The sequence below is a fragment of the Hyaena hyaena genome, unplaced genomic scaffold, assembly GCF_003009895.1.
Source record: "Hyaena hyaena isolate Hyena2069 unplaced genomic scaffold, ASM300989v1 scaffold_659, whole genome shotgun sequence".
Lineage (NCBI taxonomy): Eukaryota > Metazoa > Chordata > Mammalia > Carnivora > Hyaenidae > Hyaena > Hyaena hyaena.
In genome coordinates this window covers 464,579-608,757 of record NW_024081293.1, presented here as the reverse complement: position 1 = coordinate 608,757, position 144,179 = coordinate 464,579, and the positions used below count along the sequence as shown (strand labels likewise).

At 42.0% G+C, this 144,179-nt stretch overlaps 1 protein-coding gene across 3 annotated transcripts; it reads left to right on the top strand.

The window, feature by feature from the left end:
• Positions 1-33,295: 33,295 nt before the first annotated feature.
• PIK3R1 (phosphoinositide-3-kinase regulatory subunit 1) lies at positions 33,296-116,188 on the top strand. Of its 3 annotated transcripts, XM_039216925.1 has the most exons (16): positions 33,296-33,464; positions 43,419-44,134; positions 89,615-89,707; positions 90,148-90,222; positions 97,090-97,221; positions 98,033-98,234; positions 98,445-98,524; positions 110,419-110,521; positions 111,237-111,335; positions 111,458-111,638; positions 111,849-111,974; positions 112,674-112,816; positions 112,972-113,148; positions 113,247-113,315; positions 113,935-114,105; positions 114,821-116,188. In XM_039216925.1, exons 2-16 carry the CDS (start codon positions 43,795-43,797, stop codon positions 115,008-115,010), a joined length of 2,181 nt encoding a protein of 726 aa, XP_039072856.1. In that variant the 5' UTR covers positions 33,296-33,464; positions 43,419-43,794; the 3' UTR covers positions 115,011-116,188. The 3 variants fall into 3 exon arrangements, with proteins under 3 accessions (XP_039072856.1, XP_039072858.1, XP_039072857.1); XM_039216927.1 differs by lacking the exons at positions 33,296-33,464; positions 43,419-44,134; positions 89,615-89,707; ... (2 more) ...; positions 98,033-98,234; positions 98,445-98,524 and adding an exon at positions 106,445-106,918; XM_039216926.1 differs by lacking the exons at positions 33,296-33,464; positions 43,419-44,134; positions 89,615-89,707; ... (2 more) ...; positions 98,033-98,234; positions 98,445-98,524 and adding an exon at positions 108,835-109,002.
• Positions 116,189-144,179: the final 27,991 nt, after the last annotated feature.

Below are 144,179 nucleotides of genomic sequence, written 5' to 3'. Positions count from 1 at the left end.
TTGCAGAGGCCCCACATAGTATAGGATGTCACGAGGGGCCAGCAAAAGCAGTCAGGTTTCCAGCAGCCCATTGACATTGTCTGGAGACCCAGGCTATAGAGGGCAGTGGCCTAGCTGGGGCAGCCCACCAAGCACCCAGATGAGCCCTAAATTTCTGAGGAAGACACCTATACCTTAGAAGGGGCCCATGAAAGTAAGAAGCTATGAGGCTCAAAGTTCATCAGTTTTGCTAAGAATCCGTCTCTACTTTCCATACTCAGCACATAATGAACATGCCCTTGCCAAAGTGACCTCTGTGTAATACAGTTAATATTGTAGGCTCCACGGGCAAGTTCATGGCTGTATCCCTATCATTTAGAGCAGTACCCGGCACATGATTGGTTGCTAAAGGAATGAGAAGTCCCTTTCTCCGAGTTTTTTTTTTTTTTTTTTTTTTTTTACCTTTGTAAAAAAAAAACTTAGCTACCAATGCTTTTTACTTTTCAGGGTTAAAACATGCTGGCCAACGTGAAGCTCCTTGGATATTGGTCACTTTTAATGTCTTCATTTACACTTGAGATACCCTTTCTTATGTCATCCAAGCTCCCCCACCCCCACCCCACCACAGTGGGTGGCAAGAGGGACTTTAAAGCATAGCTGAAGCATCATGTCATTTTCTTTTCCTTGTGAGTGCATGTTCTGTTGCTGCCCAGATAGTCAAATGTCAAGACTTTCAGACTGGAATTCTTCCAGTTGCACTATAATGCCTGAACTTTTTCAGGGCAAAAAAGCTATTTGCTGGTTTCTTAAACATTAAGGCTAAGATATTGGGAGATTTTTAAAAATATGAGCCTGCTTTCTTTCTGTTTCTTTGAAGGTTTTGAAATGCTAACCCCTGGGGAGAAAATAACAGAGTTAACCTGTAGATGCTTGTGGCCTTGCCACTTCTTGAGCTTGTAAGTCACAATGTGAACATCTCGTTATATAGCTAGTGAGCAGGGGTGGAGAGAACACGAATCCATAGACCACCAGAATCTTATAGCCAGGAGTGACATAATGTAATCTACTTTTTTATTAGGAAACTGAAATTCAAAGATCAGTGAATTGCCCTGAGTTATGATCAAGAGTGACATTAGTGAGGAGTTCTGTTGGGGCAGCATCATAAAATTATTCCTCAAAATAAGTTTTGGAGGGGCGCCTGGGTGGCTTAGTCGGTTGAGCGTCCGACTTTTGCTTAGGTCATGATCTCACGGTTCGTGGGTTCGAGCCCCGCGTCAGGCTCTGTGCTGACTGCCAGCTCAGAGCCTGGAGCCTGTTTCAGTCTGTGACTCCCTCTCTCTCTGGCCCTCCCCTGCTCATGCTGTCTCCTTTCTCCTCTAGAAATAAATTAAAAAAAAAAAAAAACCATTTAAAAAATAATAAGTTTTGAAATTTTTTCTGTCTCTTACTTTCACTTCCCCTTCCATTCTTACCTCTCCTAGTGTGATAACCGTGATTAATTATGTCTGCATCAGTAATTTTTCAAAACCCAACATTTTGTGGTAATGCTCCATGGGAGACCACGAGAATCAGGAGGAACTTGACTTTGGCATGGCGCTAAGCACTTAGTGGGCATTTGAAGAACACTTAATGAAACAAATTGAGTACAATGAACCCTGTTTTGTAATTCCCTGTACGGTGCTGCACAATGCAGCACTTATGATTAATTTATAATTTTGTTTAATCATATTGCATTTATTAGACCAGTTCCAAGTCAGGCACTTTGCTCATAGGGGCCTATATTGATAATTAAGATGTAGTCCCTGCCTTCCAAGGGATCACAATTCAGTGGGGAAGACAGATTCGTAATGTATTCGTTTGTATTGCTGTGTAATAAATCATAAGTTTAGCAGCTTGAAACAGCTTTTGTTAGCTCACAGTTCTGCAGGCAGATCTGGGTATAGCACAGGTGGGTTCTCTGGACTAAAACCATGGTTTCGGGTGGGCTGCCTTCTTGTCTAGAGCTGGGATCTTAAGCTCATATGCTTGTGATTTAATTCATCCCCTTGCAGTTGTAAGACTGAAGTTCCTTACAGGTTATCAGCCATGCGGTGTCTCCAATCCTACAGGCTGCTGGCATTCCTTGACACATGGCCCCCTCCATCTCCAGGCTGGCAGTCTCCCTTGTATCAAATCTCTCTCACACTTTGTCTCTTTTCGTAGTTGACCTGATCAGATAGGTCAGTCCAGCCAAAGGGTAATATTAGTATTACAAGGTGAACCGATTTGGACATCTGTAAAATCCCTTCTGTCCTACAGTGTTACATAATCAGTGAGTAACACCTCCTCATATTCACAGGTCCTTACACAGAATGGGAGGGAATCACACAAGGGGTTTATTGGTAGTTGTCTTAGAATTCTGTCTACTCCATGTAATAAAAAGTTACTGCCTGCCTGAGTAACTGATATATTGAAGACAGCTACAATGGGCTATGGGAAACCAGAGAATACAACCAGGAACTCTGCCTAGGGGAATGGATAGAGTAGGGTAAGAGAAGAGGTGAAGGTTGACCTGTTGAGGAAGAAATGAATAGGACTGCAACAGGTAGGGGTGCTTGGACAGCTCAGTCAGTTAAGTGTCCAGTTTCAGCTCAGGTCATGATCTCGCAGTTTGTGAGTTCGAGCACCTCATCGGGCTCTGTGCTGACAGCTCAGAGCCGAGCCTGCTTCAGATTCTGTGTCTCCTCTCTCTGCCCCTTCCCTTCTCATGTGTGTGTTCTCTCTCTCTCTCTCTCTCTCTCTCACGCATGCACACACACACGCACGCACACACGCGCGCGCACACACACACACACACACACACACAAATAAATCTTTAAAAAAATAAAAGAGTGCAACATGTAGAGAAAGACCAGGCTCTTACACTCACAAGTGTCTGTTTTGTTTCCTCCTTTAGTTGATGGAATATGCCCCTTTCAGGGACCCACTCCTCTGAGAAATATTTTGATTCAATATCTAATTTATAAGCATATTATATAATCTGAAAACTTTCACCTACTTTATTCTTAGGTATTAGAGATTTTAAAAATATAAAGTCATTATTAGACAATTAGGAAATTTGTTGATCTGATAATAAGAACTATTTATTTTTAGATGTGATGAGGGTTTCATGGATTTTTAAAAAGAATGTATCTTAGAAATACATAGTAGACATGTTAGTAGATGGAATGATAGGTCTTGAAAAAAACTAAAATTTTATTTTGTAAAAATTTTGAGGTCTTTGAAGATAAGCATGTGCACATGTGTACATGCATACACACATACAGACAACTGATTTTTTTTTTAACTGACTTCTGTTAACTTCTCTCCTATTTTTCTCTTTTGCTTATTCCACCCTTTTATATTAGGGTTGATCAGAGCCATATTAATTAAAGGGATTTTAGTTTTAAGCAGCAGAATCTGACTCTGTTTTATTCAAAGAAATGCAAATGGAAATTACTAGAAGAATACTCATTGTCCAATTGCAGTAACTACTCTCCAAAGATGGCCCATAATGAATCATGCCTCCTAGTATTCATGACCTTTTATAGGTCCACGTTGAATATGGGCTGGCCCTATGCCTCTTTGTTGTTATTTATTTTTCCAGTTATTGAGATATTGTTGACTTACAACATTGTATAAGTTTAAGACTTAGAAAATACTCATTTGATATATGTATATACTGCAAAATGATTATCACAATAAGATTAAAGTCTATCACCTTATATAGTTGCAATTTTTTTCCTTGAAATAACTTTGAAGCTCTATTAGCTTGGCAACTTTCAAACGTACAATACAGTATTGATAATACACTCACCACACTATACGTTATGCTCCTAAAATTTATCTATCCTATAACTGGAAGTCTGTACCTTTTGAGTACCTTCATCTAATCTCCCCAAACCTTCAACCCTACCTCTGACAGCAGTGATGTGTTCTATTTCTCTGCTTTCATTTTTATTTAGATTCCACATAGGAATGAGATGAATATCATATTTGTGTTTCTGTGTCTGACTTATTTCACTTAGCATGATGTTCTCAAAGCCCATCTGTGTTGCCACAAATGGCAGAATAGCCTTCTTTTTTATGGCTGAATAGTATTCCAGTATATGTGTGTATACCAAATCTTTTTTTCCCTTTATTTTTTTAATATTGAGGTATACTTGACATAATAGTTGAAGGTTTACAACACGATGGTATAATATATATGTATATGACAGTAGGATCACCACAGTATATTTAATCAACATCCATCACCACACATACCTCCAAATTTTTTTTTTACCACCAAAACTTGGTAAGATACACTGTCCTAGCAACTTTCAAATATATGACACAGTATTATTAATTGTAGTCCTCACACTGTATATTATATACCATGACTTATTTATTTTAGAGCAGAGAGTTGTACTTCTTAACCGCTTTTATCCATTTCCGCCTCTGAACCCCCTCCTCTTAATCAGTGATGAATCCCTGTATCCATCAATTTGTTTTACTTTGTTTGTTTGTCTTTCTCTGCCTGACTCATTTTCGTTTAACATATGGCCTTCAGAGTCTATGTATGTTGTCACAAGTGGCAAGATTTCCTTCTTTTTAGAACGTGACTAGTATTCTATTATGTATGTGTGTGTACATACGCACACCACATTTTCTGTATCATTCATCTGTTGCTGGACACTTAGGCTGGTTCCATATTGTGGCTCTCATACATAATGCTTTAGTGAACATGAGGATACACATAACTTTTTCATTTGGTGTTCTTGTTTCCTTTGGATAAATACCCAGAAGTGGAGTTGCTGTATCGTATGGTAGTTCTATTTTTAATTATTGGAGGAACCTCCATACTGGTTTCCACAGGGGCTGCACCAGTTTTACATTCTCACCAATGGTGTGCAGGGGGTCCCTGTTCTCCACATCCTTGCCGGCACTTATTATTTCTCGCCTTTTTGACGCTAGCTCTTCTGACTGGAATGAGGTGATACCTCACCGTGGTCTTGATTTGCATTTATTTCCCTGATGATTAGTCGTGTTGAGCACCTTTTCATGTGTATGTTGGCCCTGTCTGTCTTCTTTGGAAACATATCTATTCAGATCCTCTGACCACTTTGTAGTTGGATTGTTTGTTTTGCTGTTGAGTTGTATGAATTCTTTATGTATTTTAGACATGAACCCCTTATCAGATAAATGATCTGCAGATATTTTATTCCATTCCATTTTTACTTTGTTGATGGTCTCCTTTGCTGTATATTAGCTTTTTTGTTTAATGGAGTCCCACTTGTTTAGTTTTGCTTTTGTTGCCTTTGTTTTAGGTGTCAAATCCAAAAACTTACTGACAAGACCATTGTCAAGGAGTTGACCACGTACATTTTCTTCTAGGAGTTTTATTGTTTCAGGTCTTATGGTCAGGTCTTTAATCCATGTTGAGTTGAATTTTGTGTATGATGTAAGGCACCAAGTGGTGTCTCCTCATGTGGCTACCCAGTTTTCCCAGCACCATTTATTGAAGAGATTGCTTTTTCACCATTGCATTTTCTTGGCTCCTTTGTCAAAAATTAATTGGCCATATGTGTCTGGGCATATTTCTGTGCTTTGTTCCATTCATCTGTTCATAGGTTTTCATGTTAATATCATACTGTTTTGACTACTGTTAACTTTGTAATATAGTTTGAAATCACAAAGCATGTTCCCTGCTTTGTTCTTCTTTCTCAAGATTACTGTTTAGGGTCTTTTATGGTTCCATGCAAATTTTAGGATTTTTTGGTTGTATTTCTGTGAAAATGTCATTGGAATTTTGATAAGGGACTGCATTTAACCTGTCAGTTGCTTGGAGTAGTATGAACATTTAAACAACATTAATTCTTCCAATCCTTGAGCATAGAATGTCTTTTCATTTATTTCTGTCTTCATTTTATTTCATCACTATCTTATAGTTCTCACCTCAGTATATAGGTTTTTCAGTCCTTGGTTAAATCTATTCCTAGATATTGTATTCTTTTTGATGTAGTTGTAAACAAAATTATTTTACTAATTTCTCTTTTTGATAGTTTGTTACTAATGTACAGAAATGCAATTGATTTTTATATATCAATTTGGTATTTTAGAATGTATTCATTAGTTCTAAGAGCTATTTGGTAGAGTTGTTAGGGTTTTCTTTACATGATATGTCACATGCAAACAGCGACAGGTTTTAGCTCTTTTTTCTGACTTGGATCCCTTTCATTTCTTTTTCTTACCTAGTTGCTATGGCTAGGCTTTCCAGTAGTTAAAATACTATGTCAAGTAGAAGTGGCATCCTTGTCTTATTCCTGATTTTAGAGGAAAAGCTCTCCGCTTTTAATGTGGACTATGACATTAGCTGTGGACTTGTCATCTATACCCTTTATCACATTGAAATGTATTCCCTCTATACTTGCTTTGTTGAGAGTTTTTATCGTAAATGGATGTTGAATTTTATCAGCTGTTTTTTCCACATCTGTTGAGATGTTCTTATGATTTTTATTTCACAGTTTATGTGGTGTGTCACATGGATTTGCTGATGTTATACCATTCTTCTCTCCCTAGAATAAACTCCACTTGATCATGGTATATGATTTCTTTCATGGATTATCAAACTCAGTTTGCTGATATTTTGTTCAGGATTATTGCATCTATGTTCATCAGGGATATTAGATTGTGATTTTCTTCTGATGTTCTTACCTGGTTTTAGTGTCAGGGAATGCTGGCGTCATGGAGGTTGAAAGTGTCCCCCCACCCCACTTTTCTTTTTTGGAAGAGTTTAAGAAGAATTCGTTAGTTGTTCAAATGTTTGGTAGAATTCACCGGTGAAGCCATCTTGGTCCTGAGCTTTGTTTGTTGCAGGGTATTTGATTACTGATTCAATCTCCTTACTCAAAATTGGTCTGTTTCCATTTTCCATTTTTTCATGATTCAGACTTAGTAGTTTGTATGTTTCTAGGAATTTATCCATTTCTTCTAGGTGGTCCAGTTTGGGGTTTGTGGGTTTTGTTGTTTTGTATATAATTGTTCATAGTAGTCTTTCAGAATCCTTTGTATTTTTATGGTATCAGTTGTAACATCTGTCATTTCTGATTTTTGAATCCTTTCTTTTTTCTTGGTGAGACTGGCTAAAGGTTTATTTGTTTGTGTAATCAAAAAACCTTCTCTTAGTTTCATCGATCTTTTCTCTTTCTCTGTTTTATTTATTTCCAGTCTAATATTTATAATTACTTTTCTTCTACGAACTTTGAGCTTAGTTTGTTCTTCTTTTTCTAGTTCCTTAAGGTGTAAAGTTACAGTTGTTTGAGATTTTTCTTGTTTCTTAATGTAGGTGTTGATCATTCTAAACTTCTTTTTAAATTCCCCTTTATTATTTATTTTTCTTTTTACCATGTCCTCAATACAATCTGCTGCCTGAGTAAGCCTTCCCTGAAGCTTACATTCTTTAGGAACAGATGGACTTGACAGACATATACAGTCAGTATTTTCCTTTATTAACGAAACCTTTATAAGTTGTATTTTCTGTTAGTTATATCTGAAATCACAGAAGGCAACATGAAGTAACGTGGCATTCCTGTTGGCATTATAACTTGGATTACTTATTAGGAAGGAAGAATGATAGAAAAAGTACCTGTAACTAAAACTTACTGAGCACCTGCTATGTGCTAGGTGCCTGCCTTGGTTCTTTCTGTATTTTTCTGAATCCCCATGAAACCCTTTTGTGTAGCTACTTTGCCTGTAGCAGATGGAGAAGCTGAGTCTCAGAGAAGTTAACTAACTTGGGCAAGATCATGTTACCAAATACCAAGCAGGTTTTCATCTGCCTCCAATGCTTCTCCCTCCTCTTGTCCTTTGACAGATCCCAGAAGCACTTCTTACATCAGTTCTGTTATCATCACCATCAACCACCATTATCAGTGAGGATAAGGAAAGGAAGGCAGAAAAGCCCCTCTGGGCACATAAATCTTCCGGAGTAGGAGTTGGGGGGTACTATGAACCCTCAGCTTCTCTATGAGTTGCACTGGCTATCATGTCTTATGGCTCTGTGTATTCCATGTAGAATCACTGAATGTTGGAGCAGTGAGAGAACCTTGTGTCATCTACTCTTATGTTTTTTCCTAGTTGATGGAACTGAGGCCAGACAGCTGAAATGACCTTCCCTAAAGTCATGTAACTAGAGGCAGAGCTTAAACCAGAACCAGGGTATGCTTTAGGCTCCACTTCTCTGATCAATAGCATGGTGGGTTTTTTTTTTTGAGAGTTCTGATTTTGGAACCACACTGCCGGCGTGTTCAGGGCTTGGCCCTGCCCCAGGGTAGATCAAATTGAGCAATCTTTCTGGGCCTTGATTTCCTCATCTGGTAAATGGGGCATAATAATAGCACCTATCTCTTGAATATAAGTCACATATAACAGCATCAGAAGTGTGGTGAGCGCTAGGTCCTTCCTACCATTGACCAGCTCACAGTTTACTGCATCTGTAGCATTGATCTTTTTCCCATGCTGGCCCAGTCTTGAGCGTCTCTCAGGAGTCCTGTACTTGCTTTATATCCAGTGTGAATTAATTACAGTCAGTCCACCATCTACTCTAGACCTTTCTATCTGCTCTAGAAAAGAACTAGGCTTTGGTTTTCCCTTTCTGCTTTTCCTGACTCTTGGTCGATATTGAAGGAGCAAGGTTCAGTGTTCTCTCTCCTCTTTCCACCTGCTCACTGTTGAGACTTGCCACCAGGAAAGGATCTGATAAGCTCATTCAGTGGCAACTTGCTGATAAGGCTAAACCAGTGACCTCTGCCCTTAGCTGCATTTTGTACTTTTACCAAAAGTTAAAGCCTAAACCAAAGTATCTATAATGTTATGGTTTTAGTATCTGTCAAGAGTGGGGCAGGCTTGCATTTTTGTTTTGTTTTGCTGGTGTGCGATAAGGGGCAAGGAAAGAGAGGAAGCCCATGTCTTTCCTATGAATACAGTCAGGTTCCACACCCCAGCCAGGGAGGGAGCTAACGGGAAAGAAGTGTTGGATTTTCCCTACGACTTCCTGAGGTAGCCAAGCAGGGATAGAAAATCAGATCTGCTCTCAGGGGAACTAGGGTTTGAGGTAGAAGGCAGATCTATCAAGAAGCAAAGCCTTTACTGAGGATAAAATAGCATGCATTGTACCTAACATACCAGAATAGGACAGAGTGACCCGTGAGTGACCTTAGGAGTGGGCCTGAACCCAGAGGTCATCCCTTTTTATTTGAGCTTGGTCTGTGGTCTGGGGCACAAACAAATTCAAGGCTCCAAGATGCAAATACTCCTTACCCCACACTCTTCATACTTTTAGAGTTGGGAGTGGGAGTTGAGGGATATGTTGGTGAGTGTGACCGAGAGTTGGCTGGACTCTGGAAGAGCAGCAGAACTCCAGCTAGATCAGCCCAGCAGCCCACATGGAGTTCCCTCTCTGCCTCCTCCTCACAGCGTTCTCTGAAGATATGATGAGGAAATAGATCCACATAAACTGGAAGTCTAGATGTGGTAGCTCATCAGCTGGAAGAGAAAACCTAGTTCAGGAACCTGCCTATGGGTGAGGGAGCAGGAGATGCTCATGCCTTCCTGTTTAGGGGCCCCAGAGGTTATTATAAGGTTTTATGCAGCAAACACTATCTACAGACTTAATAGATACATATTTTCACACATAGATGCTACTGGTTTTCCAAATGTATATGGAAGCTGTGTATGGTTATGTGATTAATATCCGTAATTAATAACTCTTTATTTTGTCAGTGGTTACAACTACTATCATATGGGGACCCATGAAATTTTATTGACTTGCCAAAGAGATTCATCTTCTTGAAAAGATTTGAAACATTGGGCTACATCATTGACTTTTCATTATCACTACAATGTGCTTTGGAACACTGGAGAAAATAAATACATCTCTTAGAAACTTCTTTAAAGTATCCCTCAGTGTATGTCCACTGAGGAAAATTCATTCTGTTTTTCTCTTGGGTGAATTCACCTAACCCATCTTTACTCATTCATCTTGTTCCTTGTGTAGATTTGGGGGCAGAATCTTGTGGATAAAATTAAAGTCCACTTTCTGAATCTTCTCACTCAAAAAAAAAAAAAGAAAAAAAGAAAAAAAGAAAGAAAGAAAGAAAGGGGGAGAAAAGGCATCTGTGACCTCTAGGAAAGATATACCTAAGTAATCTAGGACCTTGATAAGATGTTAAAAAGCTTGATACACAGATTGCTAGTTAAATAACAGCTCAAGGTCAAAGGCACACTGCTGACTTTGTTCACTTTTTCCCCACTGAAGTAATCTATCAGAATCAGACAATTTTCAGTGACATTTCTAACACAGTAACAAAATTTCAATTTTTTAATTACAAAAATATAGTGTAAAATATTTAAACAAGAAAGAAATGAACAGGGGTGCCTGGGCAGCTCAATCAGTTAAGTGTCAGACTTCGGCTCAGGTCATGACCTTATGGTTCATGGGTTTGAGTCCTTTGCTGACAGCTCGGAGCCTGGAGCCTACTTCAGATTCTGTATCTACCTCTCTCTGCCCCTCCCCTGCTCACACTCTGTCTCTCTCTGTCTTGCAAAAATAAATAAAGTGTTAAAAAAAAATTTTTTTTAAAGAGAGGTGAACAATGAAAAAGTGCCCTCATTAATCCATAGATAGAGGTGGGGCACCTGGGTAGCTCAGTTGGTTAAGCTTGCGACTTCAGCTCAGGTCATGATTTTACGGTTTGTGGGTTTGAGCCCTGCGTCGAGCTCTGTGCTGACAGCTCAGAGCCTGGAGCCTGTTTCCGATTCTGCATCTCCCTCTCTCTCTGACCCTCCCCTGCTCATGCTGTCTCTCTCTCTCTCTCTCAGAAATAAATACAACATTAAAAAAATTGTTTTAATAAAAAATAAGGGGCGCCTGGGTGGCTTAGTCGGTTAAGCGTCCGACTTTCGCTTAGGTCATGATCCCGTGGTTTGTGGGTTCGAGCCCCGCGTCGGGCTCTGTGCTGACTGCCAGCTCAGAGCCTGGAGCCTGTTTCAGTCTGTGACTCCCTCTCTCTCTGACCCTCCCCTGCTCACGCTGTCTCTCTCTCTCCTGGAAATAAATAAAACATTAAAAAAAAATTTTTTTTAATAAAAAATAAATGCAGAGATAGAGGTGATTAAAATTTAAAATGTCTTCTAAGAAAAGAGCCATGTTTTACATCTGCAGTTATTTTATTTATTTTTTATTTTGTAAATACTGTAGACATCCAAACAAATGTTGTGCATACGACATTGAAAAATGATACTCTATTTTAAACTTCTTGCCTCCCTTAGCATCTTTGTCCTCTTCTTTATCATCCTTACAGAATCATGTGCCCTTTGTAGGTTTTTTGAGGAAATGAATGATTCTACCTCATCTGAATTTTTCTCTATAATGAAGAGCAGATCCTGTTGTATGTATAAATTACTTTTACTCCATACTCCTGTGGCCACCCCACCAGTTCCAGGCCAATCACCTGACACTTTGAATTGAGAATTTACAAGGCATAAGCGATGTGTTTCCCCAAGAAAGAATAAAAGTTATTATACAGTTATACCAAGATTGGATTTCTGGCAGTACCTTCATAATCTATGTAGTAACACCAAACAAATTACTTAACGTTTCTGACAGTGTCCTCTTTCGTTAAAAAAAGAAAACACCAAACCCTTGCAGGGTTGTGTGAGCAAGAAAATGAACATAAAGTACCTAATTCAGTACCTGGCACATAAAAGTTGTCAGGAAATGATAGTTACTAATAACTGTAGTCATTGGTCCAGATCAGGGGAGATAGTCTCCTTTGATTGCACCGAAATATAATTTAGAGTCCTTCCATGCCATCCCCTCCCCACTGTAATCAAGGGTCTCTGCCGGTAACTGTGCTGGTTTGTTATCTGAGCTAGTCTTGGCCATTAAGCAACGTCAGGGTCTTTGTTAATGTTTTCATCACCACTAGCTGTGCAGAGAAAGCCCAAGCCATGGGGTACATCTCTGCCTGCCAAGGTCTTGTATTCCTGAAACAAAAAGGCAATAAAAACGGCAGTTAGTGTCAGACACCAAGGCTGGGCTTGAGAGCGGGCAGGGAGGGGCTCCTCTCCTTGTTCCTCAGCACCTGTCGCTGGGTCCGGGATGGCCCCGGGCTGGGCAGTCCTGCTTCCTCCTCCCCCCACCCAGCTCCTGGGCAGCTCCGGACCCTCAGCTCCCAGCAACACCGACCCCCCCCTGCGACTAGAAAGCGCCCATTGAGGGCTTGCAGCTGCCAGTGCCGCTTGCCCAAATACTAAATAAAGCCTCAAGTTCAGTTCCAGCGAAGAAGTCACTACTGTGTTCTTCCTGAGACTCAGTCACGGCTATCAAACATTCAAAGCAAACTGGCGATGGTTAAACACTGCATGTGTTTACACCCCGAATCTTGAATCACAATGGAGCGGCTTGAGCTGCTGAGGCCCAGCGAGGCCCAGCTTTATTCTGGCCCCTGGAGTCTGTTTTCTGACCCACAGGACAGGAGTCAAGTTGAGTAAATACCATATTGCTTTGCTTTCGCTAGATGTTTGCTCACTGGGACATTGTCTCCAGGTGGGGTTGAAGGGCACACACTTGCAGAATTGGGATGCCCTCTCCCATTAGTGGGCCTTCGGAGGCTTCCTGGGGTTGTAAATCATCCCAAAAGAAAACCTAAGCTATGCGAAATCAAATATATCCAAATGAAAGGATAACTGGAATGCCTTAAAACTGCTGTGAAGATAAAGTGGGCACAGGAATATGGATGAAAGAAGGCAGTGTGGTTACTGGGGAAGCAAAGTGAGAGATGGGTACCTGGGACCTTCCTGTGCTGGTCTCAACACTGGAGAGTTTAAAAATGGAATGCATTGGGGGTGCCCGGGTGGCTCAGTCCATTGAGCACCGGACATTGGCTCAGGTCATGATCTTGCCATTCGTGAGTTCAAGCTCTGCTTCCTGTGGGGCGCAGAGCCTTCTTGGTATTTTCTCTCTCTCCATCTCTCTGCCCTTCCCCACTTGTGCATGAGCACACTGCCTCTATCTCAGAAATAAATGAACCAACGTAAAAAAATAAAAATTGAATGCATTAAAAAATACTCAATAAATGCCTTTGGTCTCCCCTTCTCTCAGGTTACAATACAAAACGTGGATTTTCTTTTAAATATCCAGTCTATTCTGTTTTTAGCTTTGACACTTATTATTCTTTAACATGTATTTAGGGTTTTTTTTCTAGTTAAAGAAAAGTACATTATAATTGTGGTAAATGGAGAAATGTGGAAAAGAAGTATAATGAGGAAAAGGAAACTATAAGCCCCATGCCCTTGAATTAGCATTGATGTTTTTATGTATTTCCTTTTAATTTTTATACGTGCACACATACACAGATAAAAAAATTTTCAGTATGCTTAAATGGAATCCAATTCTATTCAGGTTTATACCTTGCTTTTTTCCACCTCTGGTGGCTATTGCATATGCCATTAGATATTCTTTTTTTTTTTTTTAGTGTTTTATTTATTTCTGAGAGAGAGCATGAACAGGGGAGGGTCAGAGAGAGAGGGAGATACAGAATCTGAAACAGATTCTAGCTGTCAGCACAGAGTCCAACGTGGTGCTCAAACCCACAAACTGTGAAATCATGACCTGAGCCGAAGTCGGACACTTAACCGACTGAGCCACCCAGGCACCCCTGCCGTTAGATATTCTTAAAAGAACGACTTGTGGGGTGCCTGGATGGCTCAGTCGGTTAAATGTCCGACTTCGGCTCAGGTCATGGTCTTACAGTCTTACTGGTCTTACGGGTTCGAGACCCGTGTTGACTCGTGCTGACAGCTCAAAGCCAGGAGCCTGCTTTGGGTTCTATGTCTCCCTCTCTCTCTGCCCCTCCCCTGCTTATGCTCTGTCTTTGTCTCTTTCTCTGTCTGTCTCTCTCAAAAATAAATACACATTAAAAATTTTTTTAATAAAAAAAGAAGAACCACTTGTAGTGACTTTGGAATATTTTCACCTTATGTATCTTGATGCCAAAAAAAGGTTCAGAACAGAGTTTTACATATACCATGCCATACTTGAACAAAATAGAACAGGATTTTTATAACCAGAGATTACAAGAAAATTTATTTTGCGCTAAATAACCCTTTCTTCAGAAGAATTAAAGAACTGTGCCCGGATTCTACATAGTGTTCGACAAGTACAAATACAATAGCAAGAAGAAGTGTTCTCACCTTCAGATGTGCTCTGCAAGGGAAATGAAAAGAAGGAATGAAAATAGCCCACAAGGGTGGGGTGTGGATGAGAAGAGCAAAGCCAGAAACGGGAGATAGTGACTCAGCTCGCACACACACCCAACTCATGCCTTGTACCAGCCTTGCACCAGCTGATGTGATCTCGTTTTTTAACTAAGAACTGTGGAATCAAAACTCAAAAGGATTCAGGGGGAAATCATAAATATTCAGAGGAAAAGATGTGTGACATAGTAGAAATGCAGCGGTAACAAAGTGGTGGCAGACACATCCCAAGATGGGTCCTTGAGCATGGACTGAGCCCCTGCTCCACAGAGAGCCATCCACTGGGTCTGAAGACAGATGAGTCAGCCCCAGTCTGATAGGGACACAGGATATAAGCAGGCTACTTCAACTCAGCACTAGGATTGCAAATAGAAAGAAACTAATGAAGTGTAGTGGGAGCCCAACAGAAGAGAGCAGAGGATTCACAGAAGATCAGAAGATCACAGAGAGGAAGCAACAGTAGGAGTTAAGAAAAATGAAACCTCACCAATATAGGAGAAAAGGAGAAACAATTGAGGAACTTTGCACAATTGGGTTAGCAAACAAAAGCAAGCATATTTAATTTTTTTTGCCCTCATGGGCTTAGGACCCAAAGTTATTTGATACAGACTTAAGTTGGTTTTTTTTTGTTGTTGTTCGTTTTTTTTGGTAAAAGAAGTATTCCTCAAAAGCCTTGCACAGGACAAACTGATATTTTAAGTATATTTCAAAGAAATAAAAGGAGAGCCTATTTAAAGGAAAACCTTATCAGGTCACCTGGGTGGCCCAGTCGATTAAGCATCTGACTTTGGCTCAGGTCATGATCTCCTGTTTGGTGGGTTCAACCCTGCTTGGTCTCTGTGCTGACAGCTCACAGCCCGGAGCCTGCTTTGGACTGTGTCTCCCTCTCTCTTTGCCTCTCCCCTGCTCTCGCTCTCTCTCTCTCTCTCTCTCTCTCTCTCAAAAATAAACATGAAAAAATATTTTTAAATAACTAATTAACTAGCTAACTAAAGAAACAAATAAAGGAAAGCCTTACTATGAATTTGTTCATCTAGATAACCCCTTATTTTAAGGGTGGTTGTTATTTTTTTCATATAGGACTTCACATCTCACCTGTGGTGAGTGCAACCATGAAAATAGTTGTCTCCCCACTTGTTCTATTCATTAGCTCCAAACACAAAAGAACCTCCAGTTTTATGTTTATTTGCTAACACCTCTCCCTATCTACACACGTGTAACTTACTGTACCTTTATAGTGAATATATTAAAAATCAGTTGACAGAAGGCAGGCAGTAGCACAGGCAAACATGGCCAGGGTGAAAAAAAGTTTATTTTCAAAACTACTATATTTGAAAAGCTGATTTAGTGTTTTTAATTCTCAGAATTTTTTTTAAACCCGTGTGCAGCCTCCCCCAACTGACACAGTGTCTGTTAAGGTGGGTCAGAAGTATAATTACAGCTTTGCAAATAGAGAACCCTAAATGAAGAGGCAAGGTTAGTAGCTAGCTGCCCCACTTGGTGGGCCCTTAAATTGTCACCTGTTCAAGGGAGCTATTTTCTGCAGTGACTGTAAGCTGCATCTTTAGACAAGCTTTAGGTCTGTTGAGTCATAAAGCTGTCATTTTTAGGAGGTGGCTCATGCTTCACTCTCCCCTTGAGTTAGAGTACTTGAATCTTGATGGTGTTGAAAATGTCTGCGAATTCATGATCAGAGGCTTCTGTGCCATGAAATATGACTGAAAGGGTGGGAGGCAGGGAGTCTATTCTTATCTTCCTGTATTTTTCCTCTGATCAACAGGCCAGAGTGTGTTTCACTGTGGTTAGAGTAAATAAAGACCCAGAGTGACTTTTTTTTTCAAACAAAAACAAAAAGTTCAGTTGTCCTGAGGAGCCCTGATAATGTGAACTAGTACAAGTGTAGTTTTTATTTAAAGGGCATCTCAGTTTTACAAAATATTAACAGGTCCTCTTGGTTTCACTTTTCCTTAACTTTGTTTTTTTGTTTTTTTGGGTTTTTTTGTTTTTGTTTTGTAGAAGGTAATGTTCCATGCATACGTTTCTAGTTTGAGCATACAGCCTGCTTTTCAAGGCTATACTTTTAAAAAGGAAAAAAAAAAAAAAAAGGTATTTGACAGCATTGCATGACTCCATTCATGAAGGTCTTAGGTTCCAGGTACCATTGTTCTTTCTCTCCTTAAGCACGGACTGTATAGCCACTGGAAAAGTTTAATGTACGTGTTTCTGTGGTAACTGTGATTTTGGATGAATTATCTGGAGAGTCACTTTGGTGAGGATATTGTTCTGGTTACTATTACTGCATAACAAATTACCCCAAACCGATAGCTGCGAACACCACTTTATTCTGCTCAGTGTTGTGGGCTGGGAATTCAGGAAGAGCTCAGCATGGGCAGATCAGATATTAGCGAGGCTGCTGTCATCAGAGGCTCCCCTGTGCTTTCTCACAACCCCACAGTTGAAGAGTCCCATGGGAGCCCAGCAGGGGTACTTAACAGAGCACTTCCATCAGCATGGTGGCCTCAGAGTAGTCAGACTTGCCCCCAGGGTAGATGGCTTCTGCCACAACGATTGTCCCAAAAGAATCAGGCAGAAGCCTTTTCTACCCTAACCTCTGAAGTAACAGAACATCACTGCCGTAAGACTCAGTTGGTTACAAATGAGTTACTAACATTGACCCCCTTTTGTAGAATGAATATCAAATACATTTAAACTGCCCTACATGTGTTTTTGTGTTTTTCTTTGAGAATAACGCTTTGGTGTCTCTTATCTTAGACTGGTAATCTGGGTCCTCCTCAAGACCCCACAAGTTGTGAGTTCATTTTGTACGACCAGAAGGTAGCATGGTTCTCTGCTCTAGCAGACTCCACAATGTTTGTTAAACTAAATGGAGGGCTGACTAGCTCAGAATCTGCCCTCCAAATAAAGAAGGTACTTTGTGGCCAACAAATTCTCACCTTTGTTAAGTTGAAAGGCTTAGCATGCCAATAACACCACTCTAATATAGAGATAACAGAAAAACATGGATTTTTAAAGGTCAGGGAGTCTCAGAAATCTTGTGGTCCCACCCTCCCCCACACTTTCCTAGCCCTCCTCACCCCACCCCAGTTTCACAGCTGAGGCACAGAGAAATTAAGTGAGTTAAACTGTATGATAGAGGTAGAGTCTCTGTTCGTAAATTCTAGCCATTGCATCTTTTCCATTATAAAACATTCTGTCACTCATTGTTCAGAGTTATGACTGTGTCAAAAATTGCAGGGTCACTGAGGTTCAGATCTTTTTATATATGAGGTTGAGGTCAGTGAGAGACTGTTTCCTCCTCATCCTTTCAACCCATTCCATTGGGCAGACAGGGAAAATCTCAGAAAGATTGCACTGGGGAGCCATAGACTCCCAAGTGGCTCTCTTCAGACACAGGTCAGAAAAACTAGTTTTCTGACCCTTTCTCTCATGTCTTCCACCAAAATCTTGTTTCTACATCTGGGGCTTTGCGAAGTCTGGAAGGCTTCCTGTCATTTGCAAAAGGCCTTTGAGGAAACGGAGATGACCCTGAGCCTGCCTAAATCTGGGGCAGGATCCCATTGTATTTCCAGGGGGTGACCACATGTGGTACCGTGATGTGGTAAGAGAGTCCTCCCAAGCTGTTGTGGGTCTCCAAGGCTGAATATCAAGCCACCTCTTCTGCATCACAAAGATGCAGTTTACCAGAAAGAATAGCATTTATAACGTCTCCATTCAGTTACTTAAGGACGAAAGAAATCACACCTTCTCCTTTGAAGTTTCTACAGTTTGCTTGAGCAAGAGAAGGCTTTTGCCTTAGCCTGTGTCTGGGCTGTAGAAGAGGCTTTTCCAATTTAGTCAACTCCATATTGATTGGGAAAGACAAATCATAGAACTCATGTCCGGGACCTGTTTTTAAGCTAATTTCTTAGGTCAGTAGATACTGCTTTAATTCATCAAACTGCTGTTTGTGGAAGCAACTATCTTATAAGGAGTACTCCATACATGATAATTCCCCTTTTGTTTACCACAGCACTGAAGAGTGAGCGACTCATGTTCACAATGTTGAGTATTTCTCTTAAATCCTCTGAATATTAGTTAGCAAGAAAAAACGTCATGCATTTGGACTCCCAAATTTACTAAGGCAGAAAAGGCTTTACTAAGGCTTTCTCCTCAGCTCTTTGCCTTTGGTCAGGGATTTCCAGAAGCCAAGTAGAACACACACACACACACACACACACACACACACACACTATATGTATATATATATACATATATATATATGAAAAGAATACACATATAGAAAAACATATAAGGAATTGACTCTCGTGATTATGGAGGCTGACAAATCCCAAGATTTGCTGGTAACAAGCTGGAGACCCCAGTAGAACCGATGGTTTACTTCCTATCTGAGTCGAGAAGCCGGAGAAGAGAAGAACTGTTAGTACAGTTCCAGTCCAAGAGCCAGCAGGCTTGAGACTCAGGAAGGGCCAGTGTTAGTTTGATTCCCAAGGAAGGAAAAAACAGCATCCCAGATCAGGATGGTCAGGCAGGAGGAATTTCCCTCTTACTGGTGGGAGATTCAGCCTTTTTGTTCTGGTTAGGTCCTCACTGATTAGATGGGACCCCATGGCCCAGTCCAGCTGACACATAAAATGAATCATCATTCTTCCAATTCAGTGTGACTAGCACAATTAGGACTTATTGAAAATTCAGAAATCATGAGTATGCTGCACCTACGTCTTATTGAGAAACCAGTAGCTTTTTCTCATTTGATGGTACAAAGTTGGGCTTGCAGGGTGGAGGTAAGAACATGCAGCTACCAGGCCTTCCACTGCACTTCTGCCAACACAGAAGCAAGAATGGGGAACCTCGTAGAGTTCTTAAAGTAGGAATAAAATTCTAAAGACAATGGCTAAAGACGGCTTGCGAACTAGAATTTGTGCTTGTATTAGCCAGAATCCCATTATATTTGTAATTCCCAGGCTAAGGAGATTTTATAATCTTCTATACCTGCTTTGAGGTATGTTCTGTTAGGGTCCCTATGCTACAGTCTGGACACAGAAGGGTAGAGAACATAAGTAATTTGTTCTAAGGTCACACAGCAAGTAAGTAGCAGAGCTCCCTACAGGAACTTGAACCTGGGGAGTCTGCTTCAAGTCCAGTCACCAAACTAGATGTCCATGTGGGTGATTCCTCTCTCTGCCACCCAAACAAACCTGCAGTCCACTCCAGTGACCCCACAGGGCTGCTGGGTATGTGTTCTCTTTTTCTGTTTTCAGGCCATGCTGCCTAAGCCGCAGGCAGAAGTCTAGAGGAATAAACTGGAAGAGCAGACTTGGAGGGGTCAGAGGCTTCTGCTCCAGGCCTTTCACTTGGCCTGAGATTTTTTTCACACCCCACCCTCCATCCTCCAACCTGTCATCAATCAAATGCCTCTTGGCGTATAGCGCTGTCCATTCCACTCAGGTCTTGGGTTTCCCTTTGAAGTTTCTGCTACTTTTGTAACAACAACAAAAAAATATGTGTGTAGGATTTTCATTTCCACAGTCAGGTGGCCTGCTCTCAGGGAATGTCCCCCTTCTCTTACCTGGTCCTCATCCACATCTAAAGAAGGCCTTCTCTTTCTGGTGTAGGCTGAGGACTGGAGATGCAGTGGTGAGCAAAGCAAACGTGGCCCCTGCCCACGCGGAGTTTATAGTCTCCTGGGGAAAACAAACATTATTCACAAAATGATATCCACATCCTATAAAGCTACACAGTGACCGGTACTGTAAAGGAAGAGTTTGATGAGTCCAGAGTGGGGAGTTGACCTAATCAGGGAGGCCCAGGCAGCCTTCCCTAAGGAGATGTGCTACAAAGGGCAGGTCTGGAGAAAAAGGAGACTGTGTCCCACAGAGAACCTGGTCAGAGTCCCTGTACCCAGGCAGGAAGGAGCGTAGTGATACTGGGGAACCGAAAGGAGGCCAGCGTGGCTGGAGGACAGAGGACAGGGATGTGGTATCGGAAGGGGGAAGAGGATTAAGCAGGGACGAGACTGCACTGCCCACATGAAGGATGTCGGCCTGTATACATAGCACGTTTTTTGCAATGCTGGCTGCTCACCAGAACCACCTGGGGAGCATTTTAGAAACGCTGATAAAAGAATCCCTCTCCAGAAAATTAAATCCAAACTTCTGCAATGGAGACCTAGACATCAATTTTTTTGTTTCGTGTTTTTTGTTTTCAAAGCTTCCAGATGATTTGATTGGAAATCACGACCCTCCAGCCATGGGAAACCACAAGATGTTTAAAAGAGAATGTGTGTACTCTCTGTGTTTAGGGGGAGATGAAGACCATCATCAGATTTACACTGCAGAAGCATCCTGCGGCCAGAGCTCTGGAGTTAGCAAAACCAGGTCTCTCCTCAGAAGGGAGACCACGTCAGTGACTGCTGAATTGTGCAACTCTGGGGAGAGTTGCAACAATGGAGATGAAAAGAGATGGGTAACTACAAGAGATTTCTGTTTGCTTAAACCTCTGGGGCTGGGGGTATGATGAAATCATGGACTTGGTGGAGAGGAAGAGAGAGGAGGGTTAACAGGGTTCTGTCTATACAGCAGGCTGCATAACCGTGCCATTTGTTGGGATAGCAGCAAGAACTAGAACCCCATGTGGTTACAGTGATGGTAGGGCTTCAGTTTTGGCAGGTGGAGTCTGTAGTCGTTGTGTCTTGTGCTTTACTTCTTTCTGTAGGCCTTCGAAGTGTCACTCACAACTTCCGGCTATTTATTATGTACTGAAACCAACAATAGCAACAACAACAGAAAACTGCGATATCCTAAATTCAAGTCATTGGCTTCACTGATCTGCCTCGGATTGTAACTTGAAGAAGCTTTCTGTCGAGTAAATAAGCCTTCCTAGTAAATACTCACGTTTTCCTAGGAAAGCTGTTTCCTTTCATCTTCTCCTTAAAAGTTTTCATGTTGTGGATTCTTTGAGGTGTTGGGTGCCAGATGACAGAAGCCTCACACCAATAAGCTTACATTAAAAGAACATTTTATTGTAGGACTATAAAAGTATCACGTGAAATACAAAAAGATGAATTTGCAGCCGGGTTCCAAGAAAAACTAAAATCATGAACTCATGACTTTATGGTATCTCTCCTCATTTCTTCCTCTTTGCACATCTGCTTTGTCCTTTCTCTCTCCTCACAAACCAGCTTCCATCGCTTTCGTTGTCAACATGAAAGAACTGGCAACTGATAGCTTCGAAGGTTTACTGAGGGCTTCTGATAGTTGTTTTTTATTTAACTTTTTTCATGTTTTATGTATTTTTGAGAGAGAAAGAGAGACAGCATGAGCGGGGGAGGGTCAGAGAGAGGGGGACACAGAATCCAAAGCAGGTGCCAGGCTCTGAGCTGCCAGCACAGAGCCCGACGCAGGGCTCGAGGCCACGAACCGTGAGATCATGACCTGAGCCAAAGTCGGATGCTTAACCGACTGAGCCACCCAGGCGCCCCAAGCTTCTGATAGGTTTATGGAGCTTCTGAGCTCAGACTTCAGGGAGGCTATCCTGACTCATTACAATCTCCACAGTCCTGAGGAAGGAACTCATTGGCTCACTTGCGTCAGGTATCCTGCTCTGGACCAATTACCTGTGGCCAGGAAGTAGGACCTGAAGGAAAGGTTATGATCAGCCACATCGATTCATTGACGCCCCTGAACTGTGGCTGAAATGCAGGCTCCCAGTGATAGTCCCTGGTAGTTGTGGTGGGATCAGGGTTGCAGGTCCTGGAAAACTACAGGTTTGCCCGATATCCCAATTGAATAAATTAAAATATGCAAACCACAAGCTCTAACTGAAAACACTTCTAAGCAGGTTGATAATTTTATTAAATATCCCATCTCTCTAGACTGCTCTTACTATGGAATCTGAAGTCTCCAAAATTTCTGAAACCTTATATTGGAGAGTGATGAACGCTAGGAGACTTGCATTTGTATACTATTTGGATTAGGAAGTTTCGAGCTGATTCCACAAAGCAGTGCACTAGCTCTGAAGTTACACCGATTTTAAATATCATTTGCATTTCTGTAGGAGGAAAATTACATAACAAATCCTAGCTCTTTTGATTCTCATTAGTATCTGATTAACACTGAGACTCCTCAAAGCCCAAACAGCAGTAGCAAGAGTCCGATTTCAGTTGCCTTTGGGAAGGTATGTACTTTGTTTCCTATGAGATCAAGGAGAAGATGCTAGATGAGAAGTCATGCAGAAGCTGGTTTTGGCAGTGTTTTCTTTTGAAGCTCCAAGATAAGATGAGGGCTGTGTGCATTACTGGTGATGAAAACGATCATAAATAAAGATCTTCCATGAGCTTTCTCACAGATGGGCCTTGAAAACTACTAGGAAATAATCCCGCCAGTGTTTCCATTCTGACTTCCCAGGGTGTGGCCTTCTTTGCAGACTCTATACTTCCCTGAGTTCATGACCTTTGGAATTTCCCTCAAGAAAATGCATCTAGTTAGGGCTGAAGAAATGACATAGTTAATGATATGTATAAACTAATCTATTCTTGAGTATGCAATAGACAATCGCCATTAGTTGAGAGAGGTTCTGAGGCTGGGAGTCTGGGCAGGCTTGGGTGCCTTGACAAGGTTGACAAGGTTGTAAAGTAGGTACGGTTTGCCTTGGGTGCTCTTGCTTTCTCAGCAAGAACTGTGTTCTGCACCTTTTGGACCCTCTGTATTTGCCTTTAACTTTGTCCTCCGCCTGATGGATGGTACCCATACTTCTTGTTCTCAGCTTATTTTCTGCTTATTTCTGCTAAGGTGTCAATTGATAAAACACAGCAGAACTGTGTGGTGGGGATTCAGATTCTGGATCTGGTTCTGTTGTTAACGCTCAGTGTAATCTAGGGCTGATTTTGTCATGTCCTGGACTTCCATTTTCTCATCTCTGAAACACATAGGAAAGAATTGGGTGCTGAACTGTCTTCCAGATATTAAATTGTTAGCCTCTATAACAATAGCCTTTAGATGTATTTGTAACTTTTTAAAAAATTTTTTAATTTTTTAAATTTATTTCTGAGAGAGAGAGAAACAGTGTGAGCAGGGGAGGGTCAGAAAGAGAGGGAGACACAGAATATGAAACAGGCTCCAGGCTCTGAGCTAGCTGTCAGCACAGAGCCCGACGCGGGGCTCGAACCCACGAACCGTGAGATCATGACCTGAGCTGAAGTTGGACGCTTAACCCACTGAGTCACCCAGGCACCCCTGTATTTGTAACTTTAAAAGGTGTGAGATGGATAGTCTTCCTTCTGCCCCATGTATAAGTCAGAGCAAGAGTCAGCCCACTTTTTTTGTCAAGAGCCAGAGAGTAAATATTTTAGGTTTTGGGGGCCATATCGTCTCACTAACGCTGCCATGGTAGTGTGAAAACAGCCATAGACAAGGGAACTTATTTACAAAAATAGGTGATGGCTGGAATTGGCCTGCAGGGTACAGTTTTCACACCCCTGCTTTAGAAAATGCCATCTGGAACGAAGTTGCTGGAGTTAAAAGCTCAGCTCTGCCAAACTTTTCATGCCACAGTTGCCTCAACTGTAAAATGAGAGAAGTGATACTACAGGTACCTCATAGGGTGGCTGTGGTGATTGGATGCATTCACATGTATGAAGCTCTTGGACCAGTGCTCAATTTATAATAAGTGCCGTTAACTATTATTATTCTCCCCCTTGTCGGGTCCATTTTGTTTTCTCTGCACAGTATTTTTCTGTTAATGGGCTTGGTCCAACGACCTCTTCTGTACGGAGGTGCTCATAGGGCAAGAGCCATTCCATGCCAGGTGAAGAAAGATCTGTTCTTGTGAGGAAACTTGTCTATTTGTGAACTTTCTGCTGGTGCAAAGTCATAGATCCATTCAAAGCTTCTTACGAGAGCAGAAGCACATCAACTTGGCCTGCCTCAAACGTGCAGCTCTAGCCCTCACTTGTGTGATATGCTTTGCATGTAAACATAGATGGTCCTTCGTGTGCATGGTAGACTGTTGGTAAGCCACGAGGCTTCAGAATCCCCTTCCAAGAAAGAACGAATAAGGAAAAGCATGGCAGAACCACCTTTGTCGAAGTACTGAGCCCCACGTTATGGAGAAAAGTGAGTTTTTCAGATTTAGTACCACTAGGTTGTTAGTATTTTGCAGGGATTGGTGAGGGAACATTCCCTGAATAAGAATATTAGGATACAGTTTTATTTATTTATTAAAAAAAACTTTTTAAAATTTATTTTTGAGACAGAGACAGAGCTGGGGGGGGAGGGGCCAGAGAGACAGGGAGATAGAGAATCCAAAGTAGGCTCCAGGCTCTGAGCTGTCAGCACAGAGCCCGACGGAGGCCTTGAACCCATGAACGTGAGATCATAACCTGAGCCAAAGTCGGATGCTTAACCTACTGAGCCACTCAGGCACCCAGGATACAGTTTTAATGGGGTTCAGTGTGGATTGTAACAAGGAGGTATTGGTGGGCACTGGGAGCAATGTGTGTGCTGACATTCATCATCAGGGAGAGGGCTTGGGAACAGATGTGTCTTCTTTTTTCCCTTTGAATTCCATGATTAGAAACAAACAAACAAAAAATAGCCGTAATTGCCAACTCCTTTGCCACAGAACTGCATGGTCAAGTATTTTTTTAGCATTTCAGGTTTGAAGAAGTTTTGCCTTAGATTGTGTCACCAGCCTGCATAGTTTCCCCTGTTTTTCAAGTGGCACAGTGCCTCAATTATGCACGAGATCAGGAATCTTTTACAAGGGCATTGTTGACAGACCCGCAAGCATGCATAAAAGTCATAAATCTCTTCTTCACTAACTCCAAAGTGCCTGTTACATTTGGCCAGTATTTACCAGGCACCAGCTGAACAGGGGTGGTGCCGACAGCAGTGTGGCCTGAGCCCGACTCGAGGAGCCTTAGTTATTTGTCCTGGGGCTGTCCCCCAGCAGCTGGTGACTTGGAGCATCCACTAAATTGGTAACACAGAGACAGTTACCTAACTTCTTTGGGACTCAGTGTCCTTATCTGAAATTGAGAGAGGTAAGCATAAGGCACTTAGCAGTTTTCTAATTCAGGGTTTCCCGGAGAGAGAGACCAGGCAGGTCCCGGAGGTCTGAAGTTTTCTACTGATGAGCCCAGATCCTTTGGGGACCCTTTCAGAATTTCCCTGTGGTTGGTGGTGATGATAGGTTAGCTGATAATTACAGTGGTTAGATTGAAAGTTGCCTGGAAGTAGCATATCACAAATTCAGGGTAAGGGGCACCGTGATTCGAAAGCGTGGAGGTATCACCGAATAGTGAGGCAGCAGGGACTACTTGAGGCGTAAGGGCCCAAGTAGAGATTTGGTTCTAGTGCTCACCATCGATGGGACCCGGTTCAAATCACAAAGCCTTTCTCAGTCTGTGAAATGGCAGTGATGATGCGCGCTGTGCCCACAACCCAGAGCCAATGCATCACATAAAACAGCTCATGTGCAAGCCCTCTTGAAACACTGAAATGCAATACAAAAGCCATCGTAAACACAGCCCCCTTGAAACAGAAAACAGAAGACATGAGTGCTTAAAGGAACTGATACCCTGCAAAACATCCTAGATTATGAGCAGTCGTTTCTTCAGGATGCATTTTATTCACTACTGAAGAAAGGAAACCCTTGTTAGCATTATGATACATCCACCCACCAAGGATATTGAGTGTTAAAATAAGACTCTAGCCAATTTTAGAAGAATGGGTACTGTCGGAATGTAGCCTTACCTGATTGAAAGTGTTTCCTTTGCATACACAGCTTGGTTAAGACCCAGAGAAAAGGCTGTGTGATTGGAGCTAGATTGGGGAGGCTGAGGATAATGCGTTTCCTTTATTCTGCGAGGCTGTCTGAATACTCGTAGGTAGGTTCTGTCAGAAGCTCTGACAGTTCTGGATCTCCTCCAGTGGAGGGAACAAAGGCTAGGGTTTCTTTTGAAAAATTCTTTCTGAGCAGTGAGATTGTCCAACACAGTTTCCTTGATAAAGGGCTCATTATCTGTCGGTGTGACTTTGCCCTTAATTTTTATGCTGGCAGGGCCAACATGAGCATTTTTAAGCAAATCCTTTTACCCAGACAGCTGTAACAGCACCTTAACAATTTGTGCCAGTGCTCCAAGCCTGGGCGTGGAATACAATCAACTTTGGGTTAAATTTCCAGTTATTTGAATCACCAAGAAACATGGTCTATTTGCTTGCTTCTCATTGTATTTACACTTGTCACTTTGCAAATGCAAACTCATTTTCAAATAAAAAAAAAAAAAATGGATGCCAGAATGTTTCAGAATTGTTTTCTTAGCTCAACTGACACATGCTTATGGATCTAAGTGAGTTGCTTGTGTTGGAGTAAGGTGGTTCCAGAAGGTTGGGAAAAGGTGATCCTGTGAGAAAGAAATCAGAATTAACAATTAACACATAATGTAGCAGTGTGTGTGTGTGTGTCAGAGAGAGAGAGAGAGAGAGAGAGAGAGTCTGCAAATGGTGATGCAGAAAATCTTGTATCACCCAAGTCTAAACAAGAATTTTAAGTTTTAGTCTCTAAGGGGCAAGCCTGGAATGTGATTTAGCTCAGAAAGCTGAAGGCTAAGTGTCCTGTAAGCTTGGTAAAATATTTTTTATGTTATTTATTTGTTTGTGAGAGAGAGATAGACAGGGTATAAGCCAGGGAGGGGCAGAGAGAGAGGCAGACATAGAATCTGAAGTGGGTTCCAGGCTCCATGCTGTTATGATAGTACAGAGCCCAATGTGGGGCTCAAACCCACAGACCGTGAGATCAAGACTTGATCTGAAGTCGGACTCTTAACTGACTGAGCCACCCAGGCACCCTAGCTTGGTAAAAGATTTTTAATTAAAGTGGGGTAGCTTCACAGAGCTCATGCAAAAGAAAGTCAGAGAGTAAGAGGGAGACAGTAGGAGGAAGAAACTTCCTGAGGCAGAGGATATAAACCCGCTGCTCACTGGGGAGGGTATACTCCACTGGATGCCTGGGATGTTTTAGGAAGGCTTTTCAAAGCTAGGAGGAAATAGCCCTCAATTTACACTGAATGTGTCCAAGGCTCATCCACACTGTGACATGTATCAGGGCTCCATTCCTTTTTTATGGCCGAATAGCATTCCATTGTATTGATTTACCATTTTTGTATCTCCATTCATTAGTTGCTAAATACTTGGGTGTTTCCAGCTTTTAGCTATTGTGAACAGTGGTGTTGTGAACATTAGCATACATACAAGTTTCTATTAACGTCCCTTCTCACTGTGGTTTTCATTTGTATTTCTCTAATAACTAAAGATGTTTACCTTCTATACATGAGTTTATTAGCCATCTATATATCTTCTTTGGTAAAGTGTTTAAATCTTTTGTCTGTTAAAATTTTTTTCTAATGTTTTTATTTATTTTTGAGAGACAGACAGAGCATGAGCAGGTGAGGGGCAGAGGGAGAGGGAGATAAAGAATCTGAAGCAGGCTCCAGGCTGAGCTTTCAGCACAGAGTCTGATGTAGTGCTCAAACCCATGAGCTGTGAGATCATGACCTGAGCCAAAGTCAGATGCTTAACCAACTGAGCCACTTCGGCACCCCTCTTTTGTCCATTTTTGAAAAATGTTTATTTTATTTATTTTTGAGAGAGAAAGAAAGCATATGCAGGGGAGGGGCAGAGAGAAAGAGAGAGGATCTGCGCTGTCAGCATAGAGCCTGACACGGGGATTGAACACAAGAACACTGAGATCATGAACTGAGCCGAAAGCAAGAACCAGATGCTTAACTGACTGAGACACCCAGGGGCCCCACTTTTGTCCATTTTTAAAAGCTGCTGTTTGCTTTTTTGTTACTATGTTATGAGATCTCCTAATGTATTCCTTAAATGTTTGTTTATTTCACTTTTGAGAGAGATTGTGAGCAGGGGAGGGGCAGAGCATGCTGTCAGTGCAGAGCCTGATGTGGGCTCAATTTCACAAACTGTGAGATCATGACCTGAGTCAAAATCAAGAGTTGGACTCGTAACTGACTGAGCCACCCAGGAACCCCTCCTAATGTATTCTAATAAAAGGCCTTTGTTGGATATATTTTCTTTTTTTTTTTTTTAATGTTTTATTTATTTCTAGGAGACAGAGAGAGAGACAGCATGAGCAGGGGAGGGTCCGAGAGAGAGGGAGTCACAGACTGAAACAGGCTCCAGGCTCTGAGCTGGCAGTCAGCACAGAGCCCGACGCGGGGCTCGAACCCACGAACCGCGAGATCATGACCTAAGCAAAAGTCGGACGCTTAACCGACTAAGCCACCCAGGCACCCCTGTTGGATATATTTTCAACAGCAAATATTTCTCCCAAGATGTGGCTTTTTATTTTCGTAAAAGCCGTTTGAAGAGCAAAACTTTGATGAAGTTTGGTTTGATTTTTTTTTCTTTCATAGTTGTGTCCTAATTTTTACGAAATCTTTTCTTCTAAACCTGTATTTTCTTTTAAGAGTTTTGTAGTGTCTGCTCTTCAGTGTTTAGGTCTATGACCATTTCCAGGTAATCTTTTCTATGGTGGGATATCAGCTCCCACGTTCTTTCTTCCTTGGATGTGGTTTCCAGGTGCTCCATGCCTGCTGATGTTTTAGTACCAGTGATAGACTGTCATCCTGGGTGGCCCCGATGCTCTGTCCCCAAATCTGGCTTAACTTCCTCCGATTCTCAGATACTCTTTCTGAATAGCACTTGCATTCTATTGCTCCAATGGTCACAAATCTAGGGATTTGTATTGAGTTTCCTTCAAACTTCCAGGCTTTCCTCCCTTACTGAGTCCCCACTGTGTACCAGTAAGTCCATGAGCTACTGGAGTTACACCAAAATAAAAAGTGACCCTTGCATTTAAGAAAATAAGTACACCAACATTTGCTTCTATGTTTCACATTTTATCACCTCAGTGGCGGTTACGGTGTTGTAACTTTTTGAAGTCCAGCTTCTTATTTCTGGGGACTTTGAGAGCAGATATTGGGTAAAATTTGGCTGAAACTGCCACAGAGGGGGCTCTGTCACTTATATCTCATACTGGGTGGTTTGTTGAGACTTATGAGGATTCAGACACTAAAAGAGTAGACCGGGGTGGCCGGAGAAGAGATTGTGAGCAGAGAACTTGGGTTATATATATATATATGGGCGATTAGATCTGACGCGTTCTCTGGGGTACAGTCAGGAAGTCGTCACTCTTTGTAGGACTTCAACACGGTTAACGACTTGTTGAAGCTCAGAAACACCAGAATGAGAAGTGTAGTACTAGTGGCCTTATGAATTCTCACTCTGTTGGGAAGCATTCCAGCCATTTTTTTCCATGTTTCTCTTAATATATGTTTAAGCTAGTCAGCTCACAAAAGCGGAGGATCTTAAGCTAAGTGATATAGGGATTGATTTGTGCTACCCCCCTCCCACCCCCCCCCCCAAGATTTCAGTGATCAGGGCAGGAAGGAGGAAAAATAAAATTATTAGGCAAAACTCCTAGTGTTAGTAGAGCTGGTGTCTCACCCATTACCATTTCTCAGTTGTTGAATGCCTGCAGCGTTCAGTGCTGTGGAGAACAGAAGATTAAAAATACCTAGGCCTTTAGAGAGGCAATTTGAGATTCCAACAAGTTAGTTGCCCTCTTGGGTGCCCTTTTTTCGTTGAGGTCCACTTAATTTTATGATGTAAGGCATCATAAATCCATAAACCGGGGGTCAACACACATATGTGGCCTAATCCAGGTTTCAAAAAATAGTGAATGAATTGCCAGCATTCAGTAATTGAGAAATGGCCCATAAAACTCTGGGATTGCAGGTTCTCTCTGAAAATTGGAAGGCTTGGTAAATTTGGGCTCACATTCCTGTGTGGTAACAATCAGCTGAACGCTAGTACCAGCTGCCTCCTTTAAGACCATCCATTTGTGCTCCAGGATCTCCCAGCTGGCATTCCTGAGGGCACCTTTCCTATCTGGGTCCCCCAGAGCAGTGGTTCTTAATCCTGGTGTGACACTGGAGACACCATAAAGTGAGGAACTTTATGTGAGGAACCGTGAAGGCCACGGATGCCTCTGTTCTACCCACAGAAGTTTTGATACCCTCTCTCTGGACTGCTGTCCAGGCATTGGGGTTCTTATAAGCTCCCTAGCCAATCACAAGTAGCCAAAACTGAGGACCCCTGCTAAGATGGAACTTTGCAAACTTTAAGTTACACACCAGTCACCTGGCGATTTCGTTAAACCGCAGACTGTGATTCAGACGGCCTGGGATGGAGCCTGGGATGCTGCATATCTAACAAGCTCCTTGGTGGTGCCAGTGCTGCTGGTCTGGGCACCTCTCTTCACGAAGTAAGGCTCTATGCCATTGATAATTTGTTTTCTTGTTTCAACTCTAAACCGCATCCTTGGGTTTTGAGTCTAAAGGAATCCTATTCTAGCATTCACATTTTTGCAGTAGCTCGAGTGATGGTGGCAAATCTGAGGGTATCTGACCGGTCTTCTTTGGGGAGGACACTTCTCAGCTTGCTGTAGCCACTGACAGCCTTTCAGGGTGCTGCAGGTGCTTATCTCTCTTAGGTGTGACTTGCAAACCACCTTCACTGCCACCATCCCCATCTTCCTTTGGGGAATTGTATGTTCCTCCTTGGTGGTGGCACCACCTGCCAGCCAACAGTTAGGCTGCTGATTGAACAGTGGTGTTTCTGTGACTATTTGAGCATTTCATCCGAGTGGTTTTCAGTCTGTGTTCCCAGCTGCCCTAGGCCTAGAGCAAAGGCTCTCAGATGCTCGCTCCTGGGAGCGTGAAGACTTAGAAGGCTTAAACAGGTTGGTAGGCTCCACCCCCTGCATTTCTGATGCAGTAAGGACAGAGAATCTGCATTTCCCACATATCCCCAGGAGATGATAACCTGCCTAGTCCTGATGCCTACAGGTTCCCTTGGCCTCACCACAATAACAGTTACATTTCTGGAGTCCAGATATTATTTTGGAGAAAGGTTTATTTTAAAGTTTGAATACTACTGTTTTGTTGCTTTTTGTTGTTTCATAGAAATCAATGAGAAATGAAAATGAAAAAGCTTCTGTTAGTACTATGGGGGGGCAGGTATCAATACAGATGAAACAAAGACTGAAATTATTCAGCTTATCGAAAAAGAGAGTAATTTTCTTCCCATGGGTTACTCTTTGGACTCATGCTGTGTGTTTCAATACGATGGAAAAAATGAAAGAAAATACATCAATAGCTCAAGACCACCTGAAAATGAGGAAGCTCAACTCAAGGATTTCATGGGTTTTTTTAGGTTTGAGGGAATAGAACCCTCATCCTAACAGTATGTGAGTCCCTTTCCAGGAACTCATCATGTACAAAAGGAGAAGGCAGCTGGTAAGGTTTCTTCAGACCCAAGCCTAAAGGAAATACTGTAAACATCACAGCAGTTACAGCTCAGTTTATTGGATCGGGTCAAAGTAATTCTACCCCAGGGCAAGACACCTCATTTCATTTTCCAAGCTCAGGCAAACAATAGATGAGGCCCTTCATTTCAAAGAGTAGGTGGAAAGGATATCGCTTGGTAAACTTGAGGTAAAGTGGATTCTTAAACATGTTGGTAGCTCTCTACTTTCCTATTTCCACTTCAAGACACATGTTGGAATAATAGAAAGGTTAGTACCTGGAACCTGAAATAGAAGCTAACTTTTTCCATTAGAGTGTGAGTCATCTTTCAAAATGATTTTATTTTCTGAGGATAATCAATTTCAGGATGTTCTTCACTGCCAACACTCACAGGCATAAACCACCAAATTCAGAGTTTGACAAAAGTCTTAAGTAATTGTTAGAAGAAGGAAAAAAAAAAAAAAGGAAAATCCTTGCAAGGGAATTGGGAAAGAGCTGTAGAAAGGGCTTTAGGGCAAGCAGGGTGGGCGCGTGCAGATCTCAAAACCGCTGAAAGAGGAATCTGGGAGTAGATGTTTAAAGAGCGGACTCCTCCATGGTTTAATAGTAAAGAACAGAGCACAAGTTGCTGGCATTCCATCTTACCCGTCCTTGGAACGTCTGAACCAGCATCAGATTTCTCTTGAGCAACTCAGTAATGATTCTTAGTGGAAGAATCTGCATTTGAAAACTAACATTTAAGAGTCGGTGTAATTTCTTGTGGGCTTCCACTCCCGACCCCCGGGGCAGCGAGGGGCCTTGGCCCGCCAGCGCGACCTACATTTGCTCAGTCATGTCAAGGCTGGAAGGGATCAGTCAGCGTGCGCCCTCCTCATGAAACTCTTCCCCAGTCGCGGGCCCGCCTGGCTCCCGGCGGCAGCGGGGCCAGGCTGCTGGAGCTGGAAGCAGCTTGCGGGCACTAGCCTCCCCGGCTCGCCCTTTCACCCTTCCTTCACCCCGGTCCGCCACGCCGATAGCATGGTTTTTCCGCCCACAGGCGAGGCCGTGCCGGCGAAGCCGGGAACTGCAGGGCCTCCCCGCTTTGGCGAGCCCCGCCAAATCGACTCCTCCCCGCCCCTGGCATTCCGCTGGGGCGCTGGGGGCTCGAAGAAGGCTTGGGCTCGGCTCCAGACACTCCGATCAGAGACGCAGCCTGTTAAGTCTAAACTCGTTCTCCACCTCTCCCAGCCCCACAGCCTCTGGTCCCGGAGACACCGGCAGCCGGCGGTGCCGCGGCTTGGCGCAGATGCTGAGCGCTCCGCCGCGGAGCGAGCGCGGGGCCGGGCCGCCCGGGGCATCCCCGCGGCCGGGGGCGGAAGGCTGGCGGGGCGGCAGGAAGGGTCCGCAGAGCCGGAGCTCCGCCCCTCCGGTCGCCCAGCTCCGGGGCCGGCACGGTGAGTGGCGGCGGCCGAGGGCGCGGCGCCAGCGGAGAGGGGCGGGGACGCGCGCGCTGGTTGGCGCGGGCTCGGGGGCGGGGCGCGCTGGGCCGGGCCGGAGGCGGCGCCGGCGCCGGGCGCTGGAGCTGCTGGCTGACGGAGAGGAGTCTCGAGCAGCTGGAGCGGAGTTGGAGGAAGCGGCGTCCGCGACGAGGGCGGCGGGCTAGCGCGTTGGAGGCGCCGAGCTCGGAGCCGGAACGGCGGGCCGGTCGGGGCCGGGTCGGAGGCGCTTCGGAGGCCGCCGCTGCAGCCCGGGCCCCGCAGAGGAAGAAAGCCGGCCGGCGGGGGAGGTAGGCAGCGGCAGCGGGTTCGGGTGTGTGCGCCCGGGAGGGGGAGGCAGTGCGTGCGCGCGCGGCTGCCGCCGTTCTCTTCCTGTCACCGGCAGGCTCTTCTCCTGCAGAGCAGAGCCGGCGGAGAGCGGGCCGGCCGCCTGCGTCTCCGGCTCGCGGCCAGCGTTCTGCGTGCTCCCGGCCGCCTGCGAGCTCCCGTTTCCCCCGTCCTCTTCCGACTTCCGAGCTGGCTTTCGCTGCACGCCGCCGGGCGCGTTGGTCCCCTGAGTTGCAGACGATCTCGCGCTGGTCCCCACTCCTCCGTTACCGCACATTTCTGAGGGTCCTTGCTGTCGCCTTGCAGTTTTCCGGGGTCCTTCGCTCGAGGAGAACGCCCAGACCGTTGCCTTTGAGTTAGCGGGATGGAGCGAAGCCTTCCCCGGCGTCCTACGGCTGCAGCCGGCATTGCCGTTCGGGCCCTTCCCCCGAGCGGGTGGGGCGGCGGTGGTCCCCGGAGCTCGCCGCGAGCCCCCGCCCTCCGAAGTTTGCTTTCCTCCTCTTCCGGGGTGGGGGAAGTGCGCCTCGGGGCGGCTGGTCGCTGGGGCCCTAACGGCGTTTAGTGCCGCCCGGGCCTGGACAGGTTGTTGGAGGCATATTTAATGGGGTCCTCCAACAGTCCGGAAATCCAGCTTTTTGTAGCGCGGAACGAGACTGGAGGGACCTGCCCAGCAATATGGAGCCGGCCAAGGAGAGCAAGAGAGTGTGGCAAGCCCGAGCTAAAATTTCGTGGGGCAATTGTCTGGCAACCACTGCTCTAACACTCACTTCCCGAGAGCAGAAACTGCCCCGCAGATCACAAGACAAAGAGAACTGAAAAGCTCAGGCCAGGCACTCCAGTACAGATACATACTTCGGTAACCACAATTCGAGCATGAAATAGAAGGGTGCGAATGGAATGGCTGTTACATGTTGAATGCAGAATGTGTGTGAACTGGATTTGGGGAAATTCTTGGGCTTCCCTGAGCACTATTAATATGGAAAAGGTCTCCCTTCCACCGTTAATCCCTGGTGGAGCTGCTGCACTGTCGGTAACTGAGTATGAGTTTACTCTTTATTGGGGGTGGGGGGGGGCGTTGACTTTGGAAGCGATACAGGTTTGGTTTTTTTCTTTTTTTCTTTTCCTGTTCTGTTCTTTTTCTCTTTGTCATTCAGTGCGAAGTACAACTGGATAAAGCAGTTCCGGGTTTTGAGTGCAGCCTAAGATTGTCATTTCAGTGCAAGGAGGTTCAAGTTTTAGTTGTTAGGCGGGACTTTGACAAAGATTACTGACCCAGGCATTTATGTGGAATTGTATTTTAATGTTTCATTAGGTTGGGTTGCATTTTGCCACTTTAAAGATGGGTAGGTATTAACTAGAAAAGATCAGAGTAGACAGGCTTATTTTGAGGTATGCTCTCAGGATAATGGATCTTCAGGGTGCAAATAATTGGGAACTTGATGAGTTCTGCACGGAAGCCCACAAATAATTTTTCGTTAAAAAAGAAAAATACAAGCACCCTCCCCCCTCTTAAAGTTCTTTAATAGATTACACCTTTCTTGAAATTAAGAATTAAAAAATCAGTAGAGGATAGTTTCTTAGAAACAAAAGTTGATTAAACTTTGGACAGCAAGTGTTTTGGTTGTTACAAAGAAAATATCTTAAGAGCATTTTTTTTTTTTTGGAGGGGTAGGGGAGGTCCCTGTAAAATTCGAGCAGGTGTGTTGGTTCAGAATCAAGATTTAAACTGGAAAGGTCAGTCGAGGAGACCTACCTGCCGTATAGAATTGTTGGGTTATGCCACTTCTGGTGTCTTCTGCTTTTATATGCCAGTCGTAGTTAGGTAGTAGATAGTCCTACTTTTCCATAACAATGTACAGTTTTTTATGTGTATCTCAGACTGGCTTTCAAAGTGTTATGTGCGTTTTGCTTTCTAACTTCCATCTTGTTTTGGGACCTGTTCTTGTCAGTTGCATAACAGAACTCTAGTGTACACGGTCTATCTGCTGTTTTATCTGCTTTTGTAAAATGATGTTATCACTGTGTCTTTTCTCATGTGTGACGCTGATAGTGTGAAAAAGCACTTCACTTCCCATGGGTTAATTATATTGTCTTTTTTTAGTTATTTTTAAAAAAGAATTATTAAGATCAGGAAATCCCCACAGCATAAAGTTGGTTTGGGGGAATGAAGTGGTAAAGTAAGTTACAGTTAACACCTATTTCGGTTGTTGGCAGTGATGCTGGTAGTGTGCATGTATCTTCTGGAAATGCCAGCTGTACCTAATCTGATTTTTGGAGGGTTTTGTATCTTAAATGCAAACATACACCACCTACCCAAATCTTCTCTTGTTAAAAACTGTGACGTATCTTTAATTAAATTCTTCCATGAATGCCACATGATTTTTAAATTAGTGTGTTGGTCAAAATCTCTTTTTTTTTTTTTTTCCTTATATAGTTCAGGGGTCAGGTTCTAAAAAGGCATCCACTCTTGAAAGATTGTCCACATGCTCCTTAAAACGCGAACTGTTTCAGTTCATCTTTTCTCATGTTTGCATTTTGTGATTTCCAAAATCCATTTCGGTAAAGAGATGGTGAAGGAGCAGATTCAAAGAAAGTGATTTAATGGTCAGGTAGATCATAGAAAGCTGAGATGATGGTTGCTTTTGGGGTTTTACTTTTAATTCTTTCACTTGTGGGACATACACCATGCAGAAGAAAATGAGAAGTGCTTTTTTCTGTATGTTACACATTTTAACTAGGCTCCTCACAGATTCCCCTGTTTTGGAGGACACAGGGATTTGCCAGTAAAGGCAAGAAAATGGAGCCTCTACGTGAAGCTCTTAGAAAATGAGGTTGCCTATCAGTGGACGGAATGGCTTATCAATTTAGTTCTTTATCTTAGAAAGCACAATATAAATTGTGTAACAGCTATTAATAAAAAACTTAGATTGTAAGTAATTTTTAAAATATTGGTATTACTTGTTGCTTTTTTTTAATGTCTCTTCTACCTATATCCTAATGTGATTTCTTGTTATGCTTCTGCCAACGCTCTTATTGAAATTACTTGCCTAAAAGAATGGCAATTAAAGGCCATTTCATGTACATGATGCCAAATGAGCTGAAAAATAGACTATATAATTACTCATAAACTCATCTATTTGGCTTCTGTTAGGTTGTTTTGCTTTTTGTTTTGTTTTTTTTTAAGGGTACAAAAAGCATTGTCTTCCTTAAATTAAATCAATTACATACTCATGGGCACCTGTAGTCAAAATAGTTTTCAGGTTAAGGATCACCCCAGAAGTACTGAAATCACAGGAGTTTGAGCAATGTGGGAAGAGACTCCACCAGTGTGCAGAGTGAGTTAATAAAGCCAGGTACCTGGGCGGGCGGTCCTTGCCCCTCACCTTCCTGACTGGACCCCAGTGGTCTAGACCCTGGGCGGAGCGAGGGCTGAAACCTAAGGATGCAGCTACCTTTAGTCCCTGGAGGACTGTGTTAGTGCCTGTCATCTTCTGTCTTTGAGGGCATCTCGGGAGCCTTCAACATACCCTGTTGGAGAAGAGTCTTGGCCCCGCCCCATTCTCCTTTGCCTTGATCTCTCCAGAACCACCCTCTACCTCAGGCTGGGGGTGGGGGATGGGTAGGGGAGAGAGAACAAGGAGGGCAAAGTACACCGACTCCCTTTATGTGTCTCTCTGAAAAGGAGTTAAGGAGACAGCAGACTTTTGGCTAACTTCAGGATGCATTTACAAGAGATGGCAAGCATTTAGAGGCAACGCAAAAAAAAGAAAAAAAAAAATTCCTAGCAAATGTTTCTGTTTCAGATTGGAGGTAAGGGATGTTGAATACCAGTAGCAATAATAATAATCATACCAGTAATGGAATAGCTGCAGTTTACTAGCTATGTAATGTCCAGCAAATTATTTAAGTTTTCTCTGCTTGCTTTCTCATCAGTAAAACGGGGGTAAAAATTGTATCTAGGAGGTTGTAAAGGTTAAATGAGTTGATATATACGAAACTCTTAAGAACTATGCCTGATCCATAGTAAACGCTATGTTGGTGTTAATTGCATTAAGCTCTAATTATCAAGCATAGAGCTAAGCACTTTATAGATGTAATTTCATTTAATCGTCCTAGTAACCCTGTAAGGTGCATGTTTGCTTATTGTATCTGTCTCACAGGTGATAAAATTGTGCCACGGAGAGATCTGAGTAACTTGCCCAAGGTTAAAAATCCAGACTGTGATGGGGACAGCTGCCCGTGTCTGAAGCTCAGTGCTTATACTAATCTTCTTGCTAAGGCTTTTGCAACATAGTGCTGTATTTTCACATGAGGAGGGGGGCTCAGATCATCTTCCTTAGTCGTCTCGTTCCATGGCTGTTTCGTTAGTGCCTCTTCATTGCGATGAGGCAGAGAACCAGAATAGTCACCACCCCCTGGCCTTTCCCAGGTGTTAGCATATGTGTCTCAGGCCCCGCAGAAGCCCCTGGAGGAGCATAGGCATCTTCCCGCCAGCCTCCTGCTGATGACTCCTGGGTCTCCCTTCTCTACTCCTCCTTAAGCGCTCCAGCTCTGTGTCATCACTTTGCTTTCTGCAGAGTCCTGCCTCCTGGTTATTTCACCGAGCTTGTACCATACCCCTCCCAGCCTCCCTGCTCCTTGGGTGCCAAAAGGGCTTGCAGGCAGGAGTCTTCGCCTAAATACCCTGCTTGCCCACAATTTGGGCTCAGCCCCAAGCTTTGCAGCCGGCAGCACATTCTGGTTGGTTTGAAAATGAATGGGGATGTTTGATGACTGTTAATTTAAGCTTAATCTAACTTTGATTTTTATGATTTCTGCTACACTATATTTGAAAGGTGGAAAGCTTTCTAAATGAATTGTTTTCTTAAAAAGACTGTGAATTTAGTTTGAAAGCTTGCCCTAGACTCAGACCTAGCACCTGGAAGACAAAGAAGTGGAGTGTAGGGAAGTGTGGGTTAGGGGTCCAGGAGCCCTCCATGGCCTTTCCATCTGAGCTGAAGACCCACTGTGTGCTGGGACCCAGTGCCAAACTGCTGCTTTAACCACAGGATAGAAGTGTATGATTAGAGTATATTCTTGATTTATTTGAAGTGATTTTAAAATCTTATATTCCTGCCTCCCAGCAAGTTTGCTAAATCCTTGTCGTTTATAAAAGGGGGGTAAGTCAACACAAAGTCAGAGCACTTTGCAAAGAATTTTGTTTGGTTTTCTGCTAGAATGCCTGCAGATTAGAGGCTTAAACTGAAAATTTACATTGAGGCATTTGAACATTAAGAAGCCATGGATTGCTGATTGTCAGCTATCAGACACAATTTTATTTTGAGGCACAGAATAAGAATAGATCAGTATCTTAGCAAAGGGAGAAAATATACTTCTGATAAATGGTGTGACAGGCAGCCTTTGAGAAGATTGAAAGACTGGAGCACAATGATTACTGTTAAAGAAATTTTGAACTATTGCATGTGATGTTATATAAGAGTAAGTTTCTTATTTGTTGATGAGATTTCTTTACACCTTTCACAGTAACTTACATGTGCAGGAGCTTGGAGCCTACCTAGATCATAAAATTGCATTACTTACTTGAAAACATTAATTTATGGATCATAGATATTGTTCACGTATAAAACCTTTACTGTGTTAACGATTGTGTTGGAGCCAGGTGGAAAGAGTTCATTGGATGGGTGAATGTAACCAAAGAGATTGGAGGCATAATCTTGTGAATCTGGGCAACATATATCAGGTCGATCTGGGTAGTTTGGGCTCCAAATTGATTTTAGGAGGGTTGTATTACAGAGGCAATGCCAGTGCCTCTGGCTGCTGAGTTTTCTGCAGTCCTGGGGAGAGGTTGAGGGTAAGAGGAACAAAAGAAAAAAAAAACTTGCTAGTTGTCAGGATATGATAGCTCTTGTGACTATGGATTAATGTTTCCCATATTCACCTAAGGAGGAGCTGAGTCGTTAGAAATTGTGTAGTCAGGGGCCTGGGACAGTGGTAGGGGACGTAGATGCCAAGAGGGGTACAGGTGGCAGAAGCTGGAACTCTTGGAGAGAAGTGGGCAGGATTCCAGAAGTGGGCAGCCTTCCAGAAGTGATGTGCCCAGAATTCTTTTTTTCACCAGTTTATAGACTTCTTTGGCAAGGATGCAGTTTACTGAAGTCTCTTTGGAAGAAAATTTGCATTGTCCAAGATCCTGGGTCCTGAACTTGATGGAACTGCTGCCAAGTTGTAGTGGCTTTTTTTTTGGCAGGTGTGTTTGTGAAAGAGCCACAGACACTATCAGTAGGGCCACTGTCCCAGAGAGTAAATAGAAAGCAAACATTCAAGGTTAATCTGAGGCGCCAGAGTGTGCAGGCAAGGAATCTGCATCATTGACCCCATGGACACACCGGGGCTGTCCTTTGTCATCAAAGCAAGTTGAATTTGGACAGTAGGTTCTCGTGGTGTTAAAAGTGGTGGCCCTGGAGCCAGAGTGTGAACTCTCAGTTGCTGAGTGTTACCATGGCCAAGGTGCTAAATTCTCTGTTATCTCAGTTCCCTCCTCTGCAAAGTGAGAATATTGATAGTGCTGCCTTCGGGTTATGCTGAGTATTCAGCATACTGATGCGCATATAGTTCCCATTAACCATTAGATGGTAATGGCTGAATGAGTTAATGCACACAGAGTTCCCAGTAAGTGTGAGATGAGGAGGAAAAGGATTGGATAGATTAATATGCATACAGCTTCCAGTAAGTGTTAGATGATGCCCATGATGACCACTGTGACAATGACCGTCATCAAAATGGGATGGCCATCAGGAGACATTGTGTATTGTGCAGCAGGGTAGAGGTGCCTGCCTCTTCTCCCTGGCCAAGACAAGATAATGACAGGACACTATCCAGTCCCCCACTCAGATTACTAGTCACCTTTCCCTCTTCTCTTACAAAGTTGCTCTCCAGCCGCTTCGTTGGCACTGAATCTTGGGCAGCCTCGAATTGTTTTGATTGATCTTTGTGGCCTTGGCATTGTGGAGTCCCAGAAAACAGGAATGGTGTGTTCTTATAATCCTAGAATCATAGAAGATGTAGTTTTCTGTTGTTTTTTTTTTTTTTAATTATTATTATTTTTTTTTATCTGATGAGAGCCCAGAATTCTGCACAGGATTTTTCTCACACGCAAGTTAGTTTAGGTTCTCCTTACAATTAGCAAGGGACAGGAATTTGTAGAGATATATGGGTTTCTAGCACTTGGGGTGGGGATTGCTACCTGTCAGGTCTGGCCTTTTGAGGTCATCGAGTTCCTCAGGGTTCTTTTTCTCTTTGCACAGATTTAGCCTCAGGCCAGCATTAGCACAATTTTCAGGTTTGTGAAACCTTGACCATGTGTAGAGCCTCTTAGTATGGTGTCCCCTTTTTAGGAACATGAGTATCTACAGAGGCTTGTTGGAATGGGGGTCCTGATGGTTGCTGAGGGCTGTGTAGGGGAGAGAGTGATTAAGAGAGACAGACGGGGCGGGAGGGAGAGACAAAGGGAAGAAGAGAGGGAGCATATAATATAATACTCACCATTCTGTGAAGAATCTCACCAAACTGGCCCACTGGGTTGTTGAAATAGCGGAAGCCATAGGCAGCAGCTGGTGGAAAGATCTCTCCAACCTACTAGTTGAAGATTTTTTTTTTCCAAAAAGACCCACATTGCCAGGAAAAGCTAACAAAAATTTCAAGGCAGATTTGGAGGAATTAAATTATTCTTAGGCATGTTGCCTGGTTTCCAGGCATTTAGGGATATGTAAATTTTCATGTTCTTTAGAGTTCTGTGTCTCATTTGTACAGAGTACATTAGTACTAAAAACGAGATTTGCTAGTTCTACATTTTTGTGTGAATTTCTGCAGTGAATATTTAATTTGATCCTGAATCTATCAAAAGGAGAGATTGTCTTCAAACATAATATAGTTTATTTTTCTCCTACACCCTGCTGCTTGCTTTAATTTTTTAAATCCGATCCGATGACTGAAATACAAAGTAGAATATCTATCTCAAATTAATATTCTTACCATGCAAAGGCTTCCAGTGTTTGTTTTTTGCTTCTTTTAATTTTAACTCTTCTAAGAGTATTATCGTACTATGGCTAAGAGGCTCTAACTGTGTAAAGTTGAATACTTCATGCTTCTGAATGCCAACATTACAGTCTGCGATTAGATTTTGCTTCTTAAGATGCATACACCGAAGAGTTCCTATTAATACTACACATCTAAAGTGGCTCCACTCGTTAAAAGGTATCAAGCTCTCTTTGATATAGCAAGCTGATATTCCATGGCTGTCGTTGATGGCTTTGTTACTTGGCCAGCTTAACTGAAACCTTTAGGTCGCTATTATTACTCTTTGTAATAAAGATGGCATTGAGAAACAACTGAAGTGCAAAGTGTATACAGGCACACCCTCTTCTATTGGCGGGGGCACCTGCTGACTTCCCCTCTCCAGAGTCTTTAATCCCTCTGCCTTCACTATGTTCAAAAAAGAAAAAGAAAAAACTTGGAACTGCTTGTTTTCCCCAACACTGGGGCTACCTTTCCAGGGTGATCTCCAGCAACCATCTCTGCTCCCTCTTCAGTTCCTTAACTCCTCATATGCTAATTGGTATCCTCCATACCTCTAGACTGGAGTCTAATGATGATGCGGTGATGGGTGATGGGCAGAGCCCAGGTTCCCCAGCCTTGCCTCACTTTCCTCCCTGCTGGAGGCCCCTGCAGGATTTGGCCTCAGGGGTTAGCTTTTCCCACCCAAATCCTCTTCTTTATTGTTTCCCGGACATAGGGTTTGGTTCCAAACTTTGAATTTCCTTTTTCAGGTGCATTTAGTGAACCTCAATGTTTGATCCTTGGATCATTATTTAACCTTCAGTATTTTTCCCTGCGAGTTCCTCCATTCCACTGAGTTCAGGCTTGTCTTATTTCCAGTCGATCACCAGATCTGCAGTGTGTTCTCTCTCTTGAGTCACAGACCAGGTTTTCACATGCCCCCCACCATCCTTGCAGCTGTAAGCCCATCAGGTCTCCTGGCTTCCCTCTGCCTGATATCCGTGGCTAAATTCTTTTAATGAACTCAGGTTCAGGCCTTTTGCTGCTGTCCTGACCCACATTTAAGCGTCACCACATCCACTCAGGCTTCCTCTGCCATGTCTGTTACTTCATTCTTCCCCTTCTCATACCTTCTGCTGACACCTTGGTTCATGCCCTCAAGGTCCTTTGCCCAGACCACTGCAGAGCACGGTTCACGCCTTTCCTCACCTCTTCTATCCCTATGCCTATCCGTCCTAGTCACCGTTATTAGATTGAGATGCTTCAAGTGCATCTCTGGTCCTGTTGCTCCCGTCTCTCCAGACGTTTTCGGTGGCTCCCTAAATTAGACCCCATGACTCACAAACTCAGTGCAGGCATGCATCGTGTCATATAACCCCTACCTATCTTCCTAATCCAGATCCAGTGTTCCGTCTTTGGCTTCAGACGGATTGCACTGCCTGTTCTGGCTCTTCCCAGAATATGACATTTGCTTTAGTCACATCTGTACCCAGGATCATGCCCCACATTCCATTCTGTCTTCAGATCCCTGCGGTTCGATGTGATCTCTCCCTCCTTTGAACCCAGTAGTGTTCAGTCTCTGCCTGTCTTAGGGTTGACCTAGTGTTACGGTTCCTTGTTTACCATTCTTATCTCTGAGACGCTGCCACATGCCAGCACACCTCCCACCCCTGCCAGGTGTTCTTGGAAGGCAGGGACCGTCTTACTAATCTTTGTTGTATATATCATGTTGAGCAATAGCCCACTGGCCCGTGTGTGTATGCCAAATTGATTAAATACTTGTTGAATGGAAGTAGAAATTCAAAATCACACAGATGGCAAAGTGTGACATTCATTCATAAGTCTTGTTTTTCCTTTGCTAGGTGAAGCTTGTGCGTGGTGTGCAACAGTAAAATCAGACGCCAGATGGACAGTGTGACAAGAGTGTCAGAAAGGATTGGGCCGCGCTGCGAGAGTCAGCCTGGAGGCCAAGTGTTGATGAGTTGCTGAAAAGAGAGGACCGTGGGCCGCAGAGGAAGTGGCGCTCTGTCTTCAGTCACACCATTGATGGAGGACAGATGGACAGCCGGACATCCAGTCACCTCTCCTCTTAAACCTTTGGAGAGTTGTCCTTTGTCCTCTGCTGGACACCTATTAGGAATCTTAACATACTCTCTGAATTCGCTTTCCATAGAAACGTAAAGTCAGACTGCAGTGTGCAACTGGACGCGTCTGTTGCATGGTTACAGATCTGCAGCCATGAGTGCCGAGGGCTACCAGTACCGGGCGCTGTATGATTACAAAAAGGAACGAGAAGAAGATATTGACTTGCACTTGGGCGATGTATTGACTGTGAATAAAGGGTCTTTAGTAGCCCTTGGATTCAGTGACGGACAGGAAGCCAGGCCTGAAGAAATTGGCTGGTTAAATGGGTATAATGAGACGACGGGGGAAAGAGGGGACTTTCCAGGAACTTATGTTGAATATATTGGAAGGAAAAAAATCTCGCCTCCCACACCAAAGCCCCGACCACCTCGACCCCTTCCTGTTGCACCAGGATCTTCGAAAGCTGAAGCAGACAGTGAGCAGCAACAGCAAGGTCAGTGTTAATGAGCGATTGCTTTGCGGCGCTTTTTTTTTTTTTTTTTTTTAAAGGAAAAGCCTAAGATTTGTGTCAGATTGTAGTGTGCTCTGAGCAGAAACTTACTTTGACAACCTTACCTGAATTTATATATGGTCCATAAAAGCTGGGTCAGCCATTACAAGACTGGAGAGTTGTGATTGTGGGGTAGGAAGTTGTCCAAAAACGGAGATGGTGTTTGAGAACTTGTTCTGTGTCTTTAAACCCTGTTTTTGTAGTTGCCATTGAATTAAACATCTCCTGCATTCTTATTCTGTAATTGGTCTTACTACATATAAATAATCATTTGAGGAAAGAAGAGAGTAAGTCTAATGTCAGTAGATGTAGCACTAACTTCATTTGTATGGAGAAATGTAGAAAGTAATAAAGTGAGCCCAGAACTCAGCAGAGAAGAAACCATTGTTTTTATAACCTGGTGTCTACCTCTTAGGTTCCTCTCCAGAAACACTGGCTGAAGTTGAAACCTAATCCCGTACTCAGTCTAGATGGAGAGGGAGTTCTCTTCCTTTGTGGGCAATGTCATTTGTAGCATTAATGCCTCTTCTTTGCTTGGCCTTCATGAGAAGAAAAAAATTACTGAATGCTTTTCTTATATAGAAACCACCTTGATTCAAAAACCACTCCTTGTTACTGGAGATGGTCCACACTTCAGCTTTGTGCACAGCTGGTTGTTTAAAGTTTTTCTTCTGTTCATTTTCACAGACACCAGCACTTTGCTCCACTTTCCTGTTATCACCTTTGTTGAACACTCATTTCTTCATCCATAAATTTCAAGCTTTTTTTTTTTTTCTTTCCTCCGTGTTTTTTTTTCCCCCCTCAGGCTGAGGAAGGTTTGGCAAGGTATGTTTAAAACAGGTGGACCCATTTGCAGTGGTTGCGTGTTGAGTAAAACTGCCCATGGCACTTTACAGTGTCTTTCTGGAAGGGATTCTCACACGATCGTGCCTTCTTTAACGTTGGCTTATTCTAGCACATACGAATGAGGTAACAAGAATCAAGGAGCACTATGCAAGGATAAATAGCTGCCTTTTAGCATTGGGTAATAATAGGGTAGGGGATATTTTTAAAAGTCAAGAGTAACTGCCTAGAGATACCTGAAGGGATGTGCTCTTTCCTCCCCTGCCTGACCCAACAGGGATACTTGTTTGATGAACATTATGCTGTACTTTATAAATCATGTCCAAATATTGTCTTCTACTATACAGTTCAAAAGCAGACGTTATTTTTTTTGTAAGAAAATCATAAAACGTTGACTCTGCATATAAATATATATGGTTTTATCAACCATTGCGATACCTTTAGCAGATTGAGGGTATACATGTAATTGGTTTTTCCCCCAAACTACATATTTTTAATTTGTCTTTTTTTTTTGAGTTAAAAAAAAATTCTAAAGTAGGCCAATCCAAAAGGAAAAATTACTTAATTTGTCCCAGAATACAAAAGATCCCAGAATTTTACAAGTATCTGTGTTGGATTACTGGAGAAGATAATTTAAAAGGTAGAAAAAGGGGTACCTGTCAAGATTAGTGACACAAGATTTTGTAAAAATAATTTCTAAGCAAAATTACATTTGATAACTACTATTAGGTGTAACTTTTCATTGTAAGCAAAGTGATTTTCTCTTCTTAGGTCCCAACCTATTTTATAATGCTTTCTTTCTCATCTAATGTGGTGACAGTAGAGATTTTAACAGCTTTTTCTTTTTTCTGTCTAATACATGGAAAGTAGACTAAATGAAATTTTTTGGTGGAATTTAAGAAAGAAACCATGATAGTGTGCATTCAGATATTAGAAAGAGTGGGCCTAAATATAAATGAGTAATTAGGAGTAACTGAAAGGTTGAATAGGCAGTTGAATTGGAGATTGTGAGGGAGCTATCGCACTAAACTAGATTTTTCAGAAATGTAGTCTTCTAGTCTTATTTACATATGATTGCTATGAAATGAGAATTCAGTAGCTCCAAGTTGCATGTCACATTGACAAGGAAAGTAGTTGTAAGGACAACTGTGGGATTCCACTTTCTTTTTGCCCACGTGTATGTTTATTTGGATGCCTTTGCAGTGACAGATTGTGGGACAGGACAGAGAGGATAGTTCTTCTCTTACTGTCCTTGAATTCTTTAGCCCTGTATTCTTTTTATCCCTTCCCCCCTCCATTTGATTAAGCCTGCTTTTCCTGTTTCACTGTCTTTATTTTATTTTGAAGGTTACCCCTGAGGTCTGAGGATCAAATGCAGGTCTCCTGTTGAGATAGTGTCCTGTTGGGAGTCGGCACGCCCCGTAATGGGCATGGGATAGATAGAGGGTGCTCACCCTGGCCTGTGTGCTAATTGTGTGGTTCTTGTCCCCTGCTCTTGCAACATACTCTCTTATTTTTATTTTTTTTAATGTTTTTTTATTTTTATTTCTTTTTTTGGAGTGTGGAGAGAGAGAGAGAGAGATCGAGCGCAAGCAGGGGAGGGACAGAGAGAAAGAGGGAGACACAGAATCTGAAGCAGGCTCTGACAGCACAAAGCCCGACTCAGGGTTTGAACCCGTGAACCGTGAGATTATTACCTGAGCCTAAGTTGGATGCTTAACTGACTGAGCAACCCTGGCACCCTTTTTGAATTAAAAAAAATTTTTTTTTTATTTTGAGAGACCGTGTGCATCCAAGTGAAGGAGGATGAGAATCTCAGGAGAGCTCTGTGCTGTCCACTCAGGGCTCCATCCCATGAACCATGAGAGCATGACCTTAGTCAAGATCAGGAGTTGGATGCATAACTGACTGAGCCACCCAGGTGCCCTGTCTCTTTTTAAAGGGAAGTTGTCATTTGAACTCTGGCCAAAAGTAGACTCTGTGAGGGATTCCTTCTTACATAATAGAACCTACTTTTCCACTTTCCATGAATGTTCCTGGAAATAAAGCTATGAAGATTAGCTTTTGAAACTCCTTTGAAAAGCTGCTAAACCTTCCACCAGTACATTTTGCGTACAGTTTCTTAGGAAGCCCAACCTGTCGATTGAATTGAATGAATGATTTGGACGTTGTTGTGTTTATTGGCCTTCGTTCGAATCATTCAGTCTACATGAATTGCATCCCTTTTTTCTGCCAGGAAGTAGTGATGAAAAATGGCATCAAGATTTGAGAGGGATAGCATGCCTCTCTAGCCTTTCTCCTCCCACCTCAGGTCTGTGCTTCCTTCTCTCTGCTTGGGCAGCTCCTGGGTGACTTATTCTTAATTCTTTTTTTTTTTTTTAATTTCTGAGAGAAAGAGAGAGAGAGAGAGAGTGAGCAGGGGAGGGTCGGAGAGAGACGGGGACCCAGAATCAGAAACAGGCTCTAGGCTCTGAGCGGCTGTCAACAAAGAGCCTGACGCCGGGCTCGAACCCACGAACCGTGAGATCATGACCTGAGCAGAAGTCAGATGCTTAACTGACTGAGCCACCCAGGCGCCCTGACCTATTCTCAATTCTTGGCTCAAATCTTCTCACAGAGGCTGGCTCTGCTCACTTTCTTTCATGTGGCTACCTGTCCCTCTGCCTTTGCAAAGTATTTACTCACCATGTTGATACTTATCTGTTCCTTCTGGTAGACTGTAGGCTCCTTGAGGGCAGGGACCTTACTTGTCTCTCCATTATCCCAAGCATCTAGAACAGTGCATTAGGTTCGCAGTAAGTGGATAAAGGCTGGCTTCCAAGGTTCATCACCGAGCTGTTTCATGTGACACGTGACTTGAAAGGAGCCATGTGCTTTGTATGTCATGCGCAGGCACGCAAGCCTGTGACAACCCATCCTGTTTTTAGAAATCACAGTTTCTTTGTTATTTCCCATCATTCACATCTGAGGAATATTGCAGCCTTGGCCTTGACCATTGTATGCCATGTCTCCAAAGCTGGTATTTAATACTCGAGGGCCTAGGATAGGTAGTTCTACTAGTGGGAAACTGTGTTAAGCTGATAGAGGGTACTGTCAGCCACTTAAACAAAGTGATTGGAACATGTGTCAAGAGGAGCAGGTGTCCTTAGGCACAGATTTTATTCCCTTCCCCTACTTTCATCTCTTTCCTTTCGCAGGGGGGCTAAAATTGCCAATGGGAATTTTACACTTTTTACACATTTTACACTTTTCCCACAATCCAGTCAAGCCCTGCTTGACCTTCAGAGAGAACTCCCTTCTGTACAGGTGAAGGGTGTGCAAAATGTGTGTCACCTGATCCTTGGGGGTGCCATGCTGTTGAAAGACAGTAAGACAGTACGCTAGCTTTTTCTGCATTGGACTCTTCAACACTGGCATTCCATCCCTGAACACCCAACCCCATTCAGCCACGGTCCCTACTTCCTCTCTACACAAAGAAATGATGGAAGTGGAGACCTGTGATAGGGATAGAGGAATGAAAATGTATTCCTTTTTTTTCCATAAGTAAGCCATCCAGTGGGGCTGTTTCTTAAAACTGTATTTTGTGATTCTTTAATTAAAGTCATGGTAACAAAGACTATTTAGACTAGTGACATTCTAGGGACAAAGTAGAATCTAGTTAACTCTACAAACTAGTGACCATGTTAGTTTAAATAGAACAAACGTTGGAATCTACTCACTCTCAAAGTCGCTTAGGGGGTCTGAGTTCGTACCCATCTCCATACCCAATACCACCCCCTTTTCAGACCCTGACAGTGAGTCCCGGGTCCCAGCTAGTTCCCCATATAAAACATAACGCATACATTTGGTAAGAGCAGTTTTAAATTTCGATCAAAACTCTTTCTAAACAGAAAAAGAAAAAAGCTTGTACCTTGTCTTTGCTTTCAAGGTTTCCCAACCATGTTATTTTTACATTTATCACACTCAGCATTTGAGTGCCCCTCCATGGTTGTCATTCCTTGTCTAGAAGGCAAGGCTGTAATAAATCACATAAATCGACTACGCTGTACAGGGGTCACAGAAGATAGCGACCCGATCCAAAATTACACACCTTTGCTAGGACTCATGGTCATAACATACGGCTGCTATTACTCACCCAGATAGTACCTGTGAAAGTAATTGGCTTTGTTTCACAAATTCCTGCCTTTATGAATTCTGTTTTCGTTGAGATTAGACCTTATCATAACTTTCTTCACCTTTGTTTCCTACTTAAGTGGAACTTTGCTGTGAAGTCAGAGGATCATCCTGCTGATGTCCCCTGAATGGGGGGTGGGTGGGGGGTGGGGTGGGAGAGGTAAGACATCTGACTTTTGGTGCTGACTGCCCACTCTGCTTTGACCATGCTGCTTTTGTGGGAAAGCAGGGCTGGTTAGAGGGCATTTGAAGGTGAAGGCTGTAGAGCCCTGCCTCTAACTTCTGACCAACTGGAAATTTTAATGCACATGCTAAAGATTTTTTACCCAGGTGTAAAAATTTAAGTATTTGGCCTCTGTGTTTTAGTATGAAATGAAATACATTTCCAAAGGATATAATCAGTTTAATTGATTGAAGACTAGATCTGGAGAAAACAAAGGCAATAATTATTTCTGAAAAAATCAGATGCACCTAACGATTTCTCTTATGACCCAAGAATATATTACTCATGTTTTAAGTTACATATTATAATACAGTTATCCCCTCTTGAGTGTCAGCACGTCTGTTCTTTTTGCTAGATTCTTGATCTTCGAGACATTTTTTCCTGCTCATTTTAAATTTAATTATTTTGTCTTCCCAGAAATGTGAAGAGAAAGGAAAGTAATCCTAAATAACAGTTTGCATGTTCTTGAGAAGAAAATTGACAGAGAAAAGCTGCCCACCTTGGCTGCTTTTTACCAGAAAAGTTCTGCCCTGAGCTGGCTGGTCATGTTAGGAATTATAGGCAAATGCTGAGGGCAGATGAGTAGGGAGCACCCCTTGGTACCCCCAAACAGAGAGGAAAACATTCCTCCCTCTTTCCTCCAGTCTGTTATTTGACCAGAAGGTATCTATCTTTTCTTTTCCTGGACAGTTAAGTTCAAGGTTACAGATATTATTTCAGGAAAAGACTTTTGCTGTGTTACCATGACCTGTGGCGTTTAGAGTCCCAGAGCTTTGGTATGGAAGCTATATTTTCTTACGTGAGATATACGTTCAGATGATTTCCTCAAGAGTTCTGGCTATAGACATTTCATTATGTGCTCTTTTTTCCAAAATGGGTAAAACATCCCGTGTCCATATCTCTACAACCTAAACAAAGCCCACGCACCTCTGACTCAGGCAGGATCTCTGTATAGTGGAGTGAGCCTATTCCGCGTACTAGCCACCCAACTAATGGTGATGCTGTCGTGAAATTTTCTTTGTCATAAAAATAGAACTCTGTATTGCGACAGTATTTCCTTTTTCATTTAGTTGTCAGTAGATTCCTTGATAAGTTTGAGGTCAGTCTTCTCGGGTTTCTTGGTGAATGCATCTTTGTCGAAGAGGAGGAATTCTGATTAATAAGCACTTCTTCCCTAAATCAGGGTTTGAGAAAATAAAGAACTGAAATTCTTAAATTTAACAGCAAATGGTGATTGCATCTGCTAAGTAGCGTCCAAAAAGGGGAGGATTTTGTACCTCTGGCAAGAAAGAATACCAAATATATGATGCCACTTACATATCCATATTTTTCTTGGTAAAACAGATGTAAGCAGTACAGCTGACTGTCGTATGTATGTGTGCCTTTGTTGTGAACACATTTCCATGAGGAATGACACAAAATTGGTTTGAAGGCTAAGGAAAGGAAAAATAACTTGGCGTGATAGCTAGAAATTAGAAGCATAATTGCATGATGGATTATATCTAATGTTTTGTGGTCTTGGTTGATGTTATAGCACTGAGTACCAAAACAGTTCTTAGGTTTTCAATGAAACTAAAAGAGAAGGTCAGGGTGTACTAGAAGTTGGCTTTATTTTAATTTCTTGGGTATAATCCCTAAAATGTCAAGTTTAACACAATACTGTCAGAATACTTTATAAATGTGTTATGCTTGCTTACTAATTTCTATAAACTACCACAGTAGTTTGTTTTTACTGTGATAATTCCATGCACTATATACATTGTTAAAATGGTCTGATAAAATAGAACTTTGCACTTGTAAACAAAAACAAGCAGCAGACCTTGCTGTTTAATTATGTATGCAGAATTTTGTCCCAGTGGCTTTCTGCCATAGAAAGTATGGCTGTCACTTTCAGGAATACCTTTTCTGGATACTTTCTTGCTTGGAGGTATTTGCATTCATCTGTTCATCTATTTTCAGATGGTTGCTTGTATTATGCGCTGCCTATGGATTGATTCATCTATCCCGTCACAGTTTGATACATATTGAAGTCCTGACTGTGAATTTATTAACTGTGTTGTAAGAGACTGTTTGTAATTTGATGATCAAATGTGATATCCAAGATAGTAAAGATATGGGTATAAGTGAAATATAAATCTCTGATACATTATTTGAGTCAGAAATTCCACTCTACTTTGCTTCCTGTAAATTCTTTAATCCTTCCTCTTCTTTTTCTTCCTCTTCTTCTCCTTCTTCTAATTCTTATTCTTACTCTTATTCCTCAGCCCCTTCTGTTCCTGGTGTTTTCTAGTTGTAAAATGGGTAGTAGATACTGTCTCAGTCTGTTGAGCTTCCAACTTCGGCTCAGGTCATGATCTTGTGGTCTGTGAGTTCAAGCCCCTAGTGGGGTTTTGTGCTGACAGTTCAGAACCTGGACCCTGCTTTGAATTCTGTTTCCTTCTCTCTGTCTCTCTGCTCCTCCCGACTCTAGCTCTGTCTGTCTGTCTCTCTCAAAAATGAGTAAATGTTTAAAAGAAAAAAGAAAAAAAAAGAAGTAGATACCGTCTCTTCTGAGTTTTGGCTGTATTTTTGCTTTAAACTACTGGCACTTAGTCAGGAAAACTTTCTCCATTCCTACTAATAAGAATTGTTGGAGAAACCAAACCCAGAAAAGTTAAGTTGTCACTGGTAGTATTTGATTAATACTTCAGCCCTGAAGCCGGAAGAAGGGTAAGTGGTGAAGGGATGTGGATGGAAACGCAAGCTGGGATGATTGGGCAGCTGTGCTCACATGACCTCACTGCAAGATCTGATATGGAGGTTTGGCCAGGAAATCAAATGAGATTATTGCTAATGAAAGTGCCAAATTGGTAGCAAGGTTTTGTTTTTTGTTTTTGTTTTTTGGGTTTTTTTTTGTTTTTTGTTTTTTGTTTTTTTTGAAAAACTTCGCAGCGTATGATCTTAAGATATATTTCAACAGTGTGAGAATTTATGCTCTCCCTCTGTTGGTCAACACTGAGGAATTGCTGACTTCTAAATTGGTTGGCGACTTCCAGTTTGACACATTGTAGTTCATGAGTGAATTAAGAGACATTCATGGAATGCCTTCCTTGTGCTGCGTCTTTGTGGTGTAATTCAATTTGTTGGCATGGTGGGTGCTCAGAGTTCTTAAGTATTTGTGTAGTGGGTTTTTTGTTAAATTTTCCAAGGCATGGAGAGAGGGTGATGGTTTTCACATTTGTCTATTCCAATTAGAAAGGTTTGTTTATTCAGAGCTCTTCAAATTTATGTGATAGAACTGTTAGACTGTGTGCCCAAGAGGGCAAGGCTGCATTGTAAAGTCAGCCGTATTGTTGGTATCATCCGCATCCAACAAGCTTTATCCCAAAGAAGGAAGCTGCCATTGTACCACAACTCAGACTTGGCACAAGGTACCGTTGCCAAAGTGAGAAAACCTCACATTGGTTCCAACATGCTGTTGGTTCTTGGAAGAGTCAGTTTTCAAAATTACTTCAGGTTGAGAATAAGATAATCTATTGTGAATCCTCATTAAACACCACTGGGTTTGCTTTCATCCTATGTTTTAAAATAATTTTTAACGTTTAAGCATGTTGCTTCTTTATCAGTGAACAGTTCATTTGAAATATATCTTTCCATCCATGTGTCCCAATTGTTTGAAACATAGCTGAATTATTTGCATCATTACTTGGTAATTTGAAAGTATTTCACCACGCTGCTGACTTGCTTTTTTGGGTAGCAAAAAGTAAGTTTCCTATTTTTGAGGAAGAAAGATTCAAAAAGGTTAGAGCAAAAAGACTTTATTGCTAAATAATGTCGAATATCTACTGAGTACCAAGGAATGAGATTTTGTGCATTTGGTTAGCACATATCAAAGAAATATAGTCCTTGAAGCACACTTTTCCCATGGTTGTATTTAAATGTGGAAAATGCCTTTTTCTAAGTGTACCGTAAATTAACAAATGTCGTCAAGACTTTACTATTAAAAAAAAGTACCTGAAAAATTTTCAGACCTACTGTTTGCCAGACATTTCATAGGTACTTTTCATTTGATTTTTATATCCACCCTGCAGAGATTGCATTATGACCATCATTTTCCTGATTAAGAGGGTAAAGCTCAAGGGATTGTGCACATATTTAAAAAGGAGAGGGCTCCCTAGAAGGAGTATTCAGAGGGTTCAGAAACACTCCAGCAGGCAGTTGCGTGGCTCCGGGTAAGCAGTCCTTTGTGACGTTACCAGCAACTGAAGCAACCAGATAGTTGCAGCGTTTTGGGTGGTCTTTAATTACGTTTGTTTTATCTGTTAAGTTTCATTGGCTGTTACATTTGTACAACCACACAACAAATTACCTCTTGTTCTTTTTAATGTTTATTTTATTTTTGTGTGAGAGGGAGACACAGCATGAGCGAGCAGAGGAGCAGAGAGATAGGGAGACACAGAATTCAAAGCAGGCTCCAGGCTCGAGCTGTCAGCACAGAGCCCGAAGCGGGGCTCCAGCCCACGAACCACGAGATCATGACCTGAGCTGAAGTGGGACGCTTAACCGACTGAGCCACCCAGGCGCCCCATAGATTACCTTTGTTTCATGTGACTCACAGCATTTTTCTTACGTCTGTTAAATATAGTAAAGGGTGGCATCACAAGGAGACTGATGAGGCCATGTAACCAAGACAAAGTTTTGGGTATATGTGTGTAGACGCAAGTTTCATGGGGAAGAAATAAACCTTGATCAGATAGCCAAAAGCTATGTCCCATTGATAAGTGGTTTTCCTTCTATATATGTTATTTTGGAAGAAGTTTATGTCTGTTTCAGGTGTTCACCTCAGTTTCAAAGTTTCTTCTTTCTGACTTATTATTATATCATTTTGGTTGAGATGAAGCACAGGCTGGTTATTACCTGTTTAAAAGCCAAAAAGCTGAGTGTGTCCAGCATAAGACTGATGTGTTTTGGCATATGGATGCTGGCTGCTTGAAATCCAGAAGTACAAGAAATCCCACGTGGACTCAAACCAGTCTCAAATCTTAAACCTAAGCTGTGTCAGAGTCAGCAGTAAATGCCATTTTAAAGTCTGGCTCATGACTGAATTCCTTTGAATGTCAAACTTTATTTCCCAGGAAAGTCAGTCACCGCCAAGTTTGTAACATAAACATTGTGTTTCTGTTTCCAGAGTCCCAAGGACAGGAGGGTGGGTGAGAGCACGTGAAAAGCACAGGTGAATTTCATTTCTGGGTGTTTAAAAGGACCATGTGATCTTGCACAGAGATAGTCTCTGCAAGGCCATGAGTAACAGCAAAACTTCTTGGGTGCTTTTATTTTTACTCATGTCCTTATCCTTGAAAACATTTGAAAGTTTCCTGATCTAAAAAGGTCTCTGCCTGGTGCTCTGGACACAGCCTCGTGAGACTTCTCGCTAGAGTTCCTAAGAAGGTGGAGAAAAGCACTTGGATTCTAAAGTGAGAAATGTCTACTATAAACCAGACAGAACCGAGCTTAAAAACAGTAAGTTTTGGCCACCTGTAAATAGGTAGGGAGAGCCACATCTACCCCCCACTCTCTGCTTGTAATTGAGAAAGAGCCCAGGCAGCTGTCCCTAGAGTGCCCGTCCCTTCCTCTTTCTCATCTCCCTCAACAGCGCCTTCTTATTTGGTGGGAGAGGTCATAACTTGGCAAAGAACGGGGCAAAGCGGGGGTCTTGGGACAGGAGCTATTACTGTCACATCCTGAGATTCTCCCTCCACAAAAGTAAAGTGTTGAAGGTGAGGAAGAGTTAGAAAGACCTGTGTGGACTGAGGTTTGAGTACACTGATAGAGTTCTCCATCATTCAGCGCCACAGGAAGCCAGGCAGTGAAGGCAGAAGAAGGTTTTCTTTCAGGCCAGCGAAATGACATTGGAATGAAAACCACACTGGGAATTGGCCTGGGAACTGTTCATCTCAACTGGCCAGCCGGCTCTAGTTCTGAAGCCATCGCACAGTGGATTAGGACTCGCTCAGAGCAAACACCAGGTCTGGGTAGATTTCTCCTTGCTTTGTGATCACGAAATAGGAAAAATATAGCTTAGCCTGCTCAACAGGGTTGCTTCATAAAGGAAAGGGGGAATCAAGTAGAAGATTGGAAGAAAGAATAGACCTCCACCAATGATTTATTGCTTCAAAATGACATGGCCCTAATGAAAGAGGGGGAGAAAGCAGTTAACTGTTTATAAGTTGGAAAAAAAAAAAAAAGCGATAAGGTGGGATGAAATGTAAGTGAAACCATAAAAAGAGTGGTCGTAAATAAATTATAAATGTGATAGCATGTTAAAATCCATATGAGAGACAATTAGGAATAGAATTAATGCAGTCGAAAATAAATTTAGTGTTGTAAAGAAGAAAAGCAGATAGGCCTCTTCTAGAATCCAAAGAAAAAGAAGAATGAGGGAGAAAGATGATAAATACATAGAAAGGAGATATAACACGAGACTCATAAGTGCTGATAAACAGGAAACCCTATGGAGTGAAAAAGAGCAACATAATAAAAATAACCTTGCATGCATGTGTGCACATTTGAAAGTGTTCTCAACATTGTTGCTATGAAATCAGTGGAAGGCTACCTCTAAATAGGTTTTGGCCCCACAAAAAAAGTTTTAAGTATAAAAATATTATTAAAGCATCTAGTCAGAATATCTAGTTAAGTACCAGGCTTCCGTCTCCTTTGTAGTTGTACATGCCTAAAGATAGTGGTTTGCTGTCAGTCGAGTTTTGAGGAGAAAAGATGGTAGCTTGAGAATTGAGGGTGCTGCTTCCTTGTATTTCACCTGGAAAGGCAATTAATAGACACTCTCTGATCTTACCAGCAGGAGCTCAGAAAGATACATGAAGCTTCCCATTTCACATGGGAAGACCTAAACATTCCTCTTCATTTAAACTTTGTAATGAGAAAGTCAGAGGCTGATTACCTGAAAGAACAGTTACCCAAAGAATAAAATTGTAAAGTGTGTATTTTCCAAAGACCTAGAAATAAAATGCATGTTCCCCAACTCAGACTATAGAGATAGTGTGAAAATATTACTGGCTTGGGCAAGTGGGAATCTATATGTACCTATATTTGTGTGTTTAACAAACGCTAGTTCTGTGTCAGGTGCTGTGCTAACATTTTACTATGTTAACTTGTTACTTTTCGTAAGAACTCCAGGGCATTGGCCTTATTATTATCCCTGTTGTAAAGGAAAAGAAATTACAGTTGAGTTCAGTGATAGCCCAAGCGCACACAGCTAGTGGAGGAGTTGGGATTTGACTCAGACTGTCTGCCTGTTGCCCCACTGTGCTTAAGCAGCTGTACCATACTGCGATAAAGCACCCTCTGGCAGGAATGTCTGTGCTCAGTGACGATGTGATATTCCTGGACACACAGCCCATTGGCCAGGAGGGCACCCCAGAGCCAGAGATGATCCCCTGGCTTGCCAGGGACCTGTGATGTGGCCTGATACCAGGCGGTGAGTTGAACAATAAGGTTTTTCCACTTGCAGGAAATAGACCCAAGAAAAACTAAAGAGAACGAAGCACTTGTGTGAGTTACTCTCCCTTTCAGGAGAAGGACCTATCAGAACAGCAGGCTGGAAAGAGGTAGTTAAAGTCCTGTTGGAATTTCTGGGGTGTACGTGGTTAAAAATTAACCTTTAAGTTACCACTCACTTGACTAGCACTTCTCAAAATGTTTTTTACGTATGTATGACATATATTTATAAAATGGGGTAACGTATATCTACTAGTGTATATAATGTTACATATAAACATGTGATGGCACAGTATACAAAGCAGAACGAAAAGGCGTTGTCGATTCAATCATGCAAACGTACCTTTGTGTTGGAATTTGCTCATTTCACTAAAATCAGCTTGAAAGGATTGAGAGCTAGTTGTAACCTGCTACTCCCCCAGCCATCAGATGCTTGTAGTTATGTACGGTTATATTGTAACTGTCATTTGTGGTCTAATCTTCCCCAGAAGGGAAACTTGAGAAACCCGGTCAGCTTTAACACGGAGAGGAAGTTTAAACATTGGAGCATAAAATTCATGGTTGTTTAGGTTGAAACTCCGTTTCCTGTCAGACCACGTCTCTCCAGCTCTTCTGCGAATGGAATCGTGTAACTGTGGCCCGCATTCAGGACAAATTTCATAAGATGCACCGAATATTTACTCATGTTGGCTTCCGTAGTGTGTGCAGCAGACCCCAGGACCTCTGCCTGTCCAATGGTGGTGTGGTCAAATTAGGGGATTCGTCTAATCATAACCACTTTATACCCTTAACTGCTTTTGGTGAATTCCACCTTAGCTATTCCATCCTTTATTTATTTAGTATTTTGAATATTCTTTAGCTCTCAGAGTGAGAACACTTTTGGGGGGTACAGGACTAGTGTTAGTTCTAGTCTGGCTGTTAAACTAGTTGCCTTTCATATACTCTGAAGGAGAAAGTTGGGGACAGGTTTACAATGATCTTTTGTTCCCAGAATGCAAAACATTGCTCTCCCACCTTGCAGGGAACCCCCATGCAATCCATTTGCTAGAATACATTTGAGATACAACTGAAGGTTTTGCTTACGAATGTCTTGATTCAGTTAATTGCTAAGGGACCATCTTTTGTCAGCGTCAGATGTTTAGTACACATTTGGAAACGTTTCAAATTTTATATCCCAGCAAATGTAGTTCATAATCTCCAAATTATGTTATCTCACATTTAATGTATGATTTGCTAAAAGAAGGAAATGAAGAAGGCTGGGAGTTAATACAACAATCAAAACTTTTTAAAATGAAGGCAAAAATCCCTTGCTTCTAGAGATCATTACGGTTTAGCCTTTTCTCAGAAATCTATCTCACTGAGTTGCTATTTAATGTTTTAGGCAAAGGCACTGTAGGCTCTGATTAATTTCATTGCCTTATTCAGGACCTTCCATTTACAGGCATATCACTGAATGATGACTTGAATTTTTGATTCGCTAAAAAGGTTGCTGTTGCAATTTTTTCTTATTCCCCTTTTTACTTCATTGCATCTGGTTTCTACCTTTGTCTTAAATACATGTAAGATGACATGTTTTACCTCTGGGATGAAAAGTTTGAAATTTCTTCACCATGATTCTTAAGGTTTGCTGGCATGCATTGAGCCCTTGGTTTGAGCCAGCCACACCGTGCTGTGTGCACTGCTCGCATTTTCTCACTCATTCCACTTTTCAGGTTGAGGCCCGGAAACGTGCCCAGAAGCAAACACTAGTTAATAGTAGAGAGCTGGGATTTGCATGCCGACGCTGACTTCAGGGTGCTTTCCAACATCACGCTCTTTGCCACCCTCAAAGTGAAACGGAGAAGGAAAAGAACCTCTAGCAGTCTTACCGAGAGGCCATGTCATATTAAACCCACTGCTGATGCTGGAAGCAAATATTAAGTAAATATTAGGAAGAAGTGGCCTGTAGGTTGTAGACGTTTTAAATATGATCTCACATCTCTATAATCTTTGGCCATTTTCAGTTACCCTCAAACAAATTTAAAAAATCTTGAAGATATAGTTATTAAAAATGTTCGATAAGCCAATATCTTGTTTGTATCAAGATCATGTACTTGAACTGTATATCAAACCAGAGACTTAGTCGAGGCTCTTTGTACAAAATCATCAATTTCTTTAAAAAATGTTTTAATGTCTATTTATTTTTGAGAGACAGAGAATGAGCAGGGGAGGGGCAGAGAGAGAGGGAGACACAGAATCTGAAGCAGGCTCCAGGCTCTGAGCTGTCAGCACAGAGCCCAACATGGGGATCGAACCCACGAACCATGAGATCATGAGCTGAGCCAGTCAGTTGCTTAACCGACTGAGCCACCCAGGTGCCCCTCATCAATTTCTTTAGAAGTTTTTTCACAGTAAAGAAGGAAGACTGAAATACTGTAACTTAAAGCAGTGACCTCATTCCATCCAAGCGAAAGTATTGTGCTATTAGAACATTGTCAGTGTTTGAACCTAGAACTGGACTCGTTTATAGCAATTACAGTCTGGAAGAATTTTTTGCTTTAATTGCTCAACTTAGTAGAAGTTTAATCTTGGAGAAGAGAGCAGCCCTGACTGAACGCGGGTGAGGCTGGACATGGATTGGGCATCTGAACTTTTCCGCGTGATGCCATGTTGAGTCTTGCTCAGAGAGCATATCAGTCACTCTTGGGTTCCTGTCGATGCTAGTGATTCCGTTCAGCCATCAAGGCGGATTTGAAGCAGGGGGATGCCCAGAAAGAGAAGTCTTCCATGGGTAGACAGGCACGCAGATGCTTTCCCAGGACCGACCCAGGAGAGAGGTTAAGCCACACTGCAGTAGGTGGCACTAAGATGAATAATTCCACCCCTTGTAGGAGTCAGGGTATCCTCTGTAGCTGTGTTGGGGAAAATTCACTGCTGTGCAATGGGAGGTGAGGGGTAGCCTAGGGATAGCCCAAGGTTGAGCTGCGGCCAACAATTTCTCAATCCTTGAGGCGTTGAGGTCCCCTCCTCCAGCTTGCCATTTTTCAGACTTAACCCTCAGTTTCTTAGGTAAGTCAGAGTATGTCTATAGGGAAAGCCCCTGGCTTGGGATTAGGCGAGTTTGCCCGAGGAAAATGGATCCAAGCAGGAATAAAGTTTGCTGACCCCTGTCAGAAAGGTTAACATTTTCATTTATGTTTTACATGACTCATTTTAAATTACAGTGCTCTACAGATATAGAAAGAAGCCTTCCTCTTCCCACCCTCCCCCAGACACCACATAATGGAAAAAGCAAGAATTTTCGGCATAAGCATGTTTTTTTTTTCTTTTCTTAAAACAAAAAGCCAGTCTCTGATGGGACATTTTTCCTGCTAGAATTCCCACCGGTCCACTGTCGCAGTTTTTACAAAAGGCCACGAGGAAAGAGGAAGGCCCGTTTTGAGGCCTTTGCCTCTGTGTTATTTGAAACACACTCTTGTTTCTGTTCTTGGTATCAGAAGAATTGTTACTTTTGAGCCTTTCATAGGCACGTAAAACCTGGGCTCTCTGTTCAAGTATTATTTTGATGAAGAAAAGATTTGTTTGCTGCTGTGATTAGACACATAAAACTCAGAAAGGTTTTGATGGTGTATTTCCTGTTTTAAAAAACGTGTCCTCTCTCAGAATCTCCGCCTAGCTGAGAGGATTTTCCTCAGAGAAAATTCATCTCTGGGAAGAATCATCCATGTGGAGGTCATAACCTGGAACATTTTTTTGAAGGGAAGTTTCAGTGAATTAAAAGAGGGCGGAGTTAGGAAGCTCAAAGTTCTGTTCGCTCACAGCTGTAGCTGAATAAACCATTTCAGCCTGGATCCTGGGCAGTCCCCTAGTTTGTCACAAACTTGTCTCACACATTACTGATGTCCCTTCATAGTAGAAGAGAGAGGTAGCCTGGGGCCCCACTGGGAATTTGTACCCGTAGTCCTACCTTTCTTTCCTCCACAAAATGTTCACTGAAGAAAATACACATGAACCCGCTGTGACAAACACAGGTGTCCAATAGCAGCCTTTCTTTGTCTTTAGAGATAGTGTAGTTTGCTAAACAGACAGAAGCTACCTGGGAAATAGGTCCCAGCCCGGGACTGCAAGCATAAAGCAAGTGCTCAGTTAACTCTGGTGGCTCAGGAGCAGAGACAGATTAGCTTTGGGATTCAGGTTCTGAGTAATCTGCCATTAAGCAGTCACGGGAACCAGAGTGGGAAGGGACTATTTAATTGAAACTGCATAAAATGGTTCCTTAAGCTTCACGGACAATTGAGTAACTTCAGTTTCCTCTCTTTTACTCTTGTTTACTTCCTGCCCTTCTAGAACCAAGCATTAGTTATTCTGGTCTCTTACAATGAGAAGATTAAACAGCTGTAGTTTAAATTAAAGCATTAATTTGGAGTGTTGTGTGGCTGCATTAATTATATCTTTACTAGATGACATTCCCGTGGATTTGACAGATGCATCTCTGCAAACCGAAGCTTTATCTGGAGCAAACTGAAATTCTGTTAATCACCGGTCCTTGGTGATCTCTTATTTATACACAGAAGCCCTTTAAAATTGAAATAATTTGACTTGATTTTTTTCTTCTAGTTAGGTACAAGAAAAACAATAGTTTGAGCAGGAAACACGGTTGCAAGGATTGTATTTGCATCGGATGGGGGACTGAGTGGAGGGAAAATTCTGTTGTTTCATTCAGTGGGACTTAGCAGAAAGCACATGTTGAAAGTTTCTCACCTAAATGGGTCTTAATTAAAGACTTTAGGGTGCATTTCTTTTAATAGGATTATTAAGCTCACTCAGTGATCCTTGTGAAAACTTGTCTTTTAACTGCATATCAAGTAATAAGTTAAATTTCTCTGGTGGGGTGAAGAATATTTGCTGTAACTGTAATTGTAGCTCAGGCATAATGTATTAATGCCACCATTCACTGAATAGTTGACTGGTTAGATCCATCGTAATGTTTCAGTTTTCTCCCTTTGTATTCTAATGAAGCTGAGGCCTTAGAAAAATGTACTTCTTTGAACGCAGGTATCATGTGGCAGTCAGTGGGAGTAGAATTAAGAAATAATAGCTTCACCTGAACATCGTCTATAGTTCTGTAATGTTTTGTTGACTAGCACATCCCATGGGTTTTGGAGACAGTTTCTAAAGAAACCCAAAGCATTGTATAGTTTGATCAACCTCCCTGCATCCGTTTGGCACACAGAATTATTTTTGTTATTGCAGGGACAAACCAGGGGTGAAGTGACTCACACTTAATTGCCGCATGAAATCAGGCATCCAAATCACTCACTTCGGGTTGGTTCTCTGAGACTCAGCTGCTGTCTTCAAAAGGAAGAAATACGTTTCAGCATCCTAAAAGAACATACGTGATGGGTCTTACTCAAAAGAGCCTGCCTGGTGGTTTGAGGACGATTTTGAATGACTTTCATACATGAGCTAACTCCAATTTCATAATTAATTATTGTACTGTAAGTGGATCTATTTAATAGATCCAGTGGTTGCACCTGTTGGGAAATTTAGGAATTCTGATAAATATGTTTTCTTCATTGATTTCAAGCTGGTTGAGTTTTGAATGTACTGTAAGTTTGGGTGTTTGTGGGCATTTGGAAGATGTTTAGGAGAAGGGGTTTGTTATTGATGTAGGATCACCAAAGCAGTCATTGCACTTTTTTGTTTAGCGCCATTTTTCATTGTTCTTGCTTATGTTGGAACACTTGTGAACAGGCTGGGCTTTGAACAATGCCCTTGGCCAGCCGTTAGTCCTAATTACTGTGACTAATTTGCTGTGTGTCCTAAAGATGGTAACGTACTTCACTTTGGTTTTCTCATCTGTAAAACAGAATTTAATGACACTCCACCAAGCAGAGGATTTTGTTGAGGCATCATGGTCACAACCAAGCCCCTAAAAAATTAGAGTATTAAAAACCTAGTATTTGGCAGAACTCAGCAACCCGTTGATACCATTCAAAAATGTTAAAAACACATTTGGCACGCACACAAAAGAAGTTCCTGAAATTAAGTGATGTGTGTAGATCTGAAGGAAATGAAAGGAATTGAAATTGTTTAGCCACAGGAAATAAGGACCTAGAGCCGGCTTAAACATCTGAAAATTTATGAAATGATTCTTTTGTATCTTCTTTGTGGCAATCCCAAGAAGAAATGAGGTTAAATTACAGCAGACTTTACAGAAGCTAGACAGTCCTGGCGGTGGCTTTGACCAGTTTTCTGAGACTCATTCTTGAATCTTTTCTTGGCTTCCAAGGAAAGAGGCAGTGCATTCGCCAAACACCTGTGTACTGGCCTAGTGCTTTCTTTCTTAAAAGTGTCTGCATGTGTGCTTAACGAGTCTTGTCCCCTGGAAGATGTTCTCTGGTCAGCTCCTGTATTCTTTTTACATTGTGTGTCTTCATGACCTGTGCCCTTTGGTGGGAAGCCATTCCACAGTTTTTAATATGCCACTCGCGTGTATTCTGTACGTATTGTCTGCCTTCCTTTGGTGTAATAACACTGTCAAAACCATACCTAGGAAAAACATGTGATTTTGTTCCCTCTACTTGGTGTGTTTCTTAATGGAAAAAATTGTCAGGTCGTCTTTTTTTTTTTCTTACCAAGCCAAAATTACAGTAATGTAAGAAGACACAACTATTGAGCTTTTATGATTAATAATCATTTATTAGATAGCTCATTGGTAAAAGACATTCTGAGCCTTGACAGGAGGGGAGGAAAAACCATCTTTCTACACTGAAGGTTTTGCTTAAATAGTCTTAGCAATAAAGATTGCCACCTATTGGTTAAAAAAAGAAATAAAACTAAAAGAAGTTTGCCCATCTAACAGGTGGTGGAGCATGAACAAAGTGGAATTATTTTGATGGCGCTTTTAGCTGAGATATTTGAAAATGTGTGATTTGATGAAGAATTCTTATTCTGTGCTTTCATTTTTTTTATACCCCATCTCATTAAATCATAGTAGATATTGATGGAGAGGAGGTGTGCCACTCTCCTGGTCCCTTTCTAAAAACATACTTATGAGACTGTCAGAATTCCATTTTAATGGACTGTTAAGTGGCTACATGCATGTTTACTTAGACACATGTTGGAGGTTTGATTTTGAGAACATTTTTTTTTAACTTTATTGTTAATTTGGTCTTTGCTCCACTCCAGGCTTTGAAATCCATCATTTCCGGTCCAGCCAAAATGGGATGGGCTTGGAGACATTGGCCTTCTGTGCCTTTTGGTGCCAGGATATGCTTTTCTAGATCATGAGCACTATACAGAGAGCTGTGACCTGAGTGATGCCATCTCCCCAAGGTCATCAGACATCTTAAAGATACATTGATACTAATAATAACAATGAAAGGTGATTGTTTTTGTTGAAAAGTCCCAAATGGCTACAAACTTGAAAAATGTTCTTTTTTTTCCCTAATGTTTATTCATTTTTGAGAAAGAGAGGGACAGACGGACAGACCATGAGCAGGGGAGGGGCATAGAGAGAAAGAAACACAGAATCTGAAGCGGGCTCCAGGCTCTGAGCTATCAGCACAAAGTGCGATGTGAGGCTCGAACTCATAAACCGTGAGATCATGACCTAAGCCGAAGTCAGATGCTTAGCCAACTGATCCACCCAGGCGTCCTTGGAAAATGTTCATCTTAGTAAATCATTCCCCACCATTAGGATTGATAAATTCAAGTGTTAAGAATCCTTAGATTTAAATATAAAACAGTAGTATAGCAGTGTTTTTTTTATTGTTAATACTGTATCATCTTAAATCCACCTGTGCTCCATATCCCCAATATCTTAAACACCCTTCGTTCAAATCTTGAAAAAATTAACACCTACATAAATTAGTGTCTTATCTGTGACTGTGTGTATGTGTGTGTGTATGTATTGGCATATATCCTAACAAACTTAGGAATAAAGCCACCACTCTCCCTGTATTGTGTCCTTATTTTTTGCTCACATGTCTACTCACATTTGGAATTTTAAGCCGTTTGATGTTAGGTACTTCCCTAATAATTATTTAATACCCTTTGGTGGGATTATGTATTCACATTAATTGTGTGGTAACCCTCCCCCGACTTCACCCTGAGAACTTAGTACTCAATCAGTTAAAGAAAGAGGTAGTACAAGGAAAGTGGGGAGAACCATATGTTATTTGCTTTAATTTTTATATAGTACACCTATATATGTGTGAAAAACATAAACTGTTATAAAGCAACATATTGGTGAATTTAAATGAGTAGGCACAAAAAAAGCAAAAACCAAACAGAAGAGTGGTTGGAGCGAATCCATAATAAATCAAGAAATGTTTTCTGAAGAAAGTACAATATATTTATATTTTCCCAACAGATTCCTGTAAATGTCTGCAGGAGGCTCGTACCTGGTGCTGCCGTGTAATTTGGAGTTGAGATAGAGGAGAAAAGTGATATTTGTGAACATTGTCAAGGAGTTTAAGTCATGAGCATTTTATGTAGGAAAGTTGAAGTGCATTGTTATAATCAGTCTGTGTAATTTCCTTCTGTAAAGACCTGCCCATTTACCAGTAATGATACCTTCTTTCTCTTCTATTTTTGTCCCTTCCTTAGGAAAAGGAATATATGCTTACTCACTATTTAAAATTCAGAGTCATTTTCCTGTTCTGGTTGGTTTTATCCGTAATATTAAAGAAGAGTAGAATTAGGTGCATGTGAAACTTTGATCTCTCTTCAGTCTCTCCTTTTTTCAACTATCCAACTGTTCTCCCCTTTTAAATTCTGCTCTTTCATCCATCAACTGTGTATTATGTATCTCTCCTTGGTCTTTTTATAGTGTGTTTCCCTAAAAGCAGATACACTGGGCCTTTTAAATACTGCCCAGGCAGATTATGTGTCCTAGCACTTCAGAATATTGTACTGGGCATTTGGATTTTGTAACTAAACTATTGTGGGTTTTTTTGTTTCGTTTTGTTTTCTCCCAAATGACATTGGTTAGTTCAACTGGCCCTTCTGGGAATACTGCTGCCCTGTGTAGCTCCTGTTGCTGGGCTAGCACAATAATGATTTGCCTCCTGTAAAGCTACATTTTAATAGGTGTTTATAGATGTCACGTACCACGCATTTCAAACACTCTGTGAATGGGAACTCCTAGGGAAAGAAGTTAAGACACATGTTTTCTCAGTCGGGCCACTGTTTGAACTTTCCACGTGGAAGACAGTCAATAGACTACTTGGTGAGTCAATACATGGGTGAATACCCATGTCATGCCAGTGTCCTTAACTTGCTTCCCTAAGAGATCTGGAGGCGATTCCTTGGGCATCCCTATTCACACTCATTTATTACATTCTTACTGTATGCCATGTACTGGGCTGGATGCTGGGGTTGCCATAATAAGTAGGACATATTCACTGCTACCTGTGAAGTTCAGACCCTGGTGGAGGGAAGCAGAGGGTGTGAGCTGAGTGCCGTGGCAGCTGTGTGAGCAACAGTGTACCTTAGGAGCAGGACAAGGCACCTTCCTTCACCCTTACCACCCACTTGGCATCACTGCCGTTCCTCAGGTTGCTAGGGCTGCATTGCCCCCTCCTCAGATTATCGGAGCAGGGGGAGGGAAGTGGGTACCTCCCACAGGTCTGGGATCTCAGTGATAGGCCCCAGCAGAGGATAGGAAGCCGAGTGGAGCCCCACCCACCCCCGCCCCTTCTTGCTCTCTGGCATTGCCAGACCCCCTCTGTTCCCTTCCTCATAGCCCTTGTAATTCCCACCTGCACCCTTGCCTCTGACATCATTTGCAAAGAGAGGTGGATTGACATACTTAGATATAGAAATTATCATAAGTGCCTTAAGTTTCCATATTTATATACTAAAATTTTTGTTACCCATAATGTCACTGATACAAGCCCATTTGTATTCATCACCAGTGAGTTGTTATCCAAAATAATTTGAGTGGTCAGATCTGGGCACCTGGCCACCCTTTATCATGTTCCCGTGTTCTGGGTTTTGCACAACCACCTCAGCTGTGAGCTTTGGAAACATAATCCCTATATAACTTGAAGGCTTCCTGTGTTGATATTTAGCCATGCTAGGAAAGTTTTGTTAGCTCTTACATATTCCCAAACTTCTGTGCTGCTCTGAGAGTTTGAATGGACCCCGTTAGAGTTTTGGAAGTTAATCACTTATTTTCAAAATGTGCTTACCAGAGCCACTGAGCTAAAGGAAACCTAATTCATATCTTAAAAGTCCCTTTTAAATCAAGAAGGTATATGTGATTACCTTATATGCATATTACTAAAATTAACCTGGTGCTCCAACAGCCTGTTGCCTTGGGACTCCCCAGGGGAGAAGGGAAGTGAGGGAAATGATTAATTTCCTGACACAATAATCAACTCTTAGCTATTACAGATTTATCTGCAAAACCTATCCACATGCCATGAGTTACTGCTATTGTTTTTAGATAAGGATTCCATTTAAACTACCGTAGGATTTACCTTTTTTTTTTTTTAATTTTATTACTCTTTTGCCAAGGAGCTTCATAAAAGTAGGTAATACAGTGGTTCTGTTGTCCAACGTTGCCTTTGTCATTGTGGAAGTTAAAATTCCTGGATTATATATTTGATTTTAAAATAACTATTCAATGTATAGGGGAAATGTATTTTTCATAGAACCTTTGCAGCACATCTCTGATTGCCATGCTGTGCATAAGATGACTCAGAGATTCTTGGTTTAGAAGATGAAAGATGTCAACGGTTGCTGAGTCGGTTTCTCAGTGTACTGTTATGTTTAAAAAAAAAAAAGTAATAATTTGAATAATGAGCACATCTCTGTGAGGCCCAGTGGCCCTCTAGGTTTTTACTTGTTGAGTAGACGTAAGGGGGCTGGACGTTTGTGAGCCATTGACGGACACTCAGAGGAATTGCATAAAAAGGGGCTTAAGTCAGTCTCCAGGTTGGGGTTGGGGTGTACAGAAAGGTGGGGGGTCCCGTAGGCCTGGAGTAATCAGCCAGCGATTCCTGATGGTGGACCTGGCTGCAGAAGATCGGAAGCTTTTCTTGTGAACTAGACCTGAAGCTCCTGTCTTTCTTTCAGATTTTCCAGGCTTTTTGTTCGTCCATTCTTCAGACTTTGTAGGTTTTATCATAGAATCTGTCAGTATCTATAGAGGAAAGTCCCCAGTTGACAGCACAGAGAGAGAGGGAGAAAGGAAAAAAGGAAAAAGGAGTGAACTGGGTGTCATCCAGTGGAAGGACTCAGAAGGACTCAGATCGGATCAGATCTGCAGGCCCCACCCTGCTTGGGAGCTAGTGGAGCCTTGGCTGTGTGCAGAGGAATGGCTGACCTTGGAGATGTTCTGGTTGGATCATGAGTTTGGGCTTGGAAAGCACTGCCTCCAGTTCAACTAGCAGGAATGAGGCAGAATTCGCAGTTTGATGTCTTGAGACCTTGCCATTTGCCAAGTGTTGAGCAATCCTTCACATCTCCCCCATTGAACCGAAGAGCTGGGACCTGCCTCACGGTGAGTTGGGCACAGATGAGAAAAGTTAGCCGCTTGCATCTCTCAACTGCTGTTGGGACTAAGACCCAGACCATCCTAGACCACTCTTGACAGCTGTCCTGAACCCAACGTTCAGCAGAATTACAGGCCCAATTTCAGGCCGACTTGGGGAGTTCGTGTCTATTGATGGGCAAGCACCTACATGTGTCTTTCATTATCCTGTTGCAGTTGCCTTAGGAGATGCTGTTTAAGTTGGCAGCCAGACTTAACTGAAAGCAAAGCTTGTCACTGGTGAGATTACTGATTTCACCAAAAAGAAAAAAAAAAGGATCAAATGCCAAGGTAGAGGGAGGAGAGTGTGCAGCCTTTAAAAGTGTGGTGAAGCCATCAAGTTAACAAGAAAAAGTAGAATAAAATGTGGTTTCAATTTGCTGCCCTAGGCTTGGGATGATAATGTTTCAGTAGTAAACTGGAGGGTGTATGTGTGTGTGGAGTGTGTGTGTGTTCTCTGAATTTCAAAATCCTAGAAGTTATTTTGAATATTAGAATTGAATTTTATTTCAGTCCCTAGGTCTCTACTCTGATAGTAAATTTGTGTTTTTCAAGGCACTCGGTGATGATCAGAATGAGAGGTTGCAGACCCCTAAGCCAGAAGTCCCCACCCTTGTTTGTGGAGAGGAGCTACTTTTTCTTTCTGGAGGCTCTTGAGTTACAGGTTCAGAACCTGGAGTTGGAGTTGAAATGACCCTTCCCAACACTTAGCAACTTACCTGTGTGACACCCCGCTGCCACCCAGTGGCAGCAGCCTGCACAGCACAGTAGCTGTGATGTCTGCCTACTTCTGCCTTCTCCTTTTTGTTGCTCACAATTTTGTTTTTTTACCCCGCATATACTGCCTGACACAGTATTTGATGAGAGAAATGAGCTCTATGTCTGAGGCTTGAGTAAGACATACTTAAGTTTATTTACCTTGTCTCTGCTTCCAAACAATACTAATTATTAATCTGCATCACTGCCCCCCCATTAGTGATAAGATGCATACTTCTTCCTTGAATGTTTATCTTTTGACCAAAGAATTAATGGTTAGTGGTATTTCTGCTTGCTAGAGTTTTAATTTAAGGTGGGTCTTCACTCTGTCTTTGTGTTTATGCTTTGAACTGTGGTTTCCCAGTTTCCAAGTATGTTTCTTGACACTTACCCTACATTTCAGATGAAGATTTACGTGTCCCATAGGATTGAAGCTGAACTCGGAGAAAGAGCCAGCTAGCAAATGGAATGATTCTGTCTTGTGAAAGTTTCCAGCCCTTTTGCACTAGACTCGGAGAAATAGAAAATAAATATTCTTGGGAAGAAACTGGGTTTGTTAGAACTTGGCTAGAAACTTTAGGAAAGGAAAGAACATTTCCTCTGGCCTCAGGAGCACATTCAATGTGAAATATTACTCTTTTTTTTTTTTTTTTTTTTAAAGAGCTAAACTTAAATTTATCTTTGGGTCACATGTTTGACTTGAAAATAAATGGATCTAGCCCTTATTTTAAAAAAAGGTTCAGAATCCTCTTTTTCGTAAAACGATAGTCTGGAAAGTTAGGCAAGATGCTCTCCACATCAGCTATTAACCAAAGACAGCTGGGACTTAGAGAGGTGTTTGCATATATCTACCGGGAGATGGGAGCTTGGTGAAATGTGATGCAAGTTAGTTCCAGCTGCACACATTTGCCTTATTTGAGTCGTTTATGGTCAATGAAATGCATGCTTCTTACATACATCAGTGTAGTCCTATTCTCTCAGCACTTGACTAAGCAGGTGGAAAGTTTATTTAGTCAGAGGAATTACTGAAAACAATGAACTATAAACCCATCTGTATCCATTCCAGGAGCTATTAAATATCTACATTTTATCTTCCCATGAATCCCTTTCCTTTTCTTTCTTTCTTTCTTTCTTTTTTTGGTATTTTTATAACCTTTCCAGATTCTTGAGTCATTTTTAAACGTTTGCCATTTGATCATAATGTGAGCCTGCACGCTTGAATATTCTACAGATCAGTTGCACAGTCCATGTGTGAGCAAACTTCAGATGGTAGCTCTGTGAACTCTATTCTTCTGGCACTGTTAGCAGATAGAAAGACCAGGAGAAATTTGTCGGGGACCAAAGAACGATTCTGTGTCCCAAATCTAAACATGGACTGTGTAGATGTTTTATTGTCTTGTATAGTCAAGCCAAGTCCCTTTTTCTGGAACTGGCCCAAATGGACTGATGATGAGTGTTTTCGTTAGTCACCATTGGCAACTTACTTTTGATAATTTCAGTGTGATTGAAGAGAAGTCCCCCTTGGAAGTGCTTAGCTATTGTTCGTACCCATAATTACGTTTCTTTTAGGTCTTAAAACTTTATATAATACAGGGAAGTAGATTGCATGAGCATAGTCTTCCCTTTCCCTTTTTCACCCCCCATTGAGGCAAAATAAGTAGTATTGTAAGTTAAATCAAGATTTTCTCAGGTTCTAGAATCTTATTCCTAAATTTTTCACTGGGCAGCCTCAAAATCCTTGTCTTGCCTTTGTCCCTAGTTGACATGGATCAGGCCACAGTTTGTACCGTGAATAGACCTGATGCCACATTGAGGCTGTACTTGCTGGGGAGAGAAATCTTTCAGGGGAAATAACTCTGGATGGACCCGCAGCATCAGTCACTGGGTTGCTCCAGAAGCTTCTCAGAGCTTAACTTCTGAGATCTTTTGAGATCCAATTTAACAGCATCTAATTTTCTAAAGTTACCTAAGGAGAATTATTTCATCCCCTCATTTGCAAAGTACTCACTTTTTTAGTCCTTGCGAAATTTGTGTCAGATAAAGATTTTTCCATGCCATGGATGTGGAAGAAATAACCCCCTCTTGCCGATACAGGGAAGTTAGTGTTGTATGGGAACAAATGGTGAATTCAGGGCTTCTCTGGGGTCTTTGGCAGCATTCATTCTTGACCAACCTGTATGCGAATAGCATCTTTATGTGGGTCAACCTCTCATTCAGCCACATCATCTACTTCAGCAAGGGGCTGGTAGACAAATGTCACTTGTTAGCTGCTTCTTCATGAGCCTTATGGACCAAGCGTTAATTGGAAGCCGTGCTCTGTAAAATAGTCCTTGGGGGGAAATGGGTTAGTAATTTTATGAAGACAGTAGGGTTGGGGAAAACACGGAAGCTTGTCTGCAGTGAACCGTATCTTTATTTTGATTGGTGGCTTCACTGCTTTTGTAGTATGCTTTTAAGATCCCAGCTCACTGCTCTTCTTAGGGGATCAGAGGGCAGAAGTGAAACCCACTGGCTGTCAGTGTAAAACAGCAACTCCCTCTCTGGAATCAGTATCTCTTGTCATTCATTGCTCTTGTAATGGATTGTAATGTGCACATTCGTAAGTGTTCTTATGCGTTTGGAACATTGTTTCATTGTTTATGCTTTGCACAATTCCCGAGAAGTGGTGATTGTTTGGGACTTCATTCTGCAAGTCATGTCACATTAAAATGCTGATAACATCTTTAAAAACCACAAAGACATGGGCTTTGCAGGCGTGATAACCGAGTGCCTTTCTGGTGTGGTTTTTATTCTTTTTTACTGAAGCACCTGGTTGCAAATGAGGAGTAGGGAGGCGGACACAGAATTCATAAGGGCGTGTTCACAGAAATCTTTAAAGTCAGGTATCTGCTTCTTCAAAATAAGATATTGTTCAAAACAAGTTTGATGACCCCAACTAGATGTTTTCCTGTTCTTTAATGAAAACAGCCGAAACTTATTTGTTAACCTGTGTCATTCTCTACCTTGGTCACCACCTCTGCTTTTCTCTTTAACTCCCCCTCTATTTTGAAGGTCAGAAAAAAAAAAAAAAAAGGTATGAAAGCATTTTATCTTTTAAGTGCTACAGACATTTCAGGTATTACTTCAACATTTCTCACTTTTATTGTGGTGGTGAGAAGTTGATCATTGTTGAAGCGCAGTGAGTATTGTTGGTGTCCTAAATGATCATCTGGTCTCAGCTTTGCAAAATCTGCCACTGACCACATGTGGCATTTTAATGAACTTAGTGAGGCCTATTCTAATGACTCAGAGCACAATACTAAGGAACAGTGCATATGGGTGTATGTCTTCAGAAAAGATTATACCTGGAATTCTACAATTAGAAGAATGTGGCTAGAGACCCTATTAAAATCAACCATATACCTCTGGAATGTCATTCCCATTTCACTGTGATCATTGAGCAAACCCTTCTCTAAGAGGCTGGTTTCTGAGCCTGGGGGAGATCAGAGAGGCCATGAGGCACCAAGCAATCTCACGGATCAGGGAGGAGGATTAGCAAGGGAGCGAGATAATAGAGAAAGAATATTGCCCAATTGGGAAAAAGTTCAGGAAGGGATAAGGCTCCTGTTTTTCACTTTATCCTAAGTCTGGCTCTGTTGAAGGAGGTTGGTGCATTCACCCAGCCACTTGTAGCATGGTGATCCACCAAGCCAGGGTCAAGATACCCCTTGTACGTGTCTGTGGTAGAGGGCCTCCTCCTCAGGGCATGGCTGCAAGAGGGAGCGACAGACAGTGTGTTTTATGGGGGACTCTTTGCTCACTGCTGTGAGGTATTCCCTGAGGGATGTAGGATGCTGCTTGGGCCACAGTCTGAGGTGGGAGACCCAGAAGTGAGAGCTTCATTACCCAGTCACTTATCTTTACTTCTGGTTATTTTCCCACTTTAGCATTTTGAATTATGCAAGCAAGTATAAAAGAATTTTTAACTCAATGAAATATGGCAGCTGGATGATAGAAGCTGCCTGTTTGTTAGGAGGAACCACAGAATTCCCTCTACCCACAAATTTCATCCCCCCATCCAGCCTACCAAAAAGCCTGCTAAAAGGCATGAAGGAGTGACCCTCATTAACACAGGGCTAACCTTTGGTGATTCTCCAGTGGTCCTTTATGCCTTTGGCTTTCTGTCTGTTGAAAGTCTCCACAGGGAGTCATATTATAGTCATCAGGATGAGGAAAAGGTGTGTACTACACTTGAAATGATTCTGTTCTAATAATTTTTCATGTGTCCTGCAAATTGGTGTTCTTTTTCCTCTGTTAAACAATTCTTGTGGAACAGATTAATTAACGTTTTCAGACATCCAGCGTACGTGGTCTTTTATTTGGGGTTTTGGTTTTTGATTTTTCCAACCCCCTAATATTTTTTTGTTTATCAGTAATCCCTGAATTTTTCGTATACCATATTCAAGTACTGAGTAAGGAAAGGGTTACCACTTCTGGGCATTAAAATCTTGATAATACATTTTTTAAGGGCTTGTATTCATTATTGTTAGCAGAAACACATAATGCAGTTGCTCAATTGTTTTCAGACAGCAAGTTCAATTCATAATATTCATAGAGTACTGGAAAGGATCTTAGAAATGATAACCCAGTCCATACTGCTTATGTCCAAGAAAACTAAGGTCCAGAAAGATTCTACTTAGAGGAGTCCCAACCAACCTTCATGAAAAAACTTGCCTGTGTCAGGCACTCAGCCAAGCACAGAGTGCAGTAATGAACATCTGTGCCCTAGATGTCTGCTCTTGAGACACCACTGAGGGCAAAGAAACAGATAACATTCGAACACAGGTCACACTACTTCTAAAATGATTGTTCTTTCATTAAACTTTTTTTAAGTTTATTTATTTTGAGAGAGAGAGACAGTGGGGGAGAGAGGCAGAGAGACAGGGGGAAAAAATCCCAAGCAGGCTCTATGCTGCCAGTATGGAGCCCAGTGGAGGGTTCGAACCCACCAACCATGAGATCATGACCTGAGCCAGAGTCAGATGCTTAGCTGACTGAGCCAACAGGCGCTCCTATTCTTTTATTTATGTTAGCTAAACTCAGTAAGGGTCTTAATTAAGAATCTCACATGGGTCATAGTCTATCATAAGTTTCATCCTCAGATTGTTCTCTTGGACCAAGAATTCTTGAACATTTTGGGAGTAATGGACTCCTTTATCCATGCATTCATGGATCTGTTCATTGATCACATCCTCTGTGTGCTGGTACAGTGGGTGTGGGATAAATTCCATGAGTGACTTTCCAAAGCTTACATTCTGTTGGCGATCTGGAGCCCCCCTCTTTAAACACTGGTTTATATCTAAACTTAATCTTTTTTTAGCTGCTTAGTGTAGGTGATGTGGACATACTGTTACAGACCACGTACTTCCTCCTGAGACCCAATTTCCCGTGGTATCATCATCAAGTAGCACATTATACCAAGGTTTGACCTGCATAGTCAAGTGCTAAAACCATGAAAATTGACACCTCAGAAGCCATGTTAACTTGATAAACTCTGTCAAAATGTCAAGTGTCTGATAAGGGCAGACTCTTGTAAACATCTCCTTTGAAATTCAGGTGTGGTGACCCCCACTGCCTTCAGACTCAGGCCTAAAGTCCCGAGGTCTGAGGAGCACGCTGTAAATCTACGTTCTTGTTGCCTTTCCTGAATAATGATATTTGATTCAGTTACCTTTGCATTTTTTATAATGTTATCACATAATCAGAGCTGGCAACTGCTTCCCGCTTCTACCACTTATAAAACATTTTACATTTGGGGAGAACAATAGCGGCTTTGACTTTTTAAAGGAAAGAGTTTCTCTTCTGGGGTCCAAAATGGAAGCAGATATTTGAGCTGTGAAACTCTTTTTTTTTTTTTTTCTTCCATAGAAGCATCAGTTAGGAGCTGGGTTTAAGCTTCATACTCCATTAACTTGGAAAGAGTCAAGTTTTAGGACTGGGAGCAAGTAGCACAGGCACCTGTTGCAAGAGAAACAGTATTTGACAGACAGAACAGGATGTCACTTACCTTGCTCCTACCTTGTCCACAGCCCCATGTCACGCTGCCTTTGTAGCAAGAATTTGAAGCCCAGAATGCACTTTATATGGTTACCAACACAGTCAAGGGATAGTTTCCAAGTTTTTGTAAGAATGGATTCATTAAATTGCGTGTTTCAGGAAGATGGGTGTACTCAAGACCTTGAATTTGAAGATGCTGCACTTTAAAAATAGACCGAGCACCTCCTTCTGCCTCTGCCTCTGCCTCTAGTACTCAATACTCATTTCTACCCCTCCACCCGTTTCACTTTCATTTGTCCGGTAGCTAATACTGGACATGTTAATGATCACTCATCTTATAAATGAAATTATTGAGGATCATACTGTCAAGATGTGAACCTAAGCAGACCTTAGATTGTCTCACTTAATAGCTGGACTGGGGCAGCCTTTCCCTGATAATGGAACCTTTTGTCAGCTGTGGTCAGCAGACTGCCACACACTGAGGAATACTGAAGACTCTGTCTTCTAGAGCGGTGCTGCCCAGTACACATCCACTAGTCACATGCCACAGTCACACTGAGCCATTGAAATGCGGCTAGTCTGAACTGAAATGTGCAAGGAGTGTAAAAGAAGAAGTAAAGAATGCAAAATACCTCATTACTAACCTTTATATTGATTGTATGTTGAAATGATAATAGTTTGGATAAGCAGAGCTAAATAAAAGATTGCATTTTCTCTCGTTTATTTTTTACCAGTAATGTGGCTACTGGAAAACTTTAAATTACAGATATGTCTTATATTTGGGCCCCATCATCACAGAGTTCTAAAAGTCATTCTTTCTCTGAATTTCTGATATAAACTGTACTTGGTGACTGTTCCCATAAATTCTTTTGGGCTTCCTTTCATGAATATTTGTATCTTTTCTTTCAAAATGAACAATTGTCTGATAGAGCACAGGACCATGGAAATGGTTGGTATTACCCTGTGGTTTTCAAGGGTTGAGAAGGTTGGTTGTCCCTATGCCTGATAAGTTCTGCCCTCAGTTAGTAGGTGTAGGTCAGATATGATCAACATCTTGTAGAATGTTCTAGAGTTGGAAGAATATGGTAAAGACAGAAATGGGGCCAATCAAGGAGCCCGAATGGCTCGTCTTGAGCTCTCTCCTTTCCACATCTGTTCTTTACCTAGAGAAGTCATCTTCTATCTTCGTTGTCTGACTCTTAGCAGTCCGAGTTTCCAGGGTAGTGCGCTTGGCTATACCAAAAAAGGATGTAGTCTTTAAGGAAACTATATGCCCTAAAGGAATTCACTGAAAGGACGCTCCGCGACTAAATAAAGATTCCTTAGAAGGGAGCAACCTTTATGTCTCCAGTAGATAACCCCTGTCACTTAAGTCTTGGCTCTGACTGGCAGAGCTCTGTGAGCCTGGACAAATCACTTACCATCTCTGAGCGTCAGTTCCCCTCTGTAAAATGGAAGTAATGGTAGAACTGGCCCCATAATGGGATAATTTCATAAAGGAACTTAGCACAGGACCTGGCACATATTAAGTGCATCATCAGTGTTAGCCATCATTATTAGCACATGGGTAATGAGAGCCTCAAATGTGAAGGGCAGCCCTTGGTGTGTTACTTCCAGTCTTATCTGATTTGGGATTATTTCCTACTACTGCATTTTTGAGAGCACATTATTTTCAAGTGACTGAATGCCGCATCCCCTCAGAAGGAAAGGAATAAACTTACAGAGATCTGGGTTTTAGGGAACAGAGCAGTTTCCCATATCATTATTTCTGATTAACCCCTTTACCTGTTTTATCATGGACATTTGCAGTCACTGACTGGCTAGATCATGAGCCCCTTTTGCATGGACCCTCCCTCCTATCTCAAAGAGCCCGGCATGTGTTGGTCAGAAATACCAAAATGTTAAAAGGGGCTGCATTTATAAGCACCTTAATTCGGCAACTCAGGAGAAGGAGTTCCGTAGGACAGAGGTTGAAATGGAAAGAGCATGGCCCCTAGGTGCAGACAGACGTGGGTTGTTGGTGTCTGCACTGCCAGACACTGATCAAGTGATCTTGTTGCAGTCACCTAACCTCTCAGTCTTTCCCACATACGAAGTGAGACTGATGTCCTTCACAAGGCTGTTAGCGTGACTCATGGAAATAAGCTAAGTGACTAGAGCGGTATCTAGGCGAGTAACTGTTCACCCTCCTCTCTCCCTCTTTCCTTCCCTTGGCCTGACTTTTATGTTGCTCTGAATTTCTGAATCTCTATCCCTGTCCCAAATTGTGCTACATAGACACCAAGGGGAAACTGCATTCTTGGATTTGTAGTGGTCTGCACTTTGGAATGCATTTAAGAACACGTAGTAAGTTGTCTTCTGTTAGACCCACATACAAAGAAGTGGAAGAAATGTTTTAGTTCTTTTGAACTCGTTCACACTGACGAAGTCAAAGTTTGTATCTCACTCGAAGAGACTGCTTCAAAAAAATTTCCCCCATCGTGTGTCCGAAATTACAGGTTAAGGTAGCCAGATGAAATCTAATTAAATTTTGACATTTTTCCATTCTTTTAACCTAACTCATTTAATTTATTCCCTTCCCTCCCCTTATTTGAAGTAACTTTTTGCCTGAAGTCCAGCCTTCCCCTGGAGTTTTTGCCAGCCATGCAACAACATAACAGCTGAAGTGAGTAGAGTTGTTATTTTTTAAATATTTATTTTTTGAGAGAGAGCAAGCAGAGGAGGAGCAGAAAGAGGCGAACAGCGGTGGGCTCTGCGCAGACAGACTGACAGTAACAAGTCCGATGTGGGGATTGAACTGACAAACTGTAAGATCACCACCTGAGCTGAAGTTGGACACTCAACTGACTGAGCCACCCAGGTGCCCCATGAATAGAGTTATTGTTAAAGTAATTCATGTTGAGATGTAATTCAGTGATTTTATTTTAGCCCAGTGATTACCTAGACTTTTATCTCCAATTGCAGAATTTAAGAACCAGAAGTTGTTTTAGAATTCTTCGGCTAACCCTTACTACTTCACTGACACGCAGCTGAAGGCCCAGAGGTATTAAATGTTTTCCTCCGAGTTCCCACCGTGTTATAGACAGAGCCATCTAGAACTCATGTCTTCACCCATTGCCTGCACAGTAGCGTTTCAACTGTTTTGATGTCATCAAGTAACAAGCCAGCATAGGACCTAATAGCATTTTTTAAGAAAAAAGTAGTCACAGAAAGGATGCAGTATGTTAGAATACCCTTTCTGGTTTCTATCATAGGTTACATGAAATGGCCCCAAAAATGTTTTATGGACTAACAAATCTGGGACTTTAAAAGGATAATGCAGGGGCGCCTGGGTGGCTCAGTCAGTTAAGCGTCCGACTTCAGCTCAGGTCATGATCTCACCGTTCGTGGGTTCAAGCCGCGCATCGGGCTCTGTGCTGACAGCTCAGAGCCTGGAACCTGTTTCAGATTCCGTGTCTCCCTCTCTCTCTGACCCTCCCCTGCTTACGCTGTCTCTCTCTCTCTCAGAAATAANTCCCTCTCTCTCTGACCCTCCCCTGCTTACGCTGTCTCTCTCTCTCTCAGAAATAAATAAAACCTTAAAAAAAAAAAAAAAAAAAGCATAATGCAAAGAGTGACCAACAGGGGGAAACCTAGTACATCCTTTTGGCTTAATTCGCTTAACTTCTAGCCCCTTGTGAAAAAATTACCCAAGCTCCTGTTGAAGCCAGCAAAAAACATCTGTTGTGTTATTTATAGCCCCAATTTCTAAGAAGCATATTCTATAGCAGATGAAAAAGAAGTTGACAGATCATAATTCATAAAGTTACTGAGGCCTGATCTGATAGAACAAAATGTACAAAACTCCCTCCCATGGTTCAGGCCCTATCACTTCCCTTCCAATGGAAGACAGAAGTGGTGTCCCAGAGAAGCAGAGCACAGGTTGTTACGGAGATTAGGACAGAGATGGCTCTGAGGCCAGAATGCAGAAAGGAACAGCCTGCAGTGGCCGGTGATGGCTGGCCCCTCTGGGATGGCCGTCTGCCAGGGGCACTTTTTCATTAACAGCATCACAGTGACTTCTGTTACAGGCAGCCCACATTTTCCTTACCATGCCCACTGTCCCTGGGAAGTTTTAGCAGTGTGAAATCTACAGACTGTTACAGTCTAGTTTCCATCAAGAACCTCAAGGGTTCATTAAAATTACTGATTGAACAGTTTCATATCTGGGGCCAGCTTAATTTTTAACATCCCTCCTTTTCTTTGAGTGTTTGGCTCTTCGTGTATTTGATGTGGCCCCTTTTTTTCCTCCTGTTTTAAACAATTATAAAATAGGCCCACTCCTCAAATATTACCCATCTACATGTTTGGGGTTGTTTTTTTTGTTTTTTTGTTTTTTTAGCTTATTTCTGAGAATCTTTGTAGAAGGAGGTCCCATTTCTTTCTGTAATTGATATGTATTTTATATTCTGCTTCTGTTCTGTCTGTAGGGCCTCCTGTATCTCACAGTTTGTGAAACAAGGTAGATGGTTGTGGCAAAAATAAGTCTCTGTAGTATATAGGACTATGTATTGCCCTGGGTTTTTTTCAAAATGTAATGATGTGGTTCACCTGTTACCCAAATTGACCCATCTAACATTGTTATCCTTAGTAACATGAATTTCCATGAAATTCATGAAAGTCCATGAATTTCCATAGCTGAGAGGTGAATAGTCTCTTGCTCATTTCACCAGTGATCATAGTATATTATGAAATAGGGGAACTTACTAGCCCCCCAGAATTAATCGCATTTGAGGCAGTGGAAGTATATTGCTTTATTTTTGTTTAAATTCCAATTGCTCATGAGGCTTGTGTTTACTTTTATCTTAACATTGTTACCAGTTGCTTTATTATAAATGGATCGGTTAGTTTTATGTATCAGTGGTTTTTTAAAATATTTTAAATTGAACAAATCTGTCTAAATAGACCTTTTCTTATGCGATTTTTCTGCAGTAGCTGGTAAGGAATTTTCTGTCCAGTATTTTCCATCTCCTTGTTTCTTTTTGCTTTATTTTCTTTTTCTTCCTAATCCTATGGATGGCTCATACATTTCCTTTTCTCCCCCTCAGAGACAAATGTATGTGTATTTGTAAGTTATTTCCTGGGCTCTTTATCGTCCATCTGTACCTTGCTGAAAGTGATACATTAGCCAACTATATTTAGCTGAATAAAGCCCATTACATCCTTGGGGAAGAATGTGCTTAGTTTAGACTTATGAGAAAATATTTAATAAATGCTGTCCTCAAAATATTTAGCCTGGCTGAGGGGACTGGCAGGGATTCAATCCTGATAAAGCAGAGGTGATGGCGAGATGCTGGCCCGCTAGCCCAAGCTCCAGCTGAACAGACGCTGCCTCTTGTCACTAAGGGTTGTCACTGTAGTGGTCTTCCCTTGACAAGTGCTCTTCTGTCTTTCTTCTCTTCTCAGGGCTTTGTAAGCCCCAGAATGGAGCCCTGCAGTGTGTCTGACTCAGAAGGCACCTGAGATGCATGGAGTGGTTACTGCTGGCTTTGAAGTCGATCTCTTCTATAAAATCACTCCTTTACCACTTCCTCCTGGCACATCTTTGGCTAAAGTGCTAAATTTTTCTTAGCCTCAGTTTCCTCATCTTTAAAATGGGGACAATTATAATCCTTTACAAGGTTGCACAGATTAAATGAGACGAAGCCCTCAAAGCAGTGAGCACAGTTTCCAAAACTAAGTGTTAAATACATGAGAACCATCAGTAGTAGAAGTAGTAGCAGTCATAGTGCTTATAGTAGTGGTAGCAGGAATATTTCTTATTCCTCTCCTCCTACCAAAATTTAAACAACTGAGTCCACTTGAATGTGGCCACTTGGGAAAAGCTTTCTTGTGGATGTCAGGGGAACTGGGTACTTACTAGTTCTTGGCCTGAACTTACTGTGGCACCTTGTCAAGTTGTGACCTACACACGTAGCAGTGCATAGAACAGTGGATCCTCTACAGCTCATCTCTCTCTTTTGGTGTCTAATTAGGTATGATAATCAGCTCTCACTAGATTTGATAACTAGACCCTCTGAATCAGTCCTGTCATGTGCCATCATGTGTTTAGATGCTGGGCTCCTGGGATCTGTTGTTAAACCAGCCCTTGAATCCCAGGGCACATTGGCAGCAAGTACGAAGGTTAGCTCTTGGGATTCTCTCCCCCACCACAATCTGGGTTTTCTCTCTGGGACTGGTGGGCTCATCCTTGCTGCTCAGAGTGTGTTCTGAGGGCCGGCAACTTGGGCCTCACCTGGGAGCTTGTTGGATATGCAGAATCCTGAAGCCCATGCAGATCAGAATCGGGCTTTTAGTATGCTCAGTAAAAATTAAGGAAGCTTGTGCCTTGTGAATATTCCAACACAGAGAAGATATTTACTAAATCCCTGTGGAATTAGTATTTTACGCTGATTTTTTTTTCTAGACCTAATGTTTCTTTCCTTCCTTTGGGTACAGTGTATTGATGTTTTTGTCAGCTTGGGCCGCCATGACAAAATACCATAGACTGAGTGGCTTGAACAGCAGACATTTATTTGCTCATCTCAGTCCAGGTGGCTGAACCTCCAAGGTCCAGGGGCCACCACAGATGGGTTCTAGTGAGCATTGTTTCCTGGCTTGTAGATAATTGCCTCTCTTCCCACTCTCTCCTTAAGGAGGGAGAGAAAGAGGAAGCATTTTGGAGTCTTAGAAGGACCCTAATTCCATCATGGTGGCCCCACCCTCATGACCTCATTTAAACTTAGTTCTCAAAAGTCGCATCTTCAAATACTATCTTAATGATATTTGAGGCTATATCGTGTGGATGAGGGGAGAGGGTGCACTGTGCAGTTCAGCCCACCCCAACTGATTTCCGCCACCTACATTGAAATGCTTCACAGAAAGTAAGGTGAATTGATGGATCGGTAGGTAATAAAACAGATCTACTTAAATGTTGGTTGTAGAACCTAGGAGGAGGCTGGCTACATGGGCACTTCCTGTACAGTTCTTTCAGCTTTTTGGTATGTTTTCAAATGTCAGAGAAAAAGCCCACCTCTCTTGGTAGTTATTAGAATGGGGTCTGGTGGTTGTTTCCTCTGAGTTCGGTCCAGGCTTTGTGACGAAGCTGGTGCCACCCAGCTAGAGGACTTGGCCTCTGTGGCAGCCCTTCCCTCCTGTGGTACTTGCTCCTCGGCCCTCCAGCAGCCTGCTTCTGCGCATGTAGTGAGGGGCCAACCTAGATCAAGAAGCTTCTTTCAGCTCTCTCATTTCACCAGTAATGTCCATCTTTACAGTTTCTCTTTCACTTCTCCGCTCTCCTGATCAGAGGATCTTTAATTCTGGAGAGATGTGGGCTTCTCAGGTTACATCGGAAGACCCTGCTTTTTTAACATTGTATTTATCTGTTTGACTGTGAAATCTGTTACCAGCCACAAATTGGAGAGAAGTGAGTGCCTCTGGAGGTTCCCCTGGAGCTCCCCTGCCTCCCTCTTGCCACTGAAGGGACTCTCATTGATTTCTCTTTCTGGTGTTAATTTCCTGCATTTGAAAATATTTTATAGTGAGGGAGAAGGTGCTACCTAGCTCATTTTGGGGAAGTGCCGAAACTGGTGTTACCAGGGTAGGTTTACTTGAGCACACCAGCAAGTATTGGGGCTCCTCGCTTGTGAGATCGACCATCACTTATCTGTGCTTTATGCAGCACCATTCATGATCGCCATTCCCTTTTAAATTCAGGAGACTCCCAGGAAATTCTGGGTAACTTCTTACAGGTTTCTTCCCTTGACTGGGACTTGTAGACTCTGGGGAAGAAAAACAGGCACAGGCTGAACTTCAGGACACTGCTTACAAGCTTTGTGACCTTGACCAAATGACTTAATTTCTTTAAGGCTCATCTTCCTTGCCTTTTGAGTGGGGATAATAAGGACCATTGCATCTTTGGATGGCTATGAATAAAAAAAAATGAATGCCATGTGTTGGTGGGAGTATGGCTCCTAGTTGATATTCAGTAAGATTCAGCAAATGGTCAGGTACCCATTGTGGTGTGGTGTGTGATTTTCTCTTCTTTCCTTCCGTTTTGGGGCTTTTCAGTCACACTTCATGTGAAATCTTTCTTCACCAACAGACCAGAAGACCAACTTCTCTTATAAATCATTAGTCCCAGAACTCCCAGGGACTCCATTATAAATTATTTTCTGGGGGTGCGAAAACAGGAGTTCTTTTCTTCCTCACTTACATCCTGCCCATCATTTTAATTTTTGCTCTACACGATAAATTGTAATCTTTAAAAAAGACTCTAGCTTAGGGGATAACAATCATATTTCATTAGGTTAGCCTATCAGAGATTAAGTATAATCTTGCATTTCAGTGATCTCTTACCTCTGAGGATTTAGCTAAGGCCATCCAAAGCAAAACTGTAATGTATTTTTAGGTTTACTAAGATCTTTAACTGCTGTGTTTCCTATGCGAGGCTGTGGTGTAGAAATAAAACTAAATGGGCAGAGATCTCAGATCCCTTTCATTTGTTTTTAAGCTGTGGAGCAGAAGGGATCAGGGGGAGAAGATAAAGATATTAAAGACTAGTTAGTTTAGGGTATCTGAAAAGATTTGCAAACTTCCTATTTAAATCTGTTGACAAGTCTTTTAATTCCCCCTGACTAGTTATCTCTGAAAATAATGTAGTTATGGCTAAAGATTTATTTCCACATTGACTCTCTCTTCCTTTTTTCTTTGTCCATCCTTTTTTTCCCCCTCCCTCCTCAAAAAAAGTCCCTATTTCCCCCAAGTCCAGTATCATTCCAACTTCACTTTTCTTTACATTCAGAAAACTGAAGTATAACTCAAATAGAGGAGACCTTATAGGGGAAAAGTGCAACATGTTGAAAATAATGTGATATTTTACATAGGACTTTTGAAAGGCAGAATGCAATGTCTACCCTATCAAAATACTCTAGTTTGCCACCTTAAAAAAAGTATTGAAAATTCTGTTTCTGTTAATAGTTTCTAGTGTTAAAATTTGCCATTACAATAAAAAATCTTTTAGTAGTGAAAAAAATTACATAAATAGTTCTGAATTAATAATGCCTAACCATTAGTTTGTGCTTTCTACATAGTAGGCACTGCATCTACAATGTTTATTTATATTACTCATTTAATCCTTATTACTTTCATAATTATGCCCATTTTACAGATGAAAAAAACTGAGGTTCAAGTTAATTAACATGCCCAAGAATACACTCAGTAAGTGGTGAAGCCAGTGTTAGACCCCAAGTCTCTTTGGCTTTAAACGTGTGCTTTTCATAATCGTACTACTGCTGATTCAACAGGTGCGTTCCAAAGTTGAGGAACCCATATTGATTTTTTTTTTTTTTTTGCTTTGTTTTAGTTTTTTAGCTGTACTGTCTTAGCCAGCATTTGTTGTGGTTTCGCCAATAGGGCTTAAGACGTTTAAATGTCAGGATATTAACCATCATGGATATAAAGTATGAATGTGCTTATAAAGTTTATTCCAGAAAAGTATTTGTTAGACTTTCGCCTACGAGAATGTACATTTTTCATTAGAAATAATGAGAGACGTTCTTTCAGACAGAAATAGAGTTTTGACTCAACAACAGTTAATCAGCACACATCTTGATTTAATATTGATCCACCCCTTGCATATATACTTTCTTTTCTGTGTATTTGTATGGCATTTTAAAAGGTAAGTGCCACTTTTTCATGTACTTCCAAGCTACTTCCATCAAGTAATGAAATACTTGGCTTGGGCGGTCTCTGGAGTCCCAGAATTTCAGCTTAAACTTTCCATTCGTCCCTGCCAGGCACTGACTCTGAAATATCTTTTTTTATGGAGACTGCCTCCAAAAGGTGCAGCTGTGTGCTGGTTTCATCTTGCACTTTGCAGCGGCGTTGGCACCATTTAACGTGAGGAATGCCACTGTCTCCCACACACCGCTCGTGCCCAAGGACTGTTCAGGCCTGTCTGGGTTAGTGGTTTGGGAAGGATCTGAGTTTGGAGAGGAGACTCCCTTCTGTTCCATGTGAATGGCTGTCACCAGGGTTAAGGTAGAAAAATAGACCTAATGGAAAATGCAGCATCTGATGTATCACCAAAAATTCTTTCTGTAATCAGGGACACCTAATTCATTGGTATCTGTATCGGTGTTGAGGACTGATTCCTCTTCTGAAATAATATATGTCTTGCTTCACCACTTCTAGGCTCATTTGCTGTTCCTTCTTGTCTTCTTTTCTCCTTAAGTAATACTGATTTCTTTTGATGAAAAATAATTCCACTAAGTCAAAAACTTGTGTTGGACCAAAAAATGATAGGGGAATCTGAATTCACCCAGATTCTTAAGAGTAGATTTGGCTCAGACTTAACACATGGGCTCCAGCAATTTTCAGAGCCAAAAAGCATTCCTAATTCAGTTATAAAAATTTGTCTGAAAGATGAAACCTAATAAAAATGTATATATAAACTTCATGAGGACCATGCTGTGTCATTTTGTGTTTTGTTTGATAGTCACCGTATATGATCTATATATTCCATTTTTTTTTCTTTTTTACTTCCTTTATGTTTTAGTTTGTTGTATATAATGTGGTGCTTTATTGTGGACCTTTCAAAGAACAACTTGCCAAATTTGACAATGCCTACCAATTGTAGTTTCCTGTTAGAATTTCTTAAAATGGAATGTAATGGAAAAGGAAATAGTGACCTTGTGTACTTAATAATATTAGAGGAATCGTTGATTTTAGGATTGTTGAAATAATTAGTATTTTGCCTTAGAATACGTTTTAGATTTGTGATATTGATTGATCCCCTTACCCATAGGAGAAAATGTGCACTTTAAAGGCTTCTTGGGTAGGGCTACACGTTCCCTATGTTTAAATATTTTTAAGGGGAAATGGATTGAATCACAGATATTGTAAGAGAATAGGAAATCCTTGAATTGTTAGTTAAAAGTAAGACCTCTCTTTATAAAATTTATCTTTTAAAACTCCCATTGCAAAGCCTTAATCAGCTGAATCAGTGATTCATACATTTGAGTAATACAGCTTTTATCAATATTAAAAATTCAGTGGGAAATTCACTAGCCTCCATCATAAGAAGAGTACCTATACTCCCTATAGAACATCTAGCTTTGTTTTCGTTTTTTTTTTTGTATTGTGATGTGCTCTTTGAGAAAAGCTCCCAGATTGTTGTAGGTACCCGATGGCTGTCACAGTGCTTTTCAAAAACTTGAAGTAACAGGTTATGAGTGAAACATATGGTATTTTGTAGCTCAGGATACTGAAGGCAAACTACCTTTTCTTTCTTGCTTTCTTGCTTTCTTTTTTCTTTCTTTTCTTTTCTTTTCTTTTTTTCTTTTTCTTTTTTTTTTTTTTTTTGCCAAAGAAACCTTGAAAGAACTAAAGAAAGAAGGTTTTTCCTTTCTTTCCTTTTTTCTTCTTCTTCAAGCCAGAGTGAACAAATAGAGAGATGGAAACCCTTTTATATGTAGTATTTGCCAACCCAGGAATCTAACAACTGCTGGTGCATATTTGAATCGCAATTAGGTGAAATCTTTAATTATCAGCTAATTTAACTTTCAAATTTGCCTGCAGAAATGATTGTGTTGATAAGATTCTGGAGGGAGATAAACCTTTATTAAGTAACTCCGTTTTCAGGTGCCAGCTTTAAAGAATTTTTTTTTAAATTAAAAAAGACCTAAGTAATTTATGAGGGCAGGGACAGAGCCGGACGACTATTGCATGGCTATGTGGGATTGTGTATTTACTAATTAATCTTTAGCTTTTTGCATCTTGGCTGTGTGCTACTTAGTGAGAGCTAGAAGTTTGAGAAGGCTAAGGAGAGACGCTACAGTGAATTCTTGCTGATGGTTCTCTCCACCATTTCTAACCTTAGGTTTTTCTCTGTTGCATATGCTGATGGGATGATATATATCACTTGGTTTAGCATAGGAGGCATTTATGGGGGCGGCGTTTTTGCGAGCTGATGTTTTTCTGAGGCAAAAGGAAGTAGTTTATAGTTTATCAAAGAAGATGAAATGGTATGCTTTTTCATTTTACAGCATATCCTTTTTTATTTTACAGTGCTTTTGATGAAAAAGACCACATGACCCTTTCAAGACATTTGTATTCTCAGTGCGTCTCAGATACACTGAGATTTTAACATTTAGAGATTTGGGGGATGTCATTGCTGGGTTTTTTTTTTTTAAGGAATTGCCCACATGAATTTGCTTATCATAGTAGCATGTCCTAAAACTTAGTAGTAATCCAAACTAGATTAGTAGCTCCATTCCTGGATTTTCTGATTCTGGGGGTTTATGGTCGTACCTGGGAATCTGTCTTCTTAGCAGGTTCTCCACGTGATGGAGAGGCTCAGGTAGGGAACACAGGAGAGATGAAGTTCCCACTCAGCTCTGTGCCTAGTAACTAACTTCCTAGAGGGTCAGTGGCATGTCTCTCCTGCCTTTGTGAAGTCCATAACATGTTTAAGCGACGTTGCAGTAAGATAGAGTCACCTAAGAAGTTGTGATAGACTTTTCGTGCCCTGAGTACAGATGTCACTTAGCCCTATGCCCGGAAGCTCTGTCCCCAGGGATGGCTTTATGGTGGTGTCTTAGTAGCACAAAGCCAATTTAAGAGTCTTTTATTTGCTCTTGACATATATGCCCTAGGCTCAGGACATATAGGGCCATGTTCTCTAATAGGGTGGCCACTAGCCCATAGAGCTATTTCAGTTTAAATCAATTAAATTTTTGTTTGTTTGTTTCTTCAGCTACAGTGGCTCCATTTTAAGTGCTCACTAGCCACATGTGACTGCTTGGCTAGTCACTGCTTTTTTGGGTAGCACAGCTAATAGAACATTTCCATCTTTTACAGAAAGTTCTACTGGACAGTGCTGCTGTGGGATTTTCTTCCATTGTTTAGCTCTTCTCCTTTTATCCTGGGTACTTAAATGGCCAGTAGAGTTTAGTGGAAAGATTACATGTGTCTGTCACAGGGCATATGGCAGTCTAAAAGGCTCCTGCACTGCTGGGTTTAGGGTATGTAACATGACATAAATCATACTTCCCTCTCTGAGTTCAGCATTGAATATAATTTTTACCTGACTTACATGTTGTGAATTTCTTGTTCTAAGATTATTCTTAGCATTAGAAAGATGGGCTTCATTAGAAATTTGCTTAACATAATAAATGGCTTATAATAATCATACCACTAAAATCTCACTGAAACAAAATTATAAATATTTAATCTTTCTTAAGGGTTTTAAACGATTTATTCCTAGATAAGAGGGCACAGTGATGCACTGTGTCTAAAAAGTTACATGTTGCAGGCTAATAGAAAGGTTGCACCTTTAGGTATTTTTACATAGACTATCATTTACGTGTATTTTGCAGTTTGAGAAAAATAAGGTGAATATGTTTAGCTCCCTCTTCTGGTATATTATGAGATGGATATTTTTACTTAAAATGATTTTGTGTAGCTTTGGAGTGAGAATACAGTTATTAATGTAATGTTGAAGGCCATTATTTGTGTGTTAATCCAGTTAGTTTCTTCTTGTGTCACTACGATTTGTAAAATACGTAAATAAAGCGTGGAAAAACCGTTTGTGACAGCATCACATTTTTTAAGACGCTAACTGACCAAAATATAGCAAACCAAGGCTTTGGTAGCGGGTGCACACACAGGGGCTTAATTGGAATGTCATGTGGCCAGTGATCATCTGCAAGTGCCCTGTGTCTAAATATTTTAAAGTTCTAAATTATGGTAATGAACTGTTGAGTCAAATCCGGTCCATCCTTCTGCCTGGACAGTTACTGCTTCATCGTGACCCGGCGGCCAGTTCTTGGGTTTCAAGTTCTGCCTCGGAGCGTGGTGATCTGGGGAGAGCTGACCACTCTCCCAGCCTGTTTTGCCGTGCACGGAGGGGGCTCTGGGACATTCAAATTCCATCCTACCCTGAGTCACACCCACCCAGCCCCCAGCCCCAGCCCATGTACCTCAGGCACAGCAGCACACCCTGGCAGAGAGGTCTGCCCTGGGGAGGAGGGGCCTGGGGAAGAGGCCTGGAGAGGCTAATTGGGCAGGACCTTCCCAGATTCTAGCTAAGTATTCCAGAGTGTGTCCCAGGAGAGAAGTAGGCCTGCCCTCTGGGCCCCCAAAACTCCAGGAAGAGACCGCTGGAAGAGGCCCAGAGAGAGGAGCCCTCTGAGGTGCAGGGCTCAGCACAGGGCGCCATCTTGCTCAGGCCTGAGTTTGCTGGTGTCAGGTGGAACTAAACTGTTCTGTGTTTAAGTGTTCTACATTGTCCTCTAAGGCATCTGATTACCCCCAACTAAACATAATGTAATTGTCGGATTCTGTTCATTTGCAGCTTTGGCTCTGCCGGATCTTGCTGAGCAGTTTGCCCCTCCTGACATTGCTCCACCCTTTCTTGTGAAGCTCGTGGAAGCCATTGAAAAGAAAGGTAATTGGCTGGTAGAGGGAATCCGTTAGTTTGTTTTGTCCTTATTTCGTGGGTATCGCAATTTATATTTGTCAGTTGGGCACTCGCTAAATAAGCTTCTCGCCACTTGTCCTAGACACATAAGCTCTTTGTTGCCGTGTCCTGGGGAAACAGCCTTGGTCTGATTCCTGACTCCATATTAACATGTAGTTACTGTATGGAAACTATTAAATTCTCCGTAATTTAATAAATATAATTAACTTGCTCCTTAGTGGCCAGACGACTTCGCCAAAAGTATTGACATGCCAGCTACGATTAATAGTAGGAGTTAACTTCCAAGAATATTTGGTACACACATCTAGAATAGATAGGGGCTGGAAACTGGAATGTCGTTCTGGCAGCGGGCCCACAGGTTCTCCAGAGAGCAGTGTTTTGCATGCTCAGTCTGTTTTGTGTCTTAGGTCTGGAATGTTCAACTTTATACAGAACACAGAGCTCCAGCAACCTGGCAGAATTACGACAGCTTCTTGATTGTGGTGAGTGTCATGGAGCTAGAAAGACAAATGGGAGACACGGTTTCTTACCTTTCAGTTTCAGGTAAAGCGCACAACTCTTGAACTTGATCATACAGCTTTCTGAGTTTGAAGGAAGCTCAGAAATCACACACAGTTCCCTCTGCCCTATTATGGTAACAACACAAACCAGCGCTGACCTTTGATGTTTGTCTCCTGAGTTGGGGTGTGTGTGCCTGCTGTAGGCATGTTGGCTCTCCTCACAGCCAAGAGCCTCTGGGTCGTGCAGGAGTTGCAGAAGAGAGGAACACCCTCTTGGGATTTCTCTGGCTCTGTGTATCGACCATCTTTCTCCGACTGTGCAGTTGGCTACATCTGATTCATCTGGATCAGCTTAAAAAATATTTATAAGGCTATGTCATTTAACAAATGTCTCTTCTGACCTTTTCCATTTTCCTCCCCCCCCCCTTTTTTTGGCCCTCCTTCCTTCCTTCCAAATGCTTATTTGCTTTTTCATGCCATGTTTATATTAAGTAACATCATGATAGTGTTATATTCAGTGGTATGCTGGTAAACCCAATGCTCAGGCAGGTAGGGGAACCCTGGTTTGTAGTAGTTGCCCATTTCTGTGGTGTAAATATGCCCACTGCGGTCAGTTTCAGGCTGCCAACATGTTATCACTAAACTCCAACTTGGAAAGAATTGAGCACAGTTGGCGATGCGCAAGCCAGCTCCCACACACCATTGGTTAAAGGACATCAATTAATTCAACCAAGTGGTGGCTTTACTCTTTGTTCCCCCTCTTCTTTGCCAAACAGAATAAAACTATAAATGTGAATAAATTCACTTGGCGATCATCCTGGCAAGTCATCTTCTCTGTCATTTGTAGAATCTCTCCAATCCTTCATCCCCTCTCCAAATTTTTTTTAGAAAAGTAATTTTCTGCCTCACATTATTTCACTGAATTCGGATTTAGGAAACCAAAGGAAGGAAACCCAGTTGGGGAGGAAGCTCTTTGAGACATACACTTGTGCAAAGCATGTAGTCCATGAAAAACTCTGAAGGTGAGACAGCTTTAAAATGAGGCAGCTCATCAAAGTTTCTAGAAGAGATGTTTCTGGGAAAGAAGGAGATTCTATCTCTGTCAGTAAATAGTTTCACTTGAAATGCACCACCCAGACGTTTGAAGTTTGAAAATAATTTTTTTGAACTTTCATTTTTATTTCGTGCATGGAAACCAGTGTCACGCACATGCAAGGCATGTCCCTTGACAGTTACATCTCCTGCCTCACTCCCCAGACTGGGTCGGTACGAGCTGACCGGCGAAAAGCTCTAGGTGAAAGACGTACCTTTATTTCTTACAGCTTGACCAGAGTGGTAAAGAAACAGTGAATTTTTGTCCTTAGCCAGTTGAAGTTGAGATGCATGTTTTGGTCAGAAAATTGGTCAAACTGAACAACAGTCACAGGAAATGTTTAGACATCAGAGACCGATGCAATGAGAGTTATTTGAGAAATAGTGGTTAAACTTTTCAATGTGATTGAAGACAGATGATGCAGGTTAGGTCAAGAAAACAAATCTTCACCTCCCCTCCTGAGATGGAATACCTAACCAAAATTACGTCAACAGTATGTTTTGACAGGCAGCTTTCCTGCCACACTTGAGACCAGGTCACACAGGTAGAAAACTGGTTTCGTTTGGATTCTGTTTGATAAAAGTGAATTTTGTGAGAAGAGAAAGGGTAAAACATTATCTAAATTTAGGGAGTGGATCTTCCAGAACTTTTTATAGCTTGAGGACTTTTCAGTCCATAAGAATATTGTAATATCTTGGAGGAAGCTCAGAGGTAAGTCACACTAAAGAGAGAGAGAGAAAAGAATTCATGGCTTTTAACCAAACTTTGCGAATTACCAGAATCTGAAAAGGAAGGATGTGAAGGATAACGGCCTGCTTTTATTAGCACCTCCTAAATTATTTTATTTCATCTACATATTACCCTTATGATATTAGTTACTGCTGATGGCAAAGCTCTGACCTGCACCCAAATTGTTCCAACTCAAAAGTCCATACTCTTTTTTTTTTTTTCCTACTGTATTGGCCTACAGCGAATTGTTCCTTTGTTGTTCTCATTTGAATTTTCTCATTGTTTTGGTTTCTCTTAACCGGAAGCAGGTCTTTTCTTTTCTTTTTTTAATATTTTAATTTGTCTTTGAGAGAGAGTATGTGCCCTCAAGCTGGGGAGGGGGAGAGACAGAGAGACGGAGACAGTATCTAAAGCAGGCTCTGTGCCGACAGCAGAGAACAGAGAACGGTGGGGCTGGAACTCAGTTTAATGCTGAATGGACTGAACCACCCAAGCAGGTCCCCCACCCTGAAGCATGCCTTTTCTTTAAAAGTTCTCATCACAGTGGCACCTGGGTGGCTCAGTCCGTTTAAGCATCCGACTTTGGCTCAGGTCACGATCTCACATTTCGTGGGTTCAAGCCCCATGTGGGGCTCTGTGCCACCAGCTCGGAGCCTGGAGCCTGCTTTCTGTGTCTCCCTCTCTCTCTGCCCTTCCCCCACTCACACTCTGTTTCTCTCTCTTCCTCAAAAATAAATATACATTAAAAAATTTTTTTTAATAATAAAAGTTCTCATCACAAGAAAAATCCTGTACCTTTGGTGATGGATGTTAATTAGATTTACTGTGGCTGATGATTTTGTAACATAAACATCAAATCATGTTGTTATAATGACATGTACGGTTGTATGTTAATTATATATCACTTAAAAAAAAAATCAGGCTCCTTTAGCCCCACCACACCTGTCCACTACTCACTAGATGCCAGTAGCATCGTTCCCAAGTTGTAACGATCAAAAATGTCTCCAGACGTTGCGAGATGTCTCTTGGGAATTGGGTTCGGGCAACAATTGAAAACCTCCCTGAGAACTGCTCCCTTAGGTAGAGATGAGCTGGGAAGAGGACTCCATTCCAGTGGGAGGAAGGCTGAGATGCCAGAGAGCCTACCAGTTACCTTCCTGAGCAGACTCAGTGAAAAATGGGGCAGAAGAGGGATACCAACCCCTCCATCCCAGACCCATAGATTGTGTAGTTCTCGCCTCGCTAACCACAAAAGTCATCACATGACAGATGCCTGTGGCTCTTGGAAGAGCTTGTTAGGAGAGTTGTAATGCAGAAAAGGAGACTTAACGGAGCAATAGTCAGAAGCTCTAAGGAGCCTTAGAAGCTACATTAAAAACCATAAAACCTATGTCATCAACTCTAGTGGATTTGACATAAGGTGAGCTTATCCAAAAACTATCCCAAGACTTGAAATAAGACGATTTGATTCAAAGGCTATAAAATCCTCTCTGGAATACACTCCATGTGTTCCAGAAGGTCTTGGGTGAATTAACAGTAGTCTGAGGGTTTTTACAGCCCAGTCCACAAACATTCAGCAAGCCTGTCCTATGTGCTGGGCCCTGAGGGGAGCAGAAAGAGCAGGTAAGAGCCACAGCCCGTGCCCTTGAGGTGCTCTCAGTCTAGAAGAGGAACACTTAGTTACCATACCATCTGGGAAGTGTCATGATAGAGACGTGGCCCTCCCCTGAGAGAGGGACCTGTGGCATATTGAACATCTTCATGTTATATACCACATTGCCAAATGGTATCACATTCTTTAAGATGAGCAAATTAAGTAACTTTAATTTTCTGGGCAAAGAGACATAGTAAATGATGCGTACAGGGTGTGAAGGGTATGGGGTGCAGCAGGTTGTGAAGCGGGCAGCGGCTGTGGAGTGTTCCTAACAGTGAGGCACACACAATTTTGTCAGACAGGCCCCTAGTAGTTGCATTACTTCCAATGTGTGTCCTTAATGCAAAGACCTTTTCCTTGTTAGAGATCATTAAGTCCACAGGTGGTTCTCTAGAGGATACTTAAGTGATAGAACGCTTTGCCTCTCCACTGCCTGAGATTAGTAGTTCTTTCCCTCCAATTCACTTAACCACATTTTCTACGAGGTGGACTTTTCTGAGCTTTATTGGTGTGTGATTCTTTGGTAAGGTCTGCCTAAGTTAGTAGGGCGACTTGGGTTTATGATACCAATGTGTCTGAAGTACTTAGGTAACTTCAGCTTCAACCCAGAGTGATTTATAGTATCGCACTCCCTTCATGGCTTTCCAGGACACCACCTTCTACTCTGCCTGCAACACTTGGACTAAATGGATTCCTTTTCATTCTCTCCGAGGCCACAACCTAATCCAGTCAGTCACCAGGTTATGTTAGTTCTTGATCATGTCTCACACATTTTCAACTGTTAAAATTTGAATTCCCAGAAGTGTTTTCTTCACTTCCAGCAGTGCTCTTTTCAGACTTCTTTTTAACACCACAGTTAGTAAAGCTGTTGAAAAAGGTAGCATTTTGTTCCTCGGCTTACCTTTTGCCCATTGAGTACAGCAGTCTCCGGATGATCTTCCTCGAGGTAGCCCTCACATCACTGGGTGTGCAATCCTTCAGCAGCAACCAGATGCTTCCCCTAAGATCTAGATGCCTGTGGTCTTCCTGCCCCAGCATTGCCTCTTTCTGCCAGCATTGGTGCTTTTCTCTACCCTAAGCACTCGGAGAGTGGTTTGGGTTAGTATTCCCCCATTATTGAATTGCCTGACAATGTCCTCAAAACGTTATAAATATTTTTATGACTCTTCTTGAGATTGTTAAAATTCTGTGTCTTACTGTTTCTTCAGACACTCTTTTGAGGTAAATTTATATTAATTCTGAGATGCAGTATTTAGCGACTCAAAATTTAGGAAATCTAACCGATAGATTAGTTCATGTCTTCCTGTTGAGGTTTTAGAAGGATTTACTACGTGATTAGCCATCCCTAAACAGAACTCTTCTCAGATCAGAAGCACCCTCCAGACAGTATTTGGAAATATATGAGGGGCTACTTTAGTTCACTAGGGCTGCCATGACAGCCTTCCACAGACTGGGTGACTCCATTCGCAAACCTGTCTTCTCACAGTTCTTGAGACTAGAAGTCCCAGATCAAGACAGGTTTGGTTTCCTCTGAGGCCTCTCTCCCTGGTGTACGCATGGCCACCTTCTCACTGTGTACTCACGCTGCATTCCCTCTCTGCGTTCGCTCTTGGCATCTCTGTGTGTCCAAAGTTGCTCTTCTTACAAGGATACCTTGGACACCTGGGTGACTCAGTCAGTTAAGCAACCAACTTTGGCTCAGGTCATGATCTCATGGTTTGAGAGTATGAGCCCCACGTCGGGCTCTGCACTGAAAATGTGGAACCTGTTTGGGATATTCCCTCTCTCTCTCTCTCTCTCTCTCTCTCTCTCTCTCTTTCCCCCTCCCTCCTCCTTCCCTTCCTCCCTCCCTCCCTCTCTCCCCCTCCTCTCTCTCTCCCTCCCTCCCAGGCTCATCCCTAATGGATTAATTTTAATTAAACCACCTCTTTAAAGGCCTTTTCTCAGTGCATGCGGGTGGCTCAGTCGGCTAAGTGTACAACTTCAGGTCAGGTCATGATCTCAGGGTTTGAGTTCGACCCCGGCATCAGGCTCTGCACTGACCATGTGGAGCCTGCTTGGGATTCTCTCCTCCACCTTTTGCCCCTCCCCTGCTTGCTCTCTCTCAAATAAAAATAAACTTAGAAAGGGGAACCTGGGTGGCTCAGTGAGTTAAGTGTCCGACTTGGGCTCAGGTCATGATCTCAAGGTCTGTGGGTTCGACTGGTACAGCCCCTCTGGAAAACAGTGTGGAGGTTCCTCAGGAAACTAACAATAGAACTCCCCTATGACCCAGCAATAGCACTGCTAGGAATTTACCCAAGGGATACAGAAATGCTGAGGCATAGGAGCACATGTACCCCAATGTTCATAGCAGCACTCTCCACAATAGCTAAAACATGGGAAGAGTCTAAGTGTCCATCCATGGACAGATGGATCAAGAAGATGTGGTTTATCTATACCATGGAATACTTCATGGCATTGATAAATAATGAAATCTGGCCATGTGTAGCAACATGGATGGACTTTGAGGGTGTTATGCTGAGCAAAATAAGTCAGGCAGAGAAGGACAAATATCATATGTTTGCACGTATAGGAGGATTAGGAGGAACTTAACGGAGGACCATGGGGGGAAGAAGGGGGGAAATGGTGGGGGAAAGGGAGAGAGGCAAACCAGGAGAGACTCTTGAATGCTGAGAACAAACTGAGGACAAATGGGTGTGGGGGGGAGATGGGCATGGAGGAGGACATTTGTGGGGATGAGCACTGGGTGTTACATGGAAACCAACTTGACAATAAACTATTTATAAAAAAAAAAAAAAAAAGGTCTGTGGGTTCGAGCTCCGCATCGGGCTCTGTGCTGACAGCTCAGAGCCTGGAACCTGCTTCAGATTCTGTGTCTCCTCTCTCTGCTCTTTCCCTGCTCATGCTCTGTCTTTCAAAATAAATAAACGTTAAAAAAATTTTTTTAAATAAATAAAATAAACTTTAAAAAATGACAATAAAGGCCCTATCTCAAAATACACCTCCTGAGATAGTGGGAGTTAGGGCTTCAGCATATGAATTGTGGGGGACACAACTCAGTTCATAATGGGGGCATTGTTTTCCATTGTTGTTACCCCAGAGTCCGAGTATGTGCCCCTGGGATCCTGGGGAGAGGCCATCATGCTAAATGCTTGTAACTTAGGGGACAGACTTCCACAAAGAAAAATTGTTCTATTTGAAATGCCAGGCGCAACCCCTGTGAGGAACCCTGCTGATAACAACTCAAGTCTTTTACATCTGTCCTCATACTGCTTACTTTCATGTGTCACATTTGAGTCACACGTACAGAAAATCGGCCCTGCCAATGTACACAATGTTTGAAATGCTTTTTAAAATGTTTCTGTCCTAGATGCCGCCTCCGTGGACTTGGAAATGGTCGATGTGCACGTTTTAGGAGACGCTTTCAAACGCTATCTTACGGACTTACCGAATCCTGTCATTCCAGTAGCCGTTTACAACGAAATGCTTTATTTAGCCCAAGGTTTGTTTTCTTTTCTGAAAACCTCAGTGACCATACAGTGAGATGCGGATGTGCATGTAAACTGTATGAGATGCTGCCTATAAAGAGAGCTGTTGTAGAAATTATTAGTAGGAATCTGCCCCTCCCTGACACCCTCCCCGTTAGCACAAATTCCCTCCCTTACCAGGGCATGCATTGGGAGAGCCAGATTCTCGTTTGCTTAGGAAGACTGTCCACATGTTGAAATGGCTAATTGTTAACCTCTTATCAGTATTAACAAAGTTCACTACGTCACTGAAGGCCACAGTGTTCCAAGTGCCATCTTGGGATTCAGGGAACCAGGGACTGAGACCGTTGACTAGCGATGTTCATACCGTTTTCCTCGAGTGGCCATTACAAAATGTGTTGAGGGAAGAGGACTCTCAGGCTTAGGAGCCTAATGCTCAGTTCAAGTGCTCTGGGGACAGGAAATTGTGGTTTGTAACCTTCAAAGTTGAACCCTGTGATACTTATCTGATGCTCCTCTGAATTAGCCAATCACACTCAGAGCTGCTCAATAGAGGGCAGAGCTCTGCCAGCACACCCTGATCCTCTTGTGGTTTTTTTACACCAAAAGTTTCTTGCATTTCCATTTGACTTGAGATTTCTCCTTTCTCGCATTGCCTTTTGTACTGAGAAGAACAAATGTCCTGTCCGCCACTCATCATGACTTTGTTGTGCATCTGTAGATGCAGAACAGAAAAATGTTCTAGGTGTTTAGCTACTGATATCTAGAAACAGACTCTTAGTCTTCTTCTTTTCTTGTTTTTTTTTTTTTTTTTTAACTCTATAGAAGTACAAAGCTCTGAAGAATATATCCAGCTGTTGAAGAAGCTCATTAGGGCACCTAACATACCTCATCAGTATTGGCTTACACTTCAGTATTTGCTCAAACATTTCTTCAAGCTCTCTCAAACCTCCAGCAAGAATCTTCTGAACGCAAGAGTACTCTCTGAACTTTTCAGCCCTCTGCTTTTCAGATTCCCGGCAACCAGGTAAGGCAAAAGGAGAGAAGCATGTATTTTGGGGTGATGGGGACAGTCCTGAGGTGATTGATTGATCATTAACCTTATTCTCAAGATAGTTGCTCACAGATGCATGGGCACATTTACACCAAACACATTGGCTTGAATGTGGATGAATGAACATGAGCTTGTTGTTGAGGAAAAAAAAGGTTTCTGATAAAACTTTTTTTTTTCTTGTAGCTCTGAGAATACTGAACACCTCATAAAAGTTGTAGAAATTTTAATCTCAACGGAGTGGAATGAACGACAGCCTGCACCAGGTAATGCCTTTTGGATTTTTAGAGTTCTTTCATGGTTCGTTTTTTAGAGCCTGAAAAATGGTGGCTTTAGATGTTCCGTGACGTAACAGAAGCTGCTTGTAGAATTGAAATCCGTAACACGTTACCTTGGGATTTAAGGACCAAATGGCTGAGTGGTAGTGTGGTTGGTAAATGTTATCTGGATTTCAGTGTCTGTGAACTTCAGATGATCTCCATGTTAGACGAAGGTTGTTGGGCGAGCTCTCCCTTCCCCTCAGCTTTGATGCGTCTAGTTGTTGCATAAATTATGGGGCTCATTTTAGTTGTTGACATTCTTGTTTTTCTTTCTAATACTTATAAAATAGGGGATTTATAATTACTATATAATTTAAAGTATTTTGGAATGTGTGTTTTGGAATCAGGTATGCGGAGAAATGTCTGTCAAAATAAACATTTTCAATAATGCAAGCAGTTTGAAACCAGGGTGTTCACTGCAGCAAGTTAGAGCAGGCCAGACACTTCTTTGAAAGCAGGCTGGCATTCAATTAGCCATTTAACAAAGCAGGAAATGTAGACCATGTTAGTAGTGGATTTGATTTAAACTGATGTATTTTCCTTCTAATGTGGAAAGTCTAAACAACTTTCCTTTGCCATATACTGATTAGAAGTTAGCTAACAGAAGCTGGTCATTTAGTATAATGATTGGGGCCTAGTAGGTAAAGTTTCAGCACCAGTAGAAATGTTGCTTGTATCTTAATTTATGCCTAGAGTTAAAATAAAACATCATGCATTTACTCTTCATTATAGGTAACTCATGTACACTACCAAATTTATCTCTGTATAAACAGGCATGGGGTCCCACTGATCAGTGTTAATTAAGCAATGGGAAGTTAAGTTGTGCTTTTGTAGGTAGGTGTTAAATAGCCAGGCTTGGTTGTTCGCAGTTGGATGGAGCAGATTGAGAGAGGCAGGGTTTAGTCTTAAAACCCACCTGTGTGGATTGATGGATGGCATGGGTAACCACTCATGGAGGCAAGTATTTGGAAGGGCTGCTGTGGGCAGGCTCAAAGTATGGTGTCCAGAGGTAAGAGAGGCAGCAGAAATCGTATTTAGGGCAAGTGTGGTATGTTCCACATGTTCCAAATCACAACAAGCAGGATGTTCGATGGGGATACTCTGAATTGTAGGTGAATGGCACCAGAGAAGTCTGTCAACAGTGGCCTAGGACTTTAGTCGAGGGGTGGCCAAAGGGTTCATCTCATGTCACTACTCAAAGCATTTGTTAATGGATTTGGAAACTCTTTGTGGGTGTTCAGAGGCTGCCTTTTGGCTCAGTATGAAAGAGCCTGTGGTCGGTGTTTAAAGGTACCCTGTGATGAGGGGATGGGGGCAGGTGTGAAACATGGCACTTGAGCCCTTTATTGACCAGCCCCCACCTCAGACTAAACACATGGGTGGGGAAAGGAGAAGACTAGTAACAACGAAACAGGACTCTGGGCCACAGGGCAGAGCTGTGCTCTTCCACTCACTGCTGGCACTCGTATGTGTGGAGGTTTGTCTCAGAGGAGGGACAGCCGAGCCCTGCTTGTAGAAGGGTCCAGAGGTCTTCTCAGTGCCCACCCCTCTGGAGACAGGAAGGTGGGAGAGCGAAGGTCAGACAAGATTTGATAGATACCCACCAATGAATTTATCTGGAATATTTAAGAATATCTACTACATACTAGGGAGAATCACGAGTGGAGTTTTATTAGTCTGACTGGTATAAGCTGGTTAAACGTCCTTATGAGTTTCAACCCAGTTCGACCAAAGAAAACATTCACATCCACCCATTTTCATCATGTGCACTTCCGGACTGCCTGCTATGTCATAGACCCTCGTACAGTCTTCTAAGAAACCGATGCACCAGTTTCCCAGGCGGGTTAGTTCTGTCAGCCATGTTGAATGATAAACAATGCACTGAATGTTTACGAGTTCATCTCAAGATTCATGCAGCCTCTTCAAGAAAATTGAATCCAAGTAATCACTAAATTCTAATTGGAGCTAGTTTTCCCTTTGTGTGTTATGTCCTAGCTATTATAAGGAATGTATAGTCCTTTGGAATGAAATAGATGCTTCATTAGTCCCTCACTTGTGGAAACACCCCACCTGCTTCAGGTAGAACATCGTCCTGAACACCTGGGTATTCAGGATTGACGTTGCTGCCAATGATTGGCAGGGCACTCTTGGATAGAGAAATGATTTCTTAGGCCTGGTGGGAATCCAACATTTTCGTCAAGTTCTTCTTCATTGCCCCAGCATGCGCTATTACCAGAGGGCTCTGGAAACGCAACGCTGATGCATCTCCATTGAATAGTCATAAATCATTTATTTGAACTGACTTTTTTGTTGCGAACACAAATGAGTGCTTGGAGGGGTGCCTGGGTGGCTCAGTTGGTTAAGCGTCCGACATCTGCTTGGGTCGTGATCTCGCGGTTCATGAGTTCAACCCCCGCGTCACGTTCTGTGCTGACAGCTTGGAGCCTGGAGCCTGCTTCGGATTCTGTGCCTCCTTCTCTCTTTCTCTGCCCCTCCCCTGCTCGTGCACTCTCTCTCAAAAATAAAAATAATCATTAAACAAAAAAAGAACTAAGTACTTGAATGGTTTTAGGGGGAGACAGGGAAACAAGGCTGTTGCTATGTAAGGGATGGACATCTTTTGCAGTTTTTACCTGGTAGAACTTGAAGTGATAGGTGAAACTGATGATGATTGAGGCAATGTGTCAATTTGTATAAGACTATTAGCATACGGTAATTAAGTGCTAGGCTCTAGGGTACTTACTCTGAACATAAAAAGAATTTTAGAAATGTGATGGGTGACTTTGTTGGGTAACTGAGTAGATCGAAAAGGCTTGTAGAAGAAATAGGACTTGAAATGTGCTTGGAAGAATTGCTACAATTTGAAAAGGGGAAGAGGAAATAGTATTCCAATTCGACGAGTTTCAGAGGTTTAATCACAGTAAGTTGCAAAGTACAAAAATAATGACTGTTACAGTAGATTTTAAGAAATAGTAAATGTTTTAAATGACGGTGTCGTGGAAAGCATCGTTTTAGAGTCAAAGGCTTTGTCCAACACTTCATTTGCTCAGTTGGAAACTGAAGCGCCCCCAGAGGTTAAGAGCTCTCCCTGCTAATACCCAGCGTGTGCCCGAGCCAGTCCCGGACCCCAGCCTGCTGCTTGCTGCGGCACCTGCTTCCTGGGTTTTGGGAAGCTTCATGAGCATTGGGACTGCTTTTAGTGTCTAGTCCCAAGTCCTCTGAGGTTTCCAGTAAGCAAGAAACTAAAGATAGATGATATTTGCTTCTCTGGGTCCACATATAGTAAAGGAGTCCCAGTGTAGTTTTTATAGGTTTGGGGACTATAGCATAGAATCACTCCACCCATAGTATACTGGTAAGAACAGTGAGTCAAATAGGTCTGCTTTGAATCAGCTCTTGCTCCTCATTTGCCAGTTCATATCAAGTAACTCTGCTTTCCAAATGGTTTTCTAGTCTGTGAAATGGGAATACTGCCTCTCTCCTGGGGTGGTTGTGAGATGTAAATGAGGTGGTAAGTACTGAGGCTCATAACCCTTTAGCCTGTCTCTCCTGTTGCCCAGCTCTGGTTTTTAATGACCTTCCAGGGGTGGCCCTGTTCTGCAGCTCCAGTTCCTCAACCCTGACAGGCCCTTCTCTCCATCAAGCCCACATTCCCAGCCCACAGAGCCAGGCCTCCAGGTGCTTGCCTGGCCTTCACTGCTAATCTGCATAGGACACGCTCCTGGCCCTTTGTTGCTCCATGCCTGCTTTGCTTGAAGGGAGGACGGTACCTTATTCAGTATGATGCCCTTTCCACTGTGTGCAGCTTGGTGAGGAGAGAGGCCTGGATTTCAGGACCAGGTACCCCTGCCACATGCCCTTATGCAGTGCACGAAATGTACAGCTGAACACAGGCGGCCCAAACAGTACCATCCATTTCATCTCACAAGTAGGTCTCTTCCTGCTGGGTGTGCGGTGATCAACCCATTCAATAGGTCTATGCCCTCAACACCTTGTCTTCTTAAACTTCACTATTCTGTGGTACTTCCTGTTGTTTTCATCTGCTCAGTACATTCCTCAAGGGCAAAGGGTGTTTCTCCCGTTGAGCTCCTCCTAGCCTAGAACTAAGCACAGCATAATCAAATTTGTAAAAATGTTTTGCTAAACTTACCAACTTTCAAAGCACTTTTGCACCTCCACTCATTGAATGCATCCAGCAAAACTGTGAAGCAGACAGGCATCTTCCCTATTTGGAGGGAAACTAAGGTTTGAAAGGTTGAACAGAGAGTAAGTTCTCACAACTTTGATAGTCCACTGTTCCCTTTGTTACTAAAAGTCTAAAAAACACCTAAAGCTGAACAGCAGGTTTTCTTGAATCATTACGTGTTATGTTTACCCTACTAATACTCAGGTAGCTAACGCAGATTTCTATAGGGCAGCCTAGGTAAAAATGGGACCATTTACCACAGGGTGTCTTTGAATGAAATCCATTATAAGTGTATTTACATATTTCAAATTTCACGGATATATTCAGAAATATTAATGCGGCATAATTGAAGTCTAATATTGCACCCTCAAACCCAGAGTGGAAAATAAATGACTCTTTCTCCCTCCTGCCCCTTCTACACCTGTCAGAGTTAATGTTTAACCACTGGCGCATTGCAAAACATTCATCCTGAAGAGCCTGATTCATAAATCTTGTTTTAAATGCTCTGGGCTTGGTTTTCAACCAAGACTAAAGCAAGCACTAAGGTAGAGGGAAATGACTTTCAAAGAGTTTTACTTTTCTCTGATTTATTTTTTATTGGGTTTAAAATGTGGTCTGACATTAGAGGGTTGTTTCAAAGGTGAGAAATGAAACCTTGAAAAAACTGCATATATTTAGATGGGTAGGAATAAACAGAGAGGCAAGCCATACTAGGTTTTATCGCAAAATAGGAAGTTTTATTTGTGCTCTGAAAAAGAAACCCATTTCAGAGTGTATATATTAGTGGGGTATAGGTCACCCCTGCATTGTTTTCACAGTGCTGCCTTCTCTTTCTCTCCAAGGACAGAATCTGAGAAGGAAGGAGTGCTTTATTCTGCTAAGCAACGGTCCCACCTTTTCATGTATTTCATAGAATGTAACCTATGTAAAGCTGGGTTTATTTAGAAGTTCAAATGGATGTTTTCCTTAGTGCAGGGTCATTAAGAGCGCTGGATATGGAGTAATGAATTTGCATCATACTGAAAGGCTCTTCTGTTCTAATTTGTCTTAAGTTAAAATTGTGAAGGGAGGTATTCGTTTAACCCCTAAATGAAGATTTGGGTTCGTTTATTTTTTTTTCTGTTCTCACTGCATTTTTTTAAAGAAGTTGTGTGGGGTGCAAGCTGGTTGTGGCACACTCACTATCTGATGGTGGTGTGCACTTGTGAGATAGCGTTCTGTCTGTAACTTTCAAACATATTTTAATGATTAAGGATATCTTCCCTGACAAGATCACACCTGCTGAGAAATGAAATGTGGCCTATTTTTGCCTCTGAAATGAGTTTTGCAAAACTTAGAGGAAAGGAAAAGTAGTAAGACATAGTGTTTTGAAGACTATAGAAGGTAAAGTCAGTTTTCAATTACATGTGTAAGGTTTCCAGTGTGACTGAGTGTTTGGGTCTCCAAGAAATGCTGACATTAAAATACAGGCTTTTAAAAAAAAAAATTTTTTTTTTAAAGGGCTTAAAGAAGGGGCTCCTGGGTGGCTCAGTTGGTTAAGTGTCCAACATCAGCTCAGGTCATGATCTCACGGTTTGTGGGTTCGAGCCCCATGTCAGGCTCTGTGCTGACAGCTCAGAGCCTGGAGCCCGCTTCAGATTCTGTCTCCCTCTCTTTCTGCCCCTCTCCCACTCACACTCTGTTTCTCTCTCTCTCTAAGAAATAAACATTTTTTAAAAATTTTAAATAAAAAAGGGCTTAAAGAAAGTGAATAACATTTCCTAAGTTGTTATAACATCTGTGGGTTCAATTTATTATCTATTTGTAAGTGAATCCTATGTTTGTGTGGTATTTTGGACCTAGGAGGAGATGAATGAAATACAGTACACAGAAAGTTGATCTTTTTTCCCCCAAAGAGAAGTTACTGATTCTGTTCTGCCAGCAGAGGGCTCCCTTTTTTAGGTAATAAGGAGCACTATGTGTCTCGCCCATCAACTTTTCAAAGACTAAAATTGAACTGGGAAAGACTCAGCTCACCCTTTCAGTAATGTAACAGAACCTCTGTGGTAGAGGATTGTAGGTACTGTGAGACATTTGAAGCAGAGTTTTCAAATCTCTCAAAGTCGAAGCTGTGATGCTTTTCAGTGGACAGTGTTCTGTGACAGAATAGACACCACCGTTGGACCAGTTAATAGTTTAATCTTGGAAAGCTTTGACACAAAACATCATGTAAATTCAGACAGATAGGCTTAAGAGACTGGTGTTTCCGAAGCTTCTAGCTTTAGAAAGACTATTTTTAAAAGTAGGGCAAGATTCTGCTGCTCAGGATGTAAAGGTATTCTCTGAACTAACCTTGTGTCCCTGTGATCAGCAGGCAGGAGCTGCAAGATTCACTTAGAGACTTTTTTTCTTCCCACTGGCAATAGGTTTTTCATGCTTTATCAGTCACACCAAAGGAAAGTTTGTGAAGCCCCTTGTGTTGTGAGTTGAGCACATTTCCCAGATGTTGCAAGTAATCGTCAACCTGGGGCCTCCCTCTGTGGACTTGATGGTCCACACCTAGATATTCCTTTAGCGTTCTCTGCATATGACCCTGGGGTCCCCTTCCTGTACAGAGTCTGAGGGTCTTACAGACAGAACCGTGTTGCCTCATAGAGAATTAGAAGGTGGTTTTTTAAACATTTAAACAGGCTAAAAATAGAGAACAGGAAAAGTCAGTTTTGTTATAGGTGTGAATTTTTTCACATGTGGCCTAAAAGACATGAACTTAAGTTTCACTTGTTAATTTTAACTTTATCTGGCAGAGGGAAGTGAAGACATGGCCAGTGGGTGGAGAAAAAGGAGTTTAGGGCTTAACGTCAGAAGGCTAGGTTGTGGCCCTGGAGCGCTTTGATCTTGTGCAAACCCCTTAACCCCTCTGGGTGAGGATCGTGTGTGTGTGTGTGTGTGTGTGTGTGTGTGTGTGTGTGTGTGTGTAGCATGAGGGATGTGCTTGAAGTGATCTTCGGATTACTTTCTGGTTTTAAAGTTAGTGATTCTGTGATTTGCATTCTTAAGGTTCTTGGGATATTAGTAAAGCTATCCATCTAGGCTGATGCAAAGTGAATATTTTCTTAGGTCAAATTGTAGTGTGGTTCGTTACAACTTTCTCCAAGGACAGAAGTCCTCTGCAAAGGCATACGAGTCAGCTCGCCCTCTCCTTTGCTCCATTTAGCAGTCACATGAATGCATGCAGACACACCTTTTAATTATTAGACAGTTCTAGGGCCAATTAAACGTGGGTTGAAATTGGCTTCCTAAAAGCAGCTTGCGGAGTGGGGTTTTTCTGTTACGATTCCCGAGGTCGTGGAGAATATAGTACCCATGCAGTCCACAGTAGCCTTCCATAGGATCCTCTCCTCCCACGATCAAGCCTTTTTTCAAACCTGTACCGTGCCCAGTTCCTTCGTAGGGCTTTCCTCTTACACCTGCGGGGCTGTCTGTGCTGGTGTGTGGGAGGAGGTGGACACGAGCAAGGCACCGTGTTCTGGGCCGTTCGGAGAGGCTCCGGCCTTTACAAGCAAGGCTTTGATTCTATTTTTGCTGAACTAGCTCAGCCACTTCCTGTGTTTGGCCGTGCATAGTGCCTCGCTTCACTGTGGCCACTTGAGCCCCGCGCGCTGCCGCAGCCAGTTAGGGAGACTATTTTAGGTCCCCTCACAATGGCCTTCTCATTTCCTTGGCGAAAATGAGCGAGTTGGGCTGGCAGTGGCCACTTGTTAGCCGTTGACAACTTTGACTTTGACTTCGGCGCCCCTCCCCCACCCGAAATCCCTAGCTCAGCAAATATTTGAACCTGCCCAAGTTAATCATGAAGCCGTGATCTTTATCTGCGAGACGTGCGAGCGCCGGGGCTTTCTCCCTCCCGCTGACGGCACCACCGGCATCCAGTGGCTGTGTCAATGGGGAGCGGGCAGTGAGCGGCGCTGCTGCTGCGGTCCCGGTCCTGTCCCGGCGTCCGTGTCGCGCGGCGCGAGCCCGAGGGTCCCGCGCCGCCTGCGCCGCCCCTGCGCACGGCCGGCTGGAGCGCTGCCGCGGAGCCGTCGCCTCGGGCCGAGGGGAGAGCGGGGGCGTCAGTTCTCCGGGTCGGAGACCCGCCCGGCCTCGGGAAACTGCAGACATGCATAACCTGCAAAGTAAGTTGTGCCTTTAACTTGCGCCCCCCTCACCGCTTCCCTGCTTTTGTTCTTGCGTGCCCTGTTCCCCTCCGCAGTTTGTCTTCGGGGTGTGTGAGTGAGACCAAGTGCTGTCTGGGGAGGGCAGATAAGAGATTAGCAGAGACACTCCCCCCTTTCCTCCTGGGGCACAGAGTGAGGAAAAGATGGGCTTTAGGCTGGAAACGGGGAAGGAGGTAATTACACCGTGCTTGGCTGGAAGTTGGTGCCCGGCCAGGCTCTGGAGAGACGTGGAAATTCACCTGTCTTGCTCCCCTCCTCCCCTGGTCGGTTTGCCACATGGGATCCAGCAGCAGGACTGGTTTGCACCAAGTGCCCAAAGACATGGGGTAGCCCTCTGGGCTGTTAGCCTGTCCACAGCTGCTGGCAGGACTCCTGGGGGAGGGAAAACACATTTTTATTAAAGTAAAACATTTTTTTCTGAACCTCAGCCCAGGACATATCCCTCCACCACTGAGACCATTTTTGTGCGTGCGATTTTGAGTGTAGGTATAGAAAAGTGGCCGTGGCCGTCATCCGGAGGCTGTACGTTGAATCTGCCTTCCTCCTCAATGGGAAAATAAATCGAGTTAGACAGGATTCAAGCAAAGAGTGCTGCTCAATGAAGTGTCTTGCCTTTGCTCTACTATTTTTTATGATTCTAAATTTGATAGACTAACAATAAATTTTAAGAGGTTCTGTGTTCCTTAAATTGTCACACAAATATGTGACATGCATAAGTACATTGAACACAAAGCCCACTATAGTTTTTTCAATCAACTACTATTTATTTGGGGGGTTCCCCCCCACCTCTTCATAATAATGTAAATATAAAGAGGTGGTTTTCACCGGGAATGTACATTAGACTCCAGTGAGGATGGCAAGACTGTATGCAGAATGGCTGTAGAGAACTAGAATGAATAGATTTATAGAGGAATTGATTTCTTTACATTAAATATTGCTAAGCAGAAATAATAGTCCCCAGGGTGAGGCTTTTGAGATGGAGGGAGGACGGGGGGAACCCAAAAGTGATTACATCACTATCCCTCAAGCAATTACTAGCACAGGAAGTTGGAAGATGGGTTTATCAGTGAGAAATAGTTTGCAAACATAACTCTACCTCTGCTCTGCCTTCTGATATATGGCCTCTTTCTTTTTGGAAGACATAACTTACCTGGACTAGTCTTGTTAGCCCATTAAGTGTTAGTACATTAAGTGTGTACTGATAAGAGGTACCTCTTCATTCCTGTTAAAATGCTTCATTGTTACTCCCTAGTGTCTAGCGTCAACTTTAGTATGTTTGGTAGAAGGAGGTTTTTCTTTCAGTTGTGCTTTCTAATGTGGTACGTTTGTAACCGTGTTTAAGTTCTGAGTTGTCAGTGAATTATGTAGGAATGAAATTAAATATCCAGAGTTCTTGATCCCTTCTGCTTTTAATATATACCAGAGGCATTTAAAGACTGTAAAATATACCTTAAATATACCATTTTGATGCATCTGTAAGATTTTTAAACCAAGGCATGACCAGGCTTTCCATAAACCCAGATGCACTAGGGAAAAAAAAAAGCTCCGGGCTGCAGCATATCAGCTTTTGTCAACCTGCCAACAGCGGAGCGTACCATGCTGCAAGGAGTAATAAAAAAGGAATTAGAGAACTCCGTGCTGGAGGAGAAGAGTCAAATTAAACACCTTTTTGAAACGATGAGCATGTATACATTGCAGTCCTCTGAAACGTGGGTTCTTCGTGAGGCTGGGATTGTGTTAAGAACGGATCTAGAAGAGAAATGATGGAGCAGGAGTGGTCTGGTGACATTTTTCTGACTTGATTGGCTGGGGTGTGTGATGTAATAGGTTACAGTGCAGCCCCTTATAGGTTTTAAAATGAATTCCAAGACACCATTACAAAGAAAGCCGGACTCTTTTCTTATAACTGAGCTCAGCCAAGGAAACTCTCGCACAAATGTACAACACTGTTTGGAATATGGAAGACCTGGATTTAGAATATGCTAAGACAGATATAAATTGTGGCACAGACTTGATGTTTTATATAGAAATGGATCCACCAGGTAATACTGCAGTATTCTTTTAGAAAGCTAGTTAATTTTGTGGATTTGCGGGGGGGGGGGGGGGGGGGGGGGTTGACAACTACTGTAAACCGATCCTCTTGAGGTTTCTAGTTTTTATGAATTTGTTCTAATTTAATAAAAATTGGTTTGATCATAGCTTGGACATTAAATTGTTCGCCTCTGGAAGCAAGCAGATCAGGCTGTCTGTGGTAAATGGGTTTCTTTCTTACTTGAATAGATATGAATTGAATTCCGGTTTTTCACTGATGTCTTTTGTTAATCGAGGTCCTTTGCTCTTTGGGCTGTATTGCTGTGTATCGTTCATACTGTTCCTTTAATTAAAATGATGTGTCCTTTGTGCTACTTTCCTCTTTTGACAGTGGATGGGAACAGTGGTACTTTGCAGTGATAACACTTGGTACTTTAGAAAGCATGTAAAATGAAGCAGTGATTACAACTCAGTTGTAGGTGACCTGCAACTATTCTAAATCAAACGCTGAGACTGCCTGCTCTTCTGTTGAGACACTATAATGAGAAAAGGAGTTGGCTTCTTCTTAGTTAGTCCTAGTCCTTATAAAATGTTCTTGATAGACTCCTGAAATACATTTTTGTGTAAACGACTGTCCTTTAAAACTTACAACTCAGAAGTCAGTTACAAATCCTAGCCTTATTTTGCTTCCCAAATTTTCTACCAGTATTAGCCCTGCTCCCAATTAAGAAATTCAGAAACACTGCAGTCTTTTATTTGTCACCAATAGGTATATGAATACTGATTTGACATTGAGGAAGAGGGATATGGTTTTTAATCAGTCTTGGCATCTGGAGCACAATATATCCAATAGAATATTAACATGAATGCTGAAGAGATTTAGGTCACAGATGAGTTTCTTAAAGTGGCTTTTGGCAGAAGAGTGCCTGAAATACTAAGATTAGAGAAACCCAATTCCTCCTCTTAAAACATATTGCTGTAGATGAGCTCTTTTCTTACAGCAACAGCATTTGTGGAGGACAGAAACCAAATTTGTCTTTTATAATTAAAGAGGAAATTAAAGGCAACCCATGTGATTCCTCCTGCTCATATGTTCACGGTTTCCTATTTTAGATTGATTTGATCAGGCCTGAAACTTTAATATAACTAGAGCCTAGAAGCAGAATGCCGGGACTCTGGTTTTACTCTGAAATACACTCACATGGCCGGCCCGGTTTATTTGTTAATCTGTAAGCTGTTCTCTTCTTTTTCACTTCCTTTTCTTTTGGATCCACACTCTGAGAGATGTCTTTAAGAAAACGATCGTGTTTCATGGAGTTGTGAATTACTGCTGTATTTCACAGTATTGTAAAGAAACTTAGTTCTCACTGCAACCTTCAACTGTAGTTGGGATCGCCAGCAACTTTTTGTTTCTCTTTAATCTACAGCGTTGCCTCCTAAACCACCCAAACCCACCACTGTAGCCAACAACGGTATGAATAACAATATGTCCTTACAAGATGCTGAATGGTACTGGGGCGATATCTCAAGGTAAGGCTACAAAAACCCTGGACTGTTCGTTCACTTGAGACAGAGTTCTGGTTTTAGAGAAAGAAATGCACCAGCTTGCTGAGTTCCATTTTTAGGATATCCTCCAACATAAGCATGAAGCATAGTTGGTCGTTTTCCAAAGAAGACCAGAGAAGTCCCTGAGTGCTGGGGCACCGTGGGTGCTGGATGCCACAGGAAATTAAATACTCGAGAAGTTTCATTATTGACAGTGAGGTCAGGAGAGCGCCAGGGTGAAGTGGCTCACGGCCTTGAGGGAGGTTCCAGAGTCACTTTCTGTAAGAATTAATGTTCGTATCTTGTCCAGATGAAAAATACATCTTTCTTCATACCAGTTTTTGGTGTGTTTTTTTTTTGTTTGTTTTGTTTTTTAAATAAAAGGGGAGGAAGAGTCCTCTTTGGGATCATGACTTTCTGAGCTCATTGGCCAGAGTGTTTAGAGAGACCAGTTTCGTTTTGTTTTGTTTTTTAGCTCCCAGTTTGTAATGAGATGAAATTTATTATGTTTCTATATAAACAATACATGCAGTCAGAAAACGCAATTAATGAATGTCAAACCGTAGGGGCGGGGAAGGGGGGATAGAGGATCTCCACATACTTGGTGATGCTTAGTTTTGCTGTGAAGCTCAGACTCTAAAAATGAAGCCTGTTTTAAAATCCTCAAGGTGAGCTTTGTCCTGTGTCCTTGTCATTTTAGGGAAGAAGTGAATGAAAAACTTCGAGATACAGCTGACGGGACCTTTTTGGTACGAGACGCATCTACTAAAATGCATGGGGATTACACTCTTACACTAAGGTGAGTCGGGGAACGTAGCCATGATGGAGGTGTGGAAGTAGACATTAGAACGCATTTCTAAGGAAGAGTGTAATGTTATTTTTATCATACTTTTATTGTAATGCTGTTTATTTTATTTACAGGAAAGGAGGAAATAACAAGTTAATCAAAATATTTCACCGAGATGGGAAATATGGCTTCTCTGACCCACTAACCTTCAACTCTGTGGTTGAACTAATAAACCACTACCGGAATGAGTCCCTAGCTCAGTATAATCCCAAACTGGACGTGAAATTACTTTATCCAGTATCCAAATACCAACAGGTATTCAAAATTGAAATGCTCACGTTACAGTATTTAGACAAGATACTTTCAAGTATTTAGAAAGCATTGTGAAGCAGGTGAATTGCATGTAATGGAATTTTAAGAACTTTATACCTGTGATCCCAAAATTGCAGTTTGAGAATGGCCGGATAATTGACCACGTAGCGGATCAACTGAGGTTCTTTCTCTTCCATCTCTTAATTCTTCCAGGATCAAGTTGTCAAAGAAGATAATATTGAAGCTGTAGGGAAAAAATTACATGAATATAACACTCAATTTCAAGAAAAAAGTCGGGAATATGATAGATTATATGAAGATTATACCCGTACTTCCCAGGTGAGTTTTTTGCCAAAAACAAGTGAAACTCTCAGAACTCTTAGTTACTAGAATCTAACATGTTTCACTTCCGTTTCGAAAAAAGAAAATAAAGTTGATCTTTAGCTAATGAACTGGGGGGAAAGATCATGTATTTGTGAATCATTGTGTAATATTCGTAGCATCACTAAACCTTTTAAATGAAGCTTGTAAGTGTCAGAATGAGAAGTTCTTGTGAATAATTGAAGAGGTTGCTGGGAGTTTTAAGTGGATTTGACATCGTGTCTTGAAGTTCCACAAACTTGTCTGACCTCCAAAATGGAGATTTAACTTTTCTATACCCGGTCATAAAAAAAAAAAAAAAGAAAGAAAGAAAAGAAAGATTGCAGTGCTTTCCTGGAGTGTTAATCTTCTTTAGGCTGTGATGTATCTAGGACCACCAGAGGGAGTAGAAGGCAACATGGATTCCTTCAATTGCTGAGAAAGGGGAATGGCTTTTAAAACGAAAACTATAGGAAATTGTCAGGCAGTGTACTTTCATAGACTGGGAAAATTCCCAAAGGAAACGTGTGCTTCTGTGATACTATTTGAATGGGTTTTATGAATCAGAGGCCTTCCTTGCTAACAGAGTCCTTACAAATGTCCCGGCCCTGTCTCACAATAACAAATTATCTATTCTGTGAAAGGTATGACATTGTCTTATTAAACATTGTGTTGTAGGAAATCCAAATGAAAAGAACAGCTATTGAAGCATTTAATGAAACCATAAAAATATTTGAAGAACAGTGCCAAAGCCAAGAACGGTACAGCAAAGAATACATAGAAAAATTTAAACGCGAAGGCAATGAGAAAGAAATACAAAGGTTGGTGAACCATGAGGGTCGTCCCTGTGCTCAAGATAATAACCCAAATCCTCCTGCTTTCGGTGCTTTGAATCCGTTTTTTAAAAGGACGGCACAGGAGAGGGAGACCATCACGGTGAAGCAGGTCGTGACTGGTGCCTTTCTCTTGCCTGTAGGATTATGCATAATTATGAAAAGTTGAAGTCTCGCATCAGCGAGATTGTGGACAGTAGACGACGACTGGAGGAAGACTTGAAGAAGCAGGCAGCTGAGTATCGGGAGATTGACAAACGCATGAACAGCATTAAACCAGACCTCATTCAGCTGAGAAAGACAAGAGACCAATACTTGATGTAGGTCATCCCGGAGGAACCCTGGGAGCGAAGGACCGGTGGTGGCAAAAATTAAGGATTCATTATTAATGCGTTTTCCTTTTATAACCGTCTTCCAGGTGGTTGACTCAGAAAGGTGTTCGGCAAAAGAAGCTGAACGAGTGGCTGGGCAACGAAAATACCGAAGAGTAAGTACTCCCCTCAGGTGGGAGGTGGCACGGGGGTTTTGTCCTGTTACGAGGACTCGTGACTTGCTTTGTTTGCAGACCAAGGGAGGAATCTTCCTGAGTTTGGACCATCTTCTATAAAGAATGTTTAAAAACAAAGGAAAGTTGAGTGAAGGAGGATGCCAAGCTAGTTTTTACCCACAGTGCCATTAAGTGACTCTGTGTTTATAAGGAAGGCCCTGAACCTCTGAAAAATTCCCCGGTGTGTTTTTGGAAGGGTCGGGAGGAAAAAAGGACACCGTTCTTTTCAGTGTATCTCTAGGGCTTAAGTCTGTGTTTTGTTTGAATTATCTGAAAACTGGCCCTCCTCCTGGTCCCTCGGTTTCCTGATCTGCACTGGACAAACAGGATTGTTGGATACCTTCCTCTCTGCGCAGCTGCCTCCGTGCAGTGCCGGACTTACAGAGAGGAAGAGGATTCCTTACTGGGGCTCTTTGTCCAGGGAGGTCACATTGAAGGCCACAGAAGCTGCTTGAGTCAGACCCACGGTGGCCGGCCTGGCGGGCTCGGTGGGAGAGGTGACACACGAGAGGGGCCTCCCCAGTGCTTCGTTTGCAACCCGTGTCTCCTGCCTCCTTAGCCAATATTCGCTGGTGGAGGATGATGAGGATTTGCCGCACCACGACGAGAAGACCTGGAACGTCGGCAGCAGCAACAGAAACAAGGCTGAAAACCTGCTCCGGGGAAAACGGGACGGCACCTTCCTGGTCCGGGAAAGCAGTAAACAGGGCTGCTACGCCTGCTCCGTGGTGTATGTATCTCCGGCAGCCCTTTCTCCTGTCGGACAGGAGAACAAGATGTAGTATTTGGCAAGTCTAGGCGGAAGCATAGAAACCTGCTGTCGAGTTCAGAGACTGGGGTTTGGGCCCCAGTCCCCCACCTAATAATCCCGAGAAGCCTAAATCTTTTCACCTTTACAATGGAGGTAGCAACACGGGTTTTTTTTTTTTACTTCCCAAGGCTAATAGCATTAGAATATGAGGGAATTCATGTGAGAGCTCCACCCACAGGTCAAGTCCATGGCTCAGCAGGCAGAGGGATGTCACTGGCCTGGAGATCGGTGCACGCGAGAGGAAAGGGAGCATCTTCTAGGAAGGAAAGATTCTGAAAATTGTATCCAAAGATCTCCCTCCATTTAAGCAGAAAAATGCTCCTGCAGGAAAGGAGGGAGAGGATTGTCCGATTAGTGCCTGTGCTAAGCGTAGAGCCCTGCTCGTACGGCAGCGCCGACAGTCACGGTAGGGACGCGCGTCCTCCTGTGCCTGATCTCATTTCTGAAAGCCACCCTGTCGCACGCATACCATCCTAAAGATGAGAAGACAGTGGCTCAGTGAGGCCAGGTTAGTGGCCCAAGTCCACAGCTACCCCGGGAGTGTTCCCTTCCTGGTCCGCAGGGGGTACATTTTCATGAGGACCCTTTTCTGGAAAACCCCGTTGAGTCACCTTGTTCCCTCTCTCTTCTGCAGGGTGGACGGCGAAGTGAAGCACTGTGTCATCAACAAAACGGCAACCGGCTACGGCTTTGCCGAGCCCTATAACTTGTACAGCTCCCTGAAGGAGCTGGTGCTACATTACCAACACACGTCCCTCGTGCAGCACAATGACTCCCTCAACGTCACACTAGCCTACCCGGTATATGCACAGCAGAGGCGATGAAGCACCTGTCCTCTGATCCTTCTCCTGGAGCTCAACCACCCCGAGGCCTCTGGAAAGCACAGGGCTCCTCTCCAGCCTGACCTGTAATTGAGCTGAGGAAACGCGGCCATCTGCCTTCAGATGGGACTCAAGCTTTCGACAAAAAAGTAGAGGGGAAGACACGCAGCCTAGCACTGTGCGAGGACCATACGTTTCTGGAGTCCTTGTCTTTTTTTTTTTTTCTTTTTTTGGTTTAATTTAAAGCCACAAGGACACACAACACAAAGAGAAAAAGAAATGCAAAAATCTCTGCGTGCAGGGACAAAGAGGCCTTTAACCATGGTGCTTGTTAATGCTTTCTGAAGCTTTACCAGCTCAAAGTTGGGACCTTGAAGACCAGAGGGTGGACGGGCTCGAGAGCCCTGGCCTGGGGACCCTAGAGCCGGGCTACTTCGGCCTGGGTGTGGGCTGTGCACGGTGGACCCAGACACCTCGCACTGTGGATTATTTCATTTTCTGACAAATGAACGGTATGTAGCAGAAAGGCACTTCGGCTCACCAGAGACGTTTGGCGAGAACGTCCGCTCATGCACGTTCGGAGGAAATTCAGGTGTAGCGGAGTCGTCAGCAGGTTTTTCGTTTAGACTTTAACAAAAACCACCCCAGCAACAGAAAAATGGAGCTTGGAAAAACGGGACTTTAAAAGAACATTCATTATATAAAATATGTACATAACCATGGATGACTAACTATCAAATAGATGGATTTGTATCAATACCAAATAGCTTCTGTTTTGTTTTCCTGAAGACTAAATTCACAGTGCTATGCAATTCTTAATTTTCATTGTTACTTCAGTTTTAAATGTACCTTCAGAATAAGCTTCCCCACCCCACTTTTTGTTGCCTGAAAATATTATTGTCCCTAATTTTTTTTGTTAATATTCATTTTGTGATTCTTTTTTTTTTTTTTAAAGAAGAAGTGTGTACAGGATGCCAGTAAAAAAACAAAAATGGCTTCAGAATTAAAACTATGAATTATTTTACAGTTTTTCTTGTACAGAGTACTTGGCTGTTAGCCCAAGGTTAAAAAGTTCCTAACAGATTTTTCTGGACTAAATGTTTTGTTGGGCAGTGCCTGATAAGCTTCAAAGCTGCTTTATTCAATAAAAAAAGAGAAAGATATATGAATATGACAAAGTATCGCTGAGTTCAACAATGTTGTTTCAAAACTCTTAAAATACGGTACCAGGTAATGTGTGCTTCGTTAAGAATTGTGAACTTCCTGAACCTAGGGAGGGGGGATGTAGCAAAGGGGTGTACAGGCCAGGGGAGGGCGGGCTAGGATGGTTTGCACTTTCTCATGATGACAGAGAAATGAGTAACTAACTTCTCCTTCACTCTTTTCCCACTTGATCTGCAAGTTCTTACCCATTAATTCCAAGTACAGACCTACCGGAACGCTAACGCCATGGAGCAGGTCAGAGCATCTAGTTCTTAGGAAGAAAGGGAGCCTCCCGGGGCAGTGTCCACCTTTGCTTGGAGCACTGTTTTCAAGGTATAATCGCTGCATTTAGACCACATGCCTCTTCAACGTTAGACTACCCGTGACAACCAGTAAACGTTCACTTTGGGAAAAGCATGATCTGAGGAAATATTTTGAGTCCACCCATGTGTTATTTTCCTAGCTTTCCATTCCATTGAGGTCATACAGCTTATAAACGAGAGCCTCACCGTTACCGCGCCGGGCGATGTCGAGCTCGTGAAAGTCACAGTCGCTTCAGGAGTCCCGACAGTGCTTCTGATTCATCACAGTCCTCGCGTGTGTTACACTGTGGGCAGAGGAAGAGGTTTTAGAGCATTCCTTCCAATTCTGGGCAAGAGGGAGAGGTCTCTCTCCCTGACTGACATATGCAAAATCCATTCTGTTCTGTGGCAACTGTGTGGTGGTCCCTCTCCGGGGAGGTTCAAGCGGGATCTTAAAATCCCAGTTCTCCTTTCCCACGAGCCGTCCAGCCACAGCTTGCTTTCCAACAGTGGGGAGGGTTTTTTGTTTTGGTTTTCCATGTTGTTCTTTTAAAAATTCCTCGGAAATAATCAGTCTAGCCGCTGACTCCATCAACTGTACAATGTATTTTTTTCTTCTTTACACAATGCTATTCATTCTCAAGAGCAATAGTCAGTCCTACGGCCAGAATGCAGCCCTTGAACTTGACTGTACTGATCGGACTGCCTCCCTCTCATCACACACCTGAGGATCCTCCCCGCCCCCCCCCCCCCGTTATAGTCTGTCAGTGTCAACTTTAAAAGCACCCTTCCCCTTCACAAGGAAGTCTAACGACTAATTAATAGTGGTTTATAAACTAGCATTTTGGTGGGGGTTTTTTTGAAAGCACATCCATGAATGCTGTTAGGTATGATTTTCCTTTAATATCTGAAATACAAGATCTAAGATGGAATGCTTCATTAAAAAGCAGCTTTGTTAATGTTTCTGGCTCCACACTCTCGCGAGATGGCATGGTAGGTAGGCACCTGCCCCATGTTTGCATTTCACTAACCTAAATGCAATAGGAAGGTTTCTCTTTGAACAGCAAAGGCGGGATGCATCGTTCCCTATTAAGGTGTAACTCACTAGGTCTGTGATGTTACCTCTCTGCCAAATGCCTTTTCCGTTGCTTGTAGCATTCCCACTACATTCGTCCTTATAGATGTTTGACCAGAAGGGCTTTTTGGGTTCAATCCGACAGTCTTCTAATAACACTGAGTGGCTCGTGAGTATGAATGGATACAGCAGAGGCACTCCTGATAACATGCTTTTATGCATGCATTGATTCTCCCCACCCACTGTAACATCCTAAAGATAAAAGCCAGACCCTAAGCTAGCTGCAGAGAGGCTGGGATAGGGCTGTACGAGTGGGAGCACTGGGCCCTGAAGACTACACACAGAAGAAAAATCAGAACCGTGTGAAAAGACAAAAAGCATGTGTTTGCAACATCTGACAAGTTCACGGCCCTTGATATATGTATATATGTATATGTGCATGGACTGTTTCCAGTACACCTTTCAGCCAAAACAGATCCACAGTCGTTGAGTTCAAGTACATAACGAGCAAATGTCTAGTACAGTTCTTGTGTATGTGTATGGGTGGCTTTTTTTCCTTTGAGGTTGCTTTGTTTTGTCTCAAAGAGGTGAAAATTGTTTGCAAGTGAAGTGAGAGGTTCATAATTCTTTGGCTTTTTTTTTCCTGCTTTTAAACGTTACTCCTTTGGGGGAGCTGGTCTGGATGACTCGCTTAACTTGGAAATCCTCATTTTTGCTGTATCAAGTCAAATGTGTTTATGTGAGCTGTCACTGTGGGGAATCAATTGCTTTGTCATATAGCTGGTTATGTACTAGTGACGTGTTTGGGAGTCCTACTGATGTTCCTTAATGGGAGAGAAACTCTGCTGGTTTAACACCTGTGCTTTTGCTATGCATGGTACCCAAGTAGTTGGAAAACAGACCCTGAAATCGGACTTCGGGGCCTTGTAAGAAAGGGGCAGTTTAAAGCACAATGCCTCACATGGGACAAAGTTTGAAAATACCAAATTCTTATTTTTTAAAAATCACGTTGTATAAAACATTAGTATTATGAGTAGCAAGGGAACAGAATTGGGTTCATTGGAAACACTATTCAACTTAAGGTTAAACTTGTCACCATGAGATAGCATTAGCTGCTCAGGATGCTGCTATTAAAAAAAAAAAAAAAATTTAAAAAAAAGCAAAACAAAAAAAAAACTCATTTATATGTGTGTATTTTTTAAAGCTACGATCTGTTCAATGTTTTTACAAATCTGTTTATATGACATTGTTAAAATAAAGTTGGTCTTTTGACGAGAGGGAGGATGTCATGTTCAGTTGTAATTTTGCCTTTACAAGGCAACTGGGGTTGGGGAGGGGGTGGGGTGAGTGTGCCTCCTTGACATTTTGTTCAAGCTATAGATTCAATGGAGCTATGTCTTGTTGTTTTAAGTTGCTTTGATGCATTGTATTAGGTCTTCAAACAGAATAAAGGTTGTTTTGAAACTGAAGTTATGGTTCAAGTTTCAGTGATCACCTGAGAAGTATTTCTAAATTGCTCTCCTGCTCTTCTGATTAACAAATGTCGCTGCTGTTCCCAGAGTTTTCCACTTCCGTTTTCATTCTGTCATCACATTTTCTCATTTTTGTCAAGTGAGGAAGACACTACAGCACAGGAGTGATAGGTTAGGGTTGTTGGCATAATTTCACTGTATTCTCAATGATGAAAAGAAGATAACCTCTAGGTGATGTGATATCAGTGCCAAGCACATTCTTGCTATAATGGCCATGGCGCCCCAATTCTTTCTCATCCACCATCCATCCCCCAACTTTCAGAATTGTTCTCTACAAACCATTTTGTTAAGGCTGCTGTTTCTGTCTCTATTCTACAGACTGCACTGTTCCCTGAACACCCACAGTACAGGGAAAGCGTGAGGCACTGTTCATCACACCCAAGTGTGTCACGGGGTGTGACGTGGGGCTTAGAGAGGGAGCGAAGCTACACTCTACATAGGTTTCTCTTTGTAGCATCTAGTGAATATGTACAAACCGTTCTTAATCTGCAATAACTTTCCTATTTGTTTTTATTGCTGAGTGAATTTACAGTGATTCTACTTTGCCTGTACATGGCACTCATTCACCATGTAGGCACAGCAAGGGTCCCAGACATGGAGGCATGGTCTAGTAATGGAAATGAGAAGGACACATAATGGTCATGGCAGCAATGACTAATGGAGTATGGCAGAACTCAAATTCCCTTCCTGCTTTCCCCGTGCTCAGTTCCGGATCACAGAGAACTATATTCCCAGGGTCTTTTGTCGCCTGGCATTTAGGTACTGAGTCTTCCGTGGCACTAACTCTTGCCAGACAAACCCTCCGTCCAAGGTTTGAGAATCCTGGGGCCGCTGGCTTCTCAGCTATAGCATCAGTGCCTCCTACCATTTTTAGTCTGGCCTAAGACTAAAGAAAGATAGCAGCTTCCTGCTGTTGGTAATCCTCAGGATTCTCTCACCCCCACCTGTCTGGTTTTTGAGCCCTTCCACCACATGAATAACCAATTCTCTTTGCAATTCTTTAATAGCTAGAATTTTTTTTTCTGACTGATCTTTGATTGATAAACCATCTAAGTTCCATTCAACACTTCATATGCATTATCTCCTCTAATCCTTTTACAATTATGAGTTTGAAGGCAATCTCTCCATTCTACAATCGGAAAGTGAAGTAGAGACGTTAAATGATTTACTCCGATCATGCAGCAATTAGAGCACAGAGTGGAACACTAAGTGGTGTGACTCAAGCCAAAGCTATTCGCCCCTATGCCGTAACAGCCTTCCGATGGGAAATGCTAGGAAGTTCAAAGTAAAGTTTACAGGTCACTCTTCCTGATGGGGAGCTAAAGATGTGGTTCTCCACTGGTGGACACTGCACAGGTGACTGATAACAAATGGCAGGAAATGCCTTAGGTTTGCTTTAGACCAGGGGTTCCTGACCAACAGCATGAGCATCAATACTTGGACAACTGTCCCAAGTGCAAATTCGAGATTCTAACCCTTGGACTACTAACTCAGAATAGGCCCAGCAACATTTTCCCACCAGTTCTCTGATTTAAAAAAAAAAAAAAAAATTGTTTTTCAATGTTTATTTTTGAGAGACAGAGATACCATGCAAGCAGGGGAGGGGCAGAGAGAGAGAGACACAGAATCCAAAGCAGGCTCCAGGCTCTGAGCTGTCAGCACAGAGTCCGACGTGGGGCTTGAACTCATGAACTGCAAGATGAAGACCTGAGCCAAAGTCGAGCACTTAACCGATTGAGCCACCCAGGTGCCCCAGTTCTGATTTCACTGCACACTAAAGTTTGAGAATCACTAGTTAACATCACCTGATTGTTGAAGTAGTACTACCAGTATTTTCATTAGAAGCCACTACTATTAATGAGTAACAGAAACATTATGATGTAATTTAATTTACATTCACTGCATAGAGTCTATACAGAAAATAGGCTCTCAGTTTAGGAGGTCTAGCCTTGTCTTAGTTCTGTCTTTAACCAGCTGTAGGAACTTGGCCAACTCAGTTCACCCGTCTAGGCCTCTAATTCCTTATCTGTAAAATGAAGTTGTGAGTCCAAATATGCTCTAGAAGGAGGCCTAGAGATGGTGATGTGAGCTAGTAGACTGGATGAGACTACTTAATCCCCTGGTCTTCCATTTACAGTTTGGCCACAGTGATAACCCACAACCCACAATCCCTGCAGTTGAATGAGAACTGGCTCCTCGTGTTGTCAGTGACCACAGCCAAGAATGCATTAGCAAAATTAGGGTCCACTTACCTGATGTCTTAAGGCTACACTTCAGGTGAGTCAAAGTGGGAAATCAAGTTGTCAATAATGTGAAGGTTAGGGTACTGGGAAATGACACTCACTCTCTATCCAAAGCATGAGGCACTGAGTCACAGAACATGGCCTACCAAATCCTCTGGGACATGGCAAGTGTATGGTCATGTTGTAACTAACACTGTATCAACACATTAAAAGCTTCTTTTTTTTTTCTGAATTTTTCCCATAAAGTCTGCCTAAAAATAAGAATCTTCTCAAGACTTCCATGTAAGCCTACAAACCATGAAACATCTAGAAGAAAACATAGGAAAAAAGCTGCCTGACATGGGTCTTGGCAGTAATTTTTTGGATAGGACACCTAACGTGCAAGCAACGAAGTAAAAAATAAACGTGGGACTACATCAAATTCAAAAGCTTCTTCACAGCAAAGGAAACTATCAACAAAGTGAAAAGACAATCGCTGGAATAGGAGAAAATATTTGCAATCTATGTATTTGATAAAGGATGGATTAATGTTCAAAATATATTTAAAAAAAAAAAAAACTCATGAAACTCAATAGCAAGAACCACCCAAAAAATCCAATTTAAAGATAGGCAGAGGACCTGAATGGAAATTTTCCCTAAGAAGACTAACGAATGGCCAAAGGCACATGCAAAGGTGGTCAGTGTCACCAATCATTAGGGAAAAACATCAAAACCACAATGAGATTACCATTCTAAGAGGTGTGAAGTGCTATTATCAGCAAGTGACGTAACCAAGATGGCGACATAGGTCCTTCCTGACTTTCCTTCCCCTCACAAAAACAACTAACAACTATTCATGATCAAAACAGCACTGAATGAATCCTAGAATGCTCAAATACCCCATGTACCAGAGGGAACAGGATAGACTGCATTACCAGGGTAAGAGGAACAGCTACCTGCTGCCCACAGTGCCCTTCCCCTAGGCCAGCACCACAGCATGTCAAGAGATCTCCCCTGAGCCTACAGTTCCTCTAGTGGAAAAAGAGACCCCAGGGGTAACATCCAGCCCCTCAGCACTGGGGGTTAGATCTTGAGAGCCACTATTCTGGTTCTGTCTCATAGGAATCACAGGGGATTCTTCAGGACTTAACCACTGGGAATCTAATTATAACAGAGAAAGGGGGAGCGGATTCCATCAACCAGCACTTGGATGTTAGCAGACCAAATTTCTACCACTAGAGCCTAAGTAGTCATTCCCAACCAGCAGTTTTGCCTATCTGCAAAACCAAGCAGGGGTTGTAGCCTGACTAGGGTACTTAGCGGGGTGCAAATATGCCTGATTAGGGTCCTCAAACAAGAAGTTTTGACAGCTCTGAAGTCTCGTCTGCCTATGCCCAGGCAGAAAGGCTGAGTCATAGCCTCAACCACTGCAGAGCATGGTCCTCTGCCCCATCTAAAAGGAAGAACTGATGAGAACACCTTGAGGCTGTATAATCCAGCATCATTCAAGCCAGGAGATAGGCAAGTTAAGCTGATCACCCTCAGAGCAAAGCCAGTGTTGTGACTGGGACCAGGGACATAGGTCAACTTAAGACCACAAAGACCTTTAGTGGCTTGGGACCTCCTCCTCCCACTGTAGTAGGCAGGGAAACTAATTCATACACCATCTTTCTGCTGCACACAATCTTCAGCCTGCCTGAACACACCTTACCAAAACACACCAGGAGCTGCATAGTTCATCCAAAAGCTTTGCTTACAGTTGGACTTGCACAGACAGCACAATTCATGGCTTTCCATGTCTGCAGAACAACACCAGGACCCTGCCTGACCAGGATACTCCGTGTACACGTGTGCATAATTCAGATCTCAAAATAATGAGCCAAGCAGGCCCAGGAACCCATTCTGGTGCTCTGCCAGGGCAGAGAAACCAATTCGCAGCCCCACCAACTGCTGAGTATAGTACCCAATCCAACTGTAGAGTAAGCCTGACCAGAAAACCCAGGCAACTCTGGAGCCCATCCTGTAGCCTAACTTGGGCACGGAACCAAAACAGCAGTCCTATACAACTGTTCTCAGTGTCATACCATCCCTCCCACTCCTCCTGATGACCTCAGAGCTTGAACAGTTGCCTCACCCCAAAATAGACCCCCAGACTCCATCTGCCCAAGAACATTACTGGCAGCCATGTCTCAGAACCCAGACTGAACTGACTAATGAAAATCTGTCTTTGCCAAAGGGAACCAGCAAATTCTGGAAGAGGAAACCACTCACTCAAATGCACAGATACAAATGGAAGAAATCAAAGGTCATCAAAAATCAGGTAAATATGGCCCCACCAAAGGAGACTAATAAAACTCTAATAACTGACCCTAAAGAATTGGAGATCTATGGATTGTCAAAGAACTCAAAATAATCCTCTTAGAGAAATTTAATGAATTACAAGAATGCATAGACAACTAAGTGGAATTAAGAAAATAACGCATGAGCAAAGTGAGAAATTCAACAAAAAATAGAAACCATCAAAAAAAAATCAACTGAAATCCTACAGTGGGAAAATCTAATTACTCAACTGAAGAATTCAACAAAGAGCTTTAAAAGCAGACCCAACTATGGAGAAATAATCAGCAATCTGAAATGTTAGACATTTGAAATTAACCAGTCAGAGGAGTGAAGAGAAAAAGGAACCAAAAAAAGTGAAGAAAGCCTACAGAACTTCTAAAAACAAAGCAATGTTACTTTCATGGGCATTCCAGAGGGACAGGGCAAGGGGGAAAAGGGATATTTAAAGGAATAATAGCTGAAAACTCCCCCAAAATCAGGAGAGAAATAAACATTCAGATCAAAGAGGCAAAAGTGCCACAGAAAGTTTGAAGCTAAATAGGGCTACATTAAGATACATTATAGGGGCACCTGGGTGGCTCAGTCAGTTGAGTGTCCGACTTCAGCTCAGGTCATGATCTCACGGTTTATAGGTTCAAGCCCCACGTCGGGCTCTGTGCTGACTGCCAGCTCAGAGCCTGGCATGTTTTGGATTCTGTGTCTCCCTCTCTCTCTGACCCTACCCTGCTCATGCTGTCTCTCTCTCTCTCTCTCTCAGAAATAAATAAAACATTAAAAAATATTTTTAAAGATACATTATAATTAGATGATCAAAAGTCAAAGACAACGAATTTAAAAAGCAGCAAGAGAAAAGAAAGAAGTTAGCTACAAGGGAAACCCCATTAAGTTTATCAGCATTTCTCTAAACAAAAACTTTTCCGGACAGGAAATAATGTGATGGCATATTCAAAATACTGAAAGGAAAAACCTGCCAACCAAGAAGACTATATCTAGCAAAGCTGTCCTTTAGAAATGGAAGAAGGAAAAAGACTTTCCTAAACAAAAGCTGAGAGAATTCATCACCACTACACTTGCCTTACAAGAAATGCTAGGGGTACCTGGGTGGCTCAGTCAGTTAAGCAGTTTGTGAGTTCAAGCCCCACATCAGGTTCTGACCTGTAAGCACAGATTCAAAGCCTGCTTCAGATTCAGTGTCTCCCTCTCTCTCTGCCTCTGCTGAGCATGCTTGCCCTCTCTCTCTCCCTCTTTCCCTCTCAATCCCTTGCTTTCTCTCTCTCTCTCTCTCTCTTTCTCTCTCTCTTAAAAATAAACATTAAAAAATGCTAAAGGAGTCTTTTGAGTGGAAATAAAAAGATGCTCTTTAACACCATAAAAATCTAAGAAAGCAGTGTAAAACCCACTGGTAATGGTAAAAACATAGTCAAAGTTAGATTCCATAATATGGTAATAGTTGTGTGGAATTCACTTACAATTTGAATTTAAATGTTAAAAAACAAGTAATGCTAGTACAAAAATCTGTTATTAGTTACACAAAATTTAAAAATGTAAACTGTAATATCAATAACCTAAAATATGAGGGGAAGAAAAGTTAATAGTATAAAGCTTAGGGATTCTATTGAACTTATTAGTTTTTTTTTAAAGGCAGTATTAATTTTAAGATAGTTTATGTAAATCTCAAATAACTTGGGAAAAACCTGTAATAATTTCACAAGAAACTGCCTGGGAAGATGGCAGAGTAGGAAGATCCTATGGTCCCCTCATCCCATGGATACAAGTATATAACACCCAGATCAGTGTAAATAACCTAGGGGAGAAAAGGTGGACACTAGCAGAACAGACTCTCCACAGCTAAATGTAGAGAAGAGGCCAAATTACAGTGAGTACGAAGGGCAGAGACACCATCAAGAGTTAAAAAGACCCATGGGACTGGAGGAAAAGGCATCATGGGTGCAGAGAAGAGAAACAAAAAGACCCGTGCACCAGGTGCCCTAGACACAGGAAACCTGCACAGGGAAAACAAATTTTTGTAACATTTCACTTTGAAAGCCAGAAGAGCCAAAAATTCAGGATTTCTTACAACCAGCAGGCTTAACACAAGGAACTTTAAAAATCTGCAGTCTTCACTCTATGAAAGTTGAGTGATGAGAGGAAACTGAGTCCTGCGCTTCAAGAGACAGCACAGCAGGGGTGCCTGGGTGGCTCAGTCAGTTGGGTGTCCAACTTCGGCTCAGGTCATGATCTCACAGTTTGTGGGTTCGAGCCCCGCGTCGGGCTCTGTGCTGACAGCTAGCTCAGAGCCTGGATCCTGTTTCAGATTCTGTGTCTCCCTCTCTCTCTGGCTCTTCCCTGCTCACACTGTCTCTCTCTCTCAGAAATAAATAAAAAATATTTAAAAAAAAAAAAAAAAAGCGATCGCACAACAAACAGCCTTGCTGAAGTACAACATAGAAACAGCAGTTTGACAACAACTGGATGCAGGAGAGGAAGGTGTGTTTACTAACCTCAGAGTATGTGCTGGAGGGGGCAGGGATCATTGGGAGCCTTTCCAAGAATCAAAGAGCTTTTCCACCCCACCTCCCAACCAAGACACGTGGAAATCTACAGGAACCTATGCAGCATCAACACTCTCAACCAAGCTTGTTAACAGTGCCCTCCTCTTGCATTCTCCTGCAGGCATGACCCCTACCTCCAGGTCTTTAGTCCAGATCCCCTCCCACAGCAGGCCTGTGCAAACCTTGCTGTCATCCTACTCCCAAGTTCTCCTGCAAACCTTTCCCATCCAGTGTGCCCTTGGCTGGAGCCCATCCAAAGCAGTGTCGCAAGCCCAGCAGTGCAAGCAGCCCCAACAGGGGTCAGCACCACTACAACGTGACTCTTACATTGGGAGAGGGGAATATAACTACATATACCAGTCCAAATGCAGCCTAAGCAGTGGGCTGTTAGCATGAATCTGATCTGACTGCAGGGCCTACCCACCAACAAAAGCATCTCAGGGAAAAAGAGGAAAAGTGCCCTAAAGTTCCATGCTACTGCATCTCAGGCAATTGCCTGACTGACACAACTTAAGTCCAATGAGTCAGACTAGCCCACTAAAAACAAAGGAACCAAACCCTGCCCATAACAAAGTAACCCATTGCAGATTACTGGAATAAAGGAAAAAGTGGCCCACCCACAACATTAGAGCACCTGCAACACAAACAGGAGACACTCTGGAGTCACCAGATACTGGCAAATAGGGACAGTACATTTCAGGGTATTACACGAACTCTTCTTTTAAGGCCACGACTTTCAAAAGCAGGAGATGTAGCTGACTTTCCTAACACACAGAAACAGATAAAGAGAGTCAGACAAAATGAGGAGACAGAGGAATATGCCCCAAATGAAAGAACAAGACAAAATTACAGCAAGAGAGCTAACTCAAACAGAGATAAGTAATAAGCCTGATAGAGAATATATACTGATGGTCATTAAGATACTCAGTGGACTTAAGAATAGAGTGGAGGATCTCAGTGAGATCCTCAGCAAAGACATTAAAACACAAAGAACCAAGTAGAGATGAAGAATGCAATAAATGAAATTAAAAATACTCTCGATGGAATAAACAGTAGACTAGAGAAAGCAAAAGAATGGATCAGTGACCTGGAGGACACAGTAATGAAAAGGAATCAACTTAAACAGGGGAGAGAAAAAAATAGTGGAAAATGAAAACAAACTAAGGGCACTCAGTGACACCACCAAGCGTAATAACATTCTCATTACCAGGATCCCAAAAGGAGAAGAGCGAGAAAGAGGAGCAGAAAACTTATTTGAAGAAATAATAGCTAAAACCTTCCCAAACCTGGAGGAGGAAGCAGAAATATGGATCAAGGATGCATAGAGGGCCCCTAATAAAATCAACTCAGGGAGGTCCAAAACACACAGTAATTAAAATGGCAAAAAGTAGTGATAAAGAGAATTCTTAAAGCAATAAGGGAAAAGAAAACAGTTACTTAGAAGGGAAACCTCAGAAGGTGGTAAGCTGATTTTTTAGCAGAAACTTTGTAGGCCAGAAGCAAGTGGCATAATATATTCACACTGGTGAAACAAACAGAACCCTGCAACCATGAATACATTTTACAGCAAGACTATCATTCAGAATAGAAGGAAAGAAAAAGTTTCCCAGCAAACAAAAGGTAAAGGAATTCATGACCATGAAACCAGCCCAACAAGAAATTTCACTGAGGAAGTTTTGAGTGGAAAGAAAAAACCATTAGTAGGATTAAGACAAGTAGGAAACATGAAAGCAGTAAAATTAAGTATACCTACCAAAAAAAATCAAGGAGTTCACAAAATAAAAAGATATAAAGTATGACACTATATACTTAACATGTGGAGCAGAAAGGAGTTAAAATTTGATGGTTTTAGAATGGGTTTAAACTAACGTGATCATCAATTTAATAATAGTGATATGCAAAAATAAATAAAGAGAAAAGAATCCAAGTAGATCACTAAATAAAGTCAGCAAAACACTAGCAAGGAACAGAGAAGAAATACAAAAATAACCATAATACAAGAAACAAACAAAAAACCCAGTAATTACACACTTATAAATAATTAATTTGAATATAAATGATTAAATGCTCCAATCAAAAGACACAGACTGACAGGACGGATAAAAAACAAACAAACTCATCTATATGCTCCTTATAAGACACTCATTTCAGACGTAAAAACACATGCGGATTGAAAGTAAAGGGATGGAAAAACATTTATCATGGAAATGGAAGAGAAAACAAAGTAACAATACTTAAACACAACAGACTTAAAATAGACTAACAAGAGACAAAGAAGGACACTAAATAATCATAAAGGGGACAATCCAACAAGAAAATATAACAATTGTAAATATTTATGCACCCAACATGAGAGTACCCAAATACATAAAGCAGCTAATAATAAACATAAATAAATTGATAGTGATACAGTAATTGTAGAGGATGTTAACACTCCACTTACATCAAACAGAAAATCTATTTAGATCAGCTAAACAGAAAATCAACAAGGAAATAGTGGCTTTGGATGACACACTGGACCAGATGGATCTAACAGATATTTATAATATTCCATTCTAAAATGGTACAATACACATTCTTTTCAAGTACACAAGAAGCATTCTCCAGAATAGATTACAAATTAGGCCATAAAACAAGTCTCGACAAAAACGAAAAGAATGAAGTCAGACCATGCATCTTTTCTGACCACAATGCTATGAAGCTAGAAATCAACTACAAGAAAAAACCTGGAAAGAACACAAATACCTAGAGGTTAAATAACATGCCACTAAACCATCAATGGGTCAATCACAAAATCATAGAAGACATCAAAAAATACATGGAGACAAATGAAACTGCAAACACAATGGTCCACAATCTTTGGGATGTAGTGAAAGCTGGTCTAAGAGGGCAATTAATAGAAATCCAGCCCTACTCAAGAAGAAAAATCTCAAACAACTTAACCTTACACCAAGAGGAGCTACTAAAGAAAAACAAAACAAAATCCAATACCAGCGGAAGAAAGGAAATAAAATCAAAGCAGAAATAAATAAAACAGAAACAAAAAAAGAGGAGAACAGATAAATAATATGTTCTCTGAAAAGATCAACAAAATTGATCAACCTTTAACCAGCCTCATTAAAAACATAAAGAATATTCAAAATCAGAAATGAAAGAAGAGAACAACTGAGACCACAGAAACACAAAGGATTATAAGAAAATATTTTGAAAAATTTTATGCCTACTGACAACCTAAAAGAAATGGATGAATTCCTAGAAACATACAATATACCAAAATTGAGACAAGCATAAAAGGAGAATTTGAACAGACTGATTACCAGTAATAAAATTGAAATCAATAATCAAAAAGCTCTCAACACACAAAAGTCCAGGACTTTTCACTAGTCTTCACAGGTGAATTCTACCAAATATTTAAAGACAAGTAGATAGTGGGGCGCCAGCGTGGCTCAATCAGTTGAGCATCAACTCTTGATATTAGATCAGGTCATCAACCCAGGGTTGTGGGATCAAGCCCCTCATCAGGCTCTGCGCTGAGCATGAAATCTGCTTGGGATCCTCTTTTTCTCCCCTCCCCCTTTTAAAAATTAGTAATAATAAAGACAGGTAAATACCTATTCTTCTCAAGCTATTCTAAAAATTGAAAAGGAAGGAAAGCTTCAAAATTCATCCTATGAGGCCAGTATTTCCCTGAAACTGAGATAAAGATCTCACAAAAAAAGAGAACTAGAGGCCAATATTTCTGATGAATAGAGATGCAAAAATTCTCAACAAAATATTAGCAAACCAAATCCAACAATACATTAAAGAAACTATTCACCCTGATCAAGTGGGATTCATTCCTAGGATGCAAGGGAGGTTAAATATGCTCAATGAGTCAATGTGACAAATCAGATCAATAAGGAAAAACGAAAAACCATATGATCATTTCAACAGATGCAGAAAAAGCATTTGACGAAGTACAACATCCATTCATGATAAAAACCCTTAAATGAAATAGGTTTAGAGGTAACATACCTCAGTATAATAAAGCCCATCTATGAAAAGCCCAAAGGTCATACTCAATGGCAGAAAACTGAAAGCTTTTCCAAGGTTGAAGAAGATAAGGATGTCCACTCTCACCACTTTTATTCATCAGAGTGTTGCAAGTCCTACCCACAGCAAGTTGACAAGGAAAATAAATAAAAGCCTTCCAAATTGGTAAGGAAGAAGTAAAACTTCCACCCTTTGCAGATAACATGATACTATATATAGAAAACCCTTAAGATGCCAACACAAACTATTAGAACTGGTAAACAATTCAATAAGATTGCAAGATACAAAATCAGCAACAGAAATTCATTAAATTTCTACACACTAAAAATAAAGTAGCAGGAAAATAAATTAAGAAAACCATCCCATATACAATTGGATGAGAAAGAATAAAATACAAAGAAACTTAACCAAGGAAGTAAAAGACCTATACTATGAAAACTGTATAACACTGATAAAAGGAACTAAAGATGCCACAAATAGACAGATGTTACATGCTTACAAACTGGAAGAAGAAATATGGTTAAAATGTCCAAACAACCTAAAGCAATCTATAGATTTCTAGATATACTACAAAGCTATGATAATTAAAACAATATGGTAGTGGCACAGAAATAGACACAGTGATCAAGGCAACAGAATAGAGGCCCAAAGGGAACAGAAATAAACCCAAAATTATAAGATCAATTAATCTTTTTTTTTTTAATGTTTTATTTATTTCTAGGAGAGAGAGAGAGAGACAGCGTGAGCAGGGGAGGGTCAGAGAGAGAGGAAGTCACAGACTCCGAAACAGGCTCCAGGCTCTGAGCTGGCAGTCAGCACAGAGCCGGTCGCGGAGCTCGAACCCACGAATCGCGAGATCATGACCTAAACGAAAGTCGGACGCTTAACCGACTAAGCCACCCAGGCGCCCCTAATCTTTGACAAAGGAGACAAGAATATAGAATGGGAACAAGAAAAAGATAGTCTCTTCAACAATGGGGTTGGGAAAACTGGACAGCTACATGCAGAAGAACGAAACTGGACCACTTTCTTATAGCACACACAAATATAAACTCAAAATGGATTACGGACCTCAATGTGATTGATACCTGAAACCATAAAAATTGTCTAAGAGAGCATAGGCAGTAATTTCTGTGACACAACCACAGCAATGTTTTCCTAGGTATGTCTCTTGAGGCAAGGGAAACAAAAATGAAAATAAACTATTGGGACTAAATTAAATTAAAACCCCCTGCAGATACAGAAATGCTGATGCATAGGAGCACATGTACCCCAATGTTCATAGCAGCGCTCTCCACAATAGCTAAAACATGGAAAGAGCCTAAGTGTCCATCTACGGACGAATGGATCAAGAAGATGTGGTTTATCTATACCATGGAATACTCCATGGCAATGAGAAAGAATGAAATCTGGCCATGTGTAGCAACATGGATGGACCTTGAGGGTGTTATGCTGAGCGAAATAAGTCAGGCAGAGAAGGACAAATACCATATGTTTGCACGTATAGGAGGATTAGGAGGAACTTGACGGAGGAACAAGGGGGAGAAGAAGGGGGGAAATGGTGGGGGAAAGGGAGAGAGGCAAACCATGAGAGACTTGAATGCTGACAAAAACTGAGGACTGATGGATGGGGGGGGGGGGGGGGGATGGGCATGGAGGAGGGCACTTGCGGGGATGAGCACTGTGTGTTATGTGGAAACTAATTTGACAATAAACTATTTGTAAAAAAATAAAATAAAATAAATTAAAACCCCCTGCAAAGGAAACAATTAACAAAACTCAAAGACAACTTACTGAATGGGAGGAGGTGTTTGCAAATCACACATCATAGCGTTAGCATACAAAATATATAAGAACTTATACAACTTAACACCAATAAGCCAATTAATCCAATTAAAAATAAACAGAAGACCATGCCTCCAAAGGAGACATACAGATGGACAACAGATGCATGAAAAGGTCTTCAGTGTCACTCATCCTCAGGGAAATGTAAATCAAAACCACAAAAATCGCCTCACACTTGTTGGAATGGGTATTACAGAGGGGAGGGATGACTGGATGAGGTAGTCACAAGTTACAAACTTTCAGTTCTAAGACAAACAAGCACTTGGGATGCAAGGTACAACGTGTTGGCTAGAGTTAACAAGGTATGGTACATTTCAAACTTGTTAGAAGAGTAAATCCTAAGAATAAATCCTAAGATTAAACCTCAAATATATATATATACATACGTATATATATATATTTATTTATACATTTTTGTGTATATATATATATGTATACATACATGTGTATGTATATATATTTGAGAGAGGAAATAAATGCAGATATATATTTGAGAGAGAGCAAACACGTGCACACGTGAGTAGGGGAGGGGCAGTGAAAGGAGTCGGGGGAAGAGGAAGAGAGAGAGAGAATTTTACACAGGCTCCATGCTTAGTGTGGAGCCTCAAGCAAGGCCGCATCCCACTACCCTGGGATCATGACCAGGGTCGAAATCAGGAATCAGACGCTGAACCGACTGATCCATGCAAACGCCCCTTTTTTATATTTTTATCAGATGATGCATGTTATCTAGACTGACTGTGGCAATTGTTTCCTAATATATGTAAGTCAAAACATGCTGTATACCTTAAACTCATACAGTGCTATGTGTCAGTTATATCTCCATAAAACTAAAAAAATAAAAATTCTGGTGCAGTAGCTTATGTGTAAATAGATACAATCGATACCCATCTAAACCTCAGATAGAAGAACGACAGAACATTTTTGTCTCCAGCTTGATACTGTTGTCATAAATCAGCTCAACAGAAAACTACTAAGATGCTTTGCAGGGAAGGGGTATGAATGAGAAATCACCAACATGCTTATCTGCATTTGCTCTCCAGACGGAAATTTAGAAATTCTCTGCTTTGTGTAGCACTCAATCACAACTGTCTGAAGCCTGACCTCAGACTTAGCCTGTTGTTAAATAAAAAAACAAAAACAAAACATCTAAAGCCACACCTAGCTTGACACATGTAGAGGAGTCTGGCCTATAGTAACGAGAACTGGACAGTCAACCTCTAACGACCACCCCTCATCACCTTAACAGCAAAGTTACAGGACAGCTCCATCCGTCACCAAGACTGCTTATGAGAATTATGGTTTTGACTGGAAAATATACCATATGTTCTATGGCCTACTGGAATCAATTTATTTATGAGCTTATTTCAGAGTTCAGTGATTTATAGTCCAAAGCTTTCAAACCAAAAAGTATGGATAACTTCATCACGCTGGAGAAAACGTGCTGGTCACTTTACTTCATATTCACTGTCATCTTACGAGAGGCCCCGTAACACACGGTTTAAGGCTTTAAATAGGTTTGCTGACAGTGGTGTGGATCTGTTTCCTTGCACCCCCGAGGCTGAGCGGTCTAATGAGGGCTTCCTGATTCATTTGGCAAACTTTACAGAGTACCTATTTTAGGCAGGACATTGCCCTTCCTTCTGAAAGCCCAATGATGAAGAAGACAGGTGGCTGCCGTCAATGATCTCAGTCTGCCGGTGAAGGCAAACTCCATCATCATGATAAGAAATGTAGTGGAGAGGAATGAACAATAAGTTATAAGAGGCCAGAGAGAGGAGTTAGGCAAAGGTTCATAAAGGAGATAAAACATTCCCTTACAACAGTACCTAGTTTAGAAAACTGGGCTTTACTTTTGGTCGCTCCTTGTCTTTGCTCTCATTGTCATCACAAAACACCATAATTGGCGTAGGTAATAAATAAGAAAATAAAGAAATGTATTTCCTACCATTCCAGAGGCTGGGAGGTCCAAAATCAAGACGCTGGCAAGGAAGGCTTCCAACGAAGCCTCTGTTTGCTCCATGCTCTAATGACCTCTTTGTCGTACCTGTGCGCATGCGTGTATGAGTGGGTCTAGGAAGCTAAAGCTAAGGTGTCTCTCTATACAAAGGCCATCTACCTGAATATCTCACTTTTTCTGACCCGAATCACCTCCCAAAGGTCCATCTCTGTGGGGAAATAGGTTCAAGTATTCCTTATACTCGTATAAATGGGTTAGAAAAAAGCTTAGGGCAGAGAGCGGCCACCAAGGGGCAAAAACGCCCGAGGTTAGCTAGCGAGATCGTGTAATGGAATCACAAGCAACACAAGGAATCACCTGCCGGGAGTTGCTTTCCACCTGGTGCCAATGTACCTTGATCACAAACTCCACTTGCCTCGCAGACCCTTTGCTTCTTACACACACAGGTTAATGATTACTGTCTGATTGTTTTCTCGACATTCAGCAAGTGTGTAAAATCTTGTTTTCTCCACATTCACCACGTGGGTAATCTCCTGTGAGCTCAATAAATAAGGAGATGAACCTCCAGTTCAGGACTCATGTCTCCTCCTGGACCTAAGGCTCTCTTGTAGCAGCGTTTTCGCACAGAGAGTAGTGACACTGAGGCTTTTCTTTCCAGGAAGCAACTTGATTCATGCCGGTTCTGCTCCCTTGGGTTCATACCCAAAGAACAGAGCCTCAAATGCCACGGGGCATAGTTTTTTATACATTTTCTATTTCTTTGTCTCCCATATATGGTAACACACAAACATGCAGTCCGATTAAGTGGTCTGTTACAAGTTGCGAGGGATGTTGTCACCTACGCATATTGCCAGGTTGCCTTGAGGGTTTTTTATTTCCTCTCCTTTGGGTGGGGACCCTACCCCACACACTCTCCTATTCAATTCTATGTCCCCTCTCTTGCTGGACACGAGAGAACCCCAGACGCATAGTCTGCCACACATCTTCAAAAAACACAATGCGGCCTAGGGTTTCCTCATACGAGTTTGAGGGAAAACAAACATTTTAGCCCTTAACACTCCTTCCTCTCCAGCCTTAATGAGACCAGGTATTTTTGTGACGAGGCCATTGTGCCACTTAATTCAATCACTTTTCAAGGGAAGTGGTTTTGTTTTTTCTTTAAGTACTGTCATAGGCATTAGCTTCATTACCAGTTCTCCTCCAAAGTTGAATGTCCCCATCCGTGGTTCCATCAACTGACCTCATACCCTCCTCCCTCCAGGCAGGCTGCGGTCCTCCATTCATGAACATATGTCAAGGCCTCACTGGCCTCTGCTTGGCATCGGATGTGAATTGTATGCAGTGATATCTTTTCCTTTTATTCTGGTTAGAAACTCTCAACTCTGCCTGTCGGTAGAGATTTAATAGAAGACCTGACCTACTGAAATAGAATCTCAAGGGTGTAGATTAAATAAGACAACATTTAGAATGCACCTGGTACATGGCTGGCATCTAATAAATGGAAACTAATAATTATCATTGTTGGTAAGACTTCCTCATCCAATAAAATTAGATTCTCAGTAAACTGTGTCTACAACTTGCGATTTACTGTCATTCTTAGCATAGGGCTGGACATATGGTAGACCATTCAAAATGTATTTACTTAGCTTCTAAAGTATTTATTTATACCTTACTGACTTCCCAAAAAATATTTTATTGTTTTACTCTTATTAGATCTTAGGTACCCACATAGGATTACTCATAATCCAACACACTAACATCGCTGATCCATTGGCTGTTCTATTACGTAATTATTCTTTAAAAATATTGTATAACATTTTATTAAACACGAGTATGACAAGATTAAAAAACCAACATAAAACAGACATAAAACAAATAGTGAAGGAGGAGGAGAATGGAGAAGTTATTAAAAATAAAACAAATCATGTCTAAGGAAATTTCCAATAATTAAAGGAAAACAGAGCTTCCTCTCAGCCAAGCAAAAAAAGAACCATGAGATGGTTTCATAGACTCAAGGCTTCAATAAGAGGCACTTGTAGTTCATTGTGAACTAAGCATTTGCCTCATCCAGATACATGAGAGGAACCTGCCTACGGGACCTTTGTAAAACCACAGTAGCTCTTACACAATGCTCTTGATTTAAAAATGTCTCCAAACTATTCCATATAGTGCTTTCTTATTCAAACTGTGGCAGAAGCCTGGTACTCCTCTAGAAAGGAGGTTCTCCGGTGTGGCTCTAAAACCCTGTTCATGGTACCTGTCCGTTTCCTAGCACCCTCAGGAAGCACTCACTTCAACATGCCCGAAAAAGATGATCAGCAAGCTCTTCAAGAGGAAAGGCCAACAAATTTGCAGACCACAGCTCATACACTAGACTGTTCCAGGCAAAATCCCAGTGGTAAATCTCTTTTGCCAATTAACGTTACTTTTGGCACATGGTTTAATAACAGTAAATGCAAAATGAAAGTTAATGCAACTTTTCAAGAGGTCCTTGTGACATCTCTGGCAGAGGCAGATCTCAGAGCTATGGGGAAGCAGACACTGCACTGTCTTATCTAGTCATCCGCTTGGTCTGGTTTGGAGCCCACCTTCATGTGCAGCGACTTTCTGTTCATCATTCTCCATGGGATTTCCTAGTTTCAGTTCATTTTTAATGTCTCTAATTTTTTTCACTTCATCTCTCAAAGATAGATGCCAATGATGCACTTTAGCTAAATAACACCCATGAATCTTTGGAAGCCCAAGTATTCTGGCCTTTTCCTTGGAGAGGTGGGGTGGGGGTGGGGGGGAGAGTTGTCATCAATACATAGAACTTTTGAGGAATCTCTGCACAAATTTTTGAGAACAGGATAGAGTGGAAGTAGGTTCTCACCAGCCTGTGATTAAAGGTATTAGAAGGAAAGCTGTCCCTGGGAAGGAAGTGGTTATCAAACCTCAACAGAACTGCACAACATACCCCACCCCTCTCCAGTTCAGAGAAACTGAGGCTAGAAGTAAGGGCGGGCCAGCATGGGTATGATGAAAAATGTTCAGCCATCAGCTCTCCCAAACATCACTGAAGGTAGAGTAGGAAAGAAAAGCACAGCAGCACACTAACATAGAGCACTGTCACCATACGGCTACAGTGCATGAAAAATACCTTCAAGGGCACATACAATAATATATAGTAAAACAATTGGGACATGACGAGTGTTGGATATGTATTTGATTAAAAGTTTATATGATTTTGGGGCGCCTGGGTGGCTCAGTTGGTTAAGCATCCGACTTCAGATCTCATGGTTCATGGGTTCGAGCCCCACATCAGGCTCTGTGCACAGCTCAGAGCCTGGAGCCTGTTTCAGATTCTGTGTCTTCCTCTCTCTCTCTGCCCCTCCCCCACTCATGCTGTCTCTCTCTGTCTCAAAAATAAATAAACTATTAAAAAAAAGAGAGAGAAGGAAACATCTAAATTTTTTAAAAAGTTTATATGATTTAATTGTTATCTGGGACTATAATTTATTTGATTTTAAGTTTTTATCATTCAATTTTTAATAATAGCTGTGTATAACAACCAGCTTGCAAAATAAGTGAAAACACAGCAAGGTGAGTTTTGAGTCAGCTCCAGCATACCGCTGGTGGTAGGAAGGAGCCATCCTAATAGATACATCACATCTCATTGTTGTCTTAATTTGCATTTCCCAGATGACATATGATTTGGAACATCTTTTCACATGCTTACTCGCCATCTGTATATCTCCTCTGGTGAGATGTCTGTAAGGTTTTTGGCTTAATTCTTAGTTGGGTTGCTTTCTTATTGTTGAGTTTGAAGAGTTTTTTGTATATTTCCGATAATACTCCTTTATCAAACATGTCTTCTGCAAATATTTTCTCCCAGTGTATGGCTTTTATTTTTCTTTTCTTAAATTTTTAAATGTTTTTTAATTTATTTCTGAGAGAGACAGACAGCATGAGCAGGGAAGGGCCAGAGAGAGAGGGAGACACAGAATCAGAAGCAGGCTCCAGGATCTGAGCTAGCTGTCAGCACAGAGCCCGACGCGGGGCTCGAACCCACTAACCATGAGATCATGACCTGGGCCAAAGTCAGAGGCTTCACTGGCTGAGGCACCCAGGTGCCCCTCTTTTTACTTTCCTGATAATGTCTTTTGCAGAGCAGAGCTTTTTAATTTTAATGGAGCCTAATTTATCAATTCTTTGAGGGATACCGTCTTTGGTATTGTATCTCTTGTCTTCTTTAATCCATTTATTTTTCCTCAGTGAGCATGGAATACTTGTGGGACTTAGAAATCCCACAAGTATCAAAGAGAGAACAAAAGTAGTAAATTTTGATTGAGGGTGTCATAAAGGCTTTTACGAAATATCATGGATTAAGGAGAGGAAAGTTTTGAAAGTCACCCAGTTTGAAGCAGGAAGAAATGCATGGAGGTGAGAAAAGTGTATGCGTTTGCTCATGTTGATACTCAGCGGGGTCAATCACTTAGCTGAGGAACCATCATCCGGAAACCACAGGAGAGTTTTCAAGATTTCAAAAGCACATTCACAGGGCAGATTTCAGGTATCTTCTTGAAACTGTATCTTTTTCCTACTCTCAATCTGCCCATATATCCTTCATCTTTTGTTAATAGTGAAGACGGGGTCCAATACAAGAAAGTCTTACTAAAAGAGACAACTTCAAGACCCTGAGTTTTCCAGAGCAAGCCTGGAGGTCCAAACTCCTTTAGAAACTGTTAAAACCTAAGACAGTTTACTGGAGACTGTAGCAACCCTGAAACCCTCACTGAATCTAAAGGTCATTGTTCAAAGTCCTGATCTTTGTCTCCTTGCCTAATTCTGGTATCTTTTGCTGGGGAAATTAGCTCAGAAGTGTATTTAAAGGACTTCAAAACAAAACAAAATAAAATTCATATTATTTATAGGCAAAATTACTTCAATTTCACAAGGACCTTCATTAATATGTAATATGCCTTTGAGAGATGACATTCCTATTTGATAGATGGAATTTTCAGTTCCAGAGGGTTAAGAAAGCATCCCTATGATGGCACGTAAAGAAGGACAACATAATATCTGATCACAGTAATAATGATAATAATAACTGCCACTCTTTGTCTTGACTGCTTTGTACTGAGCTCTATGTGCCGTTTATGTGTTACCTTACTTAATTTTTTGCCCTGAGTTGGCAGATGAGGAAGCGGAAGCTTTAACAGGGTTATATAGACTATTAAAAACTCATGCAGCTGGTTTGTGATACAGCTGGGACCCAAACCCAGGTCGACCTAATGCCAGAGTCTGTGTTCAGACACAGAAGCCTGTATTATTTCCAATGATATGAAATGTCTTCAGCCATGTGTGACATCTTAGGGCACAGGGACCCCCAACAACCTTGTCTTCAGAGATACAGATTTGGTGACAACAGTAAACAGATGTTCAGTGCATCCATTCTAGAATGCCACTCTTCATCCCTGAGCTACATTTCTATCTATCCCAGTGCTCCCCATGGATTCAAATTCCTCTGACCTGCCCTCCCTTTCCTCTTCACTCCTTCTAAATGATTACCTTTACTTTCTAACACTCATTTGGCCTCAAGTTCTACCTTCCATTTCAGTTAGGAATAATTTTCAAACATGAGAAAAGCCATAGAAAAGTGGCTTCAATAAATACAACTAGAAATCTAGAGGCAGGCACTTGTTGGGATTGGTTTGGCGGTGCAAAAATGTCATGTAAGGTCCCTTTCATGCTTTTCATATAGTTTTTTCTGTTTGATTGGTTGGTTGGGTTTTTTTGGCCTCATCTCTGATGCTTCATGGTCACAAGATAACTGTTCCATTTAGGCCATTAGATTCACATTCAAAGCAGGAAGGAAAGGAGGGAATGAGCCTTCTTCTTATACTGGGTCCCTTCTATAAGGAAAAGGAAACTTTCCCAAATGCCTCCAGCAGACTTCATATCTCCTTGGCCAACACTGGGCTATGCAGTCATTCCTAGCTTCCAGTGAGGCCAGGAAAGTGAGTACCTCCCTTCTGCATCTATAGTAGAAAGTGAGCAAGGAGAAGGTACTGGATTGACTCCTGGGTCAGCCAGTCAATGGTGTTTGCCACTGTGGCATCATAGCCCCTTTCAGCTCTTTTGGTTTAATCCTTTGTCATCCCCACACAGGCCGTAAGTTTCCTGAAGGCAGTGTTTTTAATTATCTCTTCACTGTGCCCCCTCCTCACTCTCACTCTCACAAAGGCCTGGGGGACATTGTTGGTATTATATAAATATCTGTGAAATTGAATTTATTAAGTATAAAAAAAACATACATATAAATATAAGGAGTGTTCTTTTTTGATATTTTATTTGATTTTGACTGAGACACAAAAAGTGAAAGAAAACCTTTGAGAAATTCCATCAAGATTTGATTGTATGTCACTATCATGAAAAAAACCATGCAATGCTCAGAGGAGAAGGGAGGTTGCTAAACCTAACACTTTCTGATTTGGCCCCTTTTGCCGACCATTTCCATGATGGCTGACCCTTTACGGAGCCTCTGCTGGACACAGCACAGGAAGTCAAGCCTGCATTTCCCTTTTGTTGGAAAAATTGATCACAGTTTTGCTGGGGTAGAAATCTGAAGCTATTGGTTAAGGCTGATTCTGTTACTGCTTCTGTCTCTATGGGTAGGCATGGTGAAAGATGACCAGGACAATACTGACTTAGCATTCCTGAAGCTTTTCTGAACCCCTTTACCCAATCCTTATCCATTGCTCTTTTTAAGTGTCCGTGACGCTTCCTTGCCTTTTCTTTCCTATCATCAGCATCGCCTCCATACTCACCCTTGCTCTCCCAAAAGGCCTTTGAAAAATACATTTTGAAAAGTAAATAATACATTTTGGAACCATAAGTTCAGCAAACAGAGAGAGATGCTATGCTGAAAGAAAGCGTGAATTTTACCCAAAGTCATCACGTAAGCTGGAAAAGTTCCACCTTACAGCAATATTCTCAGTGATAAAGCTGATGACAATGGCAGTAGCCAGCTTACAAAATGGCCTCTATGACAGCTCCAGTGATTCTTGACCCCTGGTATTCATGGTCCTATGTAGTCCCTTGCACACGGATTCTGGCTGGCCCCTGTCACCTGGGGCGGTCTTCACTGAGGGAAGCTTTATGGATGTCATAAGAATATTCAAGAAACCCTACTGAGAAGTCCATATGATGAAGAACTAAGGCCTCCTGTCAACAACAACAGAAAAAAGGCCAGCATCAACCCACCAATCGTGTGAGGATGTTGTCTGAGAACCAGATCCTCAAGTCCCAGTCAAACCCTCATATGATGTGGCCCTGGAAGCTATATTGACTGAAACTTCCTGCGAATTCTCAAACCTGAGCCACTCAGTTTAACTTCCCCCAAATTTCTGACATCTTACAATAAATGTTTATTGTTTCTGGAAGTCACTAACCCTAAGATAATACCATTCTCATTCTCTCAAGGTTTAATATTCATCCTTTTAAGTTCAACCTCATAATCACCTTATACAATGTAGGAAGAATGGGTACAACAATCTACACTTCACAAATGAGCATGCACAGGCTGAGAGAGACAAGGCAATTTGGCCATGATCACATTGCTAATGCATGATCATGCCTGGCTAAGGACCCTGGTCATCTGACTTCTACTTTGAGATATTTTCTACCATGGCCCTCTGTTAAACCTGCCCCTGAGTAATGGATCATTGGCATAACTACTAGACTGAGTAGTGTTCAAGGTGACACCAGGTGAGATCTCTAGCCTCTCACTGGGATAACAGATATCCACCTATTGCCCTGGGCATCCTGAGCCTCAGGACTCATGTGACCTGAGCTAGGTGACGGAAATGCACATGCTATCTCCAAATTAAATTTCTTCTCCTTCTCCTTCTTTAGCCTCAGCCTTCTTATGGCCATCTTTGTCTCTCTCCAAAGAGGGTTTTGAAGTCATGATGGAAAGATGATGACTCAGAATGCTTCATCTTAGCTCACAGTTCCCATTAGAATATGTCATTCTTGCCTGGTTCAAGAGCCTCCCAGCTATTAAGAGCAAAGTTTTGGGTAGAGAAGAAACCCCCATGTTTTCTATGACTTCTTTTTCCATATTATCCATCATAGCTTCTTTCTAGTACTACCTCTATTTCCAGAAGATCTTTGCCACTAGATCAGGCTCACACTTTATAAAGTTCTGGATTAAAAAACTCAAGTTTTTTACGTGCCTTCAAGAGAGAAGGCACGTAGAGGTAAGAGCTTTAAGCATCCCTGTCTGCAGGACTATAACATAGGAATTTATAGTTGAGCAGAGTGTTAGCAAACCATTTCAGTCAAATTTTCCTTTCTGCCACTGAGTACTCCCTTCATGGCAGGGAATGATCTGCACCACTCAAAGTCACATCCCTCACTGGTCTACCAGTCCACAGGAAGACTGGGTTTCATGTTTATAAACACAAAAGGGGAGAAGATGTCCAAAATCAAATGGGACTTCTACTTTTCTAAAGTATATCTATAGGCTTTCATAGTTGACACATTCTTGGAAGTCATGTCATGTCACCATTGCATTTTACAGATGAACAGACCACTCCTAAACAAGATGCCCCTGGGCTTGATGAGAGGTCTGTGGCACTGTGTCTTGTGCCTCTTCTCCACACATAGTATGGCTTTCCCCATAACCTACTCGCCTTGCCCACAAATAACTCAGAATAGTTCCTTTTCTATCATCACTCTAACCAAAGCTCACAGCTTAGAGATTGACTACATGAAGGTTTGGGAGTAATCTACCCTTGGGATCTGCTCAATGGGAATCTACTATAACATTCTGGAATGTAACACATTTACTAAAAACTCTCACTTGGAGGAAGGAGTCAACATGGCGGAGAAGGAGGGGGATCCGTACTTTCCACATCTTTCAAACAAAGAAAAGCAGAAGCCAAAGAACTTCGAACCCCAAGAGTCTGGGAGAAAAAGAGACAGAGTCTACCAGGAAGAAAATGGGGAAACCAGATGGTGTGTAACTGCAAACTACGGGAGATAAAAGGGCCGCAGAGGCACAGAGGGGAGGGATTCCCTTCTGCATAGAGACAAAGGGGAGAGAAAGAGTGGCTGGGGAATGGACAAGAGAAAAACTTCCAACTAGGACAGAGAGGGATTCCATCATTCCGTCTCTAACTGTAGGGCTTTCAGAGAGAGATCCCATCTCTAACTGTAGGGCTTTTTTCAAACTGGGGCCGGCTGCCTTGTTTGCACACCAGGGGAGGAGGGGAGTCACCTCCGGGTTCAGTGGTACATCAGGGGTGCAGTCAGTAGCAGAAGCATCTGGTCCCCTGCCCTGAAGTGGTGCAGCACATCTGGGGGATCACATTTTGGGGGCATCAATAACATGCACGGGGTTGTTTCTTTGTTTGTTTGTTTGTTTTTTAATCCAGCTACGTGTGGGACATAGGAGACAGCTAGTGAGAGAGCCCACCTCATCTGCACCTGTGGCACAGTGAGGATGGATCCAAAGAAGTGATTTGGAACACCTGGTCAAAGGAGACGGGACTAGGGGGTCACCATTTTTCTCCCCACCACCACAAGGCAGGACCTCAGGGATCAGTCCATGGGGCCCACAGTGGAGGTGGGACCCACCTACACCAAACCACATCCCACCATGCTGAGTAGCTGCTTATATACTGGAGCTGGATACATGCTGTGGAACCAGACAGCTCCCTCCTCCAGGCCAGCACTGCAGCATTGCCTGGATTAATTCTAGGTCAATTCTTTTTATTTAGATGTATCCTCCCTTTTCTACTTCTTATTTCCTCCATCCTCTAGGTTGGTTATGCTGGTTAGTGGTTTCCTTAAACAGACATAGTTAATCCATTCTCTTGATGCATGTTCTACACCTCCCTCTTTACTTTACTTTCTCTCTCACTTGAATAATCAGGCCATATAGTTTCTCTGGGTAACATTATCTTCATTTCTTTTTCCTCGCTTCCTTCCTTATTCTCCTTTCTCTCTCTCTGGATTAGCTTTTAAGTCTCTCTACCTGGTCAATGTACATTTTCTCTTTTTCCCTGCTCCTTTCATTTCTCTCGTTGTATATACTCTTCCATCAGCACTGCCTCCACCCT

Coding starts and splice junctions, on each gene's coding strand:
- PIK3R1 (XM_039216925.1), top strand. CDS start 43,795: ATGAGTGCCGAGGGCTACCAGTACCGGGCGCTGTATGATTACAAAAAG. Junction 44,135..89,614: donor CAGTGAGCAGCAACAGCAAG/GTCAGTGTTAAT, acceptor GTTCATTTGCAG/CTTTGGCTCTGCCGGATCTT. Junction 111,336..111,457: donor GATTACACTCTTACACTAAG/GTGAGTCGGGGA, acceptor TTTTATTTACAG/GAAAGGAGGAAATAACAAGT.